Genomic DNA, 144,179 nt, shown 5'->3' with positions numbered 1-144,179 from the left:
TTCATCTGTGAAGAGCACAGGGCGCCAGTGGCGAATTTGCCAATCCTGGTGTTCTCTGGCAAATGCCAAGCGTCCTGCACGGTGTTGGGCTGTGAGCACAACCCCCATCTGTGGACGTCGGGCCCTCATACCATCCTCATGGACATATGCACATTTGTGGCCTGCTGGAGGTCATTTTGCAGGGCTCTGGCAGTGCTCCTCCTGTTCCTCCTAGCATAAAGGCGAAGGTAGTGGTCGTGCTGCTGGGTTGTTGCCCTCATACATGTCTCCTGGTGTACTGGCCTGTCTCCTGGTAGCGCCTCCAGCCTCTAGACACTACGCTGACAGACACAGCAAACCTTCTTGCCGTAGCTCACATTGATGTTTACTTGGAGTTATATTGTGTTGTTTAAGTGTTCCCTTTATTTTTTTGAGCAGTGTGTGTGTGTGTGTGTGTGTGTGTGTGTGTGTGTGTGTGTGTGTGTATGTATGTATGTATGTATGTATATATATATATATGTGTGTGTGTGTGTGTGTGTGTGTGTGTGTGTGTGTATATATGTGTGTGTGTGTGTGTGTGTGTGTGTGTGTGTGAGACACACACACACCCACCCACCCCCACCAGCAGTTCACGAATTATGAGTGAGATTTGCTGTGCGCAGCAAATATCTGCTGTGATGAGATTGTGAGAAAGTAGTACAGCTGAGAGTGATGTGGTTAAGCACAGTTGCCTGGTTTCCGCTATAAAAGATTCTGTCATTTAGACTTTTTTTTTCTCCCCCATGTCTGTAGTTGATTGGACTGATATTCATTAAAAAAAAACAACAAAAAAAAAACGTTCTGATGCAGTTGTGTGATACCATGGTCAAGAATAGAATGAATGAATGAATGAATGAATGAATAATTCAGTAATGTAGTATATTATTACGTATGAGACCTAGTTGACTTACTGATTTAATTCATAAAAAATTTATGAATTATTTAATTCATAAAATTTTATGTTTACCAGCACCTCTTGTAGGATCGTTTTCGTGTTTTAGTGTTTTAGTTGTTTGGTTTTTTTTTCTGCTGTATAGGAATAAGAAATGGAGGATATGACTTACTCACTTTAAAATTGATTTCATGCACTTGAATAAAATCAGTTAGCCTGTGGGATAAGTTGAGCTTCTTCCAGTGGCCCCCCATAATAATGATATTCACAGCCTTATGAAAACCTCCGGTGTAAGTGGGTCAGGAACGTCAGATGTATCTAAGAGGAACACTGGGGAATATATCTTTTTTTTTTTTTTTTTTTAAATCAATTTTCATGCCTGGTTTAAATAGATGCTTATTGTTTCTACAAAGTCACAGACTTTCATATAGATGAAGATGTTTAATTACATAGTCTTTTAATTACATAGTCTTTAAATTTATTTTCCTGCAGATTTGTCTAGTATCCTCTTCAAAATCACCTATATTAAATAGCTGACTTGCGTTCCACGGAGTGTCTCAGGGCTGAGAAATCAGGGTTTTTGTACTCTTCTTTGTACTTCACAATAAAATTTCTCTAAAGCTGTGGAGGACCGCCAGCGGTCTCATAAATATTCATACTGCCTATTGTGCCTCTGCTTCTTCACCCTTTTTGAAATGGAGTATTGTGAGATGATGCATTCTGATTTGTGGGGAATAAAAAAGGAGGAGTGGTCTTACAAACCAAAACCAGCACACAAATTATTTTCCTAAAGTATACCAAGCTTTATATGTAATATGCTAGATATGTAAACAATAAATTTAAATACATGTCTTTGTCTGAACACCCAGATTTTATTGGACTTATATTAATTTAATTAATATTAAAAATATTGCAGATTAACATCTCTGATTCACTGCTAATGTAGTGTAGCCTGAAAAGCAGTTTGTATTTGTATTTGATTATTCATCATGTTGAAAAGGCACTGATACTTTATGTAACACTGAGAATACACTCTTAAAACATGTTGTTCCTAAGTAGATGTATGGTTCAAGGGAAAGCCTTAAATTCGTATACAACTTTGGTTATTAGGAGGTTTTTAAACTTAAAATGTTCTTCACTCCCTCCAAAGAAAGAAACATCCTTTTAAAGCTTCGGGAAGTGTTTTTCAAACTGAACCTCAGGGGCCTATGGTTGCTTGATATCAACTCCTAACGGATTAGGATATTTAAAAAATATGGACCATATGTGGTTCTCTGAAGGCCTGTTTGAGAACAATGACTTAAAAGAACCCAAAGTGTTTTTGACTTATTAGGACTGTTATACCAGGCTTATTAACTGGTAGATTTGGGAAATACACTCTAGAGTCCTACTCTTTTCTTTTCGCTTACACACTACAACTGGGCATGAAGTCAGTTAACACCAGTGTGAAAGAGGGCAGCATGTTCTAGTGCTGCGTTGTCCCTGAACACACACTGTTCTTTTTGTACCTAGCAGGTTTTGCATGTGAAAGGCTCCCTACTCTGGTGTCTGCGTTTTCTTGGCATCCATTGTTCTTGGCCGTGATCCGTCTCTGTCGTTACCAGCCCACCTCGTGTGTGTGTGTGTGTGTGTGTGTGAGAGAGAGAGAGAGAGAGAGAGAGAGAGAGAGAGAGAGAGAAACGAAGCAAAAGAGAGAATTTGTCTGTTCATGTTTGTGTTTTAGCGCCCCCTGGTGCTGTCTCCTTTTTTGGAAGCTTGTGTGTTTATGATTAATGCCTTTTGTCTGGGAAGAGAAATTGTCTGCAGATATCAAGATATCAGAGCCATTGACCACACTCTAAACACATGTTTGGATGTGATAAGGTCTGTTCAGTGTGTGCAGGCTTGTTTAACAGCAACTGCAGCGATGTCTCATTACTGATAAACTCTCACTCTCTTTCTCGGTCTTCAGTCAGAAATTGGCTTTGGGAAACTGGAGACCTACATAAAACTGGACAAACTTGGAGAGGTAAGTGATTCTTATGGAGTTATTGAGCTTGCATCCATAAACTGAAGTTATTGCAAATAAAGTTATTGAATTGAACATCCATCCATGAACTAAAGTTCTTGCAAATAAAGTTGTTGAACTCAGTATCCATACAAACACAAAATACTTGCAATTCTGTCGTCATAGTCCTTTGTGATATCTACTGGTAGCCTGAGTTAAAACCTGTCTCTATTTTTAGGGCACATACGCCACAGTTTTCAAAGGCCGGAGCAAACTGACAGACAACCTGGTGGCTTTGAAAGAGATTCGATTAGAGCATGAGGAAGGAGCGCCGTGCACCGCCATTAGAGAAGGTAATGAAACCTTCTTCTTTTGAGTGTTTTTATATCTCCTTCTTGGTTTCCCTCTGTATGATCTGTTAATTTTTAAGAAGCCAAGTCTGTAACTTTGCAGTTCAGGTCTAGACCTTTGGCATAGTTCAATAAAAAGAGAAGACTTGCCAATAAACATTGATCATACCAAATGAAGTTGCAAGTAAGCACCCATGTTTTCATGTCAGTGGCCAACAAATGTACCAGTTACACATGCCATACAGTTACTCACCTTTTCACTTATGCACTCTATGGCAAGTTAAGCAAAGACAAAAATCCCCTTTCTGTAGCAAAATACATGGCACCTTGAAAAAACCGTTCACATGGTGAATTTTTTGAGCTTATGTTCTCACTCACAAGCATGTTACTGATTTTTAAGATATCTCAATCAGAGAACAAGTAATGGCATTAAAAGGTCTAAAATCTCTAAAAGGCCAAAACTGACAAAATATATTTGAATATTTGACTGGTTCTGTTTATATCAGAGCAGAATTTAACAGATTTAAGTTAATCTGTTATTGTATTTATGAACCTTTTCAACATTTGTAGATATCACCCTATGAAAATTTTCAATTGTTATTAATAAATGTCATTTTAGAAGTTATTATAAATAATGTTGTGCTGTAATCTCAACAAATCAGCTAGTTAGCCTGCTGCAGGCAACCTTCCTTCTTTATGGACATGACATCGTCACTCCTGGCACTTAATTTACTCTCTTTCACTCGTGTTTTTGGACCAGTGGGAAAAATAATTAATTATCGGTTATTTCTGTTCTTTTCCATCAGTGTTCATGTTAATACATGTAAGATTGTCCAAATGTGTTTACTCATTTTGCAGGTTTTCTACTGTACTGTGAGACATGTCAGTTGATGATGGGGTTACCCTTTCCTCTCACACACAGCTAGCTGCACTCATACACAGATTTATGTGAATCAAAGCTTGTTGGCCTTTTTGAGGTTCTTTTTCTGTGAAAGTGTGAGAAAAGTGTAATGTACATGCTAACAGGCAAACCTGCTAATTGAGGCTTTGCTTCTTTTACGTATTAACCAAATATTAAAATCAAGCTTTAAAAGTAACAAGTCATGTTTCAGGAACTACAGAAAATACATCCAAAGTATTGTAAAACCTCATTTTTAAAAATTGTTTTCTTTTTTTTTTTTTTATTTCTGCAACATGAACATCAGTGACAGGTCTACAGGTCCCTTCACACATATAAATTAATAAAATATCTCTTCATTCACTTAAATTAGTCTAGGCCTTTAGCTACTACCTGTTAAGCCATAATGGCTTTCCCTTGCTTATGATCACAAGGCACATAATCTATACTAATGCCAAAATGGCCTCTACACAGCATGTGAGTGCTTTTTTTCCCTCTTTCCCTCTGTTTCAGTGTCTTTACTGAAGGATCTGAAACACGCCAACATTGTTACTCTTCATGACATTGTCCACACTGACAAATCCCTCACACTTGTCTTCGAGTACCTGGTAAGAGAACCTCTTCCACTCTATAGCCTTCCAAGCACAGTGGTTTATAGTGTTTTGCTGTCTAACAAATGCCATTTCTTGCAGGATAAGGACCTGAAACAGTATATGGATGACTGTGGGAACATCATGAGCATGCACAATGTCAAGGTATACTCACCCACATGCACCTATCCAGTGTGATAAATGCCTTTATGGTTGCCAGAACAGTGTGGGTGCATTTGAACATTTTAGTTTGTTTATGATGTTTCATAAGTGCACACTGCTAATAATGCTACAAATGTGACATCTCTCATTTATCACCACAAGTTAATCTAGTGGTAAGGCTTGGGTCAAGAGTCTTTGAAGCTTAAAATAGCTATTAGTTTAATAACCTTTTTTTTTTTTGCTTTCCAGATATTCCTGTTTCAAATCTTGCGAGGGTTGGCTTACTGCCACAGGCGTAAAGTTCTGCACAGGGACCTGAAGCCACAAAACTTGCTCATCAATGAGAGAGGAGAGCTCAAGCTGGCTGACTTTGGTATGCTGGGTTTTGTAAGGCTCAAGATGAGCAGAATGAGAGGAATGACTTTTATCTTCAGAATATGTGTACATGATTGTTTTTGAAGACAGAAGTTGTTGTTTTTGGATTATTAAATTTATTCCCTTCTGTGTTGTAGGTCTAGCCCGGGCGAAATCTGTCCCTACTAAAACATACTCGAATGAGGTGGTGACTCTGTGGTACAGACCTCCAGATGTACTGCTGGGATCCTCAGAGTACTCCACACAGATTGACATGTGGTGAGTGAGTGTGTCTGTATGAGCTCAGCAGTGACATCTGTTGTGCAAAATGTGCTAGCATAAATGTACTTTGATGGGTAATTGGTAATATGACAAAAGCTTGTATTCTCAAAGTGGTAACTTTCTAAACTATACTTCACTATAAAGTGAAGTAACATTCTAAACTATAATGTATGTAATGTAACTAGATCTCATTCTGAGTACCCTTAGAGTACCACTTGTCATTAAATGGGGGGGGTTACATTGGCTTACAGGGTTTTGATATATGTACTGTAGAATGCAAAATTGAATTAGTTTGGATCGTAGTGGTTCTCTAAAATGTTTATGTATTCATAGGAATACTAAGCACTACACCTATTGTTTTTCAACAAAAAAAGCAATGTTATACGGCTCTGAAAATGTGTATGTCTCGCATAATGCGACTGAAAAAGAATGAGTTTCCTTAGGCTTCTCTCAGTGCAGCAATAAATGGAGAGACTTTTAGGCATAGTGGTCAATGGGTTACAAGTATGTGACGCACATTTATCTACACAGGGGGGTTGGGTGTATATTCTATGAGATGGCTGCTGGACGGCCACTGTTTCCAGGGTCCACAGTGGAAGATGAACTGCATCTCATCTTCAGGCTACTCGGTAAGCAAAGCCTGAATAGTGTACAAGCTCTTTGTATCTGAAGCTAAATTTGGCAATACAGAGCCTTGATCTTCCAGACGTTACCACACACACACACACACACACACACACACACACACACACACACACACACACACACACACACACACACACACACACACACACACACACACACAGAGACATTCGTCTGCCAGGTGATGTCATGTGCTATTTAGAGCTCAACGTTGGTTTTCACCTGCTCTAAAAACAAACGGCACCCTTCTAATGCTGACTCACACAGCTCAAACCAAACAGTTACACAGAGAAAGTGTGCTAAGTCAAGAAAGGCATCCAAAGAAATTGTTGACTTTGGAATGTACAGCAGTTTAAACAAACTTGAAAACTCAAAAGCAAATGTATTATATTAATATAACTCAGGTGTGAATATATATGGGCCATATGTTCTAAAAAGATATTGCCGTTTTAATATAAGCAGATCTATACAGGTCTATAGGTAGATTTTAAAACTTCTTAGGCAAGACCCCCGATTAAGCTTGGTCTAATTCACTCTAGCTTGTCATTCCTCTGCATAAACACGTACTTAATTCTTTCATTTTAGTACTTAACTCCACCATTTTATGCAAAAAAAAAAAAAAAAAAAAAAAAATATATATATATATATATATATATATATATATATATATATATATATATATATATATATATTATACATAAATCTTTGATCAGTTGCATAACCTGCATGCTCAATAGTGCACATAATTTTAGCTATTTCCTGTCATACCAATAAACCAATTCATCATTGATCAATGATAGAGCAATGGCCAGTAGTCCTTTTGCAAACATCAGCTCACCATTTTTGTATGGTTTTATACTTTTTAAGATTTTTTTTTTGTACTGAATTTTATATTTGTTAGCACTGCATCAGTCAGCTTATAGTATTGCATTAACATAATGATTGTTGGATGTTGCTACAGGAGTAATTTGCATTTTTTTAAATAAACGGCAATTAATAGAGCAAGTACTAAATATCTGTGGTTTGCTTGCTTAGGTACACCAACAGAGGACAACTGGCCAGGAATCTCATCTATTGAGGAATTCAAATCTTACAACTTCCCTAAATACAAACCGCAGCCCTTCATCAACCATGCCCCCAGGTATGTGTGTGCATGTGCGTGTGCATGTGCGTGTGTGTTGAATTAAAAAGATTACCGGTATCGGTTACCAGGATGGGAGATATTAGTGGGTGATAAACTGGTTTATCTGGTATAACAGTTGAAAATCTTCTTTAACATATTATTTCCATCTAGTGTAGATAACATAACATACAGGTTAGTGTAAGTCTGGTATGTTTCAGTCATATTTCACTGAAAACACAGTTGTCTCTTGCTGAGAAGTCAGTTGCAGCCAGAGTTAATGTTACTTCAGTTTGTTACAGAGGGAGCGACCAGTAGGGAGAGATACATGAAATGAACGATGTAATATGAATTGTGCACTAAAATTTCCAGAAAAATGTTGTATGTAAGTAGAGCATGTGTTACCTAGTAATTTGACCGGGGGAGATCAAGCATGTTTCTCCTTTACAAAAAAGGGTAAAAAGATCATAATTACGAAATTATGGAAATAAGTTGATCATTGTGCTTTTGAAGTTCCAATTAATATTTAGTGCAATTATTGTGTATTTTTTTTGTAATTGTGCTAAATTAAAAGCAGCAGTGTAAGCCTTAATTTATGACCCTGAAACTCATAACAGAAATATTAATTCCCCCTTATACTGACAAGGCAAAGTATATTATGAAACATAAGTGAGTCTTTGCTTTAAATGTTTGTCCCTATTCCTGGTTATTTTACTGCGCACTGCTGGCGACCATGACCTATGTGTGTGCATGTGTGCTTCTGCCAGTAAGTCAGGATATCCTGTGGAATTTTTGAGCTTTCCTCTTCCTTCCTCTCATTTGCCACTCTAATTTGATGGTTTTGTCTCTCTCTCTCTCTCTCTCTCTCTCTCTCTCTCTCTCTCTCTCTCTCTCTCTCTCTCTCTCTCTCAGGCTGGACGCTGAAGGAATTGAATTGTTGTTGTCCTTTCTTAGGGTGAGTGCAACTTCTCAGTGCTGTTGCCACACAAACTGCCCACACTTTTGTCATACACCCTCAGATCAGTGATTTCTGCTGCTGTCTGGCCTGGCAGTCTTCTTCCAAGATTGCTTATTTGATCTGTTTTCTCCCCAGTATGAGTCCAAGAAACGAATTTCTGCTGATGATTCAATGAAACACTCCTACTTTAAGAGCCTGGGAATGCGTGTTCACACACTGCCTGAGAGTGAGTAAACAATACACACACACACTCTCTCTCTCTCTCACCCTTTACACACAGTCTGATGTTAAATATGCAGCACCTGCAACCCCTCTCTCATACAATGTGCTGTGATCCTGCAGGTATATCTATGTTCACACTGAAAGAGGTGCAGCTTCAGCGAGACCCTGGTTATCGGAACTCTTCCTACCCAGAGACAGGTGTGTGTGTATTGTGTGTTTTTGTGTATGACTTGATAGCTTCTGTATGGAATCATTTATTGGCAAAATGTCTTTTTATGTACAAAGATTTTGTCTTGGTGAAATTGGTGCTTTCTTAAGTAAAAACAAATAAATACAATACACAACCACAAGGGCTATCACCAAAAACTAAAACTGGGAGAGAATTGGAAATAGTGAAAATAATCACAGTATATTTCTCATTTGTTTATTTGTATTTATTCTAATGCAACAAATGCTTATTGACCAGATAAATGGCTTTGCATACCATTTTCTCAGATACCTAAGACTTTTGCACAGTTCTGTGTATATATGTATATAAAAGTCTGAGATCACATTTCATCTTAAGTTAAGATCTGACATTTCAGAAGCAAGTCTTGTCTTAATTTAGGTATTTTATCTTGTCTTACAGCATCTTATCTCAAGTTAGGAAATGTTAACCTACTCTTTTACCAAGCAACTGACAGTGTGCACACAGCTGGAATGTAAACATGTAATCAAAATGATGTTAAAAATGTGTTAGCTGGACAGCTGCCATTCCTAGTGTAAAAAAGGTTAGACCAAAACTAAAGTGCACTAAACTAGAACTAGTTAGGACAGTACTTAGGAATTTCAGTCTGGTCAGGATGCTTCTGTAATAATCTTTTCTTACCTGGAGTTAGGATAAGATTGGGAACATAGGGTTCTGTAATAACTATTGTCTTAAATTCAGCCCTAACTGAAGCTGTCATGGTGATAGCAGGTATGTCCCCTGGGATGTTTTGATTTATACCTTGAAATACGCAACAAAGTTTTATAAAATTGTAAAATTAAGAGAGGTTTTGAGAAGTAAAATGATGAAGTGATTTAAGATGGAAATGATTTAAGATTCAAATTGAAGCAAATTAAAGACATTGCCCATGTTAAGGCCTTTTGAGTCTCATCACTTCTGTTAAAGCTCATGTTCAGACAACTTTCAGGCTAAATTGATCTACTCATCAGAGGCTTTTGCACAAACATGGAGTGCATGCCTGCCTGAGTGTATGCTTTGTTTAAAAAAAAAAAAGTGAGACATACAGTACTAAATATTAAGAAATTCTGAAATTCACTCAAACCTGTGCTGATATAATATGTAATGTAACATTCTGTATCAAAAATAAAAAAAAGCTAAATAAAAGCGTTTTAACTAGTGGTTTTAGACTTTTATGCCCTGTATATCCACAGGACACAAACTCAACAATCTACTGCAGTGTGTTTGCTTGTCCAGAAGGTGGTGTCAAGGACAATTTTTTTGCCCCTCAAAGTCTTACTTTTTTTGTAGAAGTTAAGTCATAGCAATGCTGTAGAAGAGCAGTTGAACAGATTTTTATGTCTGGTCATTTAACTACAACAACTGAGTGCCCTTCTTTCTGTCCCTACAGGAAACAGCAAGAGCAGAAGACAGAGTATGCTGTTCTAAGCTTTGCTCACCTGTGCACTCACTCTCATGAACACACTCGTACAAGCACACACAGACACACAAGCACACACAGTGGATCAGGATGATGGCTTTTGCTCAGTGACCGTCTTTTGTAGAGTAACTGACTAGCCTCCCCCCAACCTCTTTAGAGAGTGTGTGTGGACGTGAATGGTGGGTGAAGGGGACTGGTCACATCATCTCTTTCCCATCCTCCTGTGTCCAGCATGCAGCCAGTTTCAGTGATTAAACTCACCAATGCCCCTGATTCCTCTCTGCTTCCCTCATGGGTGGGTCAGGAGACTAGACTGTGTGGTGGGGTGTGTATATACCTGTGAGTGTGTATATTTATTGAAGAGGTCCGTGGGCTTGTTAATTTTTTGCTGCTAATTGACTACTGTCTCCTTTTAACTTCCCCACTCTTAGCCGACCTTTGTTGTTGCTACGGACACGTTAGTACTGTCGGCAAGTTTTTTTTTTTTTTTTTTTTTATAAAATAACTCAGTAATGTTGACATTTGCAGATGTCTTTTGTCATTGCGTTGGTTTTACAGAGATGGAATGCCTTTAAGTCTTTTTTTTTTTTTATTGTCCTAATTTTCAGTTGCATTCTTTTTTTAATTTTATGTAGAGAAGCTTCGTTCCTACAGATTTTGTGGAAGCTGTACAGAAACTTCCCGCTCCATTCCAATCTGCAACCTCACCATAACATTTCAAATGACCCCAAGCTCAGAGGGGAGACCTTCCTCCAGTCTTTCAGTGAGCCGTGGAGTTCTTCTGAGGGCTACTTCCAGGCTAGTCTTCAAAATAGTGAGAAAGCTCCAACATGAAGACTGTTTTGGAGGCAGTTGAATAATTCGTGGCTAGGTTTGGACTTGCCTTTTCATTTCCAACCGACGTTGTGGAGCAAAGAGGGGGAAAGAAATACAAGCTGTGAGAGGGGATCGAAAACACTGGACCAGCAGTAGTCATGTGACCTCGGCAAAAAGAAAAAGAAAAAAAAAGGACTAAAGACCAGACCTAGCTTTTTCATCCTCATCCTCCTTTTCCTTTTCCTCAGTGAAATATTTTCTGCTTGGACTGAATTGCTTGTATGTTTTTTTTATTTTTTTTCCTTTTGAGAGCTAATTATTCTAATGCATCGTCAGCGACTGTAAAAAAATCGTACTAGATCTCCACTGTAGCTTTGGATTGAGTGTGAGAGAGTGGGTCTGTTTGTTTGTGTGTGTGAGAGAGTGGGTGAGAGAGATATTATGGAGATCAGACTGTACAGAGCCTCGTTACGCCATGCTTAGTGAGGTTTGTGAAGACGAGTTAGTTTCATTAACAGTATTAAGAGAATTTTCCTAAGTTACATTTTGATTCTTCTGTGAATAATGGTATGGTATCTCAGTGTGGCATGTCCGGCTGTGTCACATTTGTGCTTGATTTTTTTCAGAAGAGTTTTAAAAGAAAAAAAAAAATATAGAGTATGGAAACATACAGGAACAAATGGAAAAAAAAGAACAGCTGTGTAGGACCAATACCTTTTTTCCAACATTTGTACACATGAAGAAAACATTTCAGAGGTTTTAGATTCAACAGACAACTGTGTTGTTTTTTGAACTGACAGTTATGTTGATTAATATTGTGATTTTTTGCAGTTGATTGTGACTGGAGAAGTGTGCGTCTGTGTGTGTGCGTCTGTGTGTGTGTGTGTGTGTGTGTGTGCGTGCGCGACTGTGTGTGTGTGCGTGTGTGTGTATTTAGATGCATGGAATGCCTGGTGTGTCGTAAACCTCGCCTCTGTGGAACACTGACACTTGCAGTTGAAACTGTCGACTGAATTGACCATTTAACTCTTTCTACTGCAGATATTTATTTCTCTTAATCAGTGAAGTAAACATGGTCTGTTTCATATGGAATGCACCTTGTGGTCTCTTTTTAGCAGTGTCATGAACAAAGTTTACATGTAAGAGTGACTGGAGAGACTGATCATAAATCATGTTTGGTCTGATTTCTGGTTTTAAATGAGTTTGTATATCATCTCTGTCATGTTGAAACCACAACTTTTTTTCCTATGTGACCTTTCACCCCTTAGGGGTGTACTGATGCACAAAATTCAAAATTGGATTTGATGGGATACAGTAGTCAGTAGGATCATACAGAGGATTTACCTCAGAATGCAAACAATTGCTAAGCCTTCCAAGACTGACTAGATAAAAAAAACAAAAAAACGCAAAGTTGTGAAAACAACCACCTATGGACAAGTGAGTCAAAGATCATCTTGTACTAGAATGAAGGGAAAGAAAGAGTTTGGAGAGAGAAAGGGACGACTTGTGATCAATCTAGAGCATACCACCTTATCTGTTAAGCATGGTGGAGGTAGTGTTACATAGTGGACTTGTAGAGGACGAGGTGCACTCAGATCCCTAGTTTTGATTAATGGATGATAAATGAGAGAGACCCTCTGCGATTTTAAATTATGATGCTTTCAAATCCAGTTTTTCAATGCATATTGAAATTGTTACTTTCCTTATTCATGTAAATGTTTCATGATGAATGGATCAGTAGAAATTTTCCACATGAATTTTAATAGCAATTTAATTTTTTTTTTCTCAGCTATGTGAGAAAATGAATTTCATTCCTTGGACAGCTGCATGACACAACCTACAAATGCCCTTTCTAAAGAATTTAGAAGTTAATGAAAATAAGTTTTATTCTTGATCACAGTTGTGACCAGTGCAAAGCTACACAGTCAAACGGTGCATCGGTTAACCAATTTACTAATTAATTAGTAAATTGGGGGGGGGTATCAACCTGATATGCAGTGAACCCAGAAATAAAAAAGTGAAGCAACATACTGATATGACATTATGTTATCGTGTTCTAGAACGTCTCAATCTATATGAAAATCAAGCTGTATGAAAGAAAACAATTGGTAGGATTACAACAGCAAATGTGAGCCATGGGTCATCCCACTGGTCACAGTTTCAACTTCTCCTGTGAGCGTGATATAAATGTGACGGAACAGTTTTACTAAAATATCATTAACAGACAGATGTATTAAAACAAGGTTCACTAACTTTCTTTTGTAGAGCTCTGCTTGAAGTACATGATGCTGCTCACATGAGCAATTGCAAGATTAACTATTTTAGAGCTTTGCAAACTTAAAATTTCAGCTATAATTGTGACTGGTGGGATTCTATAAATTTACTTCTGTACCTATGAGGTTTCATAAGGACAGTGACATGTTCATATAACAGGAGCCAATGCATAGCATTCAATGCTTTACTTTTATTTAAAACAACTTTAACAGGCACATTTTCTTAGAAAGCAACAATATAAAATTAATATGAGAATACATTTTGTTTTCAATTCCTTAATGAAAAAAAAATACCAAAGCTATTACAAAGCTTCTTCTTTCCAATATGGTAATGGAATTTCGTCTATTACAAAAACAAACATTTTTTGTTTGAAGCAGGAAAATAATACATATACACATTCTTACACAGAGAAGGCACAGCCGGTAGTTTGAAGCACAGTGCATACAATACATTAATATACAATACAACACCAGACAAATTAAACAGAAAACCTGATTCACAGCCTCAGAAAGAGATTATAAAAACCAAAACAATTGAAACTAAATGAAATGAAAAGGCTTATAGGGTCCCTCTAATATGAGTTGCAATGAGTATCCTCTTTTAGTTTTCGATAGGACCACCACTGAAGTGGGTGGAAGTTGAGATGGAACAGAGAACATTCTGGTAAAAGCACCGAGGGTGTGACTCAGCAGGGGATACAGGGGTATTTGGAGGACACCTGGAATCAGCGTTCTTAAACTTAATATCTTTAGACCTCATACATGTGGAGATGTACACAGAGGAATCTCTGTTGATGCAGCAAGTTTTATAGCCACTTTTGCATCGCTGTAACGTATGTATGTATATTTACCTGGATATGGTCAAGCACAATTCTAGCAGTTAAGAAAAACAAATTAAAATTCTTAAGAAAAAACTTCTTTGGAAGATGCTATAGATTCTAAGGCTGAGTTTTTATCCAAGAGCTCACTGTTTCCATTGATGGGCATTTTGCATTCTTTGGCACAAGTAAAGCCATGTGAGCAATTTGGTGTACAGCCTGAGTTTTGATTGAGAAAGACAGAAAAAAAGATTGCTATTTGCATTAAAATGTTGGTTCTTATTACTGTGGTAACGTTTAACCACAAGGGGGTGTAGTGCAATCTTGAGTCCATTCTGACTTTTTAGCAAGTATGTGTATGTGTCTATGTATGTATTTGCAGATAATAAGTGGTGAAGAGGGGGTTTGGAATCAGGACTTCTGAGCGCTGGAGGAAAGGAGGAGAGATGATGAGGAGGATGAGGAGTCCAGGTTGGGGAGAGGCACAGGGAGAGGTCCGTTCAACAGAGTGGGGAACTGTGAAGAGAGAGAAAGGAAGTAATACAACATTACGGAGATGGAATTAGGCAAGCCAGACCTAACAAAGAAAACAAAAAAAAAACTCTTAAGGGTGGGCGATATGGCAAAAATATATCACAATACTTGAGAACATTGTGATGTATCGTGATATTGAGGTTTGCAGAGTTGAAGCAGACAAAATACACCAGCAAAGTAGAGCCACGTTAAAAATAAAGGCTTTGAAAAGCCATGGGCAATTATTTAAGTAGGAACAGGAAGGAAAATTAAATGAAAATATGTACTTTTTACTATACAAATTATGCTGTTGTTTACAGGCGCTCTATAGTGTTTTATGAAAAGGTTAGCTGATAATAGAAAATTCGTTTCTCTAATAAGTCCTGTTAATCATAATGTAGTATATTATGATATTAATAATACATATACTATATAATATAGTATATATGATATTTCTGATGTGTAAAGTCCACTTTCAATAACTTATAAAACAGAAAATTCTTGAAAGCATTTATGATGCATTTTGAAATGAAGTCCTTCCAAATCTTTGATTTGATAAGTACTGACAATATTTCTATTTACAGAAAGTATATTGTGACAATTTATCATGCTAGTAATTTATCGCCACATTGTCCACCCTTAACCCACACATATGTTTGCTGTGATGCAAGGAAAGATGATAGCAGGAAATACCACAAAAAAGGCAATTGTCAATGGCGAGAAACTATGGAAAGTAGACCTGAGCCTACACGCCTTATTACTGGCAGCAGTACCGTTGTGCTTCCACACAAAAAAGAACTCAGTTGTCAGTGATTTGAAAAACTATAGGGAAAACAGACATGCTTTATTACAAGTGGTGGTCGTGTCGGTGTGCTTGAATGAAACAACTATACAAACAGAACCAGATGCTTGCCTTCAGTGACTAGCTTTTTCAGTCTCTCTCACACACAAACATGTACATAGTCAGCCCCTCATGACCACTAATGTATCACGGTAATGCTAGGAGAGGAACTTCCTGTTATGAGAGAGCTGACCATACACACAGAGTCAGTCTTTTTTCAGTTATCACCCCCTCCCTTTTTTAACAGGAAGCTGCCCCCCTCCGTATCCAATGCGGAGAGGAAACATCTGTAGCTTATTTCCAAACCCTAACATGCGCGCGCATACACACACACACACACACAGATACACAAGTAAATCCTTTGCCCAGAGTGACAAAAAAAACTTAAGGGAATAACATGGACGACCCATATCCTACATTTTTCTAGTATTTTTTTTCCCTTTCCTTGAGGCTCACTTATGTTTGTGTGGTTTTATGTGACAAAACAGGCATGATTCATTTCTGCATTACCCCTTTACAATCTATTTTTATCCCTTAGAATTAAATAGGCTCATTTTTCTAGTACCTTTATGACTGATATATATAAATGAGCTCCGCTCTGATTCAGCCTGTACTGTATCAACAAGTTCGAAAAGGGACAAAACCACTCCTTATAACAACAGTGAGATGGGCGGGGCTACACTGCTGTAAGCTGAATATGTGGATGTATGTAGATGTGCTCACTTTCTTGAAACACGGAAACAAAACAAAAAATAAACTGCTATTTTCCATATATAGACTGTGAAAAAGGGATGTGCACAGGAACTCAAATATCTGGTTAAAGGGGAACAGCTGAAGTTAGCTAGCTTCAGAAACAATGAAAAGATATTTCTCTGACAAATAGTACGTTGGAACATCAACACCAGTTAACTTTACTATCTACATATCAGGTTCACCTCTCCTTTACCATCTATGTATCAGGCTCACCTCTACTTTACTACCTACGTATCAGGTTCACCTCTACTTTACTATCTACGTATCAGGCTCACCTCTACTTTACTACCTACGTATCAGGTTCACCTCTACTTTACTATCTACGTATCAGGCTCACCTCTACTTTACTACCTACGTATCAGGCTCACCTCTCCTTTACCATCTATGTATCAGGCTCACCTCTACTTTACTACCTACGTATCAGGCTCACCTCTACTTTACTACCTACGTATCAGGCTCACCTCTACTTTACTACCTACGTATCAGGCTCACCTCTACTTTACTACCTACGTATCAGGCTCACCTCTACTTTACTATCTACGTATCAGGCTCACCTCTACTTTACTACCTACGTATCAGGTTCACCTCTACTTTACTACCTACGTATCAGGCTCACCTCTACTTTACTACCTACGTATCAGGCTCACCTCTACTTTACTACCTACGTATCAGGCTCACCTCTACTTTACTACCTACGTATCAGGCTCACCCCTACTTTATTACCTACGTATCAGGTTCACCTCTACTTTACTACCTACGTATCAGGCTCACCTCTACTTTACTACCTACGTATCAGGCTCACCTCTACTTTACTACCTACGTATCAGGCTCACCTCTACTTTACTACCTACGTATCAGGTTCACCTCTACTTTACTATCTACGTATCAGGCTCACCTCTACTTTACTACCTACGTATCAGGCTCACCTCTACTTTACTACCTACGTATCAGGCTCACCTCTACTTTACTACCTACGTATCAGGCTCACCTCTACTTTACCATCTACATTGTGACCCCTGGTTCCTATCACCACCACTGTAAAGTAATCCAAATCTGTACTTTTCTCTAAAATGAAGCATTTCAGGTCAAACCACTGAATGACTTTGTTTACATCTCACTCACTGCATAATGCAGAAATTTTGACAAAACAAGTGGAATTCCCCTTTAAGAATGGCAGACTTGCGCTTCCTTCTGTAGACTGAAAAAGGAAAAGAATGGTTCTTTTGAACGAAAGAAAAAAAATACATGGTCAAACCAGGAGTTTTCCCATACAGCCAATCAGTGAGCCACACAGTGGTCATGTGACCAGTCAGAATGTTCCTTGTGCCATCGCCTGGGGAGGAAGTGTGAGTGCGGGGTATAGTCAAAGTGTGGCAAAAGTATATTATTAACTGTCCCTAGCTTTGTCATGAAAGTTGCCATGGTTACCTAAACTGTTTCCTGTTGTGATGTTTGCGACAGAGACACACCTTGCCCCTGACAAAGCAACATATCCATAAACACAGAACACACACACACACTCCGTAGACAGCAGTCTCCCCTGGGCCAGAACAGGAAGTATCCACAGGATTTCCCCTCTCACTCACATGAGCAGTGAAACACGACACCAAACAGAAACGTACTCTCTGAGCAGAAGCACATACACTGCATATGCACTAGACAAGCACACTGATTCTTACTCACATATCAAACGCTCACAGTCATATCAAAAACCTTCTATTTCCTTTCATTTACATTATTTGAATATTTCATCATGAGCAGACCAATAGAAATGAGCCAAAATGAATAATAAGAATAAGATCTCATTAACATAATATTTTTTCTTTTCCTTTTCCTGTAAACCTATCCTTATGGAAATATGAGGTTTTATTATGATACGTAAACACTCAAATGCATCAAAAAAATATATTATTTGCATGGTCTCACACACACACACACACACACACACACATATCCCCTGTTTAAAAAAAAAAAGCTCTGATCATCTGCCCAGTGCTCATGATAGAAAATGCAGATAGCCATCTCAGCACACAGGCTTCCCTTGATTTCAAACACAGGGCCACACTCTCTGCAACATTCTTCAACTCATATCTACTTTTACTGTGAATGTGTGAAGGGAGAAACTCTCCTGAGCATTTCAAAGGATCCGTATAATGAAAAAACAAACATTTCCCTAATTTATAATACAAAAGAATGTGATGTATGTAAACGCTGCTTTAAACTGTGCCGTTTACTTCATATAGTCCATAGAAGCTGTAAAGTCTATGGAAACTAAGCTGCACAAACCTGTTTTGAATTCATTGTTTCTGTGTAGTCATGTAGTCATACAAACCAAGACATTTACATAAATCCTCCCATTTAGCCTACGGCAGTTTAGCTCTGCCCATTCATATGGAGGTTCTAGGGAGTGTTTCAAGTCTGAGCGCTTTTTGAAAGAGGCACAATACAGCACAGACAATCAGAAGAGAAATCATTTACACATTTCAATCTTAAAGCTACGATAACCAAAACAGTCTTTAATTCTAAGGAATAAAGAGAGATCAACCTCTTTTCACGTAAAAAATCAATTACTGTTTTGGTACATTAAATGACAAACATGTATAAAAGAATAAAAATACATGAAAAAATTTTCTCCATCTTACTTGTCAGAACTTTATTTTTTTTCAAAATTAGAAAAAACATTCATTTCCAGGTTTAAATGGGGGGAAAAAAAAGATTTTTAATGTCATCTCAGACTTTTAGATCCCACTGTATGTGTTCATTGCAAATTAAACATGTAATAATATTTTGTTTATTCTTCACCCCATGTCTACTGTTATTTTCCCACAAATCCCCCCCATTAATGTGTATGAAGACAACAGCTCTCTTCAGCATTTTACTGTGTGTGTGTGTGTGTGTGTGTGTGTGTGTGTACGTACCTGGAAGAGGGAGCTGTGTCCCTGTAGTCTGGCCGGGCTGAGAGGAGCTACGGGGCTCAGACTGCTCCAGAAATGAATGGATGAGAGGAGAGGGCTCGGAGCCAGCAGCAAACCCGAGGGAGTCTGCAGACACAGGCAGAAGACACACACACAGACAAATCCAGGTACAGGGTCAGTTAGTGCTGGGTGATATATCTTCTATACCAATACACCAGTATTGCCGTCACACCACCAAGAACAGTTCCCCCCCCAGAGTGAGAACAGTTCAAAATACATAAAAAACTAAATTGTAACTATATAATACGATACGCTGTAATATTAATACATGCAAACCTTCTCCTTTTTTAAGCGCTTTCTGTCTGGCAAATGTTTATGACTCTGTGTAAGGTCCCCTTTGGTGTTACTTTAAGAGAAGAAAACCAAACACATCAAAAGAATTTATGTAGGGCTTGTAAGCAGAGCAGTTTCTGAACATTTGAGGGCCTTGAATGGCATCCTATTTGGGGGTCTCCCACACATCCTAATCATATAGTTTTTTTTTTTTTTACAAGACAAGAAAAATAATAACTTATTTATTAATTTTGATAAGGAAAATAAAAGCATCTTTTGAATTGCTAGACCTAAATTCAGTGATTAAACTTTAAGTATTACATACTCAGGGGAAATTACATCACAATATGTCACGGTATGCTTCCCTGAGCATATTCTAGATATCAGTACTAAAAAAATCAATACCCAGTAGAATGTTTGATTTAAAAGACAGCATAATTAATCATGAGTAATTGGATTTATAGTTTTTTCATATTATTTTAAAATGTGTTATTATTTTTAAAATCTGTTGTAACTTATGTGAGCAGAACTTCAAATCATGAATGAAGCATCATAAAATTGTGTATCGTAAAAAAAACTTCCTGAAGTATTGTGATATTACATTTTGCCATATCGCCCACCTCTAGCCCAATGCAACAGCTTATACCACTTATCACAAGAAACAGCCCTACTTACAACACTATTTTAACATAATTACCACTATCATGAAAGCCATGAAAACTTGGTGCCATTAACTTTATTAATGTAAGCTTAAATATCCAATACTGTGCTCTAATTTGAAAATAACATGATTTATATTGAATTTTATCAATACTGCACAGTGCTTGGGGTCAATGAGAAGAGACTGAGCTGTCGTTTAAAATATGTGAAATGCCGTTTGCCATGTGGTGGAGAGTGTGTGGGTGCTGTATAGTTCTTTGTTTTTGATGAGAGGAGAAGTGTTGCTCGTGATCAAAGTGCATGTTTCTCACTCTCTCTACAAGCCAGGACTCGGTCTGAAGAAGCCGAACTGGCTGATCTGGTTGTAGATTTGGTTACTACCAACTGCTGCTACACGAATAAAATTGGTGTGAATGTATAATCTAATCATATAATCAAATTCTGTTTGGCAGAAGTGCCAGTAACTGTCCAGGAGAATGGGTTTCGGGCCAGTTTGCCTGAAGGACTTTAGTGTTAAGGGAATAGTTAAAAAATACTAATGATGCTAACAGCAAATGGGCATCAGTTAGCATTATGCTACTGATTACAAGCTAAGTTGTATGCAGTAGTTATCAAAAAGAAATTGGTATTAATTAAAAAAAAAAGGAAAAAAGAAATGCCTAAACTGTAAATGACTGTAAATGTTTCATTACAGAGGGAGCATAATTAGTGCGGTTTGAGAAATTTAATAAAAATGATTTTCATAGTTTTTGATTATATTATTATTAAACCTCAAAAAAAATCATGCATCAAAAAAAGGCCAGAGGTATCATACACACACAAATATTGGTACATATCATGATATATTTTGCCATATGGCCAACATTTTCCTTTAGGAATATCTTGCATTCATTGCCCAGCTAAATCTTTAGGATACACAGTGTTGTGATTATCATAGAAATAAGGTCTTGAATGGTCTCGCTTCCTAGCGTATTTTTTTAGAGAGTGAGTGAGTGAGTGAGTGAGTGAGTGAGTGAGTGAGTGAGTGAGTGAGTGAGTGAGTGAGTGAGTGAGTGAGTGAGTGAGTGAGTGAGTGAGTGAGTGAGTGAGTGAGTGAGTGAGTGAGTGAGTGAGTGAGTGAGTGAGTGAGTGAGTGAGTGAGTGAGTATGTGTGTGTATACAAGCGTGTTGCGTCTCAAAGGTCAGGGACCTCGGATCGGCAGGTTCCGGCTGTAGAGAGACATATGAAATCAATTTAATCTCTCTCTCTCTCTTTCTGTCCTGTGTCACTCCACTGTAGTGAGCAGGATTACAGACATATGGCTTCGCTTACAGGTCTCTTCTCTCCTCCCTCTTTCACTTTTACCCCCCCCCCTCTCTCTCTCTCTGAATAGAGTTAGATTTTATGCTTATGATTTGCAACAACTGGAATGGTTTCCAGTGTTTTATTCCCCCCAAAAAAGACACTGTATGATATGTCTAAATGAGACAAACTCTGATATTATTTAATCTTAGTGTGTATCTAAATTGTTGCCTTCTAAGACAATTACTTTCATTAAACTTTCACCAGAGTTGAACAAAAAAAATTAATTAAAAGTAAAATTAATGTTGACAATTCTGATTTACTTCACCAAATGTGTCATATATTTGTTAAAATATGCTAAATATACATCGCTGCTGTTGGAACAAAACCTTGTATCTCCAAAATGATAATTTTACACGAGAAGGAAAACATATTTTACTTTTAATGCAAGTCAATATAACGACTTTTTTTTAAGTGATTTTGGGCCATTGATTTTGATCAATTCTTCATGAAATTTACACACAATGCAAACACAATTTTCAAATTATGATGTAAACTTTCTTGTATGACTGGGCACTTAACCTACACTGATGCTAGCTTACAATACAGTTACAACTGCACAAGACTGTATTTGTTTCCCAGTATGTTGGAGGAGTCAGCAAATATATACATGAGCGTTACCTGTGCAGTGAAGAAGGCTGGTGTGAGGGACCCTGAGGGCAGTGCAGGGCTATTAAGAGCAATAGAGCCCAGGTCACTTCCTGAAAGCAGTATGGAAGGGGCTGAAATTTCCAGACCTTTGGGTTTTCGAGCTTTGGGAGGAAGTCCATTGCTGCTGGCCCTCCTCTCAGTGGGCGTGGCCTGGGTCTGGGCTCGCTCCCTGTGGCCGGACGATAAATTGAGAGGCTGAGCGTTCTGCTCTGATTCGTCCATGAGAGCCTCAGGGCTCAGGCCAGGCCTCCGTGTGTAGGGTGGGCTTGAGGAAGGGGAGGGGGAGCGGGAGGAATGTGAAGAAGCTTTCGAACTGAAGAAAATCTCAGAGGAGGCAGATGCAGGAGAAGAGGGCAGGGGCACCACTTTATCTGACCGATTGGTGACGAACCGAATCACGGTTGGTCCTTCTTCGCCTCGCTCTGCCCCTCTCTGTTTCTCCACTTTGACTGGATGCAGCAGCGGAGGCTGACCCTGGAGGGAGCTTACGGTAAAGGACGAGTACAGGCCGGAGTGAAGATATTCGTTCCTGCAGGTGGGGCTTCTGAGCGATGACAAAGAGAGTTTTGGAGACTCCTCCCCCTCTCCACCATCAGACTCCACCTCCTGCAACATAACGCCTCCTCCCTCTCGCCCGAGCTCCACCGCCTGAGGATCCATTTTCAGGATGTCAGGAAATGAGACAAACTTATAAACAAACTTCTGTCCAATCACCTTCTTTATAATGTTCTGGAAGAGAAAAATATACAAGGATGAATAAACAATTGATTTTGTTGAATTATTCTCACTTGTAGTTCATTGAGATTTCTTATTTCTCATATTTCTCATTTGTTGGTCTGTCAAAACAAGATATTCTGTCAAAAGTCCAGATTGTAAGCTTTTAATCAATACTACAGTTATGTCTCAAAGAACAAGATATTTTATTATGATATGGATTTGATGGAAAGTCATTGTAATAAAGTTTTCTTTTATAGAAAGAAATCAATCTCGTCATGCCAGAACATTTGAAGTTTTAGTTTTATTTTCCCCTCCTGTAAGTTAAATTCAAATAAACAGTAATGACATGTTAACTTATTTTCATTTAGAAAAATCAACAAAACATCATTTGACTGGGGAACCCAAATTCTTGAATGTATGTTTTTGCCACTTTTCTATCATTTCATATCATTAAAATTAAAAAAAGATTAAAAAATTAAAAAGTGCAGACTCAGTCCTGTCAAAGCAGACTGCTAACTGAATTGAATTTAATGTAATTCATCATGCTACTCATTTTATGTAATTCCACAAAACAATGATCATAGCAATCTGGGCAGATTTGTAAGTGTTTTGAGCTTGTGCACTTTCAGAGATGAAATGACAGAATTTCACATGAAGTAACATAAGACCCAAAACTTATAATTATTTGAGTTATCATTTTCCACAGTTGTTAGATTTCACATATTCTGAAGTAAACAAAATGTGAAACAAATGTGTTGAACTAAGGCAAATAGATGTAAATAAAAAACAGTAGTAAATATATTGAGACATTGAGGCTTATCAAAACAAAAAGTCCTACATTTTAACTTGGTGCTCCACCATGTTTAGATGCCAATGCTGAGCAATGTTTATAAGTTCTTAGCATGTATTCTGGAAAAATTAGCTTGTTTTGCTAAACTTTACACGATACTGTGTAAATGTAGATGTATGTGTGAGCATTGATTGGACAGTACAACCACTGTTAGCTACTAACTATGCACAGCTATTATGTTGAGGCTAAGAATGAATTAGAAAAGACAATTACATTGTTAATTCAAAGTATTTCTAAGACAATTAATCATCAGCTAAAATGTATTATTGTAACAGGCCTGGTTGAAACCTGCATGGTACCCAGCATGTAGGTGCATGTGTGGGAGAGTCTAACCTTGTCGTAGTAGTAGCGCAGTGCTCGGCTGAGTTTGTCGTAGTTCATGTTGGTCTTGTTCTTGCGCAGGCCCCAGAGTTTTGCCACCTCCTCAGACTTGAGCAGTTTGAACTCGCCATCATTGGACGTCCAACAGATCAGGTGTTTATGGCTCTGGTCCAGCAGCAGCTGCAGCAGGAACTGCCACAACGTGATGGCACTCTCCATGGCTGCTATACATACAACACAGACACAGAGAGATGAATATCCTGATCATCATCTGCAACCTCTACCTCTGTTTCTCGCTCATCTTATGCACAAAAGCTTGTTATGCCCAGGATGATTTGTGATTTGAATTATGAACAATAAACTAGTGTTCTGGGCTCTGACTGTGTGTGTGTGTGTGTGTGTGTGAGTGTGTGTGTGTGTAACTGAACATTTATTTCCAGTCAGCACACACAAGTAATGTCACACCAGAACTTCCATCTACTGCTAATGATCAGAAGTAATCTACACAATGTTGCTTTGTTGGGAAAGCAAAGATGCCATAAGGACACAGTCAAATGACCCTAAAGCGCTTTACTGAGCTACTGGAGAGACTGTTGGATTTTTGCACTGGATGTGTGTGGGTGTGTATTTGCCTAAAGGTGTGCTGATAGCAAGATCTGTCTGCTGTTTAATTTCACACCATTGTGTCACTTCTGTCCCACAACTTCTGTCAATCACTAATAACCAGAAATCATACTACACAGCATGTGTACATGTCTGTGAATTTTTCAGTGTGCAGACGTACTAGGGGACTCTAAACAGGTTTACTGCACTGCAAGTCGTGATCTGAAAGAATCCACAAGTTTTTCTGTCCATCCTTCCACTGTGAGAAGACAACTCAACAGTCTAAAAGGATGTTTAGCTGTTACCGAGAAAGTCGTTACTGAGAAAAGGAAATGGACAAAAAAAAAAGAAACATTTGCAAATCAAACAAGTGAGCTGCTGGTGTTCTTGGAACAATGGACTGACCACACCAGACTTCAACACATCAGATGTGTTTGTTTCTATTTGGATCGTGAAAAGCAGAAAATTCAACCAACTTCTAAGATCGAACTTTAAAGGTGTGGAAAAGTATCCCTGCAAATTTCTCTGAAAAACAGAAAGAAAGTCTCCTTAAAAAGAATGGAATCTGTAATGAAGGTAGTCAACACATGAAGTCCATCTTTTTTCTGCATAATTTGTTAGCCCCCCTTTACCTCATTCAGCATCCACAGGACCACCACAGAGCAAGTATTATTTGTGTGGTGGACCATTCTCAGCACTGCAGTGACATTGACTTGGTGGTGGTGTGTTAGTGTGTCCTGTGCTGGTATGAGTTGATCAGACAAAGCAGTGCTGCTAGAGTTTTTAAGCACTGTGTCTCATCACTGCCTGCTCTATTACACACTCCTACTTTGTTGATCCTTTTAGAGACAATAGCTCATCTGTTGATGCACAGATTGCGCTTGTTCTCCATCAGTGGTACCAGTTTCTGCCCACAGGACATACAGGATATTTTTGGTTCTGTTCTCGGTTCTCAGTCCAGCAGTGACACTGAGGTGTTTAAAAACTCCAGTAGCACTGCTGTGTCTGATCCACATCGCAATACAGAGTTAGCACCTCACTAACAGGTGGATGAGAATGATCCTCCACCCAACCAAGAACTGCCCTGTGGTGGTCATTTGGGGTCATTACCATAGATGTATGGGTTAAAAAGAAGCTAACAAATTATACAGAGTAGAGGGATTACAGTCTGTAATTGTAGAATTTTAAAGTGCACCTATATGGCAAAAGGTGCTGATAAAATTTGTGTATGAGTGAAGATGCAATACAGTAAGTATAAACATCTTTACTATTGGTCACATTTAAAAACTTAATAAATGCCATTTTATGAAAATTCTTTTTTCTCCCCACAGTATTCATTGTTGGAACTGGGCATACAAGAAATGTTAATGCAGTATTCTGATTAATACCACCTTTATCACAGACAAACATTTGTTTTTTATGGTAAAAGGCAGCTGTTCTTTTCTTACCACTTTATTCATGAATTGTTAGAAGTGGATATGGACAGTATTTTGAAATTAAACTCTTCATACAATACTGTGCAAAAGACAGGCAGCCAATAAAACTGCTAAGAACTATTGATCTCGGTAGCAAGTGTTGTTTTGGCCTATAAACACATTTATAACATTAGAATAAATACAAATAACCAGAAATACTGTAAAACATATCAGACACATAAAATTCCTGTCCCACAATTTCCTCTTCCTTCTCTGATCTTGTCCTATCCTATCTTTCCCACACTTCTCTTCACTTGTCTTCTCTACTTACAATACTAATTTTTCCCCATATGATTGGCAGATGTCAGCTGCCTGTTATATCGTGTAAATATTTCATGATGATTAATAGAATAATAGAAATAATCCAAAATGACTTGTTACTTTAACACACATTACAAGACTTTTTTCCTTCTCTTCTAAATTCTGCATGTCACAGTGACATGTGCTCGTGTGTGGGTGTAAGGTTACTATTTCAGAAAGTTGACCTTTCTCTTTTTAATTCTCCCAAACTGTTCTTCTGAAAAAGTGTGGCTAGGCTATCAGTCTCATAGACACTATCATGTTAAAACCGCACATACTACTACAACCACATTACCCACAGCTACATACTCTAGCATACAAATGCTAGACTAAGAGGAACAAACCTCTTCTCTCTCTGAATAAAGCCATCGCTCCTGCCCTCTCTCTAACTCGGCAAGCATTTCCTGTTCTGTTGCATATTAACAAACTGTCTCATAAACAACAACAGGCAAACTCCTCGCTGACCTGGTGGCAGCTAGGGCTTGCTGTAAACAGGCCCATCCCAGCAGCCTGTCTGCTCTGTGACTGACCTAAGCACAGCCTGAATGAGAAGAGGGGCAGGGAAGGAGAGAGCTGACCTACACAAAGCCACATAAGCCCACACGTGGACAGACAGGAAATTCTGCCAAGGTAAATGTGGAGTTTGTCCCATTCAGAAAGGATGGCAAAGGGTGCTGAGCTGGAGCTGTTAAAATATTGATCTTGTATGAAATATAAAAGTATTGTTAAAATTCAACATCATGCTATTTTTCAAATATATCATGGCACCACAGTGCCAGATAATATTTAGATATGTGAGTAATGAAGCTTCCTGAGGTTTGGTTCTTGATCCGAAAAGGACATTTTAGAAGCCTTAGCTTGCTTTTGGGGTGTTTTGTTCTGATTAAATCTCTTAAAAAACACATATTGTGGAAAACTGAACTGTGAGAATAAACAACTTTGAGGCAATATATTAGACACTGCCCAGTGTTTCAGCCTGGCCTGTTTTTTTTAAATGAAGCACAAAAACGGGGCATCCAATAAGAAAAGAGCTCATTTACATAGATCAGTCTTAAAGGCACAGAAACAAAAACACCCTGTTTAATTCTAAGGGATAAAGAGAGGTTGGAAAATATTCAAGTAAAATTGAACTGTGAATGTTTCTGGCACATAAAATCATACAGACATTCTAAGCAGACATCATGGGGAAAATACAACAAGAAAAATGTAGGATAGGGACCCTTTAATTAAACCAAAGGTAAACTCAGACATTATTTTTTGGACTTGAGGCTTGAACACTGAATAACTATATACCTTGCAAAGAACCCTTTAAGCATGGGAATGGTTCTTTAAGTGCTCATCTATGTAGAACCCTCAGAGAACCTATACTAGTGTACTAGTGTAGTAGTATAGGTTAAACTTCACTCAGCACCAGGGTCGTGTTGATGAGAAAAATACAAAAAGAGATGCAATGGGGAGACAATAAGAGATACCTGAGAAGTGGGGATGACGAATATAAGTGGCCGACCAGCATGTATGAAAAGAAGAGAGGAAACCTGAAGGGACTCAGAAGAGAAGTGACAGAGAGAGAGGAGACCGCAAGAGGATGTCTCAGTGAGTTTAATCATTAATATTGCCTGAGCCCAAACTGGAACAAAACTGTTACTGGCAGAGAAGAGTGAACTGCAGAAACCGATACACACATTCACACACTCGCTGAAATCGCTGGCAGGTGGCCTAACGCAGAGATAAGAACACTGAAGCACTTCAGCTTCAGTGAATGAGTTTGAAACCGTACCGCTGCACACAGCGCTGTTTTCCACTCTGGGTCTGAGACAGGACAGAGACAGAAATCTGCCTCCACAGGATGTCCACTGAGATACTGCTTCAAAACAGCTCAAATTCAAACCAGGTTACAGTACCAGGCCCTGTTCAGTCTAAACAGACACTGAGGGCCTGAGCGCTCCATGCTGTTGTTGCAAATAAACCTTATCAGGCTCAAATAAACCTGATTATGAAGGCTGAGAATGTGCTTTCAATTTCACCAAAGCATCCATAGCAACCGAAATTGATTGTCTGATTCTACTGTGTTGGACTTGTTTGCCTGTTGATTTGCATCCACATGGGCTGTTACTAGGGATGCATAATAGGAACTGGCCTAGAAGTGAATCAGCAGATCACTTCCCAGCAATCATGTTCAAATGTTTTAATTTTGACTAATCAATCTTAGTTTTGTGATGCATATATAGTGTCGGAGGCAAATGCACTCATGCTATATTTGAACATTGCTGCTACCCCATACCACAATGTTGTAGCATAATTATGCATAAGATTGATATATAGATAGATACTGTTACTTTCAATGTAGGACTTTGATTCACATTGTTTAAATAAGAAACTTAATTTCCAGTTCAATTCTCCAGGATGGCCTATTAGGCTGTAAAGATATCAGAATCCATAAAAACTGACTATTAACTATTACACTGAGAATCAGTTACTCTACAGAATATTCGGACAATTAATTCAAGACTTAATTTCATTTTTGGGAAAAGAAAAAGATAAATCACAAACTAATGACTAAAATCACAAACTAATGACTGCTGATTCATCATTCATCATTTTTAATTCAGTAACAGAGCTTAATCAATGAATCGTGAAAGCACTGGCATCAATATGGTGCAAGTCTGTAGACTATAGTCTATAGTGTGCGTTGGCCAGATACAATGTGTGAATGTAAATGAGACTTACTCAGCGACAGGAGAGACTCGGTGCTGATTTAGAGTCTGAGTGGAGGGAACATTAGCTGCTTTGTTCAGGCTGCTGTAACTTACAGCACACAGACTACATCATCACAGAGGTGGGGGGAGATAGTGAGGAGATCTAATCCTGCATCGAAACTGGAATAACACTGTACACCATAAGCTTCTAAAGGGCATACAGAGGTCAAGGTTGATGCTGCGTTATTGCATGAAACATGTAGCATTAACTTTGAATTGATCATCAGAACAGGATGTAGACTTGCATACTGGATGTAGTGTGTTATATATCGGGTGGCTGTGGCTTTAATGCACTGAGAATCAACACAGTTACAGCAACAAAAACGTGTCCTTCAGGGTAGTTATGTTTGGCAATATTTTGCTGATATAATGTTTTATTCATTTGGATGAACACATCTGAATCAAGTAAATTTAGTGGGAGAAGTGCTGGCTTATAAATGTGTCAAAAAAGTGGTTTCTGGTGTGCTGAATTCTGGTAAAGCAATCAAACAATAAAAAGGAAGGAACATATCCTCATGGATCACAGTCCTTGAGATATATTTTCTATGTCAGACAAAAAAATAATAAAAATAAATAAATAACAAGAAATGCAACTAGCAAGTCAAGCTTACAAGAATTGACAACATTTTGCCTGCAAGCTTCATCAAGTCAATGAATCAAATTTCTATTTCTGTTTCACACATGGAACATGAATTCTAAAGAATGAGATTGATGAGTGTGAATTTACTTTGGTTGATTTCTGCTCAAAAGGCAGTCAAAGCACTAGTATACTAGGGCTTAGAACATTTACTATATACAGGAAATTCTGTCTAGAAATTACATTTAGCACTTTTTCGTTAGAAATGGGGATTGTGGGCTGAGGCCAATTTACAACAATGTTCATGTACATAACTGCCAATAGATAAACATTTATGAAATGTAGGAATTATTATTATTATCAGTTAAATCTGTCTGAGTCCGAATTTATTTTAAAAGCAAATATCTGCCATCTACAAATATAACTTTTTCAAGGGGCATGTTAACTTTTCATGTAGAAAATCAACAAACCATGTAATTTGACCAGGTCTGCCCATCTTTAGCATATGACTTTATATATATAGCGCCTTACATGGCCAGGCTTTATAACTCAGACAGTTTATATTGTTTTCTGTGTAATTACTAAATAACAAGCCTTAGAATGTAGTGAGCCTTGGAATTTAAGGTGTTGACTTCATTCTGTTTTAATTCTAGAGTATTTCTTACAACAGACACTCTCACAAAGCAGCTTTTCCAAAATCTGGGTACAAACCAGCAAAAAATCCACAGAGCAAAAGTTACAGTTTGTCTAAGAGCAGAAGGAAAAAATACTGAGAGGAACGAACACTATTTCTCTTTGCTTTTTTAATCTCTGCTACCTGCCCCATCCATCACTCCATCTCAGGAAAATGCTGGCTCAGACAGTAGGAAGGCCATTGTAAAATGCCGGCCCACCCTGTTTGACTGAGTTACAGGCACCAGAGGGTATGATGTAACTAGTTAAAATCACTGTATGATAAGTGCAATCAGGGCAATACATGTGCATAACAGCATGATGCTGCGAACCACATAGAGATTGATTATGTGAGTGAGAGAAAAAGAAAGAGAGCGAGAAAGTGAGCCACGGATAGAAAAAACAGGCTGGCTGACTCACGGGTGCGGATAACCCTGACAGTGAACATGTTTTATTGGCAGAGAGGAACTCCCTGACTGCAATGTGGCTTATTTTGGGAAAGTCTTTGTCATATTTCTGACTGACACCAACACACCAGCATGCCCACTGTCCAGTCTGCTAAACTCTAGCAAATATTTCATCAAACAGTCTTAAAAGCCAGCAGTAGCAGGCTTATTATTCAGCTATTAATCTTAAAGACCAGACCATACCAGTCCAACACACACCACCAAACCCTAACTTTTGGTGTGCAGAATGTCCAGAATGTTCTCTACCTATTTGGGCAGTTCTACAATGTTCTTCCCTGTTCACAATGGTGTATTAGTTATTTTATAAACTTTCTAAAACAAATAGCAATCAGAATATTGGTGTTTGCTGGTGTTTGCTGGAGAGGAGCACACTAGTATGTTGTTTGCTGGATTGGTGTGTGCTGCTTTACTGCTGTTTGTTAAATTGTTGTGCACTAATCTGTTTTTGTTTGTTGGGTTGCTGTGCCCTGGTTTGTTGGATTGATGTGCTCTGGTTTATTGGTGTTTGTTGGGTTGGTGTGCCCTGGTTTGCTGGTGTTTGTTGGGTTGATGTGCCCTGGTTTGTTGGTGTTTGTTGGATTGGTGTGCCCTGGTTTGTTGGTGTTTGTTGGATTGGTGTGCCCTGGTTTGTTGGTGTTTGTTGGATTGGTGTGCCCTGGTTTGTTGGTGTTTGTTGGATTGGTGTGCCCTGGTTTGTTGGTGTTTGCTGGGTTGATGTGCTATGGTTTGTTGGTGTTTGTTGGGTTGCTGTGCCCTGGTTTGTTGGGTTGCTGTGCCCTGGTTTGTTGGTGTTTGCTGGGTTGCTGTGCCCTGGTTTGTTGGTGTTTGCTGGGTTGATGTGCTATGGTTTGTTGGTGTTTGTTGGGTTGCTGTGCCCTGGTTTGTTGGTGTTTGTTGGATTGGTGTGCCCTGGTTTGTTTGTGTTTGTTGGATTGGTGTGTGCTGGTTTGTTGGTGTTTACTGGGTTGATGTACTCTGGTTTGTTGGTGTTTGTTGGGTTGATGTGCTCTGGTTTGTTGGTGTTTGTTGGGTTGATGTGCTTTGGTTTGTTGGTGTTTGCTGGGTTGGTGTGCTCTGGTTTGTTGGTGTTTGCTGGGTTGGTGTGCTCTGGTTTGTTGGTGTTTGCTGGGTTGGTGTGCTCTGGTTTGTTGGTGTTTGCTGGGTTGATGTGCCCTCGTTTGTTGGTGTTTGCCATGTTGATGTTTTCTGGTTTATTGGTGTTTGTTGGGTTGTTGTACCCTGGTTTGTTGGTGTTTGTTGGATTGGTGTGCCCTGGTTTGTTAGTTTGGTGTGCCCTGGTTTGTTGGTGTTTGCTGGGTTGATGTGCTATGGTTTGTTGGTATTTGTTGAATTGGTGTGCCCTGGGTTGTTGGTGTTTGCTGGATTGGTGTGCCCTGGTTTGTTGGATTGGTGTGCCCTGGTTTGTTGGTGTTTGCTGGGTTGATGTGCTATGGTTTGTTGGTATTTGTTGAATTGGTGTGCCCTGGGTTGTTGGTGTTTGCTGGATTGGTATGCCCTGGTTTGTGGTGTTTTTTGGGTTTATGTGCTCTGGTTTGTTGGTGTTTGCTGGGTTGATGTGCCCTGGTTTGTTGGTGTTTGCCATGTTGATGTTTTCTGGTTTGTTGTTGTAACTCTCACAAGTTAATCTATTTATCAGTTCTATTTCTGAACAACTACTGACATCTGAGCATTAATGTATAATGGATAAGTGTGCTCTGGCCTTTATGATCTGTTGGTATGTACAAGTTTGCTGTTGTTTGCTGCTCTGGGCTTAAGAGAGCCTGACTTAAGCGATTCTAGCATGTTCTCCACAGTTGACAATGTTTTGGAGAGATCTTCCACATTGGGCTGTTCTAGACTGTTCTTCCTCATTCACAGTGTTCTAGAATGTTCTTTCCTATTCACACTAGTACATCATTGCTTTAATATTCTAAACATCTGCCAACACAAGCATGTTCTTGTTTGTTTCTGCTGGTGTGCTCTAGCCTTGAAAGAGATTCTAGATCCCAGTGTCCAGATATGCTGACCAGCTGACCATTACCACAGCAAATGGTTTGGTGTTTCAGCTGCATTACTGGTATGTGAAAGTTTAGATGCTAAAGTTATCTGTTGGAGACCACAGAGAGAGTGAGTAAGTGTGACACATAAACACACATACACACACACACCCAGTTTGACCAGAGTTACCCACACAGGCCAGACTCGACTAGGTCCAGGATGTTTCCACGGTGACAAAGGAGGATGTGGTCAGGAAGGACTATGATTTTGCCAACACAGGCTGGAGATATTTACCAGGAAGTTACGCACACACATGCGCACACTCGCTCCCATTCACTTACACTGTATGACACATATTTGCATAGAGTTACAGAAGATTCTCACTTGTTCCAACCTGTGGAGGCTCAAAATCCCATGCCATTTCAGTCTTAATCAAAATCAGACAGACCTATCCATCTCTTTTTCATTCTGTATCTCTCTCTCTCTCTCTCTCTCTCTCTCAAACACACACACCCTATCCCCCTGCTTTTTTTGTATTGCAAACCCCCAAAGAGGCAAAATAAAACTGTTTCCTGTTCTAGCATCCTCTGGAGCTGAGCATCTGTGTTAAGCGACCGTAAAACTGTCTAAATCAGGACTTCCTCCAATTCTCCTTTGAAGGGCGTCTTCCTGGGAATGCCGCTCCCAAACTGAAAGGTAGGAATTCCTGCTGCAGGGAGCCGGCCGGAAACCCGGGGACAGGGGGACCGCACAGACATTCGGCACAAATGGAAGATTTCCTCTTCCTGTTAGGGCTGCAGCTAAACCTATTGTTTGGGGTGAATCATCCACATATTCAAACAGCACGAATAGATCACTATTGCAATATGACAATATTTATTAAACTTCCAATTCAGCATGTTTTCACTTAGAAAAGCAATACCTGGTAATACCTGGACTTTCCCTGGCACTAAGTGAGACTACAGTGGCACCATCAAATCTTTCATGAGAAGAGTGACTTCACTTTAACCATGTTTGTGGTCCTCTGTATGGGTTAACCCCTTACATGGCCAGGGCCTGCTGGTGGGCCCAAAATACTATTACATACCTGTATTACCTAAGAATAGCTTAAAAATTTTACAGTCACTGAATAATGAGCCTTAGTATGTAATAAGCCTGGGATTTAAATTGGTTATCCAGTAACTACTATAAATTACTGGGTAACTACTATGAAATTCAAGTAATTATGAGAGTGAGGAATTTAAGTGTGGACCCACACACAGGGCCTTTTTTGTTTAACCCCTTGAAGCTTAAGGGCCCACACTTCAGTTCCTCACTCTCATAAGCAGTATATACTAAAAAAGACTTTTAATAGGACCAGACCTAAGGATCAAGGGGTTAAATAAGTTAAATAGGGGTTAAATAAGACGTTAAATAACGTCTGAGTAATTAAGTTGTTAAGATGTAAATAAAGTAATTGAAAATGGTTTTATGTGAAATGCTCCGTTCTAGAGAAACTTATTGAGTCAGAATTGTTCACAGTGGTGGTGATAGGAACCAGATGTCTGAAGAGGGTGATGCCTCTAAAAGGTCCCTTAAGAGAAAGTTAAAACATGAAAAGCACTAGCAATACTTTTCCTGAAGCCTGAGACATTGCTTTATAAGACATTCATAGTGGAAAGGTGCATAGAGGGCGTGGTAAGGCAAAATAGTACCTTAAGAAAACAGGTTTTTCAGATGTCCCACTATATTTCCATGATCAACATTACATAAAAAACTCAGAAGGCATATTTAGGTTTATTGGTGGTTATAGATATAAATAAAATGACTGTGTTGTATGCATGTGTTCCTATCATCACAACTGTAAGTCAACTCACTCTGAATGACTTTGTTTACAGCTCAAAGATTGAATTATGCAGACGTTTTTGAACAACTGGTGGAATTCTACTTTAAGAGGTTAAGGGAGGAGACAAAAGAACTTATTTTGTCTAGACAGAACTAGGTCCCCAGCTTCAGGCCTTGACTTCCTTTCACAATTCCTGGTAAGCACAGAAGAGTCCAAGTGGTGGACAGAGAATACTGGAACGAAGCAATTCCCCAGCTCCAATGCTTTAAACATACTGGCCTTTCACAGCCTCTGACAAAAACAGGACACTCCAAGTGGTGAATGAAGAATACTGCTTATTAACCTCTTAAACTCCAAGAATTCAGCGACCGGTCCAGACTTCCATTCTCACTCGCATAACTAACCTTCCAGAGTGGTGTTATTGTATTTACTGAATAATTCATAGCAGTTACTGGATATTAAGCCTTAAGGTTAATAATAAGCCCCTACGACTGAAGGCTTATTATTCTGTTATTAATCTTAGGGCTTACTATTATTACTGAATGACCCAATTGAGACAGGGTAGTAAGAAAGAGGTTAAGAAGGAAGACACTGACAAGGAGCGTTATAACTAGAGTCCATACCCCAGTCTGCTTTCCAGCCAGGGTTTTGGGGGGGGGGGGGGGGGGGCTTGTACCCCTTCTAATACACAGTTACAGCAACCCAGTCACTTTTAATGCTTGTGCACGGCACACACACATGCAAGTCCCTTCGCTGCAGCGTGAGCGGAAACCCATAATGAGATTAGTTGGTGTGTGTATGTGTATGTGTGTGTGTATGTGTGTGTGTGTGTGTGTGTGTGTGCAGACATTACTTAGCCATGACTAAACGTGGTGGAAAAAAATCTGAGCCTAAGGCCGTCACAGGGCTTCTTTTACCCTCACCAGCACTCCTCCAGCCTCCAGGACCACCTCACCTGAAGCCGTCCCAAGTCAAGACGGCCTGAGGGACGGGCCACTTTATCAGAGCAAAGACTAAAGCCCTGAGACGCAGACGAAAGCCCAGGCAGGCAGATGCATAGACTGAAGTTTCTTTGTTGGCCCCAGTGAGTCATTTTCGAGCTGCTGTCTGCTGCCAGTTTCTAAGCGGAAGGCGCATGGCAATTAGTCTGCTGCTGTTTCCACACAGACCAGGCGCTCTGCTGGTGCCGTTAAAGGGCCAGCAGCAGCCGCAGCAGCAGATCGGTGGACATTACACCACTCAGATGAACAAAAGAGAGGGGGGAAATGAAGGGCCAGTGGGTAGGAAGGCTGTGAGGTTTGAAACTTGAGGGAAAGTAGGCAAATGCTGCCGGTGGCCAAATGAAGCCAGTTTGCAGCCTCGTCATTTTAAGCAGGCAAAAACTTCCTCAAGTGCAAGTACCCATGCAGACTGAGTGGAAAAAGAGAGTTCATTCAGCGACACGGCACAGTACTGAACTAATTAAATACACAGAGCACAGTACGGAATACAACACGTATTAAACACATACTAAACAGTAGCGCATAGTCAGTTCTAGCTGTAGACTAACCGTTCCACCCGCACTGTGTACTGAAGCCTACTTTTCACACAGCAGCTAATAAGCTGTGTTAGCACTTGGTAAATGTCCGACTCGGTCTAACTGAGTAAACAGATGTTGTTGGAGGAGCGGGGGTCACCTACCTGTGAGTAATGGCTGGGTTTGTCCTCCTTTTAGCCTCTATTAAAAAGAATTCCGTAAAATGTCCTGGTTTTCCATGCTGTCGGTCGTCTCGGCAGCACAGTCTGACTGTAATGGGATCCCCACTGTTTTTTCACCTCCCCTCTCTCTCTCTCTCTCTCTCTCTCTCTCTCTGAGCAGGAAGTTGGTGCAGGCAGACAGCGAGCCGGCTCACTTCCTCTCGCGCGCTGTTCCCCAGGCGCTCGAGCCGTCTGTGTAAACACGCTTTCCCTCCTCTCGCGCGCGCTGATGATGGCAGGCACACACACACACACACACACACACACACACACACACACTCAGTATATTGTAACCCGAATCTGTGCCCAAAGCTGCTCCGACTGACGTCACCATCTTCCTGCCCAGGACCACTGGGAGGAGCCCGTGTTCCTTCCTCCACGCATGAGGGAGCGAGAGAGTGAGTGAGAGAGTGAGTGAGAGAGTGAGTGAGGGAGTGAGAACTTTATCTCTCTAAGAATATCAGCGTGAAACACCCAAGCTCACTGAGATAACTCAGTCGGTCACTCATCGTATTCAAAATATACATCTATTCATGTGTTCCTGTAAAGTAATATGTGCAGGGTATTGAAACAAGGCTGTTCTTCATGGGTTCTTTAGTATAAGGCCGGTAAAGCAGCCATGCGAAGGGGCTCTCGGAAGGCGTCATCCTCGGCGTCGGACAGACTTCTGCGTTTCTAGTTTAAGGGTGCTCTCACACCTCCCTTGTTTAGTCAGGACCTTTGGACTTTTCAGTTTGGTCCAAAGCGAAGCTGGTGTGAAAGGTGTCTCGGACCACGGTCCGGAGCAAAGGACCACAATTTGGTGAAAAGAGGTGGTCACGGTTTGGATTAAACTGAACCAGGGTTTGAACCGTTTGCAGTGTGAAGACACTTTTCGGATGATTCGGACTTTTGGGCCAGTTGCAGGACGTTGAGGCTATCGTCACCTGTTTAACAAGAAGGAAAAACTGAGAGAAGTAAAATGAGACGTGGTAGCACATGGAGAGAGGAAGAGACGAAATAGTTCATTGTAATTTGGTCTGATGAAAAAGTTGAAAGTCAACTTGAGAAATGCAGAAACGTCTACCTTGTTTTCTGAACAGATGAGAGGATATTCATTTTTCTCCATTCAAAGCCGAATTGACAGCACATTGACGGACTCAGACTCACACTCCTCTGTACAGGTTCTTCACATAGATGAAGAATGTGCTTTGGTGTCGTACAGAACCTTTGTGAAAATGGCTCTGTGTAGCACCGAAAAAGGGTTCTTTATTTTTGACATTGTGACAATAGCAGGAATCTTTTTGTTGCTAAATAGAACCACTTTCGAAAAGGTCCTATATAGAACCATATACAACACATTCTTCATCAATCTGAAGAACCATTTCATCATGCAGATAACCATTTAAGCTTGAAATGGGTCTATATATAATTCATGGTTCTAAGTAGAACCATTGCTTTTACTGAAGAACGCATGAAGAACTGTCAATTTTATTCATGTATGTACACTGGAAAAATAAAGGTGTTTTGACATGATTAAATCATGTGGTCGCAGAAGAAGAAACTGTGAAAATGAACACAATAATTGACGAAACAAGAAAGAAAGCGATTTTGCTGAGTTGTTTTCTTTGTGTGCAGCTTTTGTCTTTCAGTGTAGCCACCACTCAGCTCTGCCATAGTATTTCACTTATCAGCAGAGGCGGACGAAGAACACAAATCATGTACTTGAGTTAAAGTATAGATACCCGAGGTAAAATATTACTCCAGTAAAAGTAGAAGTCCTTACTCTAGACCTCAACTTGAGTAAAAGTATAAAAGTATTTACCTTCAAATGTACTTAAGTATCAAAAGTAAAAGTACTAAAAGATTAATTATGGCTCTGATGTCCTGTTATAATTTTTGCAACAAGACTCGCTTCATGAACTCATTTTAGGTGAAAATACTCCAGCGTCTCTCTTGGTAAACCAGTCTTTTAATAGAACGTCATTAATTAGTGACGCTGACGTCTATTAAAATGATCATAAGCACAAAACACTGAAGGTAAACAGTTTCCATCAGGGAGAACCGAGTGGCTCTGAAATCACTTTTACAAACAAGCAAAGTTTCAGTTTAAGATTACTTTGTAAATTAGTTACAAGTTGAATAAAAACTTGCTTTTAAACTCAGGATCACAAATAAGTTTTCCTTTACTGTGTTGATCTGTAGGTCTCATCTCCTCTGTTAGGTTCATAAACATAAACTAACTGAAACTAATTTACTATAAAATGAAAGTGTTTGTATGAATTCTGAAAAAAAGAAACGTGCCAGTCAAACTGCGTATGTGGACATATTTCTATGTTGTGGTTTTTTTATAGGTTAGGTTAGTTCCATCATTGGTGTTCTTGCTTTGCACTTCTTTTGTTTTGACAACAAAAACCAAAAGGCATGACAGATTTCTCAAAATGTAGTGGAGTAAAAGTCAGATATTTGACTTTGAAATGTAGAAGAGTGAAAGTAAAAAGTCACCCAAAATGGAAATACTTAAGTAAAGTACAGATACAGAAAAAAAAACTACTTAAGTACAGTAACGAATTACATTTACTTAGTTAATGTCCACCATTGCTTATCAGCTTTGCAGCATTAATTCCATGCAATTTAATCCAGTTCCATTCAACTCAGTTTAGTCAAATTCAGTTCAGTTCCTCATTTTCTGAGAGATACATAGTGTTACATGTACTCAGATACATGTGCCCAAGTACTGACTGTCATGAATGTGTATTTTCCTGAGTATTTTCATTCATAGTGCTTTTACTTCAACTCCAACTCAAGGTGTATTTGCTAGGGAAGTCAGTTACTTTTCAGTCAGTCCCTTTGTAGTCATTAACATTAGCTTACTGTAGTGCTTTGCTTTCAGTCTCATCCCTGAGTTTCTCATCTGAAACCAAGAGCGCATCAAAAAACAGAAGAATAGAGCTGAACAAACAGCAGGTCCTGAATTAAAACACTGTAATAGCAGTTCTGCTACATGAGTGTGGATCTGGGCTCCTCTACACACCTCTGGTGAAAACTGTACACACTCCCTTATTATTCAGCTGTCTAATTACACAACACTAGACAACAAATAATGGACTATATATTGTAATAATAACAACAACAACAACAATAATAACAACATACATCATTATAATAATCGCAAATTCATCAAGCTTGATCGTGATTATTTATTTCTACTAAAATACAACTCACTCTCTGTCTCTCTCTCTCTCATTTTTTCTTTCTCTCTCTCTGTTTGTGTGTGTGTGTGTGTGTGAGTGTGAGTATGGTTGCGTGAGCGAGTGTGTTTGATGCCTGTCACAGTGAGAAATAGGGGCTCCACAAGGGAGTGGAACCATCTTCCAATTTCCTGGAGGGAAATCCTCTCACTGACAGGAAACTCTGTCCCACAGCGCACACACACACACACACACACACACACATGCAGCTGATTCCTCTCTCTGTGTCTCTCATTATACATCACTGTCTGTTTGTCTCTGATGTATTTCATTTCGCCAGCAGTCCCACAGACAGACAGACAGATGCAGTGTGAGCGAGGAGCAGGGAGTGGAGTGGTTGAGGTGGTGGTAATGAGGGGCTCCACCCACTGGCGATCTGCTTAGGAATACTAGACACATGTAAGCGATTAAAAACTCAACATTGGCTGACAAGCCATCTTCACGCATACTGCGACATCTAGTGGACGGAGCAGGGATTGCAACACAGACACATTTACACGGCAACCTTCATCAGATTTAACATTCAGCAGATCTCATTATTACATTTTGAAGGCCAGTTTCTTCACTCATCTAAGATGGAAAATACATGAATAAAATGTTAATTAATGAATGAACTATACATTGTCTGACAATAATAAGAATAAGAAAATCTGCTTAATCTAATTCCTCACCAATCAAATCCTGCAAAGTAAGAGCGCCATTTGATTGGATAGTTGTGTGATATGTCATATATGCTATGTATTTCCATGTTTATTTCCCCTCTTCATTTTCTTCCTTTCCTTCTTTATTGCTTACCTATGTATTTTCTTGGCTCCAATTAGTTTAAATGTTAAGCTCAGCATATATTCTATTCCAAAGCGGGTGTTTCTTGTACATTTCAGAGAATTACGTCTTCGAAAGTGCTGCGCAAAAGCACTTCATCACCTCACCGAGCTGTTCAGCCGTAGTGCCGAGGTTTTTAACACCAGGTGGCAGCAAAGACAGAGTCAGCGTTCAGAAGGCGAAGGAGAAGCAGGAAGACTACAGTTCCCATGATTCACCGTACTCTGCGGCTTCTGTCACATGGACTAATGACTGGGTTAAAATGCAGCATCCGAGACAGCCTTGCACTCCTTTTCGACCATGGCTCCGGTGACAGACCCCTGCTCCTTCTCTTCTTTCTCCAAATGCCTCACTCGGCACCTGAACCTCATCCTGCGTGTGGACTTCGACAGTCGAACTATCAGAGGAAAAGTCGCTCTGACAGTCGAAGTGCTGGAAGACAAATTCTCTGTTCTGGTAACGTGATTTAGATTTTTCACCCCTGCATTAGCTCTAGCCGACAGCCAGAGCTCGAGAGCTGAGCCTGTCAAACCACCCAGTTGGGTCATTATATCAGTTTAACCGTCATTGTAATGTGTTTATCCGGCTGTTTTGCGGATGCAACACAATCTGTGCTGTGCAAACGTGTGCAGTGAGGATCAAACCGATAGCCATGAGAGATTAACCGGCCTACATGACAGAAACCGACAGAACACAGACACAGTGAGCACTGATAGCTGTACAGTTGTTGTCCGAGTCCTTTATGCTGGTAACATTATTATGATACGCTCCTATTAGCCCGACTGAAAACTGCGCTGTCGTTTCATTTTAAAGGGGTTAATAGTGACGTTAGAAGTGTACTTAGCACAGCTCTGATAGGGTAGCGAGTAACGATGCGGCGGCTGTGAACGGTGCAGATTCTGCAAGGAAAGTCATTTTCAAAGCACTTGGCGGAGATGTACGGAGCCCCTCTGGTGACATCCGGTATAAATAAAAATATTGGGTGGGCACGACTTAGTAATGCATGGGAACAAGATAATTTATGGCATATCTAACATCATGTTTTTACTCTTTGGTACACTTTTGGCGGCACTTTATTTTTAGTGGTCCTTTTAAATGAAACAAACACTCAACAGACTCTCAGTAGCATGCCAAAAACATATTGAATTAAAAACAAGTATCTCCAAAATATTAACTTTATAGGAGACTTTATATAGAGATTTTGTTCCAAGTGATTTTAGAGCATTACTGTTGGTCCATTCATCATGACATTTTTGCACAATATAAAGGACAGCTGGTTTGTTGAAATGAGGTAGAAAACTAAAAATCAACAAACATGGAGATACATGGTTTTCATTGGACAGCAACGATAAGAGGGCTAGGATTAGGTTTTGAATTGAGGTTAAGGTTGGAGTTAGGATAAGCCCAGGGTTAGTGTTAGATTTTAGGTTAGGTTGGTTAAGGTTAGGGTTGCGTACTAGAAGTGAGGTATTAACAATAAATCTACTTAATGTAAGTAATGTATCAATAGAACATCTACAAGATATTTAATGTGTTCAAATTCTTCACTACTGCTGCTTCACTGTTATATTGATGTGTTATGGAGAATCTGTTAAATGAATTATTATTATTATTATTATTATTATCATGGGCTGGAGGTTAGGGATCTGGCCCTGTAACCAGAAGGTTGCCGGTTCGATCCCCAGGGCCGACATTCCATGACTGAGGTGTCCTTGAGCAAGACACCTAACCCCAAACTGCTCCCCGGGCGCCGTGGATAGGGCTGCCCACCGCTCCGGGCAAGTGTGCTCACTGCCCCCTAGTGTGTGTGTTCACTAGTGTGTATGTGGTGGATGGGTTAAATGCGGAGGTGGAATTTCCCTGGTTGTGGGATCAAAAAAAAAAAAAAAAAAAAAGTATCACTTATTCACACCTACAAAGGATCACTATCGATAGCCCTTCCCCTGCATGTTTCTGATAAGCACATTAATCTCTATTGCATTATCAGTTTCATGCGTTTTGTTATCACTTTCAGTGGTCATATAATGTGAGCACAGTCGTGTATGTGTGTGGGGTATGTGTGTTTCACTGACTCTTGAATTCTGATCTTAGGACACTGATCTTGCACTCTGATGTTAGACTTATCCGGTAATCATAGCAAGTTGAACCCAAAGGTATCACTTATGCTGTAACTTCAACTTTCTGTGAAAAGTTCTGTGCTGTACAGATCAGTTGTTCTGCCACAGGGACAACATGTATGCTTCGAACTATCTCTGTTTCAAACAGTTATTGTGCTCCTGCTATAACATTTAAATCATTATTCAGGTTTCTGGATAAACTGCATAATCCAGCAAAGGGAAGTTATTTTGTAACAAAATATTATCTTGTTACAACAAAGTTATTTTGCAACACATATGTAGCAAAATAATTGCAGCAGTAGTATTTCTTACAGAATTGTTTAACAGGGTCAGGCAAAATGCAGAAAGCAATATTATAGATGTTAAAGCTGAATGTAACTTTGTCTTCTTCTTCGTCTTATTAGTTGTTATTATTATTATTGATAATAATAAACCCAAACACAATTTTTTTTGTTCTTTTTGTGACCTTGTTTTATGTGTTTTAGTGCAGTGCTTAATAAATAAGAAAATATGGGTAATTTGTTTGTTGTTGCTCTAATATAGACTTGCATTTGAAGTGCATGAGTCATGCAAATAGCAATATAAGGGGTCCAGTACAGTAAAGACATTAGGTAGCTTGTTGCCGTAGTACGTCTTCCACTAGGGGCCCTAATGTGACTGCGCCACCTCCTTTGCCAGCAGTAGTGCCACTATATCAATCACATGGTCAAGTAATTAGAGAAAACATGGATTTGCCGTAATTCTTTTAGCAGATGCACTTGTGCAGGGTTACTTGCAAAATGTGCACAGAGGAGGAGTATATAATATTATATAGTAGTATCATTTTGAATGTGGCCAAATGACCGAATGGTGCCTTGCAAATTAGAATCATGATATCATGAAAAAGCATATAGTTTACATCACTGTTGAGTGGATGAAGATATAATGTAGACATTTATTATATTCATCTGAACTTCTATTATGTTACAGTATCAAGCTCCAGAGATGTTTCAGCTGCCGTACTGTGTATTTAATTGCCCTGTGTTAGGAAAATAGGACACTGGCCTTCGTATAATAGCATGTATTATTTGCTGCACTTCTTCTTTCATGAACTTTGGCTTCAGGAATTGGCTTCTGATACCTGCTCTACATTTTACCTGGAGTTACTTCACTTTAACTTTATCTTAATCTGCAGTGACTGTGGTGCCCGTCAGCTGTAAGTAATACACTACAGCCAATGCCAGAGAGGTCAGATAGGACCATGGGGTTATTCTTAAATACACCAGATGTGTGCTGATGTTCATCCAGCAAGAGTAAGAGTAACATTCACTAGCTGAGGTGTGACTGAATAGAAAACATAGTTTGACTTAATTCAGAATGCCCTTAAGTAAATATGCAGGTCTTTGTTACATTGCACTGCTTTATAAAAGTGCTTTGCACTTTGTGAAAGTCCAAAGTTGCTAAGGTAGAGTTACATCATAGCCAGATATCTGGTATTGCATGCTGCTTCTGTGCCACCATTTAACTTGCACTTTTATTTCTTGTCTCTAGACTCTTGATACAAAGGACTTGAAAATCTTCAAGGTGTCAGCCAATGGTCAGGCTGCTAAGTTTGAACTGGGAGCTCAGCAGGGTTATAAAGGCAGCCCTCTGGAGATCACCTTGCCCTTTGAGCTCTCACGGTATTACTGCTATATTCATGTAATAAACCTTCTTGGAGTTGGTTGTTCTTTGAGTGTGATCGAGCCTGTGATTTGTTACTAATTAGTTTTTTAACCTTTAAATAATTAAAAAAAACATGCACACATATACTGTGCTGCCATTTTATTAGGTGACCATTACTTGTGCCATTTTGTCAGGTACATTTGCCATTATCAGCCAGTCCCTACCCTGCCTGTCCAGGGAAGGGGATCATGATAGGGCTACCAGAGATTTTTCAGCTGGTAGACCATTCTCAGCACAGCATTGGTAATGACATGGTGCTTTGTGCTCTGCTGGTATGTGTTCTACACCCCTCAGTGTCACTGCTGGATGGATAAATATTAGACACATCTACAACAATGTAGATGTATCTAATAAAGTAACCAGTAAGTGTAAAGTATAGTGATCCTGTCAGACCTGTTGGCTCCAAAGTGTAATATAAGGAGAGCATATCACTGCTGTTGGAAGAAAACCTCGTATCTCCATTTTTGTCAAATTTTTGTTTTTTTGACAATGTCTGTTGCCTTTTATTGTAAATTTTATGATGAATGAACCAAAAGAAATGGCCCAAAATGACTTGGGGGTGGGGTGGGGTGGGGTGGGGTGGGGGGAAAGTCTGGTTCTATTGACTTATATTAAAAGTAGAGAATGTTTTTTCTTTCTCCTGTAAAGTTACCACTTTGGAGATGCTACATTTTGTTCCAACAGCAGCGGTTTGCTTCCTCTTGCCAGAGGTACTGACATGAGATAATAATGGTGTAATTTCCTTAGTGTACAAAATGTGCTCAAGTTGCAGTCTGAAGAGCATGATCAGTATCAGGTGTGTGGTGTTTGTGTTTACAGCGGTCAGAATGTGATTGTGGAGGTAGAGTATGAGACGTCGCCGAGCGCCTCAGCCCTGCAATGGCTTTCTCCTGCACAGACTGCTGGGAAGAAACACCCCTATCTTTTCAGCCAGTGCCAGGTGAGCAAAACCTCTGAGTATGTGGGGTAGCTTATTGCTTTTATACAGTTGAATGAAAAAATTTGAATGCCCCCAGTGAAATGACATGTTTTATTGATTTTCTAATTGAAAATAAATGGACATATCCTCTACAGCCCATGTGTCGAACACAAGACCTGAGGCCCAAATCAGGCCCATGACGCAGTCCTATTCGGCCTGTGAAATTATTTTAATTGTTCTATTCTTATTAGCCTGTTACACAGTGGTGCGTTACAGTCCCCATCATGCACTGTGACATAGTGTGCCTTCTGCCCCAACTAAAATCTATGGCCAGCGGTTACACAGAAAGAAAAGATGCCTGATGTCCAGTTCAAGCAAACAGGCAATTTTTACATTTTTTTTTTATTATTTATAATCATTTTTGAATAATTTTTAATATGTTTGTGTACATATTGTATGGCCCTTTTGATGGTTGAGTTTGACACCATACTCTAAATGGAACAACCTTTTTTTTTATGCGAATTTTGGTGCACAATTTATATTCATATGCTGAGTTTTACATATTGCAGCAAAAAAAAATAACATATAAAATGTGGTTTTTGCACAGTCCAGGTTCATGTTTTATTTTTTACTCAAATATGTTAAATTCAGCAAACAGGAATTGTTCATTAAAATCTGCACAAATTTATTCACTGTAGACGATGTTTGATGTTCACTTAGAAATCCAACAAAACCTATATTTTGACGAGGGATACCCAAACCTTTGCATGCAACTGTAAAGTGGCTACATTATGGTCGAGTACACCAATCCACCAATAATAATTAAGTTATTCATTACTGATAATCACAGTAGTTCGTCTGCCAGGTCAAGTGATTCGTTAACTGTGTCTGTCTGTCGAGTAATGTAAAGGTGCATTACATGCAGAATTCAGCTAATGTATGCAGATTTGGGTCTGTATCAAGTATTTGTTTAACAGCATCAAGTAATCTGGTTTTAGAACCCGGGAAAGATTTGCTTTGCAATATTTTGTGGAACATCCTCAACCACCGCTCAACAGAAACTCTCATGTTGTAGCAAGAGAGCTTCTGTCAACACTTTTGTGGTTCTTTTATTCGTGCTGCAACTGCAAAAGCTGCATTTTCATGCATTCTGCAATAAAGGTTTAGCCCTTCCCCTGCATGCTTCTGATAAGCACATTAATCTCTATTGCATGATCAGTTTCATGCGCTTTATCACTTTCAGTGGTTATATAATGTGAGCACAGTCGTGTATGTGTGTGGGTGTTTCGCTGACTCTTGAATTCTGATCTTAGGACACTGATCTTGCACTCTGATGTTAGACCTATCAGGTAATCATAGCAAGTTGAACCCAAATGTATCACTTATGCTGTAACTTCAACTTTCTGTGAAAAGTTCTGTGCTGTACAGATCAGTTGTTCTGCCACAGGGACAACATGTATGCTTTGAACTATCTCTGTTTCAAACAGTTATTGTGCTCCTGCTATAACATTTAAATCATTATTCAGGTTTCTGGATAAACTGCATAATCCAGCAAAGGGAAGTTATTTTGTAACAAAATATTATCTTGTTACAACAAAGTTATTTTGCAACACATATGTAGCAAAATAATTGCAGCAGTAGTATTTCTTACAGAATTGTTTAACAGGGTCAGGCAAAATGCAGAAAGCAATGTTTATACTCCAATTTTCTCTTTTAAACAGGCCACTCATTGCAGAACAATGCTGCCCTGTCAGGACATGCCATCAGTGAAACACACCTACTATGCCAAGGTACCAAGCTTGAACCCCTCATCGTGCTTCTGCCAAACACTGAGCAGATAGTTGTTTAGATTATTAGATTGAGACATATCTTGTTAATAGTCCAGTAGGGTTTACGTATATGAGCCTGTTTTTCTGTGTGTGTTAGGTGTCTGTGCCGAAAGAGCTGATTGCTGTCATGAGTGCAGTGCGTGATGGACAAGAACCGGACCCCTCTGACAGCAGCAGAGTCATCTACCGCTTCAGACAGCCGGTTAGATCTTGATCATTTGATAATTTGATAGTCTCTCTCTCTCTCTCTCTCTCTCTCTCTCTCTCTCTCTCTCTCTCTCTCTCTCTCTCTCTCTCTCTTTTTCTCTCTCTCTCTCTCTCTCTCTCTCTCTTTTTCTCTCTCTCTCTCTCTCTCTCTCTCTCTCTTTTTCTCTCTCTCTCTCTCTCTCTCTCTCTCTCTTTTTCTCTCTCTCTCTCTCTCTCTCTCTCTCTCTCTTTTTCTCTCTCTCTCTCTCTCTCTCTCTCTCTCTCTCTCTCTCTCTCTCTCTCTCTCTCTCTCTCTCTCTCTCTCTCTCTCTCTCTCTCTCTCTCTCTCTCTCTCTCTCTCTCTCTCTCTCTCTCTCTCTCTCTCTCTCTCTGTGTGTGTGTTCTTTATTCTGCTGCAGAAATAGGCTTAACAGGGAAGCATGAGTGAACCCGTAACAGGGAACCCTGATTTCAGGTTAACTCTTAAAAATAATGATACTAATGAAACATTCTGAATATTAATTTGTGTAGTGTAGTGCCATGTGTGCAACCACCTCCCACTCTGTGTGTTTGTGTTAAATCTCACCTCTGCAATTGTTTACAGCACCACATATCAACAATCTGATTTGTCACCGCTTTGCATAAATGCACTTTGATTTGTCGCTGCTCTCATTTGCATAAAGTTTGTCCAGAACTAGAGAGGAGTGCTGATGTGCATCATTAGGTTGATGTGTCAGTTATTGTATGCATGCATGTATGTATGTATGTATGTATGTATTGTCCTTATTAGCCTCAATATAGCACATAGTATGACATGGTGAGTTTCATGTAAACTAGCCAAAAACCAATACAACAAGTCAAAGGAAAAATGACAGATCATATTGAATGACATCATCGGTCATGTCACACTGCTTAAAATTTTAGCACTCTCAACATAAAACACCTTTCCACATCCCTGAGGCTTAGTATGATTGTAGTTATTCATATTTAGTGCCCTCAATAAATATTGGCACACCTGGTAAAAATAAGCAGAACATGCTGTAAAACACATTCTTTCTTGCTGATAATTTTGATCAAAATTTTGACCTTTATTTAAAGTACAGCGATTGGGAAATAAACTTCTTATCAGGAAATAAATATTTTTCTAAATTCTTTGTGTGCCACAATTATTGGCACCCCTTGATTTAATCCTTTGTGCAGCCTCCCTGTGTCTTCTCCTGTAACCCTTAATGAGGCTGGAGAACACACAACAAAGGGTCTGAGACTGTTCCTCCATTCAGAATCTCTCCAGAATCTTCAGATGAGGTCCACGTTTGTGGACTTTCCGTTTTCTATGGTGGTTAGGTCAGGAAACTGAGGTTGTCATGGCAAAACCTTAATTCTGTGGTCATTTTTGTATTGGTTTTGAGGTGTGCTTTGGATCATAGTCCTACTGGAACATCTGGACTATGGCCAAGTTTAACTTCCTGACTGAGGCAGTATTTGGTATTATTTCTGCTGTTACTTGTTGGAGTCTGTGATGCCCTGCATCCAAATAAATTATCCAGGCCCTTTGGAAGAAAAACAGCCCCACAACGTCATAGATCCACCACCATACTTCACAGGAGCGGTGAGGGACTTTTCTGCATGAGTATATTTGTGTCCATGCCAAAGTCACCTCGAATGTTTGATGCCAAAAACCTCTGTGTTGGTCTCATTGACTGTAGAACATGGTCCCAGTAAAAGTTCTAGTAATGTCTGTCAAACTGTAGGGGTTATTTTTGACCTGATTCCTATAGTTCCCTATCTGTGATCCTTGGAGATACTTTGTCCACTCCATCCTCCTCACTGTATATGGGGTCAGTAAAGACATGTAGACATAAGGGCTCTACCAGGAAGACACCGGGAAGACACAATTAGCACAAAAATGAAAAATTATGCTTTACAGTGATTGCACTACTGCAGACAACTAAATAGCAGTCCCCTAATATATCATTTTTAAGTTTGAACGCTGTGGTCAAATTATGGCAAAAAAAAAAAAAACTTCAGTGTGCACCTTGAAATTGCTGAACTACTTATTAGAAGTGATGTCTGAATACTTTTGACATAGTGTGTGAAATAACTGTTGAAATATGGGAATTATATTGTAGAGGATGTTTTTTTTTCACTCAATCAACCAGAAATGTAATTTTACTAGGGATACTTTATCTTTTGCATACAACTGTATAGGCAAGTCTTCTTACTATGTTTGAGAAATGTTTAAGCTCTGTGACTGCACAACCACATACCTGGGCATACTGCTGAAGTAGCACGCACATATAGGGAAGCACTATACAGTAATATTTACTTGCCAAATCTACTATGAACAGTGAAATTAGTTAATATTGTGTGTTGTGTTTTTTTTTTTTTTTTTTGTGCACTAATCGCTATGAACTGCTGACTGAGGGGTCATCAACTAAGTTTGCTGCAAACAGTGATCAGCGGTGTCCAAGCAAGATGTGTCAATATGGAGATTTATGAGTCCTTTTGGCAGATAAAACACAAAAGATGGGCAGTTATCAGAATCATTTTCATTTATAATGACTGATGATTGACCAATGTTACAGACTGGCCTTTTAAATGTCATGTGGTAACAACAGATTTGAAGAGGACACCTGTAAAAAAAAAAATATTTTCTAACATTCTTACACTAAAGTGACACTAAAATTATATATGCATGTACACACACCAAAAAAAAAAAAAATATATATTTATCATTGAATCATAGACATTCACCGAACACAGATACTCTGATTACTTTTGTCTTGTTTTTATTTTTTATTTTTTCCTGTTTCTTCTCTATCAGATGAGCCCTCTGAGTCTGATCAGATAGCTCCAAAACATCCTCTTAGTTTATCTGAAGTTTTAAACTGCTCAGTTTCAGTAGATGTGCTTATCAGACAAGACTTCATAAGAGTTAGTTTTTTTGTGCATTTGTGGTTTAATAGGGGACGATTGGAAAGCTGTCTCTAAGAATGTTGATGCATTGCGTGCACCTTTTGACATGCGATTATTCAAAAACGGTTCTGAAAATGCTTTGTGTGCATGTCTGTTTTTCTCAGGTGCCCATGACTTCTTATCTGATTGCACTTGTGGTGGGAGCTCTGGAGAGCAGGTACATTTTTCTAACCATCTCTCTTTAGCTTTGTCAGTGTTGGCTTGGTCTAATATGTGCCTGAACAACTGGGGTCAGTCTTAGTAAGCAGGTTCAACATAGACAGTTCAGTTTCAGCTTCAAGAAACAGATTGAGCTATGAACCATGGTTTAGAAGCTCTGATTGGTTCTTGTGCTACATAAATATGTAAAGAATTTGGAATGGTAAAAAGCAGTGCTGCCTCCACTGCTGCAACATTAGTGCTTATTAGAATAATTGTTTCATAGTTTTTAACTTCTGTGTAGTATGCTTTGCTTTTTCTTCTCAAAAAAGCAAAGTTCTTTATGTAATTGACTTAAACGTCATGAAAAAAGGAGTTCAGCTCTGTTGTTCCTGATTGGGATGGCCCTGACTGGTCCAGATGAGCTGGAGCAGGTTAGGTGTGCAGCATATGTTGCCATGGTGGCCTGTAATATCAAGAAAATCCAAAATTCAGTCCAACCAAGCTTAAATTTATATTTGCAACGTATTATTATAAGACTGTGCACCACCCCAAAAAACCAACAAAAAAACCTTTTCAGGCAATACTGGTTGCAAGAAGCAAGAACAAAGGTGTACATTTGAAAACATGGATTATTATTCAGATATACCCAAGGACAGTATTTTGGTCACTTTAGGTTAAGACAGAGTGAAAGAGGCTGCTCTCCAGTCAACTAATGATCTAATAATAACACAAGACCTAAAATCATTGCAGTAGGAAATGGTGGTGTCTTGTGTTTAGCTGTTTTTTCTGCTCAGTTGGTGTGCCAACATGTTATGTTGTTGAAGTAACACTGGAAACAGATAAATATCTTTTCATTGTTGTTGGTTCTAATTCAAGCCTTGTTTTAGTAACACTGTTCAATTGCATTCTTAACAAGACATCTTTGGCAAGGCTCTCAGATCAAGGCACTTGTGTTTTATAGTAGCACAAAATAAATGCATGTTTGCACAAATACAAGCAAACTATCTCTCACTTCATAACCCTATTAAAACTGGGTTTCACTAAATTGTTGGCCTGTATATGATGAACTGAACCAAGTTGCATAACAATCAAGGCTTTTAAGCATTTGGAGGCCCCAAAAGCAACATCCTTCTGCCCACCCAAATAATATTATAAAGATAAAATAACAATAAATAACTATATACAGGAGAAGTAGAATGTTCTCTGAAATTGTGTGCTATGTGTTATGCAGGGAGATTGGGCCTAGATCCAGAGTCTGGTCAGAGAAGGAGTATGTGGACCAGGCTGCCTTTGAGTTCTCTGAGGTAAATGAGACGCTTATCCCCGTGTAATGTATGGCAAGGGTCATCAGTTCCAGTAGTCCAGCACAATTCTGTGATTCCTCTGCTCAAAGACACATGATTGAACTCCTCAGTTCATTGCCGGGCTTAGTAGGTGTGTTTAAGCAGGGCAATCGCCAAACTGTACAGGACACCAGGCCCTCAGAGCTGGAGTTAATGACCTCTAGTGTATGGACACATAACAGCAGACTAGACATGTTACTTGCAGATAGGTGAAAGTTATATATGGATTACAACCCATGATTAGAACGGATCTTGCTTGAGCAAGATTAATAACATGACATTTATCGTTTTTGTAAGTGGAGATCTGATAAATAATGTTGAGCACTTACAGGTAACAATGTGCATGATCAGAATAATTGGTATCTTTTTTATAGGGCTTATAAATGGCTTTAGTTAACAGTTATAACACATTTAATAAAAGGGCAGAAGTGAGCTGCTTTATCTGATAAAGCTGACTGGTGTAATGCTGACTGACAAAGAAGACAAAAGTAAGATTAGTTTAAACATAGTTTATTTTTATTTGTGTTGTATCTGCTGACTATTTATTTTTAAGTTGTTAAGAATTAATTCATACCATTTAATAAACTTGTTTAAACCATTCATAAACATAAGACTAGTCTTAATCTAAAGTGGTACTAAATAATTTGAGTCAAACATGTCCATGCCATGGCAATATAAACCGTTGATTAGTTACACACACTGAACTTCATATGGATTATAGTGTGACCTTGTTTTTAAAATGCAGGAAAAAAAAATCACTTACAGGCTATTAATGTTACTATCAGCCGCAATACGATGTTTAAACAGGAGTTCTGCTGATTTTGCAGAATTCAGTCACAGTTCACTCATTGAGATACAAACAGTCATTCAGGGTTGCATTAAAGAAAAACTTGAGTCAGATTTCTTTAGACTGATTGTGACTGAACTTACATGTTTATTTGGAGTTCATGTACTGTTAATAATGTTAAATAATCATCATTCTGCCATAAATGTATTGTTCAGAACCATTATAAAACCATGTCTTGGGAATTCAGCAGTGTGTTTGTAACCATTTCATGTTTTACCATTATGAGGGAGCTTTTAGAGGCAGTAAACTCATGTTTAGTTTTCATCAACACCAACAATTGTAAACAATTCTGTTGGGAAGTTTCTCAAAAACATTGCAGCTCACATTAAACCAATAAATATGCAGAATGTTTGAAAAAAATGCTAATTTAACGATCTATGATTGTATCTGTCTTGAAATTCTATGGTAGTGGTTTTACTTTGTGTGTGTGTGTGTGTGTGTGTGTGTGTGTGTCTCAGACGGAGACGATGTTGAAGACAGCTGAGAGTCTGTCAGGGCCGTATGTGTGGGGGCAGTATGACTTGCTTGTGCTGCCTCCATCTTTCCCCTACGGTGGCATGGAGAACCCCTGCCTCACCTTTGCCACACCTACTCTACTGGTTAGAGCCCACACCAAAGAAGTTTCTACCACACATCTGCTTTTATAGCCCTAGGCATATTCTCACACTCATACAAACACATGGAAACCCACTTCCCACCTTTCAAGAATGATTGATTGATTGATTGATTGATTGATTGATTGATTGATTGATTGATTGATTTTAAATAATAAGCCACAGTGACTGATGTTTGTAGATGTTGGTGCTTATTTATTAAACTGTATGACTTCTTTGTTATTTTTTTATTTATTTTAAAATTTGTTCTAATTGAGTGTGTATTCTTGTGATCGTTCTCAGGCTGGAGACCGCTCCCTCTCCAATGTAAGTCACCGATGGATGAGCATGCATGCAGAATGTTTGATTGAAGCTGTTCTTGTATATCCACCCATGTGGAGAGTGTGTTCTCGTTCTGTGTGCCAGTGATAAGTGCTCTTCTGTCTGTAGGTTATTGCTCACGAGATTTCCCACAGCTGGACTGGAAACCTGGTGACCAATAAAACCTGGGAGCATTTCTGGTCAGTGTTTTTGTGTTCATATCATGCACAAATGTGATACTTGATCAGCATGTCCTCATTGACTCAACCTTAAACTGAAATATGAAGTTGATTCGGTGTCCTGCTGTCAGATCCTCATCTTTGTAGACCTGGAGGAATTCCTTGTGACTGTGCACTAGTCCAACACTGTTAAACACATACTTATATTATGAGAGGATTTTTTTGTTGTTGTAGTTGCTGCTTTAAACTTTAACTTTGTATTGGTGTCTTATCTCATCATCCGGTCAGTGCATATTGTTGAAATGAAAACCACTGTTAAAGATGAAAACCCCAGTGGTGAACAGAAGGTACACTCACACTAGAGCTTAAAATATTTTTTTGCATGGGATCAGACTTTTGCCCTGCTTTGGTTTTACTTTGCACTGCATTATTCCTTCTTAAACCAGTTTTCAATAGTTTTTTTTTTTTTTTTTTTGTTAACCATTTTTAAAACCTAATTTTGGACAGTTGATTATTTTATTAAAGCATATTATTTTATATTTATCTGTGATCTAATAATGGCTGTTATTGTCTCTACATGGTAACTTGCGCTGTGCTTACAAGTTGCGTTTATTTACCAATGATGGGTCAGTTTTAGTCGATTTCAAAATGAAAACTTGATGCAGTTGGGTTTGGACAGAATTCAGTCGAGCTTGGGTTCAAGATTTCATAATGCAGTGCTGTGTCCGGTCAGGTTGGGCTGTATTCAGATTCTCACCAACATTTCAGACCCAGTTAATGTTCTAACTCACACCCACACTTGGTGGTCAACATAAAGCTCTCTCTCTCTCTCTCTCTCTCTCTCTCTCTCTCTCTCTCTCTCTCTCTCTCTCTCTCTCTCTCTCTCTCTCTCTCTCTCTCTCTCTCTCTCTCTCTCTCTCTCTCTCTCTCTCTCTCTCTCTCTGTCTCTGTCTCTCTCTGTCTCTCTGTGTCTCTCTGTGTCTCTCTGTGTCTCTCTGTGTCTCTCTCTCTCTGTGTCTCTCTGTGTGTCTCTCTGTGTCTCTCTGTCTCTCTCTGTCTCTCTCTGTCTCTCTCTCTCTCTGTCTCTATGTCTATCTTTAGGTTGAATGAGGGACACACTGTGTACCTGGAGAGGATGATTGGCAGAGCTTTGGAAGGGGAGCAGTTCAGGCAGTTTAAAGCCAGAGGAGGATGGAAAGAACTGCAGGAGGCTGTAAGGAGCACCCCAAATACACACAAATATATACTCACCGGCCACTTTATTAGGTACCTGTTCAGTTGCTTGTTAACACAAATAGCTAATCAGCCAATGACATGGCCTTGCTGAAGTGCAGACTGAGCATCAGAATGGGGAAGAAAGGGGATTTGAGTGACTTTGAACGTGACATGGTTGTTGGTGCCAGACGGGCTGGTCTGAGTATTTCAGAAACTGCTGATCTACTGGGATGTTCATACACAACCATCTCTAGAGTTTACAGAGAATGGCCTGAAAAAGAGAAAATATCCAGTGAGTGGCAGTTGTGTGGATGAAAATGCCTTGTTGATGTGAAGTCAGAGGAGAATGGGCAGACTGGTTTGAGATGATAGAAAGGCAACAGTAACTCAGATAACAAATTGTTACAACCAAGGTTACAACACGTCGAACCTTGAAGAAGATGTGCTACAGCAGCAGAAGACCACACCGGATGCCACTCCTGTCAGCTAAGAACAGGAAAGTCAGGTTACAATTCACACGGGCTCACTGAAATTGGGCAATAGTAGATTGGAAAAATGTTGCCTGGTCTGACGAGTCTTGATTTCAGCTGCTACATTCAGATGGTAGGGTCAGAATTTGGCGTAAACAACATCAAAGCATGGATCCATCCTGCATTGTATCAACGGTTCAGGCTAGTGGTGGTGATGTGATGTTGTGGGGGATATTTTCTTGGCACGCTTTGGGCCCCTTAGTACCAATTTAGCATCGTTTAAATGCCACAGCCTACCTGAGTATTGTTGCTGACCATGTCCATCCCTTTATGACCTCAGTGTACCCATCTTCTGATGGCTACTTCCAGCAGGATAATGCACCATTTCACAAAGCTCATATGATCTCAAACTAGTTTCTGGAACATGACAATGAGTTCACTGTACTCCAGTGGCCTCCACAGTCACCAGATCTCAGTCCAATAGAGCATCTTTGGGATGTGGTGGAACAGGAGTTTCGCATCATAGATGTGCAGCTGTCAAATCTGCAGCAACTGTGTGATGCTATCATGTCAATATGGACCAAAATCTCTGAGGAATGTTTTCAAAGCCTTGTTGAAAGTATGCCACAAAGAATTAAGGCAGTTCTGAAGGCAAAAGGGGGTCCAACCTTTTACTAGCACCTAGTAAAAGTTAACTTACCTAATAAAGTGGCCGGTGAGTGTATACCTTTTGATGTTGACAACATTAAGTATGTCATAACTGGCTATTAGTTTGTGATGAGCAACTAATAACCAGTAATAATGTACACAGTACTGTGAAAATTAGACTTTAAAAAATGTATCTGTGTAGTAATGTTTGTTTGCAAAGAATAACACTATCACTACTTACTGTATCAATGTCATTTGTAATTGCTCTAATATTAGAGTTATTTTTTTCGATTAAGCATTTACAAACCTCCCCTCATCGAAGTCCAGCATTATTTGTAGTTATCATCCAACACCTGGTTTGGCTCATGTGCACTTCATTATGTTAAATCAAAGTTGTGTGCGTGCCACTGTAAGCCTAAAATGAACAAAGTCAGAGAGGTCACAAAAGAAAGTCTGGCTTGACGTTTATGGCTCATACAAAATGAACATTACACTGGTAAAGACTCGATGACTGCTGTAGATCATTTGTAATGCACTCTCATAAAGTTTATCCCCCCTAAAAAAGTGTTGTGTTCCTTATGAATCTTTGCAGATGAATTCAGATGCTATTTTGCTATTAATATTGATAACACCCTTGAGTGCTCTTCATGAAAATGTGCAATGACACAAACATGCTCTGACATCTTTAGGTGCACCAGTTTGGGGAAAATAATGTCCTAACTAACCTTGTGCCAAGCCTCAAAGATGTTGACCCTGATGATTGCTTCTCCTGCGTGCCATATGAGAAGGGATTCGCCCTTCTGTACTATCTGGAAGAGCTGCTGGGAGGCCCAGGTTTGTGTGTGTGTGTGTGTGTGTGTGTGTGTGTGTGTGTGTGTGTGTGTGTGTGTGTGTGTGTGTGTGTGTGTGTGTGTGTGTGTGTGTGTGTGTTTGAGTATAATATATAATATAATATAATATATCTTATCTTATCTTATATGAAAACAGTTAAGAAAATGTGTAAAGAATATTATTACCTATGTGCCCCCTTCAGAGGTGTTTATGGGCTTTGTGAAGTCCTATACCCAGCTGTTTGCCTACAGGAGTGTGACCACAAAAGAGTGGAAGGACTACCTGTTTACCTACTTCAAAGACAAGGTGAGAGACAAACTGGTGACAAACTGTTATTATATAAGTACATATAGATTTTAGATTCATTTTTGTGATATTGTCTCAACTTATCTTTGTAGATGTTAACCTAAACTTCTCATATATGACGCAATCAATTTGTTTATTTTAATCCTCTTTACAGTTGGACATCTTGAATAAAGTGGACTGGAACGGATGGATGTACACTCCAGGAATGCCCCCAGTAAAACCACAGTAAGCACTGGAGAGACTTGTTTTTGTATGTTTTACGACATGAATGTTGCATGTTTGTAGGAAACAAAAAGTGTGTGTGTGTGTGTGTGTGTGTGTGTGTGTATGCTGTATATGAGACATTGTCTTAAACCTAAGCACATCATCTAAAACTCTTTATCTTGGAATAACTTTGATTCTCACAACACCATATATCATTAGAATAGATGCACATAAGCATAAATACAGTAAAAAGTGACAAGTATTTATTTTAAGGAACAAAGTTTATTTTCATTTTTTTTTCTAAAGACCCCAGCCTTCACATCTGTTTCAAGTTGATCTCCAATGTGCTTGATGTAACAGATTCAAGTATTGGATAATAACTACAAATAGTACTGGCCTGCTGCAAGGAGAAAAAGATTAAACAAACACATTAACAGACGTAAAATCACATTTTTTCTGAGCAAATATACACTTCCTGGCCAAATAAATACATTTTAATTGTATTTAAAATATCTTCAGGTGCCCAAACAGCTTTTACACAATTACATGTTCTGAAATTTTATGAATGTCAGTCTCTGTGTACATGTATATCTGACTTGCTGCTCACTTTGCTCAGGTACGACACCACCCTGGCAGATGCCTGCATTGCTCTGGCCCAGAGATGGCAGAATGTAAAGTGTGCTGTCTTTTTACCTATAAAACATACTCGTTCCTCTCGGTGCAGAAGCAAAACGCTGACTGATTCTGTGTCATTTGCAGGCTAAGGATGCAGATCTGTCAGGCTTCAGTGAGGCTGATATAAAGCAGCTCTCTTCTCACCAGCTCATTGAGTTCCTGGCTCTGCTGCTGCTGGAGGTACCAATACATGAACTAACACATGTAATACATTAAATATTTATAAAAGAGTGAAATGACTAACACAAGGCCTTTAAGTCATATTTTTGCTTAATTAACAGACTTTTAAGCATTGATAAAGGTGACTTTGTCTTTGCACCTCTTTCTGACTCTCCCTCACTCTCTATCCAGGACCCTCTTCCTCAGTCTCATGTGAAGAGAATGCAGGAGGTGTATAACTTCAACAGCGTCAAAAACTCTGAGATTCGTTGCAGGTAAACAGGGCAGAGAGTGGGCCAGTTTTGTGGAACTATTTCACCTACTGTCATGTGCGGTAGGCTTCAACTCCTCTGCTAATTGCCAGGTTTAGTTGGTGTGATTTTACAGGGTAAACACTAAATTGAGCTAATCCTTCCTAGTTAGCTCAAGCTAAAACGTCAGAGTACCCGAAATGTATAGTCCTGGCAATTACATGTCCCCTTATAATATCACTTAATGCAGGAAACCAGAAGTAACAAAGGCTACGTTTACACAGCAGGTAAAAGTGGCCCAAATCCCATCTTTTTCCCTCATATGTGACACAGATTTTTCATCTGTGTGGCTGTGTGAACAGCAAAAAACACATTGAATCTGACATTTTTAATTCCGAATTGAGACGCTTTCACATGTGGTACTGGAATCTGATTCGTGTCCGATCCGCTGCAATGCGACTCAGTCTGAACAGCCAGATCGGAATTCATGCGACTTTAACATAAGTTCATCTAGACATTTGTCATAATTTCACGCTGCTGAGACTCAAACATTCAGACCGATGTTTCTATACCAAAAGAATTAGAAGAGACTCATCGCAGCCGCTCCGGGTTTGAAGAGGTTTCAAACGCGCTAGCCGAGTGCGGCTGGAGGAACCCGAGGCTGCAGCATTTAAAGAATCCGAGGACACAAACCAAAGAAGTGGGCGTGTCCGAATAATCAGCCCTTTTTAAGTTGAGCTCGAACACACTGTGGGCGATGAGTCCAGGTGTCACTGGAAATTCTTAATCCTGCGATGCTGGCAAACAGGAAACCAGGAGCGACTGGTGTTCGCTAGTCGTCATGACTGTTTACCTCTGGACAAGCCCACGTGAACTATTGTTCTTTTGCGCATGCGGGTCGGTTTAGGAGCTGATCTGTTTAGACTGATGTCACATACAGATCACATTTAAAAGATAGTGTGAACAGATAAACAAAAAAATTGGCTTTGGTGAGAAAATCAGATTTGGGCCACTTTTACCTGCTGTGTAAACGAAGCCAAAGAGTAATCAGATTCCACTACTTCATTAAAGTAATCTTTTGGATTAGATTTAGATTATAAATGAAATTTTTGACGTGTTATCTTTAATCTGTCTGGATACAATTTTAAGGTAAGTACTGCCTAACCCTACTGGGCAGTCAGTGTGTTTATGATTGTAGAAACACCATATAACATGAAAATATATACAAATAAGCATCAGTACAGTAAACCCTAACAAGAATTTCCAGTTTTCAAAAAAGTAATTGATCTCTTTTGAGCTAGTTAGAAGAACACTGTATGTGAGCCTGTATGTATCGTGCCACTGCAGTGTTGAAAATGATCCACCACTCTGCTCTGTGGTGCTCCTGTGTGGGTCCTGACTATTGATGAACAAAGTATAATGGGGCTAACAAAGTATGAAGAGAAACAGATGGACTACAGGCTGTAACTGTAGAACTATTAAGTGAAACCTAAACCTATATGTTAATTGAGCTGATAAACTGGACAATGAGTGTAGATACAAGGAGGTGTACTTAATGAAGTGCCCAGGCGGTGTGTGTGTGTGTGTGTGTGTGTGTGTGTGTGTGTGTGTGTGTATTTGTTTTATATATTATTTTTCTTTGTCTGTGTGGACATGTAGATGGCTGCGTCTCTGTGTTAAAGCCAAGTGGGAGGAGGCTGTTCCCCTGGCTCTGAAGATGGCCACAGAGCAGGGCAGGTTGAAGTTCACTCGTCCACTCTTCAGGTAACAATGGACCACTGAATAATTTATTAGTTACGAAGCAGTAATGGACATTTAAACAGTTTTTGCTGTTTGAGTATCTAAACTTTCAGTATTACAACATATTTGTTCAGCTGTTGAATTACCACAGAAAACGGCAGATGGCGCATAGACAGGCACAGGTGCAAACTGTATATGGGTTGATGCCCTCTAGTCACAGATTGCAGACATCTCTGATTAACCCTTTAACCAGTTTGATAATTATTGAGTTTTTAACGTTGAGACTTATTGTTCACCATCTACTAAAATTCAGTTGTAAGTTATGTAGTTATAGCACTGAGAAATTGAAATGTGTGTGCAGATCCTTTTGCAGGTCATGAGTTTAACAGTGACTTTGAGGACAGTGTGAGATGGCAGTGTCTGCTGCACAAAGCAGAAAGCTGGAATGTGGATTTTAAACTCTTGCAACTACTTGTCAGTGATCCTCTTCTGCTGTTACTTTCAGGGACGTTTACAATTTTGACAAGTTCCGTGACGTGGCTGTGAAGCTTTTCAAGGAGCATCGTGACGCAATGCACCCAGTCACCGCAACCTTGGTGTCCAAGGACCTGAAAGTTGACCAACGCACAGGCTTTTAACTCCACTGACCGCCTCACTTTGCTCTTCAACTCCACCAGCAGCATGCTGGGTGAATTAGACCTGATCTGCAGACACATGATCAAATTTTTATGTACCCTGCAGGTAGACATGTGTGGCTTTGCCTGTTTGCTTGGCAAGTTCTGCCTTTTGTGCCTTGATGGAAGTCCTAATCTCAGGGCAAGGGGGCAAAGCAAAGCTCCTCTGAATTTCACAATCACCTGCTGACGCAAGTTGGTCTTTAAAGCGTCTTTTCTCTTGTTAGGTGCCCATGCTAAGCAATAAACTACTCATCTAACTTCTACAGCGCAAGTGTGTTTATTCCAAGCACTTGATTGCGCAGCTTCAGTGGGAAGGTAAATTGATGGTTAACCTAAATGTTTTTTTTTCTAATTGTTAGCATATCCACTGCAGCCTGAGTATAATGGTCATTAACTAGAAAATATTGCCCTAAAGTTCCCTATTTGCAGAAATGTATATCCCTAGTAATCCTAATGAAGAGACGTCTTGATGGAGTGGTCTGAGGGCAGTGTATTATTATGTTATATATTATAATTAATCTGTTTTAACCGAAGTTTCAGAATTTAAAAACGGGTTCTAATACTCACAGATTAATATAATAATAAAAAATAATAATGTGTCCGATGTGTGGCTGTGGGGAAACCCTTTTTTCATCCCATTATCCCATATAGATTATGAAACACTAGAGGGCGCATGCAACAGGGTCTTCAGAGAATGGGTATCAATATGACATTATCGAAAATACATTTCAGAAGCCCAAGTAACAGGTTTATAAGCAGTTTTTAAGCTTTTAATCTGATTTGGTGCTGAAGTGCATTTATCTATAAACATTTAAAAGTTTTCCACAGGCACCTGTTTATTTTGGACTCCATAAAGTAATCTTAAGTATCTTGTCAACCTGGAAGTGTAGGAGTTCTCCCGAACTAGCAATTCTATTTTAGGGTTCGAAATGGTGAACATTAGCCCTGTCCCATTTGGCGCACTTGTAGACCAGCGGTCCACAAAGACTATGAGGCCATAATGTTTCCCATTTCTCATTTTGACATTCTTAGTGGCACTCTTGTGCTCTTAGTGCGGCATGGGGTGAAGTCTGCATTGATTTGGACTCTAGACCAAAATCCCTTGAGATACAGGCATAGACCACCAGAGTGGAGGGGGTCGTGTACCAGGTCATGTCACTGAGCTACAGTAGCTCATTTAATGAGTATGATGGATAACATAATTTTGCTGGGATCAGTACATGCATATCCTGTGATGCATGAGTCGGTCCTAAATGCACACTTTTAGAACTGGCGCAAAGTGCTTCAGGCGCGCTAAAGTTTATGGAATCCTATTCAAGTTGGAGGTCGGAAAACTTACTAATATAATTTTTATGTGCATTTAACTGCAAAAATAATGGAGACGGTGGGGTAAACTGTTATGAAAAGCAGAGCTTCAAAACAGCTGATATCCAAAACCACATACTATTTCTAAACAGTTTGGCCAAACAGTACATCACCATTAGTGGTTTGCGCTGTGGTATGTAGAGTGGTATATGGTTTTGAACATGGCTTTAGTGTTGCACACTTGTTTTAAAATCCTATTTGAAAACATCCCTGTCCTGATCAGAGAGATCTTTTGCAGGATGACTGTCGTACTTGTGCACAAAGCAGTACTGTTCACTGAATGGGTTGAACATAAATTTACTTATTTGTTTTACCTTGATGCCCACTTGAAACATGAATGTTATTCTAAAGAAGTTAAATTAAGTCTAAATTTAACTCGAAACAAGTGCACACCAGTTCCATTACTAGGGATCTTAAAACTAAGAACTGGGATGAACTGCAATTCTTTAGAGCATCCTCCAGATGGAGACATTAAATCATATCCACTGTAGATCAGTGATATTTATTTGATATCTTTAATATCCTCCTTTTTTTTTCCTCCTTTGCCATGTGGCGCCAGGTCTATGGTCTATGGTGCCAGCTAGAGATGCACCAACATGGGATTTATGCATCATAATTGATTTCAATATCATCTCACATCTTGAATGCCAACAAGGCTTTGGCACTTAAGGCCTATGACACTAACATTCCTAAAATAATGAAGGGCCTATAGCGCTAACAGGCCTATGACAATAAATGGCTTACAGCACTAATAGATTTCAGCTGCTAGAGAGACGAAAAAGGACGTGGCATTAAATCAGGAGTGTATAACTCTGGTCCTGGAGGTCCAGCGCAGCTTGGAGTTTTCCCTGCTCAAACACACCCTCAAAATCTGACAATTAACAGGTGAGCGTAATCAGGTTTGTTTGAGCAGATAAACCACCAAGCACCAAATTCTCTAGTGCTCCAGAACAGTTCTGCATCATTTGGATATGTGTAAGGGCTGAAGGCACTAAATGTCCTGTAAAGGGCCATAAACGGCCTATGGCACTATCTGTCATATGACAATAAAAGGCTACAGCAGTAACAGGCCTTTGGTGCTAAAGGGTCTAATGGGACTTAAGAGGTCTATAGTGCCAATTAAGAATGCACTAAAATGGAAATTGAGGGCCGATGCCAATATGCACACATAGTACTGTGCAAAAGATCACCCTTTATTCAGTTTCCAGTGAAAATGGACATTAGGTTATTCAATTCTCAACATCAGGAAAAGTTGCTTTTCCTGCTTCTCATGATCCAAGTAATCCCAAAAACATTCAATAATGTTGCAGTCTGGACTATTGTTGTGGCCAGTTCATTGTTCTGAGAACACTAGCAGCTTTTTTCTTAATTTGCAAATTTCCTTTCGTTTCTTAGCAGCTGCACATCCTTTCAGTGATAGTGTTGTCATAGTGTTGTCTACTTTTTTCAGATCTAAAATGAGAGTGGAGCTTGATTTTATCCTCACTCTCAAAGAAGAAAGCTTTAAATACTGTTTATCTGATAATGACAGTTTGGTGTTCTACCTGGTCTTCCAAGGCTGTTTGGAGTCTCATTTTTCTCTCTATCTTTTAATATTTTTTTAATTCCAGTTCAAAAAGGGTAAATGGGAGACAAAATAAGGTCTATGACTCTAATTTCTATGACTAGGTGTACAACCATCTATGGTGCTTGCAGTCGTATGACCATATAGGGTCTATGGGACTTACAGTTGTATAATAATATAAGATTTGTGGTACTATTATGTCCATTACAATATAGGGTCTATGGCACTAACACTCCTATGACAATATAGGGTCTATGGCACTCACAAGCGTATAATATGGGGTCTATGGCATTAAAAGGCGTAGGACACTATACGATCTATGGCACTAACAGTAGTATGACAATATAGGGTCTATAGCATTAAAAGGCATCTGACAAAATAAGGTCTATGGCGTTAATAGGTGTATGATGATCTATGGTGCTTGCAGTTGAATGACAATGTAGAGTCTAAGGGGACTTGCAGTTGTATGATAATATAAGATCTATGGTACTAACAGGTCCATTACAATATAGGGTCTATGGCAGTAACATTCTTGTGACAGGCGTAAGACACTATAGGATCTATGGCACTAACAGGCATATGATGATATAGGGTCTATGCCACTAATAGGTGTATGACACTATTGGGTCTATGGCACTGAAGGGTGTATGACAACGTTACATGTTAAGTGTCCATAGTATTGGCACCCTCATACATTTGCATCCTTCAAGCTTGAAAACTGAGCTAATCCTAACCAACATGTTTCCCACAAAACTTTCAAAGGGCTTTCACAGATCTCTTTGTGAAATGTGAGTAGTTTGACTTTAGTGAGTATCTGTGTATTTTTTCACATCTGCCTCCAAACACTGAAAACCGCCACTAGAGGGAGCTATTTGTTCACAGTAGGCAGTAGTAGAGTCCCTTTGTGACTGAAATTGGGTGTTCTGTTTTGCCTTAGTGGTTAAAGATTGCAAGATAAATTAAATAATAAATATTAATAACTGTATAAAGGTCACTAAGAGCACAAATTATGAAATAATTCTAATTTTCATCATGGATAATATTATATTAAAGAAATTCATAACAATATCTGTCCATATGGGGAAATGAACTATTCTTGAACTGTAACTATATGATTTGGAGCTACAGCCTCAGTAGCTCTATGGTGTGATCAGTTAAAAGAGTGTATGTGCATCTTTTTGGAAACAGAGTGGCAAAATCAAACAAGCAATGTCTTAAAGGAAAAGTCAAGCTGTGCCAAGCTTTAATCCACCGCTTTTATATTTCAATTGCTGCCTCTGTGAAGCATTATACACTTCAGCAGCACATGAATGAATCGCAGTGGTACATGGCAGAAGATAGGAAGAAGAAGACACGGATCAACAGTGAATGCTCAGGGTTAGGCTTGAACTGCAGCACTGTGGGTTGAAGCAAAAGCCTCCTGAGATGTCTGTAGAAAAAAGAGAAAACATGCCTCTTTTGTCAAAGTTAGACAAAACCTCACAGACCTTAAACTGAGCCGTTCAAAATTCTGAAGGGGAAGTTTTTTTTTCACACAAGAGAAAAAAGTTATCCAAGCGACTGTGTTCTCACACAATGGCTGTGGTTGAAGTTGAGCCTCTTCTGATCTTCTCTCAGCTGGACTTTTGCCTTCCACCCTGTCTCCTCTGATCTTCCCGCAGTCATCCAAGAGGCTTTTGCCAGCCTGTGAGCTGTCAAAGTATCCCTGGAAATCAAACGCCACCCCATGCTCTGCTATGATCAAAGACACACAGGTAAGGCAGACACAGAGCCACATACAATTGCCATCTCAAAGAGGGAGACTTTTTTTTTTTGTTCTCTCCCTCCCCTCGCAACTATCCTGACACCGCGCCGGTGAATGGAGCACATCGATCAGAATAAAGAAAAGCGATCAGGGTTTTGAAGATGTGACGGGAAGTTTGTCCTATCTCAAACTTTTGGACAAAGAGAGAGCGCCGGCCTGGAGGTTAGGGTGCTGTTTAAAAAACCGTTTAAAGGCTGCTGATTTTAGAGAGGCGGCTTGCTTCTCTTTGACCACCTTTCTTCTGAAAATGAAACCACCATCAGACATTATCTATTTCATCTATTTCATTATCTTTGGGTCACCAGTATTGTTTTTGGTAAGTTTACCACTTTATCAAACACTGGTGATCTAACCTGCTTGGGTATGCTTGGTTCTTGGTTTGAACTTTTAAAGAACCTGTATTTTCCTTTTTTTTCTGCAGAGTTCCACTTGTTATGTTAATGTTAACTCATTTATAAAAAATATTAAAATCTCAAACCTGTAAACTGGATATTTTTATGACTATGCTTTAAAGACTGATACATGTTAATAATCTCTGTTTTGGCTGTTTGGCAACGTGTGCACTCATACACTCCTCATAGCTTAAGTGTAAATGGGTGGAACTAAACTGCTATAGGCTGACTACATGGACTGATGTAAATATGCTGGTTTATGTAACATCGCAGAAACAATTAATTCAAAACAAGCTGTTTTTGCAACTTATTTTTCAATATATAAAAATGGGATGTATGTATGTGTGTGTATTGTATGTATATATATATATATATATATATATATATATATATATATATATATATATATATATATATATATATCTCGAAAAATATAGAAGAAGGAAGAAGGAAAAAACATGTTTTATTTTTAATGAAAGTCAATGGAACCAGATGTCTTTCCAAGTAATTTTTGGTCATTTTGTTTAGTCCTTTCATCATGAAATTTACACACAGTGTAAAGCACAACAGGTATTATCAAACACTGAAAAACAACAAAAACGGAGCTGCGAGGTTTTGTTCCAACAACAGCGATATATATACATACGCACAAGGTATCTCACAAAAGAGTACATTTTATTATTATTATTTTATTATGTCTTTTCATGGGACAACACTATAGAAATGAAACTTGGATATAGTTTAAAGTAGTCAGTGTCCAGCTTGTATAGGAGTATAGATTCACTGTCCTCTGAAAATAACTCAACACACAGCCGTTAATGTCTAAATAGCTGGCAACAAGTGAATACACCTCACAGTGAACGTGTCCAAATTGTGCTCAAAGTGTCAACATTTTGTGTGACCACCATTATTATCTAGCACTGCCTTAACCCTCTTGGGCATGGAATTCACCAGAGCTGCACAGATTGCTACTGGAATCCCCTTCCAGTCTTCCATGATAACATCACTGAGCTGGTGGATGTTTGACACCTTGCGCTCCTTCACCTTCCACTTGAGGATGCCCCACAGGTGCTCAATTTTGTTTCGGTCTGGAGACATACTTGGCCAGTCCTTTACCTTCAGCTTCCTCAGCAAGACATCTGTCATATTGGAGGTGTGTTTGGGGTCGTTATCACGTTGGAAAACTGCCATGTTGGAAAATGGCGCAGTTTACAAAGGGAGAGGATCATGTTCTGCTTCAGAATGTCACAGTACATGTTGGAATTCATGTTTCCCTCAATGAACTGCAGTTCCCCAGTGCTGGCAGCACTCATGCAGCCCCAAACCATGATGTTACCACCACCATGCTTGACTGTAGGCAACAGACAGTTGTCTTGGTACTTCTCAACAGGGCATCGCCACACATGCTGGACACCATCTGAGCCAAACAAGTTTATCTTGGTCTCGTCAGACCACAGGACATGGTTCCAGTAATCCATGTTCTTGGACTGCTTGTCTTCAGCAAACTGTTTCCAGGCTTTCTTGTGCATTTGCTTCAGAAGAGGCTGCCTTCTGGGACAATGGCCATGCAGACCCAGATGATGTGTTGTGCGACATATTGGTCCGAGCACTGACAGGCTGACCTCCCACTTCTTCAACCTCTGCAGCAATGCTGACAGCAGTCATGCATCTATTTTTTGGAGATACCTTCTGGATATGACACTGAACACTTGGACTCAACCTCTTTGGTCAACCCTGGCGAGGCCTGTTCTGAGAGGAACCTGTCATGGAAAACCGTTGTATGACCTCGGCCACCGTGCTATAGCTCAGTTTCAGGGTGTCTTCTTATAGCCTAGGTCATCTTTGTGGAGAGCAACAATTCTATTTCTCACATCCTCATAGAGTTTTTTTTCCATGAGGTGCCATGTTGAATATCCAGTGGACAGTATGAGACAACTGTACCCCAAACACAAAATTTAACAGCCCTGCTCCCCCTGGACTCTTGTAAGTCACATGACACCTGGGAGGGACGAGACAATAGGGCACCATACATTGATATATATATATACCATGAACATTGATATATATGGAATGAACATTGATATATATTGAATGAACATTAATATATATTGAATGAACTTTGATATATATATATATATATATATATATATATATATATATATATAAATATAATATTATTTGATATATATCATACTATGTCAAATAGTTATTTTTACAAAAAGTGAAGAAAATTTAGCTTTCTGTTATATGGGCACTTTAATTGGTTTTCACCCATGCCAAAAGGTTTTTTTTTTTGGGAGCAATGCCATAGAAAAAACATTTTTGTTTCCCTAAATAAAATCTCCAAAGGATTAGTTTCTTAAAAAAATATTTTTTTGGTAACGGTGAGTGTCAAAAACCTTTTAAACGTTTAAGGATTCTCTGCACAAGGTTCTACACTCTTAAATAAAGATTACTATCATAAGAGAGCAACATTTGGTCCCTTCGCAACCTTTCAAAGGACTCTAAAGGATTCTAAAGGACTTAGAATGAACCACTTTTGTTAAGGTGAATGTAAAGGACCTTTTAAAAGTTTAAAGAGCCTCCACATAATGGAAGGTTCTGTTCAAGAGAATATTGCGTTTTTACATTCTGTGGAGGTTTAATGCAAAAAACATTCTTTAAAAAAAGAACCCTTTATTGGTCAGATTGGATCTGAGCTAATTACTGAAGACACTTGTATTTCAGCTTCTGCTTTAAGGGTGTGATAAGGAAAAAAAATGCAACAGAAATATACATTTTTTGTATAGTTACACCTGGAAATGTCTAATAGTAGAAGTTTGATATGCACTTTTAGTCACAATCACATTTGGAATTTTTATTGTTTGGTTAAAGATCAATGACTAGTAGAATGGATTTATTAGGTTAGACTGAGAACAACTGAAACATTATTGGTTTCTTGCACAAAAACACCAAAACTGCAGAAAACATATTTGATATTTCTATATGTGTTTTGTGCCTTCCGCCCGATGACTGCTGGGATAGGCTCCAGCAACCCCCCCCGCGACCCTGAGGGAGAAGCGGCTTAGAAAATGGATGGACGGATGGATAGATGTGTTTTGTGTATCTGTCTACTAACATATTCAGAGTCACAAATGTGTTTATGCAGTTCATATTTTCCAAAATGTAAGTGCCTATTTGTTATAATTACCTGAATACCAGACATAGTTGTAAGAGAGCCATGGGACAGTAGTAAGATTTGGTATACTGTATTTATTACGCTATTGAATACTATCTATGAAATCTATTCATTAAATTTGAAATTTTTCTGATTTGTTAGAGGCCACATATTACTTTTAATCTAATTCAGTATATTTTATGTCTCTTCAAGCTTCTTTTGTTTCCCTGCACACTTCCAGAAATAGTCTATAGTTCTTAAATACCTGTTGATTGATTTTTTTTAGTAAAGGCAACAATTCATAAGATGAACAGGAACAATAATAAGTACAATGATAGCAATTGGGGTCAGGGTTGGCTCTTAAATGAACACAGAGTTAACTTCATTGATCCCAAATATCTGACACTATAATCTAGCAGGGATAAAACAATGTAAAAAAAGGTAAACTTTTGCCAGTGTCTTCATGATGGAGATGAAAATTCTCCTCAAAGAAGATGATATCATGCATATGCAGTATCAATATGTCACCTCAAGCTCATAATGCAAACCTGCCCCAAAACTTTTTAAGAAGTTTTAAGTGTCCTGCTGTTACAAGTGTACATGCTCTACATTATGATGAACTCAGTTCACTAACAAAAATAAACTAACCCGGTTCACTGACTTGCCACATGGATTGATTGATTTGATGAAGGTCTTCGTATCTGTGCTGAGGCAAACTTGGAAATTGAGATGTAACATTTGATTAGTTTTCTCAATGTATTATTTATATTTCCTCCCACATCAGTAAAAGATAATTGCAAGGATTGTAGTAGCAAAAAAAGAAAATTGGTCAAAAATTGGTTTTTAAATGTTATGAATCAAACAAATAACAATTTATTACAAATCCAAACAGTCATTTTGTTTTCACTTAGATAGTGTGATATTACAGACTTATTGTGAAGAATGGAGGTCACAATGCTGCAAACAGCTCAATGAAGCTCTTTTCTTTATAACTTTACACTCTGTCTTTACGCAGAGCAGTGGAGGAATGAACTGTGAACTGAATCGATTCCCTGTCATATCAAAGATTCACAGCCCAACTGCAAACAATGATACCTTGCCATGATCTTAAATGTTGAGTTTGCTGTAAGAGATAATTTACTTAACTCTAGAGATTTATATTTGCTTTAAGTGATTTTCTTAAGTAAAAATATCTTGCAATATTGGCAGATAGTTTTACTTTCTTTAAGAACCATGCTTGGAAAAGTGAAATTGTCCGCCAACATAGTGAGAGACTTTTACTTGAAAAGAATTACTTAAAACAAGTAAACAATTGTCTAGAAATAATCTTATAATATTTTGTCCACCATCTGGCAAGAAATCTGAAATATTATACATGCTGACTAGATTTAAGGCAATTGTACTTGACTGGAGATAATAGTTTGCTGTGTCTAGTGGACATCCACCACATTTAAATATTCAGATCTGGGCAATGACAGTTTCATGTTTTTGTATGTGGTCCTCAATAAAATAAACATAATAAACTAAACTAAACCTTATTGACTGAAGCAAAAGCAGTGATGGAATAATTCGAGCTCCTCATTCTCTTTCTCTTTCCCTCATTCTCCCTTCTTCCTCTCGAGGCCCAACTGAGTTCTCACATTCTGTAGAATTGCGAAAGACATGAAAAAGATCAGCACTGCTTGAATGAGCAATGGGAAAGCACCCGATAATGCCGCAGTAGTGCAAGAGGTTCCAATACCTCATAGAAAATAAAAGCACACGAAATTTAAATGAAAATTTAAATGTCCAGTCAATTACTCATTCAACACAACAGCTCATAGGATGGTAGAACCAGCAGTCTGATGACATACGGTTTGATGTGCCGAAGCCTGTTATACAGTGGATACACAGATTTCGCACTGGTTTGAAATAAATGTTGTTGGTGTGAACAGCTCTTTAAACATTGGTGACTCATGCTAACACGCGGTTTCAGGATACACTGGTTGAAGGAAGTTCTGTTGTTTCCTCTATCCAAATCAGAGAAACCATACCCCTGTGATAATAAACATAATAATCTACAGGAAACGGAATGTGGCAAATTGCCTCTGTTAACCTGATGTCAGGCTTATTGTGGTTAATTGACAATCCTTTATTTAACACATTGTAGATTGAAAGCAGATGGATTTGCTGTCAGTTGAATGACTCCAGGTTCAAAGATAATGACGTATTAGTCTTCTAATGGCACAATAGCCATGTGTCCTACAGGCTGCATGCCCAGCTGGACCTTTGACCTGCACTGGAGGTGATGGCAGCCGCAGACAGAAGCGTGATGGTGACGGCTCCTCGTCTAAACAAACTTCTCTCCTCTTTTCCTGTCCTGTCTCATCATTTCCTCTTCTCTTCTCTTCTCTTCTCTTCTCTTCTCTTCTCTTCTCTTCTCTTCTCTTCTCTTCTCTTTTCTTCTCTTCTCTTCTCTTCTCTTCTCTTCTCTTTTAACTTCTTATCCTATCTTCTCAGCTCTTCACTTTTCTCTTTTCTTCTTCTTTTTTCTCTTTTCTTCTTGTATCTTTCATCCTTTCTAGCCTATCTTCTCAGCTTTTTGTTCTTCTCTTCTCTTCTCTTCTCTTCTCTTCTCTTCTCTTCTCTTCTCTTCTCTTCTCTTCTCTTTTAACTTCTTATTCTGCCCTCTCAACTCTTCACTTTCGTCTTTTCTTCTCGTTTTTTTTCTTGTATCTTATCCTATCTTCTCAGCCTTTCATTCTTCTCTTCTCTTCTCTTCTCTTCTCTTCTCTTCTCTTCTCTTCTCTTCTCTTCTCTTCTCTTCTCTTCTCTTCTCTTCTCTTCTCTTCTCTTCTCTTGGTTTGTGATTGCTCTTTCAGCACAGCCTCTCCAAGAGCAGATTGCAGAGTGAAGAGATTAACGAAGTGCTTTCGAGTCTCACTTCCTGAGGGCTGCTATGAAGATGAGCTTGATTTTTAGGGTGTCTGTTTGTTTCTCTGTCTATTCCTCATTATTCGTGAGAGCCAAGTGAGAGCTTCTCTATCCTTCTATGATAACATAGCATCATGAATAAACACGTCTGTCTACCACTGAACGAAAAATCAAATGCTGATGTTCTGATGGCACTGAAGGAATGAATCATTATTGTCATTATGCAGATAAAGGTGGGATAAGAGGGCCGAGGAGAATCACAGTGGATGCTGTCCTCAAGCCAATCACACCCTCAACCTAAAGCTTGTGTCCTGAAGTGTCCTCCAGAGAGGAGAACACTGCCAGTGAACCCTCTGGGTCTGAGCATCATGTTTCACAAATACTGCCCTTGTATATTGTTGATGATTGGAATGTTTTACAGTGACATTCACTTTGCATTTGCATTTCATGGACTATATTTAGCATACAGATCTTAAAGTCCCTCTTACTTTTGCACTTACATAAAGGTGCTAAGAAGAATTCTCTGGATGGATGTCATGAAGTACCACTTTTGTTTAACCAAAGAACATTTCATAAATGAGATTCCAAGTCAAAGTGTAAAAGGGTTCCATAACAAGTTATGGTTTGTCCTAGAACATCCAAGCCAGGAAGCATGCTGAAACCTTTATTTTCAAGAGAGTTGTTGTGATCTCAAATAATTTAGGTTTATATATTTCAGGACTGACAGCTTACTTCCATTAGGTACATATACATTTTATCAGCAATAGGTAGCAGTTAACCAGAGAATAATTGAGCTATTGAGTTCTATGAAACACGGAAGCCAACTAACATATATTCTACCATTAATATTATATTATCACTGTTATGAACACAGTAATTTATCATCAGTCCACATCAGAAAACCATGATATATAGCACACTCTTATGTAATAGAGCAGAATCACATGGCGATTTCTAAGTTTGAGATTTGGTTCACCCAGTGTGGGAGATGGTGCAGAAACTTCCCTTTGCACTCGGTTCCATAGACAAAAAAGAGGAAATAGATAAAGCTTTATATCTGACGCCTTCCTGGCAAATGCTAAGATCAGGAGGGCCTGTCTATCAGTGAGCGGAGACAAGCTCTGTCCCTCAGTCCTGCTGCCACACACAGGTAAGAAGATTTACCTCACTCAGATCAGGCACACTGATGATATTAACCAAGATTTCTCTTGAGCTTATCAACACTGGAAGACTATAGCCAGTTTATTAGCACAGTAATATGACGTAGCAGAAGGATGGTTGGCTAGATTACGATGTGCGAGTGCTCATTATAGAAATGAACACAGATTTAGAACTGGACATTACTTTGCACTTCTCTGCAACCACCACACAATCAAATGATTTGCTGGCGTCAGCTTATGTACAAATTTCAAATGTCCTGGTGCAATAATCATATCATACATATCAGAGGACGATTACAAAACAATAACACACAGCTCTCTTTAATTCAGTTAGGAAAAGAGACATTATTTGTTTGTTGTGTATTATTTGATTCTGAAATGAAATGTGATATTAGGCTAATGAGCTAATGACATTAATCAGCTAATGACATTAAATAACTCAAGATGATTTATGTCAAACATATCCATATACATTTCCCATTGTTAATGAATAACTGGAAAATAAATTCATATAACTCATCATATTCTATAACAAGGAAATTTAAGGCACTGGTGTCAAATTGTGGTGTAAATACATTTTGCCCAAATTACGAGTAAACAGATACTTACTGTCTCTCTTGTAGACAATCATTCACATCCTCTTAACAACAGAGATGAATATTAATACAAATATATAGAAAACTGTTTGGAAAGCTGTACCTGTGCATTTTAGACAAAAAAGAAAACCCTAATTAAAATGATATCTTAGCTCTTATGATGTACTACAACCTATTAAATATATTACAACATTCAAAAAAGTAAAAAAAACAAATCAAAAAAATATTTAAATAGATCAGATCATATATATTTACAAGGGTTCTGCTATGATTTATGTAAACTATAAGCATTAACTGAGATAGTAATAAGCTACTTATGTGCAAAATTATCATGTATTGGGTTCTCTCTGTTGGAAGGCAGCTTTCCCAAACCCTAAACTCTAAATTTCAACTTATAAAAATAAAACCTTTTGGCATTTTTTTTCCAGAGTTGGTTTTCAGTTTCTTTTTGATTTCTTATTAAGCGGTGTTGAGATTTTGATTTATCAAGAGATCAATTTTTAAATAAAAATGCTGACACTGCCAAAACACAAAAAAGCCCATAGGCAGAGCCACATTTCAGCCATACCCCTGTCCCTCCTGGCCACATAATGAGCAGTTAAAAACATTTGATAGAGTTTCAGTAGTGTTATGGTACAGACACAGTGGAATGTCAGTAATTTGTATTAATAAAATAAACACAATGAACAAAAATGTATATTGAAGAAATGGGTGGAGAGGGGCTAGGACAGTATGCAGAGAAGTAATTGTAGAACTAGAAAGTGTATTTCTATTCAGTGGACAAAGAGTGCAAATGAAAGGAGATGGTACATAATGAAGTGGCTGGTCATTGTATGTATGTAAAAATATATAAGCTTTAGTTTCAGATTTATAGACAACCACAAACAATACTGAGGTGCAATGACTGGTTCTCTTAGATATGACATAGGACATTAGCCAAGCATGTTATTAATGTTATGTGCACATGTGTGTGTATATATATATATATAAATTTATATATGCACATAACATTTTATATATTCATATAAAACAATCCCTCTTGAGTAGATCTATAGGTTTTGCTCTACATATGTCGTATCACCTCTCACGCATCCACCTAGAATGAGTCATGCGTTTCTTTTTCTGAGGTTTTTTATGTGAGTGAGGAACCGCAGAGTGACACAGCAAGTAAACATTCCAATAAAAGACACTTCCTCTTTCTGAGGGTCATCAGATATTTTGTTTGATATGTCCAGGAAACCCATCTTCCATCGTGCTAATCATGGGGTTTTTTGCACATATTACGGGGGGCTGTTTGGAGAGGATGTGATCTCTTTTGCACTCGATGCACTTGGAGGTGTGCAAACACAGGAGAGAGTGTGTGGCATTTAGGCTGGTTACTTGAATGACTGTCACAATGACACGTGGGCCATGACTTGGCAAAAACCGAAGCAGTGTGTTTATAGAACCACTACCATAAATTAAAACATAAACTTGCAGCTCTGATGTGTTAGAGGTAGAGCATAATGGACATGGAAAGCATGGTGGCCTAAGCAGATGAGAAATGTCTCAAAGAAAATTGACTGATCTAAGTTAGTGACATAAACTGAACATTTAGTAAAAGCAGAAGTTGTGATAAAAGGCGCAAATGCTTTGTTTGCATTTTAATCAGCTTGATGTGGCTCTGAAAACCCACAGACATGTGATGGACGGAGGCTGACTGGAAAACGCAGAGAAATATTGTTCTTGTAAAGGAGGGAATATGAGGGAAATTGGGATGTGGGGGAAGTAAACAGGGCTGAGAGAGGCACAGAAAGACTGAGCAGTGCTGGATAGAGTGGTGGGAGCATTTTAAAGGTACTGTGCTATAGGGGCAAACAATCACTCAGCCTGTGGTGAGTTGAAGGTAATGGTGCATTTTTTCATGTCATGATCATGATTACTCAGCTGTAGCTTACATAGCAGAGCTAGTATTCAGCAGCCTGAAGAGATTTGCTTAGAGTCTCTGTTTACTGTGTTGATACTCCAATTTTTAAAAATTTTGTCACAAATTCTATGCCGCTCAATCAAAAACAGTAGAGTCAGTGTATATAAACTTTCCTCAGCCTTGTATGTGCACTAGTTTGACCATTTATTGCTATATCAAACTGACCACTGATGTCTGTATCAGAGGTTTTACATTTCGTTTGCTCCATGCTTCCTAAATATGCATGAACACAATTCAGATTATGACTTAAAAGTGAGTTTTTAATACTTGATTTATGATGGTGAGTAGAGATGGCACAATACTACTTTTTATTTTTAATATTGATACCAAAACTGATAATCAAACCTTATATATTGGCTATTACTGATACTGATATGAATCTGATTTGTCACAGGATTGGATATGTTTCATTCTTTTTCCCCTCTGATGAGGCTTTTTCCCCTCTGATGATTTCAGCCTAACATATGTCTGGTATCTTATGTAATTGTTAACAAAATAAAAGATGATGTCGTGTAAAAATATTAAGGTGCAGACAAAAGACAGACTCCGTCTGATATTTTCATAGACATGTATTGCATAACAGTGGTGGTCATCTGATATCTGCAGCCGCTAAACAGCAGTGTGTGTGTGCAGTGTGCAGAGCGGGGGGCAGTGTGTAGGGGTGGAGGGTGAACCGTGTGGACTGGAGGAGAAGTGTGCCTGCTGGCCTTTGTGTGGGTGGAGGTGCAATGTGCCATAGAATGAATCAGTCATGATTTGGCTCTTGTTGAGTTTGTTATTGCACAATTTCCTCACACACGCCTTTTCTTACTCAAACATCACACACAAGTGCAGAACAAAGGCAGACCCCTCTGCCGCTCAGTCCTCAGCACGGGGACCTACTGTGCTACACAGTGTCAGACTTTTCTTGCTCAGAGCACCTGATTGAGATCTATAAGTGCTGATAGCTGATGAGTTGAATCAGATGTGAAAAATGAAGCTTGTACAGTGAGATGTACATTTGTTTGTATTTAGATATGTTTGAATGTACTCATTTGTAGCACACAGATATTTTATAAATAATTATCGGTTAAAGTGTGTAAGTAATTTAAGATTGCAGTAATCCAAGCCCAAAAGATATAGCCAAGTCTTGAAGCTTTCATCAACAGTGAAGAACATGCAGAATGTGACTGATTCTGTGTTTATAGTAAATACACAGAATACACTGACCTCTTGTGGTAGACTGAGGTACAGCATCTAACACATAAACATCAAACAACTCTTAGAAGTATTGTCCTACTGTTGTTTTGCTATGCTGTTTAAATGTTATTACATAGTGTAATTACATTTGAAAGTAATAATTGTATTTACATTTGATTGATATTTGTATATTCAATTCTGTATTTTCCTCTTTTTTTGGATGATTTTAATATCAAGAGATTACAAAAACATAGCAAATATATTAGAGTGTTATGTTTTGCAATAACGCTCAACAAATCAAATTTAAATCATAGTAAAATATCTCTTATACTACATATGATCATAAATGTGATATTGATTTAAAATTTTAAACCTGCACGTTTGTGAAAATCTCGGGATGATATCTTAAAAAATGTCCGAATGATGAGTTTTCTGTGAATAACATGACTGATGCAAATAATATAAAAACAATGTATCACTTATATCATAATTGTAGGACCCCTGGTGGTTCAGGCCCCTAAGCGAACACTTACACTGCTCAGCTGCAATAGAACAGGCAATTTGACCAGGGAAGCTAAGTTTACAAAGGGCATGGGCTGAAAATCTTGGTCTTCACACTCAGATGTCCTATTGCTTAATAACAGGGAGGGAGATTTGAATTGGCTCATTGATGGCGGCCAGCTCTGGGGGTTTGGTGCTCTTATGTGGAGTGCTATCACAGTGACGTGCTGATGAAGGAGCTCTCCATGATCTTCAGCCCCAGAGTGATGGCTCAAGAGCTGCCGGCTAGACTCTCTGGTTGGTGTCGCTGAACGGGGTTCAGCCACAAGTGAAGGTCCGCTTCCCCTTGTCCAATCAGTACCAGAGACAGAGTTCAGCCGGAGGTGAGGCGCCGCTCACCCTTGACCAATCAGAGATGACACTGAAAGCCTTGTCTTGTCCCTATTCGCCGCTCTGAGTTCTCCTTCCTCCTCTCTAGCCAAGACACGAGCTCAAGAGGGGCGCTGGCCAGACACACACAAACACACCCTCTCCCTGCCCGTCTGGAAGAGACAGTCAACTGCTCCTGAGCGTTTCCAGGCCCTTTACTGAAACGTGAGCTCAATCCATATCAATGATAATGCATAAAATAAGGCATCAAAAACAACAGCAATAACAAAAACAACTCTACTCCCCTGCATAGTGTATATGTTTCAATATGGCTATTTTTATATTTTGTTTAATTATTTCTCATTTGTAGCTCATTGAAATAGCAAATTTTCAATCGTTATCCGCAGTTTATATTTATTCATTATTTTATCATGATTTAAATTTGATGAAAGGATAGAAAAAAACATCCTTTACATTTTTAGCCATGTTTTTTCATTGACATTGAAACAAACAATAAACATAGAATTATAGGCTTATAATGACATACTTCTTTATATGTTATGTAAATTGAATGTAATTACAATTCAATGCTACGTCATACCTATGTAATTACTTGAAAAATAATTATGTAATGTAGGCTTAAATTGAATGGATAGCAAAATGACAATAACAGGCTAACTATAGACCTCTAAGGAATAAAAAGGCCTGTAGAAAGCCAACCATAAACATGGGTGTTCTAATTATTTGGAGAATTACAGAGAAGCACTTTTACCTGGTTGTATACTTTGGCTGGCAGTTTTGTCTATTTTGAAGTTTTTAAATTGCACTCAATTTATGGAGTCATACAGAAAATCGTTCTGGGAAAGAATTTAAGATGAACATTCAGTACTGTAAGTCCCATTCAGGTCTTACTCACCTTCAGATGGGTTTCCTGCAGTGGTGTCACAGGTCTGCATAACCCACATTTTGGGGTTGGCAGGTATGGGGAATGCAGAGGGCAGCTCTGAGTGACCTCACACGCCAAGCCAGCATGCAGTCCTAACAGGATTAGAGCAGACGTACAGTTCATCTCGCTTTCTGACATACTGCACTAACAATGCAGGCCTGCTTCTTTGCAGCTGCCATGAGATCAATGTTCTAATCTCAATCTACTGCACAGTAATTACAGTGGATTCTTGATATTCAAATAAACAAGCAGGAAAATGCAGTGCATGGAATGGTCACAGCAATCTGAGTTAACTTAGTTAAATTTGTGTTTCAAATGAAGTATTTTTGTAGTGTACAAGCTGTTGTAATGTGTTGATAATAGTAAATGGGAGAAAATGTAACCTACCTTTAATACCTGATATGGAAATGATCTCTGTTCTGATTGGCTACCCCGTATTGTACTGCATGGTATTTCATCATTTTCATTCAGTGTTATTTTTTCAGTCGATACAAGCAAACAAAATGTAGGACTTTATTCACGTATATATATTACGTATGACCAGTATTAGTATATAATTGCAGGTCTGTTGAGTAAATAGATACGTTATTAAAATCTTGTTATGCAAATTATTGCACATGAGCTGTTCTAAGATATTATTTGTTTAGTGTACAATTGGCAGCATTTGATTCTAAGTAGTGTCAAGTTTATTGCTTTATTTGCTGTATAGATTCAATAGGAGTTTAAGTTTTTCTATGATATAAAATTTTCTATAACATAATATCAAATAAAATGTAAATAAAATATAATATAATAAAATATTCAAACCTTGCATGTTTATGGAATGAAAAAGCCAAGCCATTAAACAATGTTTACAGTAGAATATAGGATGTAAAGGTACTTACTGGAATCCCGTTTAACACTTTGTGATCTTACCTTTAAGTCTGCTTTAAATGGACTCACCAAAACCATTGCTTTAGTATCCCAGGTGATGGCAAAGGTGTTTGTAGGTCATTGCTAAGAAATCTCTGGAGGTTGCTAAGGTGTTGCTAGGCTGTTGCTATGGTATACCAGGTGGTTGCTAAGGTGGTGCTAGGCTATTACTATGTTATCCCAGGTACTGTTACTGATGTAAAAAAAGTAAAAACAAAACTAAAGAGCAATAATCGGGAAGTTAAGAATATTGTGACAGCAACTGTGTTCCCCAGTTTCAGTTTCCATTTCAGCAACTTTAACGTAATAAGAGGTAATAAGGGGGGATGGAGGAGATTGTGTCTGCTGTCTGCTGTGGCTGGGATTTTTAAAATGCAGAGTTTGAGGGAAAAAAACAAAACTCACAACCACCAGTTTGAAATATAAATAAATGTAATGGGATAATGCTAATTATAGTGAACTTGTCAGGTTGCCTGTCATAGTTAACTAAAATAATAGAAATGAATAGTTAGAAAAGAAGTTGGGTCACAATCAAAAGTATTAGCTGGCAATTAATTGTTGTATAAATAATTGTCATTTACAATTTAATTAACTTGTTTTTGTTTTTTTTGTTTGTTGTTTTTGCAACTGTTGAAGTACAGCATGAAGTGTCCAAATTAACTGATTAACTATCTTCCCAGCACATTTATTTCCAACCAGTGTCTGCATTTACACAGAATCAGTCATGCAAAGCTACCTTTGTTTTTGAAGATAACAATAGTATCCTACTAGCATATGTACTAAAAACATCAGAAACAGCTAAATATCTAACGAATAAACAACATTACTCTGGCACTGCCCCCTAAACATGCTAGAGAATCATTTACAATGTGTCCCATGATGTGTCTCAATGAATGCATTTACTGCTTACTTTAGTTTACATTTATGCCCCCCCCCCACCCCCAATTCATGATTTTGAACATTGTTTTATGAACTAGTCCTGAAAGAAAATCTAATTTTGCCATCAGCAACATCACGTATACAAATTGAGAGATACATATAGGTTCATTGGTCATTTTGAATAGTAAATGAAATGGCTATATTTCTGTTGTAGACATTGTAACCCCTGATCACACCACTGTAAAGAAATCCAAGTCAGTCAATTTCTTTAGAATTAAGCATTTTACAACAAACCACACTGAAAGACTTTATCTCAATGACTGAAATTTGCAGAAATTTTTAAAACTGTGGAAATCCCTTTTATTGCTTCATTACTACTAATAATGCAATTTTTAATAATATATGATAACAGACCTCAAATTATAGACAAAACTTAATGACTAAAGTTTATACTGTATAAACAATAAACCACTTAGAATGATCTAATTTGGCCTTTACTGAACAAAGAACAATATGTGCTCCTTAAAATAAAGCATTACCCATGGAGACTGATTTGTGTGAGCAGACTATGGTTCAGAGCAGAAGTCCAGTCCTCCGTCTCTAAGCCTGTCCATTCTCCTGGCTCAGTGACTGTAGGCTCTGGCACTGAAGGCAGCCAATGCTGCTCTGTTCAGAGCTGGAGGGAAGCCTGAGAGGAACAAAAAAGCAAAAGAATTAGCCGTGAAAAGAGCAAATAAATAGGTGCTTCTACTTGAAAGGCTTTCAACAAAGTGCTCTGAGCGCCTGACAGACAGTGAGGCCGAGAGAATAAACGAGAGGACAGGAGCGTTTCGTTTTTTGTGGCCAGGGCCTTGGTGGGAGGAAAGGAGCTGTGAGCTGAAAGGCTGCTGAAAGTGAAAGTGTGCAGTGTCACACAGTGCTGTTCCTGATGGAAGCCTTTTAATGAGGCCCGTGGGGAAAGAAGAGCTCATCAGACTATAACACATCCTGAGAGACCACTCTAGCACACATACCCTCTCACTCTCTCTTTTTCTGTCTCATTCTCTCTCTCATTCTATAGCTTTCGTGTCAACCACGCACACGTCCTGGGTCGGCTTGTGCTACAGACCTGTGATATGTCTTCTAGTGCTGATGCCCTAACAATAGCAATGCATAGCATTATGATAGCAATGCATAATTTGTAGTAGTGAAAAATGTATTTTGATGTAACATCACTGTCAGATTGAAACCATAATATGACCAAAATGGTAACTTTTCAGAAGAAGGAAAAAAATATATATAACCTATAAAAATGTGTAAAGGTATAATAAAGGTGAAGAAACATGTACTAGCTTCCATCTTCTCAACTCAGTAGCGTCATGTGATAGAGGAGAAGTTAACATGTTGGATGGCTAAACTTGGGTGAACAATTGGGTAAAAATCTAAAGCACCAATAAAAACAAGATGCTAATATTACTCTAACACCATGGTAAGAATGTGTTTTAGAGCAGGTTGCTAAACAAAAATAGCATACACAGGTCTTTCAACAAGATGAGGCTCAAATATAGGCCTTCACTGTTAGCGAAAGTATCACTAAAGGCTACAATTGGTAAATGGCATAAAAATATTTGCCAACAAGTGCAGAACAGCAGAGAGAAGGTGCCAGTAACAAAGCCCATGTTTAGCATCATTATCCTATCGAAAGAGGCCTTGTTAGTTTATTATCTGCACAAAACAGCCTCATTGTTTGTGAGGAATACAGGCTCGCTAGTTTATAAAAGGCCTCCACACAAAAAGCAACCAACACAGACACAGCCCTGAGTCAAGTGCAGACAGGGACAATTGTCTCCAATAGAGCAGGCTAAACTAGGCACTGTCCCCTGGAATGTAGATGGACAAGACTATGCTTTTTTTTTCTTCACCCTACTTCTTCGGGCCATCTTCAGATTTGACCAGGCTCTGGAATCAGCAATTATACAGCACCAGCAATCTGCAATGCTGGCGACAGGAAGGGGGAAAAAAAGGCAGAATGAGCGAGACGGAGGACATTTAACGGTGATTGCACTGTTCCCAGAAGAAGTGAAGTGAGGAGAGAAAGAGAGGGATTTGCCAATTACCTCCCATATGAGGTGGAGGTGGATGAGAGCCTTTCCTCCTTTTTGAAAAGCTCCTGCTCTGCTTGTTATGGCTCTCACACTTCTTTCTGCTCTTTCTCCGGCCAATGGAGCCCACAATCTGGTCCCAAAGTTGACTCTAATAGATGGACATTACAATGATGAAGAAGGGGCAGCTGCAAGATCATAGCTGTGGAACTACATCTCAACAAGATTACCTACTGTAACTCTGTATGCATACATATATGGACCAATGGAGACTATATGACATAGACTGGAACCTCAGAGTTTCTTGTTTAAAATGTGTGCCTACTGTCCACATGAATAAAAGATTAAATCAACATACTTATCTCTAAAAGTAAGCAAACTGTAAAACAAAACTGTGCTGATGTAACATCTTTTATTCATGTAGAAATGATGACACCCATTGAATAGAGTAGGTTCAATGCATTCCCTCATTTTAGTGCTGTATAATAACCAGCTCATGCAGTAGCAAGTGAGTTATTATGGCAAGACCATGCATTACATCACACATTCACTTGCCAAGGCCTACGGGACTTTGAAAGGGCGTAATGTTTGTCTAGTTGGCTGGGTTTAGAACAGAAAGCTCTGGTATGCGGGCTAATCTCCTTGTCCCTCGCCACTTTGCCATTGTCCCTCTCATATTCATTAGCCCCCATCTTCATTCAGGAGAAGCGGTGTGGATCGCACAATCGCTCACTTGCTCAAAAGACATATTCCTGATAAGCCAATTATGCTGCAGAGCCTGGAGTGCCATGGGCCCAGAGGCAGGCCCTGTCACGCAGGCATCGCACCAACAAAGTCCTGTCCTCAGGGGCAGCCCTGCTGTGGGACAGTGCCCTGGTGGGACGCCACTACCGGCTGACCGTTCCACTGTGATGACATACTGTAGCAATCAGTGTCGAGCCAAAAAGGCACCAAGGGTCCTGTATTGTCCTTAGAGACCATTCATGGGTGTATGTGAGTTACTGTATACTCATAGCTAATGGAATGGGTTGCAGGTAATTGACAGGTGGGGCCAAATATTATTGATTCAGTTCAATTTCCAATTTTGAATTTATTAAATTCAAATAAAAAGGGCATCAGTGACCTAATGAATATAAATATCTAATGAAGCTGATATATAAGGCATAATTCTGACAGAGAAGACAAAGTAAGCTAACAGCAACAGCAAGATCTGAGGTTTAACAGTATAGATGAATGTGGCCTCAATATTTAGCAAGCATCGGGGCACTGTCACCCTTTTGGTTTGTGTTATGACTTCTTATGAATGACTTTAAGGTGTTTCTGACCTAATAAATGATTAATAACCTAGTAAATAAACCAGGAATAAACCATTTATAAGGTAGTTTTGTTGTAAAGCGTTACCATCTTAAACAGAAATCTCAATGTCATGCAGCATCGCTGAAAGACATAAATTGTGCTACAATTTCTCATTTGGTTCAACAAAAATGTTTTTTTCTTTATTAATGTTCTAAAGCTTGTCCACACTGACAAAAGTTGTTCAGAAAGCAACTGTTTGCATTTGTGGGTGGAGCATCAACAGGTCAGTGAAACTAATCAATCATAAAAAGCAGAAATTTATTTTTACTGCATTGATTGTGTCGAAGGTGCACCCAGTGGACCTGTAAGTGTCTTCATTTTCATGCCACAGAATGAGTGGGATAAAAAACATCTACTGAGAATATATACCGAAGATGGATTTGGATTTTATAGAACATTGAAGCAAATGAAAAGCCATGACCCAGGTGCATGGCTAACTGAAATGCTTTGCAGGATATCATTGACATTGCAGGATATCATTTCATGCATCTGTAAATGGCTTTAAAAATATAGGAATTCATGTTATTGAATCACTGTGTAAATGAATGTCATGCTGTGACAACAACACTCAAGCACAATATTTCTCCAAGTTATGCTGCCTGTCACTTGCAACTGAATGGGCGACATTATTATATGGGATGATGAGACTGAAGCAAAGAGTTAGTTGTAGTTCTAAGATGCTAAAATTATCCTCTGATTGGGTTCATATATCAACAGATTGTGTGTGACAATCTAAATAGGAGGTTTATTTGTTGCACTCTGCCTCTTATTAGAGCTGTATATTCATTTGGAAGCACTAAAAGCATAATCAGCATACCAAAGAAGACATTTTTCTACTGTAAATTTAGTTTATGGATATAAAATTCATTGCTTTATTGCTACATGGCACTGAGTTTAAAATGCCATAATACTGAGCTGGACTGTTTCTGTTATTGCATGTTGTTAAAGGTAATTGTAGGAGGGGAACAACAAAAATGAACAAGCCACTATCGTAACATCAGCCAATAAATCAACAACCAACTAAATCTAAAGCCTCTTATATCAGTATCCGTAGTTATAGAAGAACATATTTATAGACAGAGCCTGGATAGGTCAGGTGATGTGTTTACAGACATGGACACAATAAGGATTACAATCATGAATAAAATGTGCCAGTTATTAGTTATTAGTCATATGATGATATGCAGTATTACTCAGGATTTGACCATGATTCTCTATTGATTTCTAGTCTTTTCATTTTCTTGTGTTCCAGAATGTTCCAGACTCACTTAGACACACCTGTTACTCTTACAGGGAGTGGGATGAACCAGCAGACTGAATGGGGGTCTGGTCCATGGCATGCCCCCCACACCTACCCATCCAATTCCCAGTATGACCCCTACCATCACCTTCAGCCTCCAGCCTGGACTCAGTCCTATGCCTCCTGGAAGGTACATGCAGCCTCATTCACTTTACAGCTATTGCATTTACATTTATCTGGCAGATTCATTTATACAGAGCAACTTATGAAAATGTGCAAACAGTAGAAGACGGAATGATTAAATACATAGAGGATCTGAAAGGATTGATAACCTCAAAGAGCCTTATCCTACTTTGATCCAATGCAAGTGTAACGTAGGGCAAAGATTAAACCAGCTTGAGCTGAAGAAGAGTTCAGCCAGCAACATTAAGGTGGTGGATTGCTGGGATGGAGGGAGGCTGGTGTTCAAACCTCTTTGCCTTCTTAAAGAAAGAAAAGTAAGAAAGAAAGAAAAGAGTAAAAAAGCTGATAATTTGAAAATCGTTTATAGATAACATTAGTAGTTTGAGTGCATTGTTAACTTGACAGCGAAAGCAATTAGCCAGTTAATCACAGTTTGAATTAGCTAGCTTACACCATTTTCTGGACATTTTCATCGTAATCATCATCATTATCATCATTGACATCAGAATCACTTTATTTTGCCAAGTGTATTCTTAAAATAGATGGTTCTTCAGTGGATCTATGGCAAAGTAAATGATTCTCTATAAACCATGAATGCTTAAAGAACATTTTGCATAGTTACAGGATTGTTTTCATCATGAAAGTATTCTTCAGATTGATAGAGAATGTACTCTAGATGGTTCTATATTGACCCTTTTTTTAAGGGTTCTATGTAGCACCAAAACAAGGTTCTTCTACAGATGTTGTAACAAACTTGTAATAATAGAAGAACCCTTTTGGGTGCTATTTAGAGCCTTTTGAATATCTATACATATGCAGACATAAGTATCTATACATATGTAAATCTGAGTAGACATATAGCATAACTAGAATATTACATATTCATTAAATATTTTAAAAGTTAACGTGTACAGTTGTGCAAATAAGCATTATGTTACAAAGGAGTTACTGTAAGACAGTAAGGGTGCTTATTGGTTTAGTTTAAGCTTAAAGTGGGAGGTGGCCACCGTGGGTAATGAGCACTACAGCTCAGGGAAAGAAGCTGTTAGCATGTCTAGTTGTGCTAGTTTGAGGCCCTGAATCTTCTACCAGAGGGAAGTGGCTGGAAGACGTGATGTCCAGGATCAGATGCATCATCATTGCCTACTTTATTTTGCTATAGTGAGATTACCCGTTAGTGATAAAATGAAAAGTGGACAAAGCTTCCACCTTAACTAGGACAGTTAACATGATACACGCTAACTAAGTTCTTGTCACCATTTCTCACAGCTCACTTGCTCTGATATATTGAATATTTTGGAGAGTTTTCTGTCAAGTAGTGCCACATTCTGAACATTAAATTCAATAGGCTGATCTCTATTCACTTCATCAGACTCAATAGATGACCAATTACAATTGGCAAACTAGGGCTGTGCCACTTGAGGAGGGGGATGCGCCCCCCTCTAACCTACTACAAGTAAGCCTGCTTCTAGGTTGTGATGTTAGAGACAGATAGGTAGTGGAGATACACAAAGGAGAGGAGCTGAGCTGAGAGCAGTATTTTGGGGCCCCACAGTTAAAATGCTGGATTGATTTGAGTGAAATATGGAAGTCAAAGGTGAAACGTGAAACAGCAAATGAGTGCATGATTCTTAATGGGTCATATAAGGTGGTCAAGTGAGTGAGTGAATAAGTATGAAAGATCGTGTGTGGGTGTGAGTGACTGATAGAAGCAGTAAAGACAGTTATTTTAATTGGGTGGAGTGGAATGGAGTGAATGTGGAGTGTCTATACGGCAGAGTGACAGACAGATTCCAATTCAGAAAAATTAAGCCTTACACTTCCTCTAGCTACTTCCACTTAGGAAAATCCATGTTCACCACGACTGTTACAGTCCTCATTTAAAACTGCACACTCCTCATTTCATAAACTTTCTTCCATTCGCACTCATTTCTCCCCCCAAACTATTCAGTACTGACTCATTGAAACTGAAAAGGTCTCAGGAGAGAAATTGAAATATTAAGATTTTTAGCAGGATTACACTGTGGGAATGTTTAATAATTGCATTATTATATTTATACATATGCTGTTAAAAGGGTTGCTGTTTTTTTTATTCTAAATTCTACACCATTTTTCAATCTGTAAGATGTAAACAAAGTCATTCAGAGTAGTATAAGGTAAAAGGAGAAACTTACAGAGTCCAAATTGTTCACAGTAGTTGTGATAGGAGGGAGGAGTTTAATGCTTCTAAAAGTTATATCACAGAAAATGTATATTAAGATTTTGGCTGGTGCTTGCAAGATTGCTTCATGACAGTTTTGAAAAGCCTTTGACATAAAACTATTCTCATAATAACTGTTCTCATAAAACTATTTTCCTGATGACATGAAAAAACAGCACATATACATATATTTACATATTCAGTACACAGCTGTTTAACCCTGCCCATTCCTGCTGAAATTCTAAAGTGTTTAGCATATTTCCGCCTGAACTTTTTGACTAGGGCTCAATACAGAGTAGCCAGTTAAAACAGAGGCCATTTACATGGATTTGTCTTAAAGGCACAATAACAACATCAGCCTTTAATTCTAAGATATGAAGAGAATTTGGAAAGAGTCATGTAAAAATCACTGTTTTTGGTACATAAAACCACACAAATGTCATAAGTGGGCCTTTGAGGACAAATAGATCATGGGCCCTTTAAAAGTGTGGAGTTCTCAATCAGTGATCCACTGATCCTCAAGTGCATGTGAATGCCATTGTAAGTGCTATGAAAGGGTAAAATATTATGAAAAGTTAACCCCTCACATGGTCAGGACCTGCCCACAGGCCTAAAGTTTTATTAGACACTCCTATAACCTAAGAATAGCTTTGCACTGGAGTTCCTGTAATTAGTTTAAGGAGATTTAGTTAGTCCGAGGCAGCAGTTATTGTATTCACACTTAAAAATCAAGGGTCCTAAATAATTCTTGGCCTGATTGCACAGTTCTGGGGAAAATGTAGTTTGTTTAGAAAGTTCACAATATGTAAACTTTAAAAAGGTTCTTTTAAGTAAAGAATTATGTTCTGTTGAACACCTATTGAAAGGTTTTGGCTCTTTTTGTTTTTTTTTTTGTGTGTATGTATTGGTGTGTGAGTTTGTGACCTTTTGTATATGCATGAATGAGTGCATGTGGGTTGGAGCTGAGACCTAGAGCTTTTCTCCTGCCTGCTACTGGCGCTTAACCTCATAATGTGATTACAGATGCATGCCAATGTCCGCACATTGAGGCAAAAACCACCCAAAAGGCTCTTTGTGTCTCAGGAATCATTTCTCTGGAATTCTGACCCTGTGGATTTGGTGGCAGCATTGTTTGGGCAATAAGTCCCTGCTAAGTGCCGAGAGATCATGAAGCCTGTGTCACTGTAATCATGCTATTCAGTGTGTGGGCACACATTTCTCCAAACTGCACAAAAGAGGTGGATTTATGCATCAGTGCATTGTGATACATTCAGAAACAAGATGGCGATTCAGCTGCATCAGTGCTAATTAATTATAATTGTCAAAAAAGTGCAGTACAAACTTTCATTTATTTAAAATTCATGGTACGAACCTTCATTTATCCAAACCTCACAATCAAAACAGCCATTAAATGCATCAGGAATAAAAGGAGAAATCACACATTTTGCAGAAAATTACACAGAAGCTTCAAAAAATAAATTTAATATGAACATATTCAGTATTTAGTGTGTCCACACTTTATCTTTATTACAGCTTGCTTCCTTTTAGGAGACTTACTTTGAGTTCTCAAAAGAATCCAAAAACACAAACCATATATTCCCAAACACATGTTGAAGTCTGGACTCTGGGGTGGTCAGTCCATGATGCTTCTTCTTGATTCAGCTTTTTGACAGCTACACATCCTTTCAAACTCATAGTCTTGAGTTGTCTTCTTACAATAGAAGGATGGACAGGAATACCTCTTTAGACTAACACTCTCCTTATAAAGGTTTAAGACTAGTTTAAAATTAGTTTATTAATGGCTATTATTTTGGTCATAAACACTATAAAATTCACAAATAGTTGAGGTAATTAGCTATTAATATCTCATGAATATGAATATATGATTAAGCTGACAGTTTTAATGCTGATTGATGGAGAAGATAAAGTATAGGAGTATATATTCATTTATACTGTTAAATATGAGGTTTAACAGTGGGAATGAATGTGGCTTCAGTATGAGGCAAACAATGAGTCACTGTTGCCTTCTTTATTTGTTGTAACTGCTTAGGAGTTAATGACCTAATTAATATCATTAATAAGCTATTTTAAACACCTCCCTCTATAAGAGCAGTCTAAAGGGCAACAGTGATCTGTTCATTAATTTATACTGTTAAGACTCATATTTTGATGTTTCCTGACCTTACTTTGTCTTCTTTATCAGTCTGCATTAAACTGTTACCTTCATCAGATATTCATATGCATCAAATATGACAGATCACCTTTTGATTACTTCTACAAAGTTTATGACCTAAATAATAACAGCTGATAATCTCATTTTAAACCATTGATGAACCCTTTATAAGTACAGCCTGTTTGAAACACCTGTGGATTTTTTCAGATCTGAAGTAAGAGTGGAGCTTGATTTTCTCTTCTCTCTCAAAGATGAAAGCTTTAAGCATTGCTTCCCTAAATGGGGCAGTTTCAGTGGTCTACCAGGTCTAGCATGGTTGTTAGGGGCCCCAGTTTCTCTATATCGTAATTCTTTTTCCAGTTTTGGAAACCTTTTTTAATTTCTCCTTCATTAAGCAAATGGACTACTTTTTTATCTAACCTCCTCAGAAATATCTCCGGTAAATGAATAACTTGCGCTTAATGGCTGTTTAGACTGGAAATGAAGATCTGTGAATTGTGCTGCATCAGGCTGTAGAGCAATGAACGTTGTTTGGAATTTAGATTAAAATGCTTATGTAAAGAAAATGTTAAGGAAGAACAAGCTAAGAAAAAGGGCAAAAAAGATTTTTATACATTTCTCAAAGGGAAAGAGAAGAGCTTCTTCTGAGAAGGAGGAAGAAGAGCAGCAGCCAGTTTTGGGAGTCGAGGGGGAGAGGTGTTGGGGGTATTCAGGGGGTGTTTGGGGGCTTCGATGTGGACACATCAAAGTGGGCTTGTGTTTGGTCTTTTCCACAGGAAGTCTTTTATGTTTAACGTGTGTGTGTGTGTGTGTGCGTGTGCATGTGCATGGTCGAACCTGTGTGTAGGAGAGAAAGATGTTTTTCTCTCTCAGAAACAGTTGGTCCCCTAAGGCAACTGTCCACAGCCATACACACACACACACACACACACACACACACACACACACACACACACACACACACACACACACACACACACACACACACACACACACACATCCAGACAGGCAGAGGCAGATCCATAACTGTGTATGTACAAGCAGACCCCTGCTGTGAGCCTCATGTTGTTGTGAGGGTCAGGGCAGGTGGAGCTGTGTACGGGAGGGCGGGGTTCAATGGAGGGGGGCCATTAGGGGAGAATGTTGAGGGGGCTTGGCTCCTGGCAGGCTGAGCCACTGGGGTTGAGCTGTGACTTGGGGAGACCACCCATTTCGACTGGCTAAAGGCCAGACTGGGCCTGTCATGCTGTGGTTCACTGGGCCTCTAGTGAGGATAAAGGGTCAGTAGGTGCATAAGCAGCACCCATATCAGCATAAGGACACTAATCTAAAATCAGGTCTCATCAGATTAAGGCTAGCATCAATTCTCTTGGATCATAAGGGCCACGTATGATGTTTTTGTAGTTTTATATACTAAAAACATTTTCCCACCTCTCTTTATCTCTGAGCATTAAAAAAAGGCTATTTTTGTTACAGTGCCTTTGAAAGATATGTATGCAAATGACCTTTTCTCTGATTGGCTGCCCTGTAAGCAGTCCTGCTTGAAACACTTCTTACAGTTTCATTGTCAATGGCCAGGGCTAAACTTGTTAAATTCTAAATCTGGTTTTGTAAATATTTGGCTTATCTCAATTAATGTCTTGCATTAAATAAATAATAATGTACTCCTTGTTAAAATCTATAGCCTGAATACTTATTTATCTATTCATTTATTGTTTGTGTGGGCTACAGTTTAAACTAATTCTGTAGAATAGTCCATAAATGCAAAAGTATATGAATGTACTCGTTTTCATGACACCACAAAAACAATGAATTAAAAATAGGCTATTTTGGCAGCCTAGTTTGCATATATGCCTATGAACAATATCAAACTCTTTTTGTGTAACACGTGAACCCTCTGTAGTTTTACCTTCAAATTTACAAAAGCAAGGCAAACCCTAGTGACAAAGCAAGATCTGTGGACTTTTTGAAAAAGAATGATAAAACAGTTATGATAACCAGTGTCTACCTGTAAAAATATGTTTGAACTGTATTTTACTTAGGGTTTTACAGCATTTACACTATGACATTTTTAATCTTAAAGGGGCAGAGGTAGTTATACTGCTTGGCAAATGTTTAGGGACAATTGAATAGAGAGAAAATTCAAAGGAAACCAAGATGTCTCCAAATTTGAAAAGTCTGAAAAGTAAGTTTACTTTATCAAAACATAAATATGTCATATTTTTTACACTGACTCAAATGTATGATGGTAGTACATCATCACTCATAAAAACTCTCTAAAATTATAACAGAATAACATACTAAAATGTGCACTTAAAGCTGATATATATATATATAGTTCAGTTACTCTCTGCATTGTGTTAAAATCTTTAAACAGACCATTGAATGGGTCCAAAATGAATGTTACATTAACCTTTTTTCAAAATTAAGAATGTTGTTTTTCCTTCTCCAAAAAAGTTACCATTTTATAAAAAAATCTAATTGAAAAACAAATAAAAAGGAAATTATGAGGGTTTCATATGACAGTGATACTGTGTTTATGTGTTTTCTAAAGGTTTGTGTCATGTCAGGAACCAATAAGCAGCATGGATTTCATGGTATATAAATCAATCAGCCATTTAGTGTCTCTATAATAGGGTTAACTGGAGACACAGCAGAAAGAACGTGACAGACACAAATAATTTAGAAACATATCAGTCTGTCCTCAGCTGCACTCTGTCATCACTGGGCAGACAAGGAGAGAGGCGGGGGACAGGCACGCAAACAAAAATGTATTTCCAAAATTTCCAAGGGCACAGCATACAGTGGGAGGAAGCAGAACATTATTAGCCATAATTCTGGCAGACAGCGTGTCCCGTATTTAGACATAGGCAATTTCTTCAAAGCGATGGCCTATTGCCCGGAATGACCTCCAAAGGCTGCATCCAAACAAGCTCCTTCTTATTTTATCAGCCAACTGAATCATGATTCAATCATCAATCACTAGATTTAAATGTTGAACAGAATTTTCCTCAAAATGGTGAGAGGAACTGACTGACTGGGTCTGTCCATTTTGCTTTGTAAGTGTAGGGATGCCCTGCTGTTTGATGCTTCTTGTCATAAGGCCCCTCTCTTAGTCTCTTTGATCTATGAGGGTTGTTCCTCACTAATAGGATTAAAGCAGAGCCCCTTTAAATGCTCTGTACTGTGTGCCATGTGGATCAGAACCTGACCTACCCTGCATCGCAGTGTCTTTCTACAGCTCAGACAAAACAAGGCGGGATTTGAGACAAAACTACAAAGAACTCCCAGCTGAAGGTCACAGGTGGTGTTCCCCATGTCTGTAGAATATATACATGCACATACTCAATGGAACTTACTGAATAAGGGCTGTGCAATATATTGTTTCCTGAGAATTTTTGCAATATTGGCCTTTACAGTATTGATTTTACAAAGTCCTCTAAAAATCCTACATTTGTGCTTGTAGCATCCTGTTCAGACATTGAATGCTCCAGTCGAGTTTCCAGTGTTCTGATACATTTGTTCAACAAATGTAACAAAAGTATGGTGTATTTTACTAATTGTTTCTCACTCATAGCTAATTAAATTGAATATGTGGATTCTAAACTTTCATTAAGTACCACACTTGTCTTTGTAAATAGAAAGATACATATTTAATTATGTTTTGAATTTTATGAAAAGTTATTGTTGAGCAGTCTTGTTTTGTGGAAAGAAAAAATTGTAGTACTTTGTTTTAAAGTTTTCTACATAGGGATTTCATATCACATGCATGGGCACTGAATAACATATTTATAGTGCAATACATCTGAGCAGCTTTAAGATGACATAAAAAGTGTTTTGAAGTAAATGATGTTGATAAAATAGGGTCTTACAGTGATGTGAGAGTCATTTGTTTTAACTTGTTATGAAGCATCAGATACAAGTAATGGATAATATTTCATTTCTACATATTTCTACTTGAGATAACCTACACTATTAAAAAATAACATGACGTAATAACTGTATTAACTCTATTACTTGCTTCATTTTTTATCATAACACATCTCATGTCTTGCAATTGTTGGCATAAGCTGTCAAAAAATATTTAAGCGTTGTTTCATGAATAAATTATAGAATACTTATAAAAGTGTTGTACAGTCCTTATGTAGGTAGCGTTCAGATGAAGTGTTAATGTAAAATCCTGGTTTAAATCACATTTTTGGCCTGTGTTTGTCAACCTGATTTTAGTCCTGATTCTCAGTCTTGCTAAGACTGTACTGGTTGGCTCTAGTTTGCAGATTGTTGGGTCAGTTGGAGTCGACAGTTGGAGAGAGAATTAAGTAGAGTATGAGGGACACAGTCTCATGTTTTTTGCCTCCCGATTGCATTTCAGATGAGCTGAAGTTCAGCAAAGATGTCTGATGTTCTGATAATAAGCTAGTAGAGTAAACTGGTCACCGACTCAGTCTGGAGTCCTCTAAAAGCTGGTCTAAGTTATAGCATTAAAGAATAAAATACAGCAAGTAAAAAAAGAAAAAATGGTGAAAAGTCACTCACATCTGTAGTGAAGTTTACTAATTAGCTTTTTAATGACATGTGCACAATCGAGTTAGCATACATCTAAAACTCTAAAACTACAAGACTGATCGCATTTTTTGATCCACGACTCTCACTTACAGACGTTTACCTGCTTCTTCTTTACTGTGTCAGTGTATATGGTGGTGAAACACCACCAGCAGCAGCAGCAGCTGCTCCATCTTTGTTTATCTGTGTTCAGTGAGTTTAGTGGCTTCAGTTCAGTTTAGCAACAACTTAAAAGTTATCACTGTGTGATCCCAGTTTACTATGTGTGACCTCCAATGTGTCAGCCGCTCAAAAAATCTGCAGAAGCCACTCAGATAGTATCAAATGCCCAGTCCTTTATAAACTTTTAACACTTTAAAGTGTGTGCAGCCAGGACTCCAGCACACTTTCTCTCTGGCACACCTTTCCTGCGGTGCTGGTTTCTTTTTTCAACTATGTTTCAACAATGAATGCTAGCTAGATACTGATTGCCTGAGTGCTAATTACTATAGAGTGGGGAGTTTCCCAAAAAAAAGAGTTAAGGGTCTGGTCCATGGGTCCACAAGTTATGCAGTGAAACAGTGTGAAATACACAAATTCTGCAAGCTCTGCCAGTCTACCTCTCCTTTGTTTACTAACTATCCTAGCTGTAGTTTTATTTTGAGGCTAAAGTTGGCTTCCTATTTGCCAGCTTTTGATCAAATTTTCCCCATTCCACCTTAAATGGTGTGGCAGTTACTTTCGGGTGCCTGAGGCATTAGAAAAATAACTGCTGCGCCATTTAAGATGGAACAGGAAAATTTGAACAAGAAGGTGGCAGATAAGAAGCTGACTTCAGCCTTGTAGTTTTAATGCTGTTAGTCTTTTGATAAGGCGACTTAAGCTATCAAAATATCTTGCCTAGAGCTTTTATATATGGAGCTACCTATAAATATGCACTATGGTAAGACATTTCAACAAGGAAGCACATTTTGTCAAAACACCAGCCTTCACAAGACTGGCCCACTGGGAAAACTTCCCAATGCATCTCACATCAACACATATAACAAAGAAGTGCAGTGATGAAACGATTCTGAATGTAAATCAACTGTAAATGTAAATGTTCTCCCAACATTTTTGGACACTTCAACCACTGTGAAACTTGAATGAAGTTCTTCAGGTTACTTCAGAAAATGTTTAATGAAAAGATATTTGTTTCAGAGAAAAAAATTATTAGCACAACATCAAACAGATAGTAGAGAAAACCTGGAAAAGAATTCCAACTGCACTCCACTAAGTGCAGAAATACATAAGCCTGGAGCTGTTTTTCTTACAGTGCTGTCAGTGAGCTTGCATTCATTGATGGGATCATGATCTCAGAAGTGCACAAAAGCATTTTGGATGCAAACTTGACAATCTGGAAAGAAACAAATGATAATAAACCGAAACAGTGCCAAAAAGAAAGAGTGACAAAAAGAAAAGTCAAGTCTTGAAATGATCCATTTGAAATAAACGCCAGTTGGTTAAATATTTTATTTCATAGGCAATGAGCCTAATACATTTTTAAAAGTGAACCAATTTTTGAAAATGTACACTCACCGGCCACTTTATTAGGTACACCTGTTCAGTTGCGTGTTAACACAAATAGCTAATCAGCCAATCACATCTTCGCAGCTCAATGCTTTTAGGCATGTAGAGGTGGTCAAGACAACTTGCTGAAGTGCAAACTGAGCATCAGAATGGGGAAGAAAGGGGATTTAAGTGACTTTGAACCTGACATGGTTGTTGGTGCCAGACGGGCTGGTCAAGTATTTCAAAAACTGCTGATCTACTGGGATTTAAACTATCTCTAGGGTTTACAGAGAATGGTCAGAAAAAGAGAAAATATCCAGTGAGTGGCAGTTGTGTGGACGAAAATGCCTTGTTGATGTGAGAGGTCAGAGGAGAAAGGGCAGACTTTGCCGAGATGATAGAAAGGCAACAGTAGCTCAAATAACCAACCAAAATCTCTGAGGAACGTTTCAAACACCTTTTACTAGCAAGGTGCACCTAAAGTACACAAAGTGGCCGGTGAGTGTATATGTGCATATGAACCGTGAAACAAAGTTATTTAGAGTGGTTTGATGTAAAAATGTTAGTTTATATTTGCATTGTGAAAATTGTGATTTCTGGGTGCTAACACCACCACTGTAGAGAGGTCAACAATGGTTAACAATTAACCATTTCACATCAAACCAATCTGAATAACTTTTCTTGCATCTCATTCATGGCATCTCATTCATGGCATAAGTACAAATACCTTATGAGGCCTCTGAAATACTGTAGGTAATGTACTATGTAAATAATCATGTGATTGTATATTTACTTTTTAATTATACAGCAACATGATAGAAAGTGTTCTCAACTTATACTAGCTAAGATACACCAAGTGCAGCAATATATAATGACTATATGCAGCAATACAAAGACAGTACTGGAATATCAGGTAGCCCTATACTCCTGTGAGTCAAAGAAAGTATCCAAAAACTACGGGAAATATGCCTTGCATAACAAGAGCACAGTGCCTGTAAGTCACAGTGGCTGTTATCTGTGTATTGGCTCAACAATATCAAGTGCAGCTTGGCTCAGTTAAGCGTAATCACTAAGTATGTACTGTACATTACATCAATTACCTCATCATCCAATAAAGGACAAATTTCTTTACTATCTGTTCTGATACAGAACAGTAAATTATAGCAAATGAAGTGCTTGCAGGCTGGGTGCAGAAGGTCAGCGTGGTTAGCTATAGAGACTCATTTAGCAGAAGCTGAATGGATGGTGACTGCACTGGGCTCTGTGCCACAAGGAAAGTTGCAGCTACACACAGACTGCACCCACACCACCCTGTTTCCTGCTCCACTTCCTCCTTCCCTCAGAAACATGGCGGCCTGAGTCTTGGCATCGGTGGCCCCCGTTAACGAGCCCACATACTCTTCTTTATGAGATTAATGCAGTACATGTAGCAGGTGTCTGCCAAAATTCCAGCCCTATTTAAACCTCCCGGCCCATACCAGCCCCGTAATCCTATTAGCGCTAATTGAGTGAAGTCGGCAGTCTTTTTCAGTTAAACCAAGTTCAGCCGCTAATAAGATTCAAAAGAAAAAAGGTCCAATGCATGCAATGTGTGCCAGGATGGGGTTTTAGTACAGAGCCGAGTGCATCCCCATGCCCAAGGGCTCCTGAGGGGTGTAAAGTAGCCAAAGGGACTTGGTGAGGGCTGTATTTCAGGCAGGGCTTTACTAGGTTTCATTCATCTATTATAAAGTGTGGAGCACAGTGATCTGATGGTGGATAACACATACGTCAGCGTCTTTTTCAGTTCTTCAGTTTTGTTGTGTTTTATGACAGTGAACATAAAGCATTTAAAATAAAATTTAAATACTGTGAATGAAGGCTGAAAGAGACAAAATTAATATTGATTAACACTGAATATTGAGTCTTAATATTAAAAGTCATGAATTGGATAGAAGAAAACCTCGTATCTCCATTTTTCAGTTTTTGACATAATTTCAAAGGAGCTGTTGCTCTTTACATTGTGTGTAAATTTCATGATGAATGGAGCAAAAGAAACAGCCCAAAATGACTTGGAAAGACTGACTTGCATTAAAACATTATTGCATTATGTTTTTTTATTTCTCCTGTAAATTTCCAATTTTAAAGATACAAGGTTTTCTTCCGACAACAGCGATATGTATATATATATATATATATATATATATATATATGATTTGAACATAATATACAGACACAATATAAAGGGCAGCTGGCATTTTCTAATATATATTTAACAAGTTTCTGTAGGTTCTACAAACTTCTTATATGAATATGAAGGCAAGAGGTATAATTGCCTCTATTACTAATACAAATTATTACTAATAGTTAGTTCTGCTAACTTATGTAGGTTTACAGTGAGAATAAGTTTTACACTGAAGCTTTGCAGCTAACATAACTAACAAGTAATGGAAGCTTATAGTCAGTTAACCTTATGGAAAGTGCTTACCTAAATCATCATCCATTTCCCTCAAACTATGTTAGGCTGTTAAGTAATCTTAAATAGATTTGCATATGTAGTTTCTTACGCTGTATGATACATTTATAAATGGACAAATTTGTTGTGTGGCTGAAAAAAACATCACCAGCCCTCTTAATGCCTGAATTCTGTACGTCTATCACTTTAAGAAGAAGCAACATCACATAATCAGTTTGTCTCTGCTGAGTCTTTAAAGATGGTATCTTCCTGTCCTATTTGACCTTTTGGCCTCTGATCAGCATGACACAGTGTGTGTGTGTGTATGAAGTGAGGAATAAAGGCTTGTATCACACTGGACCACTGTGGCTTTTAATGCAGCATATCATCAGAGACTGTCTCTGCCCCTTTAGCCGAGATGTCTTCCTCAGGGCCCCTCCACAGTGATTAGGCCTGCCATCTCGATGCCCTGCCTGCTGAAAGAGCCACTTTTTGCAGTTAGAGCCCCTCTAACAGGCTTGCGGGATGTTCTTGTAAAGATTTTTTTTCCATGAAGATCCATGTTGATGTGTCTGTTTTGTGTGACTTACTTTCTGATGGCTCTGTTGGTGTATTTGGAGACTGACCTGTCAGGCTTGTGATAAGATGGGGAGAAGAGGATTTCCTGGCTAGGAAAAGTGCTGTGATGACCCATGACTGCAGTGCGGTGTTCTTAGGCAGCTTATACTAACATGATCCTTTAAACAACCTGACAGCCCCTTAAAAAGTTAAAATGTGACTGCTCTTAGAATTTGAAATATTTGTCCAAATGATGTTTCAAATCTGATTGACGGCTTTCCAGAGCTTGAAGTATTTGTCCAAAAATAGGACCATTGGAGAAAATGAACATATTCACTTGAGGTTCGGTCCAGTTCAGATGTTGGGCCTCATTCACCAATATCTTCATAAGTTTTTTTTTTCACATTTGTTTTTAAACAGGATCTTAAAAAGTCCATGTCAGATTCATGATGTGTTGTTTAACCACACAACTGTTTGTATGTTTGTGCTCTTGAGTGTGTGTAGATTTTGTTCTTACCTAAAAAAAAAAATAAGAAAAAAATTGGTGAATGTCAGAACCTTTGTGAAAACTGTGTAAGTAGGTTTTAGGATGAAATTTCTTTTTAAGAACAGTTAGTAAATGAGGCCTCAATTGTTTCTCAAATATTTGCCAGGCTTATGGTAGGTTCTAATTGTGTACAGATTTCTCACAGATCACAACTTTAACACACCTTTAAAGGATTTTGTCCTTCATGTAGCTTTAGTTTTCTCTCTGTTTTTTTTTTTATGTGGCATACTGTAGTCAATTCTACTAACACATGAAGTGTTAATTACATGAAGTACTGACTAACATTAATTAATGCATTAATCCAACACATGAGGTAATATGTTTATAATGTACAGCTAATAGTAAACAAGTAACAACTGCATTCATTAATGTTATTTACACTTTAAATATTGACTAACATGAACTAATGTCTGTGTTGACAATACAACACATGAGATACAATGTTAATAGTGGTTTACTAATATAAAATCAGCAAATAACACATGCATTCATTCATAGCAATAGGACCTGAGTTTTTTACTGAACTGACTCTATTCTTCTATTTTTTTTGGTCTAAAATAAAATGTTAAATCTCCAAAGTAACTGATCGGGTGATTGGGCTGAGCGTGGGCAGAATTTCATCAGGCTCGGACCAACATTTCAAGCCTGATTAAAGCTCTGACTGCTCTCACAAATAAATATCCCCACTCACTGAGATTAGTCCAGCTTCCTTTGAATTTTCCTATTGTTTTTAAAGTGCTTAGATTTTTTTTTGTTTAAAGAGCTTACAGTCTTCATCCACACCCACACAAAATCTTACTTAAGAGATTTTAAACTAACTTTAGCTTTGGGGCGCATTCAATCCCGTTTCGCCACTTATGGCAAGATCAGTGTATCATGAATAAGCGTTGCCCCCCACACTCCCTCCACAAACCATCACAGCTTAGCAGTAGATAGCAGAGACAATGACTGGAAGCTTTCAAAATCATTAGCTGGCCACTTTTTAGTGTACTCCACCCCCTCACTGATGTGGGAAGTTAATACCTGCAGTAACATTTCCTTTGTATCCTGATCTTTAAGCAGGCATGACTTAAGTGTTGACTATGCTAGTGGTCCACAAGTACCTTACCTTGAATACTGATCATTGTGCTGTGACAGAATGATCAATTTATTTACAGTCTAGAGCCCAGGGTCACCTCACAGCCCTATATAACAGACACTCCATTATCTGTGATGAGCTGTAATCAGGGAATCCTCACACATATTAACCAAAAATATGTAGGGCCATTAGTTCAGTGTGTGAGAATGGTTTTACAGCTATAATGAGGTTGAAGTGTTGCAAATAGGTGTATACAAATGGCTCGTACTGGGAAAATGCCCTGTGGTGCAGAGTTGTGTGTCCTGGGAATGAGGTGGCAGGGAGAGCAACAGGCCCCCATGCTGAGATTGACTGGGGTCAAATATGTGTTAAATCTACAATGGAACACCTTGATTTTCTAGTAGCAGCACAGAAGAACAGTAGAAGCATTCTGGGCTTTATGGGTTTATGGGGTCCATTCTGGGGTTCTTGATCATTTAAATAAACTCTAAAGTAAGAGATAGCAAGAGAGGACTTACATAATTCCTAAAAAAGTTATGTGATAATAGCACACATTTTTAGGAAAGAAATGGTTATATACAGAAGGATGAAAACTCAAATGATTAAAAAAACACCCCTTTTTTGGTGCTACATAGAACCCCTTTAAAAGGATAAACTGTGATTGTTTAAAATGTTATGTGGTGATAATAATAATAATAATAATAATAATAATAATAATAATAACAATAACAATAACAATAACAATAACAACAACAACAATAATAATAAGTTTTATTATTATTGCCATTGTCATTGTCATCATCATCATTATTATTTTTATTATTATTGTTATTATTATTGTTAGTAGTAGTAGTAGTGTCTATGCAATACAGAACAAAAAAACAACATAATTTGATATAATACACTGATATAATCGGAATAATAATTTTTAATAAGTTTTCATAGTTCTGTGTGCAACAATTGCTTTTAACAAAGAATCTTTAAAAAGAACTAGTGGAACATAGATGTATTCAAGGGTACAAAGGAAGGAATATTTGATGTATTTTGTAGGAACAACCCTTGGTGCAGTCACCTTGTAGTGGGCTTCTTCAGTTATTGCTAGCATTGCTAGCATGTGATGATCATTAATGCTCATCATACTGCAAAAATGTCTAAAAACACTTAAAAAGCCATAAAGAATATAATGTATCTAGGATCCTCCCACTACACTGAGAACCCTTTAGAACCCCCTCTTGTTTCTTAAAGGTTGGTGAACAATCAATATATTTGGTCATCTACTGTCAGCATTCTTTGGTCATCTGGGACACCAAGCAATGACAACCTAACCTAGCACCTCCTCTATGCCCCAGTCAGCTCCTCTCCTGTTCACTTCAACCCCCCCTTACCAGATCAGGACCCCCAACACAAGTCTCAGCAGAGATTATGAAGTATAAAAGAAGAGAGAATGAGGCAGAATGAACAAGAAAGGGAAAAGGAGGGGGGGAATCAAAGAATTGGATTAATTGGCATAATTCAAGGTGGCTGAGCACAGCTAGAGAGAGTGTCAGCACTGGGCGAATCCCCACCATCCTCAAAGTTAGACTGTCTGCACAATTAGGCAACTCACCTCTGACCCCGACCAGAATAATTAATGAATAACAGAGAGGATAAAGACAAAAGGCGCAGAGCGGTTTGGGTGAGTGAGAGCGAGTTACACATCAAAGAATGCCAGTAATTGGCCCTGTGGTTTTCATTCCTTGCCCTATTTCTTTCAATTCATTGACTCAAAATAATGGGTTCAGGTTCATTATCAACAGGTCATAAGCTTAGGAGTGCAAAACTTCAACAAGGCTGTACGTGTGTGAGGGTATGTGTGTGTGTGTGTGTGTGTGTGTGTGTGTAGCACTGATGGTTGAGTGGTACCCGTAGACTTGCCGACAGGCTGGAAGGGAAAAGTTGCGAGCGATATTGTTGTCCCGCAGAAGAGAGTGAGACTGTCCCTTTTTTCCTGAACTATTTGTCCAGAAGCCCATCTCTTCATAATGCTGGAATATAGCTGGTATGGCCAGGTAAGTCAGCCTGGTCTTTAAGTTTTCCTTTCGAGGTGCCTTTTGGGGTAATTTTGCCATTTGCCATTTTTTGTTTGAGCAAAAAGTGTCTCACATGATTATTTACCAAACATGTGCAGGTTATGTTGGGAAAGTTAAAAGCAAGAACTGAAACTGCGTTTATATTCCTTCTGCCTTTATAAATGCAAACTCATCCTAACTGACTAACAAGCTGTAAATTTACGATAGCAATATAATCTATGCTTATTTTCTCTGCTCAAAGGTAAAATAAGAAATGTGCTCTGTTTAAACACCTGTGAATTAAAGCAGCTATCCACAAGAGTAGCTTGTATAGCCAGCTTTGCCATAGATTTGTATGATACTCATGTGAAGGGTGAATAAGTTCAAAGTCAACAGTAGGCCATGCGTATAATACAATATGATGGCTCAAACAATCCTGATACCATTTTAACTGGACAGAAGGCATATTTAAGACACTTTTGTTTGTGAATATGAAAATGATTGAACAGAATTTATTTAAATTATTTTCTAGCCACTTAATGTCCTGCAAAACACAAAAGAAACATTTCAACAGAAGATTAGGTACAGTACCTCCAACGGTGCCATTTCTATGTGAAGAAAGAGCCCAATGTCTGTTTTTTTTATTATTCTATGGTCCTATTCATAGTCCTAAGTCATCTAGCCCCTTGTACTGACATGCGAGAGGTGTAAATCATTTAAGATAGTCGACTATCTGTTTTGTGCTGTTTTGTGTGTTTACAAACACACCATACAATACAAACCAATAGTGTATGTGTACATGCTGCATTACTTCCCGCAAACACTCTCAGCCGTTCACCTTCTCCATGGTCAGACAGTGAGTTTGCAAGCCTGCGAATGGTTTTGATGTCAAAGAGCACAATTCAGGACATGGCCCACCACATCACATGCAATTAGTCCCACTTATGCTCATAACTCCTACTATACATGCTTAACTCAATTTCTGCAACCTAAGAGATCAAGCTTGCAGCACGTGATGGAGTTAAAATACCTTACGATTTGGTACAAGCTTTAAATGCTCCAGCACACAGCCTCCCACCCTGACCTGGGCCCAATCTGACTGCGCTTCATAGATTTCCCATACCTGAGCCAGCCATGTCAGGTAATAGGTCTTAAGTCAGGCCTTTGGTCTGAGGGGCATCCTGTGGTGATGAAAAGAGAGGCATCACATCACGTTAGCATCACGCAGGTGCAAAGCTCAGAGTGAAGCACTCCAGATGAGTGGACGAATACAACTGGAGAGTAAAAGCCTCTCAGGAATGTGGGATTCCCTCCAAATGATTGTGCTGTTGGTTGTTATATCTGTGTCCTAGTGATCATGAGTGAGGATGTTGTCATTTCAGAATCAGCAATGAGTTGTACTGCAAAAGAAAATGATACTTTAAAGTCATACTTTATTTTGATACATGACTCCCCGTAGCTTATCGGCAGAATATATTGCTGTTGCCAGAAGAAAACCTTTTATAATGAACAGATCAAAAGAAATGGGCCAAAATGACTTGGAAAAAAGTCTGGTTCCATTGAATTATATTAAAAGTAAAGTAGGTTTTTTCCTTCTCCTGTAAAGTTACCATTTTGGAGATACAAGGTTTTCTTCTGACAACAGCGATATCAGTAAAACAGTGGTAGAGTTGGGTAAAGGTATTGAGTTGAGGTTAAGGTTAGCCTTAGAATAAGTCTTAAGGATTAGAAAAATGTTCCATTAACATAAGGTACTTACAAGGTAAACATTTACAAAGCATCTACAGATGACCATCAACAAAAGGTGCCACCAGAAAATTCTTCAGAAAGTTTTCATTAATATGAACCAGCTGTGTTTCAGGCACATGTATAAAATCATTCCACTATTATGCTAATACTCTATAGGTTTCTATGTGATGAACAAAGCTGTTCTTTAAATAAAAATAGATAAAGCTGGATAGCACACAGAATTAACTTATAATAAATGTAATATCCCAAATGCCTCATATTTAAAAAGTAGTGGCCAAATGTTGTTGCTTAAATATCAGTTCTCATGAATTTTGTAACAAAAATTTACTATAATATAGAAAATTGAAATTTATTCAATAACTTTTTTTAAAACAGTTGCAGTTTATACCGTTTTAGTCTACATTTCAAATGTTATTATTAAATAACAATTGAAGGGTTTTGTTCCAATATGCATTGTAAACCATTTCCCATGATATACATCAGCTGTTATTCTTTTCAAAAACTTGTTATAGCCAAATACCCGACTCATATATCAATGCAGATATCAATGCTGAAGACAGAACTAAAGCTAAAGGTAGTGTATAGGAAAAAAATACATAAATAAAGACAATTATAGTATATTTGAAGGTTGTATTTTTCCTTCATTTTTTGCTTTTCACCTTTCACAAAATTGACCAGAATTTCACCATTTTTGGTTTGTCCCCCTCCCTCGCTTTTTCACTTCTCCTCTTTCCTCTGTAGTAAATTATTACCATAATGTTAAATTCAACTCTTCTGCTTTGTGTTTTCCCACAAATCACTAATATGATTAGAGATTCCAAAATGTTTGAACAACTGTGCAGAAATATAATTTGTGATTTAAGTGTATTTGCTTGTTTCTATTTGAGAATTTCAGTTCAGAACTAGACAGTTTCATTATACCATTATATAAATATTTTTCTTCTTTGGTATTTTCTTCTTTGGTATCACACCATTTGAAATGCCAGCTACCCTTTACATTGCCTTAACATTTAACATTTCTGTTTCTGTTTTTTTTTTTTGATGTAACATATTGGGGGAGGGGGGCATGGTTATTTAGTAACTGCGGGGACTTCAATGCAAACTAACTGAGCTATTTTAGGTTATAGAAGTATAATAAAACTTTAGGCCTGCTAGTGGGCCCTGGCCATATAAGAGGATAAATGTGTTCCTGAAAAGTTGTGTTAACTTACTTTCACATAGAAAATCAACAAAAGCTTGACTGAGAGTGTTCAAAGGTTTGCATATGACTGTATATTTAAAGTACATTGCATCCAGTTGGGTTAGAAAGTCCATGATTAAGCCAACTTTATAACTGTACAAAAAGTGAGAACTATCACAACAATTAGTTGAGATGATACTGTGATATAACGATAATAATGAAAACTCATTATTTGATCATCCTAATTATAATAATTTTTATGATTTTGATTTAATTGAGCCTGAAATGACAAATTACCTAAAATTAAGTTAACTGTGCTGTTGTTTGAAGAGTTATTGTTATACACCTGCCATCACTGAGCATGTGGACCTCTCCCTCTCCACTGGATCTTGCTTAATTCAGCCACAGGGAACACAGTCTTATCTGATGTGCTTCAAATCAGCAGAGATTTGTAGCAAGACAGGAGCAAAGGAAAGTAGAGGAGGAGATTCAAGCCCAGGCCAGACAGACAAGGCCAGTCAGACAAGGCCAGTCTTTCAGAGCAGTGCATGAGAGCCAGGCTTGGCATCTTCCACCACACTTTCAAATGAAACTCAGGCCCAGTTGATTAATCAATTTAGAATGAGGGGACTGGGTGGAAAGCAAGGGCTCTGTAGTAGAAAAATTCAGTGATCCAATTTTAAAAGTGGATTGGACAATTAATGTATTAATCTGAATTAGTTTGACAGCATATTACCAGCCTTTGATTTAGCCATAACGGCAGGGGTTAAGTAGCATGAAAGCCGGCGTAGCTTCAGAGCGTTCAGTTCCAGCCCCTGCATTATCTACGCTCCAAACATTGTTCAGAAACAAAACAAGTGAGTATTTATAGAAAAATCAAGAGTGAAAAGTAAATTAGATTATTATACTTCTTCAGAACTAAAGGAAAAGACAATCCGAGGATGGGTCAGTAAAGTTTAATATATGAGGACAGGTCATTGGAGTTTAATATATGAGGATGGGTCAGTAAAGTTTAATATATGAGGACAGGTCATTGGAGTTTAATATATGAGGATGGGTCAGTGGAGTTTAATATATGAGGACAGGTCATTGGAGTTTAATATATGAGGATGGGTCAGTGGAGTTTAATATATGAGAATAGGTCAAAGCAGTTTAGTTTAGTTTAGTTTAGTATATTGTCGCTCTCCAATGGAAACCATATATCTCCATTTTTTTTTCTAAATAATTTCAACACACCAGCTGTCCTTTACATTGTTTACAAATTTCATAATGAATGGACCAATAGAAATGCTTTAAAATCACTGGGAAAAAAATATTTTTACATTGACTTGCACCGAAAGGTAAGAGTGTCCTCTCCTGCAAAAGTAACTATTTTGGAGATATTTGTTTTTCATTGGACAGCAACGATATGAGGATTGGTCAGTGGAGTTTAATAAATGAGGATAGATCAGTGGATTTTAATATATGAGGATTGGCCAGTGGAGTTTAATACATGAAGATGGGTCAGAGTTTTTACTAAATGAGGATGATCAGTTGGCTTTTGTATATGAGGATGATTCAAGGCAGTTTAGTACATGAGGAATGGTCAGTGGAGTTTAATATTTAAGAAAGGGTCAATGCAGTTAAATATAAGAGGGCTTATCAGTGGAGTTTACTATCTGAGGATGGGTCAATGCAGTTTAGTATATGAGGATTGGTTAGTGCAATTTAGTATATGAGGATTGGTCAGTGGAGTTTAGTATGTAAGGATGGGTCAATAGAGTTTAATATTTGAGGATGGGTCAGAGCAGTTTAGTTTAAGAAGATGGGTCAACAGAAATTATATGAGGTTGGATTAGTGAAGTTAAGTCATACAGAGGTGCAGTGACAGATACTCTAACAAGAACTATGTATAAACACACTATTTCCTCTGAATGCATGTTTGTGTGTGTGTGTGTATAAGAACAGGGATATAAATTAGTTTTTACTGTAAATGAAGTGTCACAGTTGTAACTACAGGCATCTGTACTTTAATCTAGTAGATATGTGGTGCTTTGGCTGATAAGCTTTAAAAAAATCACACTTGATCTCAGCCCAGTACGTCCACCACAACCCAAACACACTCATACCTCTCACCTCAGTGTGTGTGCTATAAAGAACAGATCCTGTGTAGACAGTTCCTCCACACACACACACACACACACACACACACACACACACACACACACACACACACACACACACACACACACACACACACACACACAAGCTTATTCAAATGGCATGGACTTGAAGAGTCTACTGCACAAGCAGCCCTTTGTCTTAGTACTAACCGTGTATTATTAGTTCGGGTAAGGTCAAAGTTGATCTAATTTTCTGCTTAGTTCTCATTAAATGGCTATTGCATTATTTAATTTCCCGCAATTTAATTATGGTTGTAACGAATATATGTCCAGAAAGCTTTTGAATAGTGGTTTGCAAATTTAGCCCACAAATGCACTTTATGTGCACTTGAAAAAAGTTAAATATATTTTATTCACTCTAGACCAAAGGTCAGAAGAAAGCTTCAGCTTGCAAGGGAAACTTAAAACGAATGCATAATTATAACAACTTTGTCATAAATATTGTAAAGTATTATATTTAATTATTTTAAAATTAAACATTACTGTTCAATTTCTATTTGCTTTATATACTTACATTTTCTGTTTTAATTTTACAACCCAAGCTGCCATTTACACTGTGTCAAATCGTAAATCGATCACTAGAGAGGTGAAAGTGTTTAAACTGACTCAGAATAAAATCTTGTCACATTAAGCTACACTGAAAGTTAAGAAATTTTTTTTCCGTTTCCTGTAAAGTTTCCAGTGACAATATGTCACATACTTTATGTCTAGGTCTGTATATAAAGTTGTATAAAGTTAAAATTGTCATATAAAGTTATTTGAATGACTTAAAAATAATGAAATTCAAAAATTTCAGTTTCCTAATAACAACTTCCAGACATTCTTCCATATCAGCAACAAACTGTCAGCCTCTGATCGAGCTGATGTCACTTTTAGCACTAGCCATAAATCAACATTCAAGCACATCCACTAGGCACTTCAAATCAGACAAGACGACAGGCGGGTTTTTAAAGGCCAATTTGTTCCTCTTATTTAATCTTTCCTGACATTTGGAATAAAATGGACTGATTGTCCTCTACTATCTTACACACACATCTCACGTCTCACCCGACAATGACCTATGAGCTCCGACTCTTAAAATAAAACAGTCTGGACTGATTATAAGGCATGCGTGTTGTATGGGGTTTGCACATTCTTTCTGATAGGCTTTAAATACAGGATCCACTGGTGTTGTCAGACAGGACAAAGATAAACCGTACAAGTTTTAAGCTATACTTAAGCACTGCTCTTGGGCACAGATGCATTATTTATGGTATTTTGAGGGATGGGAGAGAGTCAGTTGCAGAGCAGAAGGTGCATTTATTACAAATAGCGTTATTTGCTGACAACATCTGAAGTCTTGCTGATGTTGCATTCTAATGCGACAACAACTTGTTGTGTCATGTAACAAGCTGATCTACAATCCCAAAAAGGAAGTCCCACTACTGTGAGCCTCGACATTCACATTCGTTTTGACCAGGCTGAATTTCCCCAATGCCGGCCTAAGAAGCTCAGACCGAGCCAATCCATTTTCACTGTTACGAACCACTGATTAGCTAAGCCAAGATAAAGAGCCTCTTTCAAAAGCACAGTGTACCCATAAGCCCTTGCTCTGTGGGTGTTGTGCTTTTTTCTGGGCCTGGTGTGTGAAGGGAAGTCATATGACACAGTCTGGTCACTCTGTGATTTGAAGGGTGATTCACACAGTACGACTACAAAGTGAGCAACCTGTATGATATAAGACGTTAGGCTACAGACTGGACATGGAAGACGAACCTCAAAGAAATTCTCCCTTGTGGTTTTCGGATCATTGTGCTGTTTTTGGACTGTATTAAGTGTGTCTGCTGGGGCCTACAAGCAGGGTGAGCTAAGAGAACCTTGCAGGGCCACTTGTAGCCTGGGATTGGTAGAGTACACCCTTAAAAAGATGTTTGTCAAGGGTTCTTTAGGAAAAGCAATGCGTATTTGGTTCCACCATTAATACAATAGTGGAAACTTACATTTTTTTTGGCATTATGTAGAATCCTTTTTCTAAGAGTATACATTTTTAACACATTAGAAATGAAAAAGATTTATTAGATATTATGAAATGTAAAATGTGCCATAACTTTTGGGCAGGCTGCATTTTTATGTTTAATTTTTTGTTAAATTCAGCACATAAACAGTAATTGTATATTAAAAAGTGCAGAAGTGTGTAACATGTGTCTTCACTTAGAAAATCAATGCAATATGTAATTTGAATGCCCAAATTTGAGATAAGACTGCATCGTGTAACTTCAGGATCACCCAGAAAATGCTATTTTTTGGTGTGTCCTTCATTCTTCACTATGAATTTATTTTTTTATTTCTATATATGCAAATGTACATTTTCAAAAAGAACTCTCTTATTTTATATATAGTTATATATAGTTTTTAAAAAAGGCATTGAAATGTGGTCACACACTCACATTTAGAACCCTTTAGCAATTATACTTATATAATAGACATACCTTTTTTAACTCTTTGGCAGTCAGTTGTTAAATCATCAATCTCTTTGCATGAACATTAGAAATTAACTTCAGTAAAACATCTAGAAAAGAACAGAATTAAACCAAGTGCATATTGTCTTTACAATATATTTGTGTAGAAATCAATGGATTTCTAGAGTAGATGAGTAGTTACTACGCATCTCTACCTTGTTAAAAAAGTGTTTTCACTGCCAAAAGTACATTCAAAATGTAATACCTGTTGTAGTGTCTGTTTTTCATGGTTAAATGCATGTAAGTAAACCACACATATGCTGTATTTTTACTCTGCTGTTGCTCATTTACCTCAGGATGGGAAAAGGAGAAGGATTTGATTGCATTCCTCTAAGGTGTGCCTGTGAACTGTTTGGCTTGTCGGCCCTGACACAGGCACAGCTTAATTGATTTAGGGCAAAAATCACATTAGAGTCCTAATTGCATCTCTTCTGAAATGACTGGCTGGACTACACTCATTCTCATCTCCCTGCAACCATTCAAACCCCTCAGTAGGCTTTATGTCACCAGCTACATGTAATATATGTAATTCTCTTTTTTATCTTTTGACTTTTTGGGCCATGACTTGTTTGGAAGGGAACTTGACATGTACTGTCTATCTTTAAAACCATATCAAAATGGAAGTGACACAGCGTTGCCATGAATAACGTGTCTGTGGATGAGAATGAAATATAAGAGGACATTTTGCATTCATTCCTTTAGGGTATGCTCGTCATTAATAATAGGACTGTCACAATGCACAATTTTGTAACAGACTTGAATGCATGCCAAAGAGTATGAACACATGGACAGAGCTTTTCTTCAGTTTTAACATACTGTAGATATAAAAATTATACACCATTTTGGACTTTTTTTTGAAAGTCAGATGTTGTATACATATTACATATAGTACTGTATTTCTCTTGGTAAACCCAATAGCAGCTGTATGCTCAGAGGGAACAGATCGGCGTTCCCGTAATACAGTAAAAACGGGTGTAATATTTAATTTATATATGAATCATTAAAGTGCAGCTGCTATTATGCATTCCTTTTCTACTTGGATAAAACAGGCCTCAGAAGTGTGAGCTGGACTTTGAAGTCTTGTCTCTGAAGCAGACCAACTTTTACAGGAAGTAGCTCATGTTTTATTCATGCTCTATGTGGGACTAACAAAGGTGAGCATTCGGACTGGGACCTGAGAGAGTGAGGGGGAAAAACGGCTAAGCAGAACTTTCAGAGGGGGTAAACACACTCAAACTCACATATGCACGCACACACCTGCATACATATCATCTCTGTCAGACCAAAACCTCAGAAACTTACAGGAGAAGGAGAAATGTTCATGCAAAGAGATGTTATTCCCATTCATGGTGAGGCATCGGTCCATTCATCATGAAATGTTTGTACAATAGAAAGGGCAGCTTAATTATGTAAAAAAAAATAAAAATTACCCAATTGCAATCTAAATGATGATGCTGACTAGCATAGGCGTCTATTAGCTGATGTAATAGATTTGGCAGTTAGTGTTATCCTCCAAGCCTGTTAAACTGTCCAATGCTGTTATGTTAGTGGCAATTTGAAAAGGTAGGGCGGTTGGCTTCAAGTGTCTTGGTGGAAGCATATGCTAGCCCTCACCTTCCCAGCTTGGCTGCAAATTTGATAAATTTGACATAAAAGGTAAAGGGGATAAATCAGGAAGGGTAATGTGAAAGTAAAATAAAAAGAACAGAAGTTTCTCAAACTAGAGTTTAAAAATGATTAATAGATACACAGTAAATAGGACTCACAACAACCATGCATGTAACGACCTGACAGACCACCAAAATGTTCCCATCAGATAAACAGCATTTTAATGACATTTGTAATAGAAAATCAAAGCTCCATTCTTGTGTTAGATCTGAAAAAATCTACAGGTAATTCTATCCATTCTTCCACTGTAAGAAGACAAGTCAACACTATGAGTCTGAATGGATGTATAGCTGTCAAGAAGCTGCTACTGAGAAGAAGAAACAGACAAAACAATTTTCAGTTTTTGACATAATTTGAAAATGCCTGTTGCCCTTTACATTGTGTGTAAATATTCATTTAGAATTAAGATTAAATTAAGAAATGGCCCAAAATGAGTTGGAAAAAAATTCTAGTTCCATTGACTTACATTAAAAGTAAAGTATGTTTTTTTCTGCTACTGTTAAGTTACCATTGTGGATATACAAAGTTTTCTTCCAAAAGCAGCAAAATGTTTTGACTACATTTGTGGAGAAATTGAAAACTTTTACACATGTGTGTATGTGTGTGTGTGTATGGGTGTGTATGTGTGTGTGTCTGTAATTTAGTTTTAATATCCTCCTTATGTGTATATACACACACACACACACACACGCACACACACACACACACACACACACACACAAACAATACAATGCAATACAAGTTCAGTGTCTTTCTAGTGTTACCAGAAACCTTCCTCAGCATTTCTCCCCTCTCAGTCCAGGAAACAAGGCAGCTGAGGAAATTTTACTGATAACAAGTGCCCAGCCAAGTGCAGAGCACAGACTCTCACTATTAACACTTCTTAAGAGTCTGAATGCTTCAGAAAAAGTGCTGCACTTCAGCTATCATCTGAAGAGTAATCACTGTAATGTGATTCATCATTCTGCAGTGTGTGTAATGCAATTACTCCCTTACATGGCTGCCATTATCATCTAGGACTTGTCAGCCTTGGGCTGATAAAATTCAGTTTGACTCATTGATTAAAACAAAGCATAGCACATTTGTATCGCATGTTTGGAGGAATGTGATGACATGTCAGAACCATCTTGTTAAACAAGCTGGATTTCTCACTATAGTCACTATAGTCAGAAAAGCACTTACTTCAAGTTCAGCCAAAAATGAAACTTCCCCTTAGCCCAATCATAGTCAATTATCCTAAACATGTTTGGTTTGTTTCCTTAGTTTTGTACTGGAACTATGGGGCTAATGAAGCTTAGTAGCAGATGTTTATGGTTTTCAGTTAGCATTGTGCAAACTCTATGCCTAAATCATCACACTCTTGCATCGACCTGTGTCAAGCTCTTAAATAATCTAAAATAGACAACTAAGTTGTACAGCTAACAGTAGGGGAGACTGGAGAGAGCAGTAGCACTTTTTGTTTCAGCCTTTAGAACTGGGTGTTTGTTTGTGCTATACCTTTTAAAAGCCCTGTTCAAGCTGGATTAGTTATAACAAAGGGTGGTTCAGTAATGTCATCTGTGCCTGATTTGACAGACCAGTTCATACAGGACGAAGGAAGAGTGTAATTTCCTTAAATACCCCAAGATGCTAACACAACATTAGGCTAAACAGCTAATAAGGTGCCAAAACAAAACCACAAAATTGGTTGAGATTTATTTCAGTGTGGGGGGATACCTGTTATCAAGAGCAATTCAAGGTGATGGTTCATCATCATAGCATATGGGAGGAAATATACACTGAATTATGTCACAAATGTTCTGTGAAATTGCTGTGAAAATGAAATTATTTAATGAAAGAGTTGACCTTTGAAATATTATTTCGCTAACACCAAAATTGTTGTGCATATCAGTAGTCCTGTCATGCACTCATGCATTAGGGAATCGAGTCAAATCAGCTCAATTTTAGCTGTTAGTCTTGTCGTTGGGTCACAAAAAAGAAAAAAAAATGGAGGTGCAGTTTTCCACTACTTGTTTTTGTTATTACATACCTGTGGTGTCGATTTGAACAGGACCACTGTTACTGAGGGAGCTCTGAGTTTGGCAAATTATAGAAATTCACTCACACAATTATTATTTTTCAGCAGGCTTGTGAAAACTGCAGACATGGCAGATTCATACTGGATTAAAATCACAGAGCTCATCTGCAATCACTCAAATTATAGCACCCCTCCAGATAAAACTAAACAAGATCCTAAACTAAATTTCATATAAGACTGCCATATTTGTGTTTTACAAACGACAAAAGTGTAAAATTCCACTGCTTACTCAAAAACTGAGCAAGTTTGTTTTAAATATAAATAATTCTGCTGTTACAAGCTGCCCCATGTTGTGGAGTTTAAAGGATTTATTGAAATACATTTGTGAATGACATGAGTGCAAATCCAGCTAAAATCCAGAAACCTCAAAATCTGATTTTGTTACATAAACCTGTCACTGTTTCAATCAAAGCCTTTCAACTTTCCTTTCAGTCTAGGAGGGATGGGAGTGTGCACATTAGTGTTATCACCCCGCTAGTTAATGTAGCTGATGTCTAATCAGTGAAACTGGGGATATATCAACTTATGTCACATTACAACCCTATCCTGTATGATGTAGTGTCAGAAGACACAAGTGCAAAACTAAAAATGAAACTTCAGACATTCAACATGTGTTTTTACTACATTTTTGGTAGAAATGACATTTTTGGCCAAATTATTGCTTTAATGAAAGGGTTGAATACCACTCCCTTGCGTTGTTTGCACTCTCTGGCCTCTGGCGTCTTCCTGAGTATGCATGCATGTGTGACCTGGTATGAATCTGAAAAGTATATTTTTCACAATGTATTTGTGTGCAGTTGAACACAGTGGGCCTGTTTGCATGAACATGTTTTAGTACAGGCGCAGGAAGATAACCTGTGGGTGGAATTTGCTGAGTAAGAAACTGTGGCCTAGCAGAAAGGAAAGAACCAGGAACACACTAAAACTGATTCCTCTCCCCCCTCTCTCTGTCCTGCTCTCGCCCACCTAAAATTATGCCTCCGTCAGGCCTTTGGCTAATGGCTGGTGTTGGAGTGAAGACCCACAGAGGAAGCCGTGGTGCTGAGCATGCTGATGTGTCATGTCTTCCTCTCTGGGCCTGGTTTTCAACATACACAGCTCAGGAAAACAGTACACACACACACACACAAACACACACACACACACACACTGAGTGTGCCTGAGTGCACACACACTGGACTGACTCACAGCAGCTCCTTCTTCATTGAGGTTTCAGTGCAAAGGAAGCTTGGTTTGTGTGTTTTCGGGACACTTTGTGCTGTTGCATTGATTTCTTCTGCTGGAGCCATGAGCCGCTGCTGTGTGGTCAAAGTCATCTCCCTCACTGAGGTCCAGCTACTGCCGGTAGGTGGCTGCAGGTACAGAGACAGAGGGATAGATAGTGAAATTTGGGTGTCATTGAAAGTTTAAGATATGTTTTGAACCTTTCTCAGAAAGGTGTATGTGTATGAGGGTGTATGCTTGCTTCTTAGCAATGCAGAGCTAATTAGCTGTTAAACTTCTATGGGAGAATGGACTTATTTGATGTGAACAGACATAGCTTTAAGCATATAACCTCACATTATATGTAGAGGTTTCTTCTTTGATTGATTGAAGCACTTCATTTGAGATGGTCATCAACATCATGCTTGAATGCTTCCAATATGCTACTACCCCACAGGACAAAATACACAGCTGACACATCGAACAATGTGATTATGATATTTCATGATAGGTTTGATTCAGGATTGGATCAGATCCTTTTTTTCCCCCTCCAATATGCAATTTAGCATCTTCAGCTGATATCATCTCATTACTGATACCTGGTATCAGATCAGTTTAATCTCTAATTGTGTGCTAATGTGATGCTAACAAACTACCCCAATATTTAGCCAAGTTTCCATATGCACCAGACGAAAGTTAAAAAAGCTAATATAATACTGACAGTATCGAGCCAAATGACCAAATATTATGGAAAAAACACGAGTAAGAGATAACATTTAGCATGTAATGCAATGCTAACTAATAATACTGATAAAATTATAAGAAAATAGCAAATTCATAATAATAAAGCAAATATTTTACGTACCTTTTAGCATGCTAACTGATAAAACTAATACTATGTAGCAAAATGACCAAATGCTGCAAAAAATGACTAAACTGACTATAAAACTAAAAGGAAATGTCTATACTGTGATGCTAACCGAGCAGTGTGATGATGTAGACAAATGACCAAATTATGTGGGAAACAAGAACTATTCATATACAATATTTAACATTTCATTCAGTGCTAAATGGTACTTGTTGATTATGATGTAGCAAAATTACTACATGCTTCAAAAATATTTAGTGTATAATGCAAAGCTAACTGATGATATCAAAATGGCAAATTATTCAGAAAGAAACAATAAAAATTCAATTTACATATAAGATTATGGGGTATGATGCAGCATTTCTGTCTCGTGTGAAATAATATAAAGAAACATCAGCAGACAGACGGATATATGGTAAGTGGAATTCTGCTCAGTCATCTCAAAACAAGACATGGCTTCCCATAGGAAGAAGAATAGCCTTAATGGTCACAGTGGATTTCAGAATTCTTTTTGGTTTTTCCTGCTTTTACTTTCTCTTCCCTTTAGAAAGCTTTGTGGTTCAACGATTGTGTGCCTGTCACATAGCGCACTCGACGTGGCTGTTCTGGGTAAGCAGTTGTGGAGGGTAGATTGTGCAGAATTAACTGCACTCAGTGTTCATAACAAGAACCAGATTCAATTGGCATTTGGTCTAAAAGCATGTTGTTGGGAATGGTTTGTGGGTGTGAAAGGTTTTGTCCATAATTTCTACAGTTAGCGCTAATAATCCACCCCAGTGTTTCATAACTTGACCTTTTCTGAAGTGAAACAAGAACTTAGCTAATACTGAAAGAGAATTGAGCAACATCTGCTCATCCACACAGTAGAGATTACCTTCCAGTTCACACTTGCAGTGAGTCTGGGAGCCTGATAAATGGATCTAGCATTTCCACAACGTGCAACTCAGTAAGGTAAACTCATTTCTGTGAGATGTTCTTCAGATTTGTATGTTCTTTTGCTTATTTAAAAGTTAATGAGCATGTGACTCGTGCATCCAGATTCACAAATGTTCAAGTAGGCATTGGTATTTTGTTAATCTTGATACACTTCAACTTTCAGGCAGGAGATATGCTCCTCTTAGAAGTGCAGCTGTAGCTGAGGCAGGAGATCACATTAGCCTTTAACTTGCAAGGCATGTCCTTCTTAATAAATTGATCCCATAAAATTTAACTGTGAGAGGAAAAGTTACTTGTAGTACCTTAAATGTATCAGTCTATGACATCGAGCTGTGAGAGCAGAGACTTTACTTTTACACTGGTTAAGTATGTGTGAGTGTGCATTCTGTCGTATCAGATTAGCCGTGTGTACAGCCAGTGGAGCATTCCTCATCTGAGTGAGTTAAATGGGCAAAATGAAGTTATGAAGCTACAGCTGCGCTTCTCATAGAAGCCAAATTTCCTGCAGTCTCTCAGAGCTAGTATGGAATTAGAAAAGCAAACACAACAGAAAAGGTATTGCTGCTCTGACTCTGAATTCCAGTCAAAAAGTCTCAAAAGTGTCATCATCTTCCTTTTATTTCTTTGATGAAGAAAACAATAGCGAAACAGGGTTTCCATGAAGAAGCAGGGTTCCTTAGCTACAGTAGGGAAAGCTATGGAGAAAAAAGTATTAACAGTTATAAAAATGTTTTATGCTCACATCATTCAGCAGCTAAAAGTTCTGTAAATCACCCTTTCAGAAAATCCTCTTTAGCCTGTTGTTGTTTTCAATACGGCTGTGTGTCTTCACACATAGGCCTGCCATTGTCCGGCCTACATTAGTGACTAAAGAACCATTACAGCTTGAATCAAATTACAGCCTCTAATTGGCTAATAAGCATGTCTCCGCCATTTACAGTACAGAGAGGAAAAGTAAGCCAAGGACATGCTGTTGAAAAAAAGGCTTTAGAGGGTCTTACAAGTCTGCATACTGGAGACACAGGAAACACTGTGACTTGTGTAACTTTCATAACCTCATAACCTGACAGAAGAAAAAAAACACTCTCTTTGACTTATGACAAATCCTGCTGGTTGATGAAAGGAGTTTTACTTCTGACTGATCTTGTAAGAGGAGGCCGTGTTGTTGAATTCTTAAATATGCATTCAGATCTGATGCTCTTCTGCTGAGGTAATTGCTGGGCTATGGCTGCTATGTGAATTTTCTATAAACACAGAAGACGAAAAGTCTCTGCTTAATTTTATTAATTTAGGGGCCTTTTCTCAATATAGGCACTAGTTTCTTATGTGGTAACACAAGAAACCTTCTGAAAAGAGGTGGTGTAATCCTGCTTCTTTCAATCAGAAATCATTTTGAGTAAAGAAAGTAATTCGGGGGGAAACCAGTAACATTTATTTCAGAATGTCCTTCGAAAAACTTGCCAGAAAATATATATTTAGCCAAATGGCCATACCCGTTTTTTTTGCCCAGAATTTTTTCAGAAATTCTGTAATTCATTTAATTAATTGAAGAGCTTTGTCTAAATATGGATTAAAATGTGATGTGTGATGAACATTCTGAAAATTAGGCCACTTGTCATTTTTAATAGCAAATCATTTTTAGAATAAAAAAGGAATTTGAAAGAAAATCAGCATAATTTTTCTGAATGTCACACAATAATAGGCAAAAATAAGCTTGCCAGACAATATATATTTAGACAAAAGGACATTTTTCACAAAGATTTTAGAAAAAATGCATAATCTTGTAACTTTCCCTTTAACAGACAGTAATTCTCATTAATAATATCATATTAGCAAGAAAAAAAACCCTTGGGGGACAGTTGAGATATTTTTAGCCACATGGCAATAAAAGTTTATTTTCAGACCTTTCCAAAAATACTTTGGGTGTCATTGAGTAACATCACAGTTGGTTCTTTGTAAACTCTGACAAAACAATTTCAATCTTCCCAAAGCGAATAGGGCCATCATTCCTATATTTAGCCTTACGATGTGTTGTGGCCTAATAAAAGGATGAGAGCCCAGTTCTTGACAGTTAGTTTTTGAGAGCAGTCGCAAGACAATAGCCTTCAGTGGGCTCTGTCTAAAACGGGCCCCTGGGTCATTCAGAAACCACACACAACAAGTGGCATTTGTTTTTGAATCCCTGAAGCAGAAGTGGCAGAGGGTGGGATGGGGGGGGGGGGCTGGGTTAGTTTGTGACTGGCTGCTTCATACAAACAGAATAAGGCGGTCCCGCTGAATTGGTGATATAAACAACACGCAGGCATCCTATAGTGATCAAACCCAGCCAGATCAGTTCTCTGATGGCCCTCTGTTTGAGGTGATTACCACACTGGGCAATAAAAGGGCAAGCCTGGCCTCCTTGCTAATTAGGTCATTTATTGCAGCCAGTCAGTTTATAAGGACGGCGCTGGATAGGAGGGGGCAGTCACTACATATCCACTTCCAAGATAACCTCAGCCTGGGATCCTACTAGAGTTCCTCCTCTGAACTGTAGAAGACACGCTGGTTCTGAGAATGCCACACTTAACCGACTGTAGCTACTACAAGATGCGAGACGGAGCCAGAGTTTCCAGTGTAAGGACTTGTTTTGCCTCAGTAGGATGTTCTGCTGCTTGAGTGGTTTAGCTTGAATATTATTTTGGGGGTTGCAATTGTTACTCTTACAATTTTATGGGTTATTATTGAACTTTATGGTTTCTCATTGGTTCTCATTCTCATTATGGATTCTCTTGGAAAGCAGCCTGGTCAGTAGCACTAGACTCCAAATTTTGGTGTTTTAGCTTGATTTTTAAATGGTCTAGCTAAATGTTAAGGGTTTTTGTGTGGAAATGGTCCTACTGCCTCAACAACTGGTTGATTTGCTAAATCTTGGCTCTGCATTATGGATTATTGCGACTGACTAGTTAAGCCTGGACTGGAAAAGTAGGTAATAATAAAGTTTTTCAAGGAAGATTTTTAGTAATCTTTGATAAGTTCTCAACAAGAAAGATTTTTGGTTGTCTATTCCCGTGACCCTGAGGGAGAAGCAGCTTAGAAAATGTGTGTGTGTGTGTGTGTGTGTGTGTGTGTGTGTATTCCTAAGAAATTATTCAGAGGGATTAGAAGTATACATATTTTTCCATTTTAAGGAGTTATAAATGTTAACTATTTAGGGTCAAACTCAAAACAGTGCATTTATACTGTTTCACAGCAGAATAAACATTGACTGTCTCTGTCCTCAGGTTCAGAACCACCTGGAGAACTCCAAGTATCACATTCACCAAGCCCAGGCCCAGCAGGTCAAGCAGTACCTGACCCTGGGCAGCAAGCTTGCCGGCCAGGCCCACCCGCACCCAGGCCAGGCCCTGGGCCCCATGCCCGTCATGCGCAATGGACATATGCCACCTGTCAGTGACAGCAGCACACCTGGCAGCCCCGTCACCCTGCTAACACTCGCCAACAGCCACGACAGTGAGGTGAGTATCATTATAAAACCCCTATACTCCACCTCACCGCTCATCAATAACTTCAAACATGTAGCAGTGATAAGCAGGAGAGAAATGAAAGGCCTCTCTAGTTTGATAAGAGGCGCTTCCCCACCACCACACTGCAGCCTTCTTATGTGGAAATGATGAAATGCTTGTTATCGGCTTAGGACCCCAGCCTGCCCCTCCCTCTGCACAGCTTTACCATGTTTAAGTTAATGACTATTAGCCTTTGAAGTTAATGCTAAAAAGATAAGACATGTTTGAATGTGGCACTTTCAGCAAGTGTTGACAAGAAGACAAGGGATACACTGTAATCACTGTTTTCTTTTAGTTTCCAATGGATGAAGTTATTGATGATCTAATTAGCCTTGAATCCGGTGGCTTGGATTGTATGGAACCTAGCATCATAATGCAAAACAACGTAAGTATGGATCATGTTAATTTGCTAAGGAACAAATGCATTGACTGTTGTTTCTCTTTACCTGTAAACACTGGCAAAATGAGCACAGAGCCATGTTCATACAAACATCTATATAGCAATCGCTCTAATTACTCAAGCAAAGATTCGTAGACATTTTGTACATTCAGATAAATCTTTTAAGAACATCAAGGGAGGAATAATAGATCTGAGGTGCAAACAGAAGGTGTCTTTCCTTTGGTGTGCTTGGGAAAAAAGCTTTTGCCTTTGTGTGAGGTCAGATTAAGTCCTACTCAGAGTCAAAGTTCATGGTGTCTGTGGGGAAAAGACTCAACTTAGCTGCGTAATAATACAGATTAGTCGCCTAATACAATCAAGGCGCTGTGTGGAATGCAGAAAATGAGTAGTAATGAGTGCAGGCCTTGCATATAGCTCTTTACTCTCCGTGGGGGCCAGCTCCCTTCACTCACACATTTCAAAAGTCAGTTCTCTTTGCAGAACGTAAGGAAGAAAGAGTGGGAACAGACAGAAATGGATAATCAGCTAAGGAAGTGCAATTTACTGAAAGCATAAAAATGCACATATAGGCGTCTATGAATACAAGTGCCCCCTGTGTTTCTTTGACTGGCCACAAAACTCTGCAGCATTTTGCTGATGCCTGAGCCTGGACAAAGAAGTGCTTGAGTGGTGATTAGAGGAACACCTGAACTCACTCGAGAGGCATGCATCACTGAAAGAGGAACTGTCATGTTGCATTCCAGCACACAAAAAAAGACAGAAAGCAATCGAGAGAACAACGTGTTACAGAATGAAGGAGGGATGGTGTGAAGACAGTGGTGCTTCAAACAACCACTGTTGTAAAAACTCTGTTTAAGGTTCCATAACAATTGATGATTTTTGATAGTGCCATACATTCAAGAACCATTTAGGAACCTTATTTATAATAGTGTATGGTGTGAGAGCAGAGGAGGAGAGTGGTAGAGAGAGAGAAGAAGAGAGAGAGAGAGAGAGAGAGAGAGAGAGAGAGAGAGAGAGAGACAGAGAGAGAGAGAGACAGAGAGAGAGAGAGAGAGAGACATTAGCACACTTTAATTAGCAAAAAGGGTTTGGAGCGATACCTTTAAAAAAACATATTCCTTAAAGAACATTTGAATGGATGGTCCTTCAAAGAACCATGAGTGTAAATAACCCTTTTCAACTTAATAGAACCTCTATATAAATAAAGGTTCAATACATGTTTCCTAGAACCACATAGAAAAAAGAAATAAGGATGATGTGACAGCTGAGGAAGAGAGTGGTAGAGGAGAATGAGTAGGATGAGAAAGAGAGAGAGAGAGAGAGATAGAGAGAGATTGCATCTGAAAGAGGGAGAGAAGCAGTGAGGCATTGGATTGGGCTAATGCTTAGACTCCCAATGGGCTTGTTCAGAAATGATACCATGCTTAAACGGATCAATTCGTTCTAATTAGTCATACAGTGTGATGCATCACGCCGTTTCACCGTGTCAACATATCCGTGAACACGGATGGGAATGGATTGAAGTGATTACGACGGCAGCAGTCGAGGGACTGTAACAATCTTTCATTTTGATAAGCACTGGCTTTCCCAGCTGAGATAATGGGGTACATGGAGCACAGACACAGCAAAGCAAGCAGTCAAACACTGCAGTATCTGCTGCTGCTGCTCTTTCTCTCTCTCTCTCTGTCTCTCTTTAGCACTGACCTCCTCTTTAATCCTCTACCACACTACTTTACTAAACAGGGTTTCATCCAGGACATGGCCAGAACTCAGCCTATACTGAAAAAAATGATGGATTGAATTTTCTTGGTTCAAATGTGTACATAATTTTCACATGGATAAAAAACACGAACACATTATTGCTAAAAGTAAACAAGCTGAAAGACAAAATTGTGTCGATGAACTATATACATGCTGTTGTAACAAAACCTCAAATCTCTGAAATGATAACCTTGAAAGAGAAAAAATGTTAAAAAGGAAATTTAAAAGGAATTTCCACCATTTTCCATAATGTCTGCACAATTCATGCATCTCATTATTGAAATGTAAGCAAAGTCATTCAGACTGATTTGTTGTGAAATGGTGAATTGTAGAGAAGCTTTATCAACTAAGAAAATCCTTACGGTAGTCATCGTGTTTACAACGCAAATGTGGCCATTTTGTTTAGCATCCAAAATAACCAGTGAACATATTTATAAATGGATAAATGTATGAAATGTTGAAAAAATGGGTGGAATCCCACTTCAATGCATGTTAATTGAGCAAGTTTTTATTATGTAATCTTGGGTCATTTCTGTCAGTCCATTCTTCATAAAATCTTCACACAATGTTGAGCAGCCGGGATTTTCAATTGGTGTTAAAAAATGCTAAAGTCAACATAAGAGGTGATCATGTTTAAATCATTTAAATTCAGTGCATTTTCTACTGTTGGAGAGCTTGTCATCATTGTCATCATGCAGCTTTTGCAGCACTCATTAAAAGCAAAACCCTGTAGGCAGAACTGAATTGTAGCTTATATCTAACACTGTAGCAAAGTGACAGAGTAGAAATGTGCTGTGATTGGAGGAGTTCGTTAGTTTGTTTGTTAGTGTATAACAGAATGTAGTAAAACTTTGAATGTGGCAGATGGAGCTGCTTGTCATGCACTGCTACCATCAAATGAAGCAACTGGTAAACAAATGTGAGCAGACCGGTCCAGGACAAGACTAGTGTGTTCCTGGCAGGCCTTCTGGGATGACACACACACACACACACACCTAAATTCTTGGAGCTTGACAAAAATAACAATAAAGCATAAGTCTAGGCGTTGAAAAGATCAGTATGGATCTTATAAACAACCCTACTACTATGTAAACTATATAAACAGGGCTGTCTCTGAACATTTGCAGAGCTTAATCGAAAACCAGTTTTGGGGGCTCCATTCCTTTGAGACATTATTTTGGGTGAATAAGGATTAATTTGAAGTAATGTGTCATAAGAAACATGTTCAAACAAAAACTGCCAATATACAGCAGGAGCAGAATCTTTAAAAAAAACTTAATTGTCTCAATAAATAAATAAAAGAAATAAATTACCATAAATACATATTTTACACCATTTGCCTTTATACTGGGGGCAGCATTTCACAATGAACACCCCAATAGTAATGTCCCATTCAAGTAAAGAACAACTTTCCTTCCTTTGTAAAGTTGCCACTTTGGATATTTGCCTTTGTTATGACTGCCATGATACCTAGAACACTTCTCACCTTCTCCCCTCTTCCTCCCTCTCTTTTCCTAAAGGTATCCCTGAATAGTGGCATGTTGGAGGTGTACGGCGGTGACCAAGGTATGACTGCCCCTCATGGTGGACTGACACCCCCCTCATGCCCCACAAAGCTCTCTGTTAAAAGGGAAGTCACAGGTATGGAGCATAGCTGCCTATCTGTCCAGCTGCTGGGTTCGGCTTCCAATTAGCCTTGTAGCATTCAGAACGATTGTCAGTAAGGTAGTTGAGTGAACACCATTTTGAGCACTCTCTCTACCACACTGTGATGCTATGAGGCTTTTTGGAAGCCAGACCCGATGCTGTTAGAGAAACCTTTTCAACAGTGAAGCTTTATTTCACAACCACGCCATTGAAAAAGAAATTCGAATTTATTAGATTTGAATCTGTGCAGATGTACACACTTGAATCAAGTAAACTCAATCTATTGCTGTTTTCAGTGTAAAGTTGATGGTTCAGTCCCCTAACTGCACCACTCATTTCAAAATTAAGACAGTTTTACACTGTAGCATAAGCAGCATGACTGCTATTCAGTGAATCAGACATATTCCCCACCTTCTATAACTGCTGCCATGTTTGCATGTGAGTGCATGACTATTGCTGTAAATGTAATTAGGTTGAATGTGAAAGGAAAACATGCCAATATGTTTTATGTCAGTGGCTGCCTGCTTATTTTGGGGACTCAAAGTGCTCATTGTTTGCTGTTTTATTGCACGTATTTCGCATTATCAACGCTTCAGCTGGCTGAATGTGCTGGCATATATGCTTGGTGTGCTACACATGGAACAAAGGCCCCTTTAAGAGAGACTTTTTCCCCCCTTATGAATGTCATGCATCAAGTAAAGCTAATTGATTTAGGAAATATTAAGGATGCCTCAAGAACTCTTCACTCTGACGAGAAAATAAGTCAATTACCATCTTTTGCACATAAGCGTGCTGCAGGACAATGAGTGGTTGCACACAGCTTAAATGTCCCTATTGAATCAGCAGAAATGAATTGAGAAATCCAATCACACGTCCCAATTACATAATTTAGAAGAATGCGAGAGAGATTCTGGATACTGGAGCACTTTGCCTCTTCCCTGATTTGGTACATCAGCAAATTTGTAAAGCTGAGTTAATTGTTGGTGAGGGTGTCTTAAAAGAGGGCACACAGCATTCCTACAATGAGCCAAAGAGCTGGTCTTAAGAGCCCAGAAGAATGGACATAGTTCATTCACAGCCAAGAGAACATTCATATTGCTGTGTGGGTTAACAAAGTGCCTGCTGAAGGTTTGATTTTAGGGATTTGGGTGTTACTTATTAGTTAACCTTTGCTGATTCTAATCATAAATATTTTGTCTAACTTGGGTCTTATTTAGTCTGAGCTCATCGTGTACTACCACAGACACAATACTATGCACACTGGCTTGAACCCTTCGTAAACAGCAACTGGATGCTGTCTCTAAAACTTTCTCCTCTTCTCTCTTTCCCTGCAGAACATGATACCAGAGTCTTAGCAAAAGAGAGACAGAAGAAAGACAACCACAATCTGAGTAAGCCTCTTCTATGCACAGGCCATGAAAGTGCGAGTATACAGTATTTTTAGTTTGTATGTAGGATATAAATGATTGGTTTCTCCTTCCTCCAGTTGAAAGAAGGCGACGGTACAATATCAACTACAGAATCAAGGAGCTTGGAACACTCATACCAAAGTCCAACGACCCGTGAGTAGCACTTCTTTCAATTTGACTTATAAAGTGATAATTCTTAAAACAAATTCACCCAATTGTGCCCTTAGCTCAAATGTAAACAATCAGCAAAAACATGTTTGGTGTCTGAAGTTTGCTTCTTTGATTTAGCACTGGAGCCATGAGGTTAACGGAGCTAATAAGTAATGGAAGCTTATGAATTAACATGTGCAAATCGCATGCTTGTACTAAATGATCACACATTCACTTTAAACTGAGGCAAGTTGTTAAGCAGTCTTAGATAGACTCCCTCATTTGGTCTCTGAAACTTTATGATATACTGTATCTACCAAAAATAGATAAAAGTAGAGATAAAAGTACAGACATAAGTACACGATACTACTGCTGCTACTTTTTAAACAGATTTTTACAGATAACCATGCTGAAGAAACATAACCATTAAAAGTTTCTTTTGGTTCCTGGTGGGTTTTTAATGTGTTTTGGCTTTGGTTGATAACACAATGTGAAGAATCCTAATAGTTTAACAGGTGACCTGCTTCTAGATGGATTAGGTGGTTTTCTAATCAGATCTAAAAGTTTTCTCTTTAAAACGAGTGGTAACTTTTAAGACTATTCTCATTAGGATGCAAAATCATCAGTTTGTTTTTCAGCGGGGAACAGTGTTATACAGTGTCAGAAACAATGTAAGCAAGTATGAGACAATGATTTGCCACAGTTTGAGGCAAGTGTGTGACAATTTAGTCATAGAGTTCACAGGATTCTAATATGTGAGGTATAATTACTTAGCTACATCTTGTCTTGTCACTCCAATGCAAAACCAGAGAAGCAAATTTCAAACACCAAACCTATCTTGGTTGATCAACTACAGGTGCTGGTCAACGAATTAGAATAATTTGAAATAGTGCAATCATGAAATTCTTTGAATGCATTTTTTGTGCAGAAAGCAAATCAGGTGTTCACCGCACCTGTCCTACTCGTTAGACTAATCACAGAACTCGTTACCTGTAGAAAATTTGCTCAGCTGAGCTTTCCAAAAGGCCCATTTAGGCCATTTAACTGTGACACTGTTGTTTTATTGAATTAGAATAATGGAGAAACCGTTTCATTGAATTAGAATAAATGCTCGAATTTTTGTTTTCTGTGAAGAGTGTTCACTGTGCAGTATAAAGTCAGGGTTGAGTAGAATTTCTAAGTTGTAAAATCAATCATGGGTAAGCAGCGCGACCTCTCAACCGGAATAGTGGCTCAAATTCAAGCCCTTCGCCAACAAGGCTTGACCCAAACTAAAATTGCTGAGCAGCTCGGCATCAGCCAGTCTTCCGTCTGCAAAGCTCTCAAGAAAAACTGCAGCAAGCGCACCAACTGTTCCGGCGTCCGAAAAACTTCTGCTCGCGACAACAAGCAGCTGAGAAAGATCGCAGTCAGCAACCGGTTCAAGTCCACTTCCGAGCTCACCGACTTGTGGAACAAGCAGACCGGTGCTGACGTCTCCAGATCAACCACTTACCGTCGTCTGCGCGAACTCGGCTTCAAATCTCGCGTTCCAGCAGTAAAACCGATGCTGAACAAGAAACAAATGGAGAAACGGCTGAAGTGGGCCAAAGAACACAGCAAGTGGACTGCTGAAGACTGGCAGAAAGTGGTCTTCAGTGACGAATCACGCTTCTGCATCTCCTTCGGTGACCAAGGTCCTCGTGTCTGGCGTCGTGGTGGCGAAACCTACAACCACGAGTGCGTGAAAAGATCTGTCAAGTTTCCCCAGAGCGTTATGGTCTGGGGATGCATGTCCGCTCGAGGTGTAGGGAAACTCTGCTTCCTCAAGAAGACTGTCAATGCTGCCGTATATCAAGATATTCTGGAAACGTTCCTGATTCCGACTGTTGAGGAACAGTTCGGCGAAGAAGACTTCATATTTCAACAGGATCTTGCACCGGCTCATGCGGCAAAGTCGACCAAAGATTGGTTCACTAAAAAACAGCTTGAAGTTTTGGCATGGCCGGCCAACTCGCCTGACCTCAATGTCATTGAAAACCTTTGGGCCATCGTCAAGCGGAAAATTCGCGACAGAAAGCCTACTACGCTGGACCAACTGAAGCAGAACATCGCCACTGCCTGGGAAGCTGTGAGTGCGGAAACTTGCGACAAGCTGGTCAAATCGATGCTGCGGATACTTCAGGCAGTCATACAAGCCAAGGGGGCAGCCACAAAATACTGAGAAAGTGATGATTGTAATTATAATAAAAATTATTCTAATTCAATGAAACGGTTTCTCCATTATTCTAATTCAATAAAACAACAGTGTCACAGTTAAATGGCCTAAATGGGCCTTTTGGAAAGCTCAGCTGAGCAAATTTTCTACAGGTAACGAGTTCTGTGATTAGTCTAACGAGTAGGACAGGTGCGGTGAACACCTGATTTGCTTTCTGCACAAAAAATGCATTCAAAGAATTTCATGATTGCACTATTTCAAATTATTCTAATTCGTTGACCAGCACCTGTACATTGAGGTTAAGGGGAAAATGTGTCACCAGACTAACTTTAGGAATAAAATCTATTAGTCTAAATTGTTAGTCTGAATAGCTTATAGCTTCTGCAAAATCACATAAAAATGACATGGCTGTACAAAATGAATGACAGAAATACAAAATGACCTCACTTTCAAAGTTGCACCCAAAGATTGCACTTTGTCTGTTCACCCAGTGTGAAGTGGTATCAGTAGCTCAGTGCAAAGCCCCATTTGAATGATGAAAATGGGGTTAAAGGCAAAGAACAGACCATTTGAATCAAAGTTTAAGCACAATTGGACCTACAGATGGAATATGGTCCAGAGAGGGAATCCAGTGGCCCAGCTCAATTGAACTTTTGATAGAATTTAAATGGAAGGTTACCGTTGTCACTGTGCCATTAGCACAAGATAAAGGAGATTATTAGCTCTGATCAGACCAACGTCTTACTCCAAAGAAAGAGACAATTTTACCACACTTCCTCCCTTTTAAAAAAGTAATGGAATCGCGAATGGGCGCACTTTACTTCAGCTTCCAAAGTTCATTTTTTTTTCTTACCTCTTCCGACACCTATTTTTACTCAAGGATTAATTTTACCATACAAGGGCCACAGAATGGACTTTCTGCAGACACACTTAACTATTCTATTAAAATTCCCATTCAAAGGCAATGTAATGTCCGAGAATGAATAATTGGCCATGTAAATCACCATTTCTTATTCCTGTAAAAAAGGGTGCTCTTTGTGAGGGTATTTTTCCTGTGCATGTGAAGGTTCTGCTGACGCGAGGCTTGCCTGAAAAAGGTTATCTTTTTCCTTCTCTGGCAGTGATATGCGCTGGAACAAAGGGACCATCCTCAAGGCCTCAGTGGAGTACATTAAGTGGCTACAGAAAGAGCAGCAGCATGCCCGCGAGCTGGAAAGCCGACAGAAGAAGCTGGAGCAGGCCAACAGGAGACTACTGCTCAGGATCCAGGTACGGAGAGAGAGAACAAGAGAGGGGGAGAGAAGACAATATAAAGAGATTAATATGTTAAGGCCATAAACTTTTTAATCCCAAAAGAAACTGCAATGCAATTCAAGAACAGTGTAATTCCCTAACATAGACAACATTAGGAGAAGCTATAAAATTCTACAGAATGTCGAAGAGAGGAGACTTACAGGAGACTTAAACAACATCATAGGTTTACAAATATGGCCTTAAATGCAGGTGATATTTATATATAATATAACTTGATGTAGTCATTTAACTCCTTAAACTTTAAACACCATCAGCAGGTATATTAGCAGTCAGTTCATGCTATTTCCTGGATAATACACCTTAAGATTAATAACAATAACCCTAACTCACATTAAGCTAATGTCTAAAAAGTTAGTAAGATATAAGCTTGTTGTACATGGTATATTAAAAAGTCAACATTACATGTTAGGTATATATCATTGTGGTTGGGGATAATGGCCAACAATAACACAATGCATAATCATAGAAGTTCTAGGGTAATTGCAGACTACTATTAGTCAACAGTACAGCACAGAGCCATTTAGTCAGAGTGTGGTCATCACTGGCTGTAGGTTGACTCATTACAGAGCCTAATGGCCGTGAATAGGAACATTCACATTAGGGGAAATGTCAAAGAGTAAAATGAGAGGAAAAGTGTGTAGTGGATATATGTAAGGCAGACTGAGAAGCAGTCAGACAGAACCTTGTCTCATGTCCTGGCCTTCACCCAGCTCTCCCCACAGCTCTCCTGTCCTCCTCTGCTGCCTGACAGCGGACTAGCCTGCGTTACTGATGTTTTTAACTGTGGTTAAAGCTGCTCCTGCTTTGAAGTCGAGCAAGCTGGGGTAATTACCTGATTAATAAACAGCAGAGCTACAGCTCTGTCAGGAGAGGAATGGGCCTGGAATTAGATTATGAGGCCTAATAATACAGAAGAGTCCCCCCTCATCTGAAATTATGCATTACATTCCCGCAGTATTGACATACTCACAGAGCAGGCGGCAGAGACATTACAGGAGTCCTCACACGCAGAGACATCGCAATTAGCCACCAAAGTAATTATCCACCGTCTCCCCATCCAGCAGCTACTGATCCTCCACTGTGTTTCTGCATACAGCCAGCACTGTCAGGCAATCTGCTTTATAGTACTGACTGAATTTCACAAAGGAAAACTGCTGAACCATTCAGAGCTTGGTTGTAGAAGCTGGTGAATAATTTACATTAATGGACACCTATTAGAAGTTATTATTTAGCCATACATTGTTTTTATTAATCTATTTCTCACTTATTAGTTTTGTCTGGTTAGATTTCTGCATTAGCTTGCTAATGGGAGTTAGTTAATTTCTCAATCTATTAGATTTAAACTAAAATCTATTAATTAATAAATATTGGGCAATTAATACTTGTAGAATAACTATAACAATAAGCAGTTATTAATCAGTTATATTATTAGCTATTAGCTTCCTCATTTGTTAAGCCTGAGTCAGTTTCTATACTATACTAAAGACTGTCAGTATCCTAAAAAACTATTAGGGACCAAATATTATTAGCTATAAGTATTATTAGTAATCTATTATTAGTGATTAGTTCAATAGTCAGTCAAGATTGTCACTAATTAGTCAATTGGTCAAGTTTCTTTAGTAGTATTAACTATTATGTAGTTAACAATTATTGATAATTGTTAAGTACTTACTATTAGTTATCGAGTTACTATTAGTTATTGAGTTATTAACTCACTGGTTAGTCAAAGCTGAGTCTATTACTGTATTAGACTTCTTAAGATGTTGTAATAGGTAAAACTGTTAATAGTTATTCAAAGGTCATTCATAGCTCAAACCTGATGTCTCCATTTTATGTTTTTGTAATTGAATCCAGTAATTTGAAGTCAGAGATTTACTTCTAACATATTTTCAACAGGAGCTGGAGATCCAGGCTCGTGCTCATGGTCTGCCCAGCACGCTGGGGGCTGTGGAGCTTTCCTCTCACCTCTTAAAACAGCAACAGCATCAGGCCCCTCAGCCTGTCCAAGGACCACAGGCCCCTCAGGCCTCTCAACCTGCTCTGTACCCTCAGGAGGAGCTCAATGGTCCTGAATACCTCCAGAGGACCTCCCTCCCTTCCATTGTCCCCGCAGGAGGAGGCGGAGGTGGAGGTGTCAGTGAACAGGCTGACGTCTCCACCACGTTCTCGGATCCGCTCTCGCACTTCACAGACTTCTTCAGCGCCACTCTGAAAGAAGAGCACCGGCTGGATGAGATCCTGATGGATGAAGCGCTCTCGCCCTTCGGCGCTGACCCTCTGCTCTCAGCCACCTCCCCCGCCGCCTCCAAAGGGAGCAGCCGTAGGAGCAGCTTTAGCACAGATGACGGTGACGACCTCTAACCAACTGACCTCTGCCAGACAGAGGTTAAGTCATGCAGTCTGGCCCCTACAGGCGGCCCTCTAGAGGAGGAACAAAGTAGCACAGGCCTTTGTGCACACCTGTGTGTGCAACTGAACTCCCGCTTTGTGCATTGGACTACAGGGTGTTCAAATCTGGTCTTGGAGATCTGTCAGCTTGGAGAGTTCCAACAGACTTGGTTCTAATATCTTCTAGTCTTGATTGATGAATTGCTTGATTTTATTTCAAGGAATTTTGGATTATTTCTATTGGTCTGTTCATGAAACATTAGTATTGTATAAAGGGCAGCTTGCATTTTTAAAATACATAAAAAAGTTATGAGTTAGCTTTGTTTATGACAGCAACAATATATTACATCAATAAAACTGCCACCAGTATGTAAAGTAAAAGGCTCAACTGTGGTGATGTGGTACATTTTATTTATGTGGAAATAGTACACATTAGAAACAAGTAAATTTGATGTATCACTCTGTAAACGTTTCCTGCAGCATCCAGCTGCTTAGGGGCTGATTTAACAGGTACTAGGCTTAACATAAAAGCTACCTTTGTGCAGTGCAGCCTGTTCATGTTTAGAACAGTATAAAACTTCATAAAAACATAAGTTGTAACTACCCTGAGCTTAATGTTAAGTATAGTTGTTGCAGGTGTGTTAGCTAAGAGTTGGAACTAAACTAAGCTGATAGATGTCCAGACCCAGCATTGGTCATTCCTGAACTACAGAGACAAGGAGAGCTACTTCTTCAAGTCTTGCGCCAATGTTGAGTCAGACACATCAAAAAGAAAAAGGGAGATTGACTGAAGTGCTGATACTTATCTGCTGTCCAGCCTACCGTGTCTGATGGATGGCCTTTACTGTATATCCTTGGTCACACTCATAACACTGGCCACTCGCGTCCACTGGAGTTTGAAAAACTTTATATTTCTGAAATGTATCATAATGGCATTGTTCACCTGGACCAGTAAAAGAAAAAGAAGAACAGGAGAAGAGAGGACTGTATTAATCCCTCATGCCTTACCCAGAAAAACTGGTTAGCTTTATAACCAATTAAAAGAGGAAGCAATGCAAATGTAATTACTAGCCAAAAAACCTAACATGCCTTTTTCTGTCTTTTTTTTGTTGGTTTATAAAGTATTTTTTAAAAAAAGATATCCATTTATGTATTTATATGTCTTAATCCCTGTATTGTTACAAACAAATTTGTAGACAATCTAACATGTTCTGTTTTTTTATAACGTTGGGGGTGGGGGAAACACAATAAACCCCTTTTTTATAAATCAAGCCTGATTTTCTCTTATTCCTTATTCTCACTGCAATATCTTTGAAAAATCACTGTGTCCTAAATTACTGTCAATTATCTCGTAAAAAAGGGTTTATTTTGATTTGACGTTGCTTCCAAACTTATAGTATACACACACTGAGTTTGTTTCTGTCAATTGTGGGGACATTACAAAGACATCTATTTGTTGCCTGGAGATTTTCTTAAAACTTATTCATAACTACTACTAGCTGAATACTAACCCTGACCTCAAAACATATTTTCACTTCAAAATTTCATGACTTGTGGTCCCCACAAGGAAGAAAGGTCCCTCAAACACAATAAAACTGGTTTTGGTCCCCACCACGTGGCATAAACCTGGTACACACACACACATACACACACACACACACACACACTCCTACAGCGCTGATTGTGTTTTAGAGCTCCTCTACAGGACTGATGAGGTCTTGGCCTGTCTGAAGAACGGCCAGCTGAGAGGTTTTGGATTTGAGTGACATCCTGATTGACCACTGATGAGGACGACCCCCGCCGCAGGTCACTAATGACACAGAAAATACCTATAATTACACACAAGCTCAACAGACAGCTGCTGAAACACAGCTGTGCATTAGTGTTACCGGATTGATGAGCAAGTTGTTGGCCCAAACTCCCACCTCACCCCTCCTTCCCCCACCCAAAAGCACATGTCTTCTGCTCAATATTAAACATAAACCATCATAAATACTAATCAACAGAATGTACGCCTTTTCCCCCACTGCTGCTGGGAGTCTCTTTTTAGCCAAGTTGATTTAAAGTTTTATTTTGGACTTGTTTTAGCACTGTACGATTGGGAGTCTTTTGAAGAAACATTTCATTAGCTGAGACTTTTTTAAAGCAAATTCAAAAATGAAATAATGCATTAATAATACAACAAACACAGCTAGAGAGAAAAACATGTCTGTGCATTTGAGTGCCTGTGTTCCTCATCAAAGCCTGGCTAAATTAATGTTTTAGAATGTTATTAGCTTATATGTTTCTCCATAATGAAATCGAAAGCTTCGGCGTGCGTCTCCTCTATAGTCGGAAAATAAAATTGAACCACCATATCGTTATCAAATGCAGATACTCCGACTACAAAGTGCTGAGTGATGTTTACGGGTAATTGGCCGATGCAATTACAGAAAGTAAATATGGATTTTCATTAAAAGGAAAACACGCAGAGGCTCCGAAATGCCTTATGAAATTGATTTTCATGAGTGCAATTCAACTTTTCCTATTTCTCTGGCACTTCCAGAAGTCTATTACATTTGCAAATACAGGGCTTTGATATATTCTGGCTTAAATGCCCTGCATGAGAAAACATTCAGTGTTTAGAACAACAGCTCAGAGGCTAACCCTGCGCTCGTCCCTCATGTTGACTTTATTGTAGCAATTAAAAGAACAAATATGCCAACAAATATAAATAATTTTGTATTGATTTATCATCTCAGATGAATCAATATCAACAACACTGTGGTTTAGCCATCTGTTGTCAATGGGCTTTAGCAAACGATGCATTGTGAAACATCTGCCATAAACTGTCAACTTCTGTGTCTGATATGTCTGATATTGATGACAGCAGATAATGAGAATGGAAACCAACCCCACGAAATTCAGTAACACTTTCTCTTATAGTGCCTGACGTCATTACCCAGGTAAATGTGAGGTATAAACTCCAAAGAACTAGGTTATCGCTTTGGGTGACATGATGGTAACGGTAAGTTTCAGTTCAGTCTAACTAAAAGACACAATATCACCAGTTTTTGGGGCTTAACTAAATAAGTGCATGGTCCACATCTCCACATTGTTGTGTACTTGTTTTGGATAAAAAATTCTGGATAGTTGCGTGGCATAAAAAATAGCACAGAAATAAACACAAAGTTTTACATATTATGAACCTGTTTATTATTATTATTTATTATCTGGGCTGTAAAAGAAAGCAATGACTCTGAGTTCTTATCATTTACTTCAGAAAACTATCTATAACTACTATATTATATCATGCCAACATTTTATGCAACCTGAAGCTTAATGACCTGGTGTTTAGCGATGTTTCTGATTTACTTTACTGCTTAAATATTTCACATTACATTAAAATGTAGTGTATGTTACTTCACCATCTCAAATATCTATGAGGAATTTTACTATGTCTTTAACAGTTTAATAACTAGAACCTGTTAGCCATTTAAGTGAAGTTTGAACTTTTTTTGGTACTTCTCATCATTTTACCTAGAATAATTACAGGGCATTTTGTAGAATGTGCTGCACAGATACTCAGCCCCTTACAATCCCAGGCTTATTACATACTCAGGCTTATTATTAAGTAACTATAGGGAGCTCAATGCAAACTGGCTCAGCTATTCTTATGTTACAGAAGTGTGTAATAAAACTTTGTGCCCAGCCACATAAGGGGTTAATATCTAGGACCTGTTTGGCTTTTCATTATAATTTTGTTAAAATGGAACTTGGTGCCACATTGCCCAAAATAATGATCTACTTTGGAGTTTGTGCCTCACACTTACCTGGTAGAACTTAAAAAGAAAGAGTTTATATATATATATATATTAAAGCAGAGCAAGAGCAACAATAACAATAACACGTTCAGATACTTTTCACTGATGTAACTGAAGATCCAGGCTGGATACAGTAGAAGTACACTTACCTCAGCATCTGCATACAAGATATTTTATGCACAGATCAGAGGGTCAAAGTTGAAAGCTATTTTTGGAAGCAGTCCACAAAAGTGAGCTGAACAGTATTTAGGAAACAGAAGTTCATTAATTAAACTCTCATATGGTTAAAGGTGGACATGCCTGATCAAATATCATGTCAGGGAATGTTTTGGACAGTATGTATTTGCTTTTATCTACAACGCACCAGTGAGCTGGAATTCACTACAAGAGTCTCTAAAGCCCGGCTCGCTGGTGTCACTTTTAGCTTCTAACCACCTTCAGACAGCCTGTAACTGTTTTAGCCCAGTGTAACCTTCCAATTCTCCTTTTTATTTGATTTTATTTTTTATTTTATTTTATCTCACTGTTTAATTGCAACTGTTTTATTTGATATAATTTTTTTACTGTTCTATATTAATAAATAATTTTAGTTTTACATTTTTTTACACCTTTTCTGCTTTTCATCTTACATTTAATGTGTTCATTATATTTTCATTTTATTACTGTTTTATGCCTGTTTCTTATTTGAGCTGTTATTTTTATCTCTTTATGAATCCTCTTGTCTTGCTGCATTCTTTTATTTTAGTTGATACATTTTATTTAAACCTTTTCGGCCTCTGTTTAACTTGTTCAGCTACACTGTATAAGAAGGTCATGGTCAATGTACTTCTGAGTCGAAGTAAAGATTGATTGATTGACAAAGTTCTGCCAGAAAGACTCAGGAGGCAAAAGTGGAGGACAAATTTTTATATCCTCATGGAATTTTACAAATCGAAAGGCTTTGGTGTAGGCCCCGTCCTCGGCCCAGGTCTTGAGACCTTCCTCGGTCCTAATCCTGCCGCATAGAGTTGGCAGGGGTGGAGCCTAACCCTGGACATCCAGAGCAGGGACACAACTGGTGGTGGTGGTGGGGAGGAAGGAGGGGAACGTCAGAACATAGGCTACTTAAAAAGCAGTATAGATATGTAATTTGAGTCATTTTAAAGACAGGTGTAGGTCTGTGATTGGTCAGGAGTAATGAATGAATGAATGATGTAGTATTACAGTCTTCCTGGCAGAGCTTTCACTAAAGCTTCCATATCGATTATACTACATACCACACACAGACATACCAAGTCATTTTAAGAGAGAATACTATGTAATTACAATCTGCACAGGTGTGTACAAAAGTTTGAGTGCCCCTGATCAAATGGCATGTTTTGCTGATTTTCTAAGTGAAGGTAACTGAACACATCTTCTACAGTGAATATACTTAAATATGACACTTTCCTGGAAATGTCAGTGAACAGTTTCTAATCATTTGTTTATAGTTGCACATACAGGAAATGTGAGACACAAAATCTAAACTGAGCCATAACTTTTACACGGGCCAAATTTCAAGTTTTATTTTTCTCAGTATGTTAAATCCAGCAAATAAACATTAATTATGCATTACAATGTGCAGAAGTGTGTCGTCTGCAGAGGACATGTTCACTTATTTTCAATTAGAACATCAACAACATGCGTAATTTCACAAGAGGCACGAATATGTTTGTATATGACTAAAGGGAGCTTATACTTATGTCACATACAGTACTCTGCAAAAGTCTTAGGCACCCAAGACACGTTTTCAAAAATCTATGTATTTGTGTAGTATGTGTTTATTTGCTGTGAAAAATTTGTGAAAAAAATAATAATTATATATATTATATATAATTACACACACACACACACACACACACACACACACACACACACACACACCACACACACACACACATATATATATATATATATATACGTTGAAAAATTTGTGAAAAAATTAATAATTATATATATATATATATATATATATATATATATATATATATATATATATAAATATATAAATATATATATATATATATATATATATATATATATATATATATATATGTGTGTGTGTGTGTGTGTGTGTGTATAAACAATAAATAGTGATTTTATGCATGTTAATGTGTTTATTTAATCATTTTCAATCCTCTCCTGGTTTGACCAATCAGTGCTTCAGTAAATTGTGCTTGTGATGTAATTGATGATATTAACAAGTCTCTGTGGTGGCTGTGAAGGTGTCAAGGAAAAATATGGACCCAAGAAATTCCTGTTACTTTTTATTGTTTTTATGTTTATTTGAATTATGAATATGACTTCTAATTCTAATGTATATTGTGATAAACTCACTGTGGATTTTGTGTAAATTGTTTAAAGATTTGCTTAAATGCCTAAAACTTTTGCACAGTACTGTACATTTACTCAATAACATTTGAGAACACTAGTTATCTTTTATATTGTGCAAACATTTCATGATGTTACTTTATTGTGCTGTGTTTACTGCTACATCTGTTCATTCTCCATTCAGTTCTCTACTTCACCAGTAGATGGAGATAACACACTGTGTCCATGCTGCACTCTGACTCTCGCCTCTCCATAAACCCCTTGCTTCCGCTCAAAACAGCCCACCACAGCAGGTACACGCTCCTCAAAACTAACTTCAGCAGCAGCTCTTCACTCACACTGCTCACAGCCACGTTACTGCCAAAAACAATGGAGGAGGGAAAAAGGCTCAGCACAATGAGCAGTTAAACATCTAAGCACTGTTTGCATTATAAAACCTTCATTCAGTTCTATGGAGTTAAAAGTCAAGGCTTGGGATTGCATAAGAAGGTAGGAAACTACCCTAGCATCCTAAGCAAGCACTGATACTGTGTGTGTATACCAGCCACTGTAGTACTGAGTTGGCAGATGAATAACAACTTACTGAAAAGCAAAGTTAGCAGTTAGTCCCTCAGTTTACTGTGAAGCTCATTTAGACCAGATGGAGTATTTCTGTCAAAATACTGACTTACTATTACAAAGTAATTACTTATTGTCTCAAAATACTAATGAGTATCTCAAAATCATTAAATATTTTCTAATATACTGCCTTATTTTATTGAGCTATTAGGATATTATGACAAAAAATTAATAATCAATTATGAGCAAAAATGAGTAAACATCAAGTAATTATTTTGAGATTTTCAATTGAGTAATTGTCAATTTAGTCGTTATCATGAGATAATTAGTCACTATTTGGATACAGCAAGGCATTATTTTGTAGGTAAATATTTTGAGATCCTAGTTTAAAAAGACTGACACGCTGCTGCCAGTAGGATAAAAGTAGGATAAAAAAACTGTGGGTATTTATTACCTTCTACTGTATGCAAACACTGTGCTACACCTGCTAAATCTTTACTGAAAAATTTACATTTTCATTTTTTAAATGCACTTGTCATTGTCTTGATCAGCCAAATATCTCCACAATGTCTAAATAAAACAATCTTGATACATGAGCATCATCACAAATGAAACATTCTGCAGCTTAATCTGGTTAAATTGACTTCAGGGAGGTCTTGTGTGAGAGATTCTATACCAAGCTTTGCTTTTCATGCTTTGTATACTGTGCAAGATGTAGTAGTATAAAAAGTTTGTTGATCTGAAACGGTAAGTATTAACTTTAAGGGACATTAATGTAGCAACATTTTATTCAAAGTAAACTTGCAAGTAAATGGCAGCTGGTATTTTTAATTGATGTGAAAAAGAAAAGTTATACGATTTTGAAATGAGGTTGTAGGTGTAGTAAAGAGGAGCTGGACAAACTTGAATACAGTCTTTTTTCTCATTTTAATGTCGAGTTCCTCTTTATATGTTGAGTTTAACATATGAAAAACATATAAAAATACAAAATGTGCCAAAACTTTAGCAAAGGCCATTTTGTATGTAAGCAAATAAGTGTGCCTTAAACTGTGCAGAAGTGTGTTGTCTGTAGAGGAGAGAAACTTGTTTTCACTTGTTTGACCAGGGGCGTGCAAACTTTTGCATTCGGTTCAGTTACACACATACAATCACTGCATGTCCATGTTGGCTAGTGAGTGATGAGGGAGCCTAAACCCTCTGCACTCTTAAAAATGAAGATTCCATAAAGAGTTCCTATGATCGAAGAGATTTTTTAAGAACCACCCACGGAAAGGTTCTTTAAGGACCTGAAAGTGGTTCTTCTATGTTCTTCTGCAGTCCTGCTCCAAATACCAGTTGGCACTGTAATTTTTAAGAACATGTGTGGGTGTCATGACCTCAGGTCAGCCCCATCACCTGGTCACTCTGTGACCCTCTGTGGCACACCATGGCAAGCCATCCCAGCATCCTCCGGGGCTCCGAGTTTATTCTGTGTTTATGGGGGCCGCACCCCAGCCGCACTTCACCCACGCCCACGTCAGCGGCCAAGGAACGGCGTATTAACAATGGAATACAAAGAGATGAAAACCTTCCAGCTGGGCCCAGTGCTATAAAAGCTCCCGATGCGATTTCCAGACAGTTCGATTGAATCGAACCAGATGCCAAAAACATAACTTCAAACAAATTGACTTCCAATTATTGAAGTGCACACTTCCAGATGTGCTGCAGATGGGGAGATGTGGGGAGGGGGGGCAAAAGGTGTCTCGGGCCACAATAAAGCCGGGGCAGAGTGGAATGTGCTTTAAATCTTCCCGAGCGAGTGGCGAGCGGGACAGGATGTGAGAGGACGAATGTGGCTGAGGAGAGAAGAGTGTGTCATTAGGACAAAGTGAATCCACAGCACTCCACACACACGCTCATGCTCAGAGAGGTGGGGTGTTGGGGGGCAGCTGGGTGAGGGGGAGCAGTATGCTGTCATCTAGCCAGGAGGTTTCTTTAATGCTAATTCAGAAGTGATCTCCAGCAAAACCTTCATCCTGAAAATGAAATCACAGGCAGAGGACACTCGCCGCTCCGCTCAGCCGTGCATATGCATGAGTGCATATTAATTTATAGCTATACATATATTTGGAAGGTTATAATGAATGGACATAGGCTTAGTGGCATTTACATTTTATACATCTAACCAGCGTAAAATCAGAGACACTTCATGCTCCACAAGCACTTATCACTCTCTGTGCCATACTGGGACAAGTGTTTTCAACACAGTGTAAACTGTAATATTTAAAAAGTGAATTTTTTAAGTAAGACAGTGCAAATAGTGCATCTGAGCATTTTACAAACATGCCGGCAGTGTTAATCCTCCATAAAGCCTGATATAGTCAGGTATGAATATATGCCTGACCTTTTAACCCAAAATATCACTTCATTCAAATGATTAAGCTATATGGTTGTGTGCTAAAGTTTGGGCACCCCGATCAAATGATATGTTTTGTTGACTTAAGTTAAAATAATTTACACATCATTTACAGAGAACACAGCTCTGCACTATCACTGTTTATTTGATGAATTTACCTTTTTGAAAAAAAAAGCAAAGATACAGTTTTCCTATGCAATTTTGGTACATTTTATGCATTGCTTTCCAATAAGTGAAATTCAAATGAATAGAAAATATGTAATAAAATTTGCAAAAAAAATTGTTCCCTGCAGAAGACGTATTAACAATTTACTGAGAAAATCAACAGAACATGGAATTTGACCAGGGGTGTTCAAACCTTTGCACAAAACTACACACATTAACTATATTAATAGACTAAATACATCATTTGCTTAATATTCTTGAACCATTTGTGTATATTAAGTTTCAATTTATTAAATTGAGCTCATATCTGTTGTAAAATAATTTTTAACTTATGAGCCAAAATATGAGCTCTCCAAACTAATGTTGCTTATTTGGCCAAAGCAATGATCTTACATTCAAAATAAAGGAGAAATGGTCCATAAACAAACTGAATTATTAAAATTGTGCCTTTTTAATTTTCAATGCATATCATATGTGTTAACAAATGGCTTCCATATATTAAACAAATTTGACATAAGAAGATGTACAGATGTGAATTGTCCCTTACATTCTTACAAATGTGGGTGTAAAAAAGGTTTTTGGACAAAAGCACAAAAAAGAACCACGTTTACACCCCTGAATCTGTCAATGCATGATCCTTTACAGAGCTAATTTCTGTAAATGAGATGTCTTAAGGACATTTTAAAAGTTTAAAGAACCTCTATATAATACATATGTTCAATGCCAATGAAAGGTTTTCTGCAGAAGCACACATCTAAGCTGAGAAGTATTTAGAAGTCTTTGCAAGCACACAAGTAAGCCATGTTAAAGATCCGCTGTTCTATGCTGTTTCTTTGTCTAATATCTATAGTGTGAGTGCTGTGTGCAAAGGGCTGGGTGCTTATCTCGTTAAAAGTAGTAAGTGGGGGCCTGTGGGGGCCTTGTGGAACAGAACCGCTCCACTGGGGCCCCGGCCGTTTAACTGCACCGTTTCACTGTTTCACTGTTTGATCCCCCAGCCCTGCCTATCTGCACCTCTGTATTCAAATGGAGAGCAGGGCTGAGGCCTCTGTCTCTGTTTAATTCAGGCCCCTGTGCGGGACTATGCTAATCCACTGGTCCGGCCACCACTCTCTTGCTGTAACCTCTGCTAATCTGAATGACCTTGGCAGAACAGCGGACGGGACCTGTGATTGATTTGTAATTCAAAATGAGAGCGACAGGTCTGGAGCCACGGGCCGCTATAACGGAGCTCAGCGCTGAGGGGAAATCAGGCAAATAAAATAAGCCGGAATGAAAGTTTAATCCGAGTGTGTGTGCATGAGTCTATGAGTGTGAGTGTGTATGTGTGTGCATGAGTGTGCGATGGCCGAGGTCTATGGCCCTTCACTGCTCTTCATACCTATGACTGTGCGTAAGTGTGTATGAGTGTTCGTTTTAGTACATTTTCAGGACAAAAATCAGCCTGACTGACCAGGGCTACACAATTAATTTAACAAAAATTAATATAATAAATCTTTTTGGGTACTAAGATTGAGGATTGAGGTAAAAAATTATATTATATGTAACCATATATATATATATATATATATGTGTGTGTGTGTGTGTGTGTGTGTGTGTGTGTGTTTAAACACCCCTGGTCAATAACATATTTTATTTATTTTCTAAATAAAAACAAGTTAACATATCCTCTAAAGTAAACAAACTTAAGTATGGCATTTGTAAGATGTAACATTTTAAAAGCGGCATAACTTTTGCATACCACTGTGTATACAAAATATGAAATATTATAATAATAATAGGATATATGTCCAACTATGTGTAACTCCATGTCCTGACATTGCATAAAAACACGTTTGTGTGTGTACATGGTCCAGGGCATCAGGTTTGGTTGGCTCATTACTACACAGAGATAATTGGCGCTGCGTGGGCCGGCCTGTTTGACCACAGCTCTGTGCATTATTCATCCAACGGCGGGCCGCCACCAGGCCCTTTAGAGGTGCACTCATTTATTATTAATGGGTAATTGTTTATTAAATGCACAGCCTTGACCCTATTACGCCTATTACAGCCTGCACAGTACAGCCGGCCCGTTTTTACCATATTCCACAGATCCTAGCGCAGCTTTGGAGCCACACAGGGCAAACGCGAGGCAGCCGAGGGGACTGCAGAGGTATGGAAAAAGATGCTGATGGAGAGAATGATGAGGAGAGGAAAAGACTGAGCTACCAGGTGCAGATACACGCAGAGGGATTCATGAGGTCAAAAGGGAGATGGTGATACAATATTTATGACTGTAGAGGACTTAAAGACATGAATAAATATTAACATTAAATGCAGGTACAGAATTAGAGAACCGTTAGTGGTCCAAGCACCAAAGGTCTGTTCTCTGAGACATACGGCAGGTGACACTTCGTGGTGAAAATATAACTGGGCCTATATTTCAGTTATTAAAATAAAACTGCCTGGTGCCTAAAAAAGCAGTGTAAAACCTGTCTGCTGCTCAGACTGTGTTGGTCTGCAGGCTTCACTCAGCTCCATATTCCTCAGAGACTTGATTATAAGAGGGCCAAACTCTTGAAATTCCAATTACAGGAATTCTTCAGTGCCAGTATGGCAAGTGGGCAATTGTAACATCATTAGTGAAGGAGTGGAGGCTTGAACATGACAGTTGGAGCAGTTCTAGGTATGTGTGTGAGTGACTGAATCTGATAAAAGGTCATTTCTTTTCAACAGTGTGGATGGGAGGTGCCGGACACTAGAGGTCAGTGTTGGAGCAGAATTAGGGTTGCTCTTGCTCTGATTCTAACACACGGTTCTCAGTGAAATACACAGCGCAATGTGATCTAGATGTGTACAAACATCCCAACACCCCGACACAATTAGTTGCAACTGTAGAGAAGCCAAAACTGTTTTTATGTAAGTTAATTACATTACTGTTACTATGCTATTGTAATTAAAAACTAAAAACATTATCAACAAATATAAGCGATACAAAGATCCAAAGGGCATAAACAACTAGACAAAAAAGTGAAAAAAATTAATCAGTTATTACAGCCCTGACAGTTATCAGGCATATTTTCTACAATTTATGACATAGTCTATTCTGTGAAATATCTGCTGAAGAGCCTAATCACATCCCACATAGTAAGAAAAGCTGCATTGCTTAAAGTGATTTGATAAACATTGTGGAAAACATGAAATAAAGAACGTGGAAGCTACACATAGATCTGTCCAGCCTGCTGAACGCAAGTGTTGTATTATGTTTGATGTAGAAGGAGGTAAACTTATTGTTTCAGAGCCTGTAAACAATATGACATATTCAATTATTTAACACACATTTAACAATTTCACATTCCTCCTCATC

At 38.5% G+C, this 144,179-nt stretch overlaps 4 protein-coding genes across 11 annotated transcripts in view; 3 read left to right on the top strand and 1 right to left on the bottom strand.

Annotated features, from left to right (window-relative positions):
- cdk17 (cyclin-dependent kinase 17) overlaps nucleotides 1–12,029 on the top strand; it is a 70,006-nt gene extending 57,977 nt beyond the window's left edge. The window contains exons 6-17 of the mRNA XM_017683313.2: nucleotides 2,862–2,918; nucleotides 3,136–3,250; nucleotides 4,659–4,753; nucleotides 4,838–4,900; nucleotides 5,147–5,270; nucleotides 5,410–5,530; nucleotides 6,065–6,162; nucleotides 7,211–7,316; nucleotides 8,208–8,250; nucleotides 8,389–8,479; nucleotides 8,596–8,673; nucleotides 10,092–12,029. Coding sequence (XP_017538802.1) covers nucleotides 2,862–2,918; nucleotides 3,136–3,250; nucleotides 4,659–4,753; nucleotides 4,838–4,900; nucleotides 5,147–5,270; nucleotides 5,410–5,530; nucleotides 6,065–6,162; nucleotides 7,211–7,316; nucleotides 8,208–8,250; nucleotides 8,389–8,479; nucleotides 8,596–8,673; nucleotides 10,092–10,129 — 1,029 coding nt within the window. The 3' untranslated portion in view covers nucleotides 10,130–12,029. The remainder of the gene's footprint in view (nucleotides 1–2,861; nucleotides 2,919–3,135; nucleotides 3,251–4,658; nucleotides 4,754–4,837; nucleotides 4,901–5,146; nucleotides 5,271–5,409; nucleotides 5,531–6,064; nucleotides 6,163–7,210; nucleotides 7,317–8,207; nucleotides 8,251–8,388; nucleotides 8,480–8,595; nucleotides 8,674–10,091) is intronic.
- Nucleotides 12,030–13,381: 1,352 nt separating this feature from the next.
- On the bottom strand, nucleotides 13,382–36,640 carry elk3 (ETS transcription factor ELK3). Of its 2 annotated transcripts, none has more exons than XM_017683312.2 (5): nucleotides 36,278–36,640; nucleotides 23,937–24,145; nucleotides 22,007–22,765; nucleotides 19,054–19,176; nucleotides 13,382–14,544 (listed from the first exon to the last, which is right to left on the bottom strand). In XM_017683312.2, the coding sequence occupies exons 2-5, from the start codon at nucleotides 24,141–24,143 to the stop codon at nucleotides 14,440–14,442; spliced, it is 1,194 nt and encodes a 397-aa protein (XP_017538801.1). In that variant the 5' UTR covers nucleotides 24,144–24,145; nucleotides 36,278–36,640; the 3' UTR covers nucleotides 13,382–14,439. The 2 variants fall into 2 exon arrangements, with proteins under 2 accessions (XP_017538801.1, XP_017538800.1); XM_017683311.2 differs by having other exon boundaries at nucleotides 23,937–24,148; nucleotides 36,278–36,637.
- Nucleotides 36,641–40,652: 4,012 nt separating this feature from the next.
- On the top strand, nucleotides 40,653–60,980 carry lta4h (leukotriene A4 hydrolase). The gene is made up of 19 exons (XM_037540740.1): nucleotides 40,653–40,842; nucleotides 44,034–44,164; nucleotides 45,027–45,147; nucleotides 46,848–46,916; nucleotides 47,053–47,157; nucleotides 50,222–50,274; nucleotides 51,490–51,562; nucleotides 52,907–53,047; nucleotides 53,345–53,368; nucleotides 53,492–53,562; nucleotides 54,643–54,754; nucleotides 56,564–56,708; nucleotides 56,908–57,011; nucleotides 57,166–57,236; nucleotides 57,832–57,886; nucleotides 57,975–58,070; nucleotides 58,242–58,324; nucleotides 59,960–60,064; nucleotides 60,546–60,980. Exons 1-19 carry the CDS (start codon nucleotides 40,687–40,689, stop codon nucleotides 60,676–60,678), a joined length of 1,848 nt encoding a protein of 615 aa, XP_037396637.1. The 5' UTR covers nucleotides 40,653–40,686; the 3' UTR covers nucleotides 60,679–60,980.
- Nucleotides 60,981–72,960: 11,980 nt separating this feature from the next.
- Nucleotides 72,961–132,834, top strand: tfec (transcription factor EC). Of its 7 annotated transcripts, none has more exons than XM_017683318.2 (9): nucleotides 72,961–73,062; nucleotides 85,110–85,287; nucleotides 120,016–120,249; nucleotides 120,593–120,682; nucleotides 123,979–124,024; nucleotides 125,440–125,496; nucleotides 125,592–125,667; nucleotides 128,983–129,130; nucleotides 131,072–132,834. In XM_017683318.2, the coding sequence occupies exons 2-9, from the start codon at nucleotides 85,111–85,113 to the stop codon at nucleotides 131,534–131,536; spliced, it is 1,293 nt and encodes a 430-aa protein (XP_017538807.1). In that variant the 5' UTR covers nucleotides 72,961–73,062; nucleotide 85,110; the 3' UTR covers nucleotides 131,537–132,834. The 7 variants fall into 7 exon arrangements, with proteins under 7 accessions (XP_017538807.1, XP_017538803.1, XP_017538804.1 ...); XM_017683314.2 differs by having other exon boundaries at nucleotides 123,979–124,099; XM_017683315.1 differs by having other exon boundaries at nucleotides 72,997–73,062; nucleotides 85,151–85,287; nucleotides 123,979–124,099.
- Nucleotides 132,835–144,179: the final 11,345 nt, after the last annotated feature.

This window comes from Pygocentrus nattereri, chromosome 1, assembly GCF_015220715.1.
Source record: "Pygocentrus nattereri isolate fPygNat1 chromosome 1, fPygNat1.pri, whole genome shotgun sequence".
Classification (NCBI taxonomy): domain Eukaryota; kingdom Metazoa; phylum Chordata; class Actinopteri; order Characiformes; family Serrasalmidae; genus Pygocentrus; species Pygocentrus nattereri.
This window is presented reverse-complemented; position numbering and strand designations above follow the sequence as displayed.

What these genes read in the sequence shown, in the direction of transcription:
- lta4h (XM_037540740.1), top strand. Translation starts at nt 40,687, where the DNA reads ATGGCTCCGGTGACAGACCCCTGCTCCTTCTCTTCTTTCTCCAAATGC. An exon ending in AAGACAAATTCTCTGTTCTG is followed by an intron (nt 40,843 to 44,033) that starts GTAACGTGATTT and finishes TCTTGTCTCTAG; the next exon opens with ACTCTTGATACAAAGGACTT. An exon ending in CTGCCTTTGAGTTCTCTGAG is followed by an intron (nt 51,563 to 52,906) that starts GTAAATGAGACG and finishes TGTGTGTCTCAG; the next exon opens with ACGGAGACGATGTTGAAGAC.
- tfec (XM_017683314.2), top strand. Translation starts at nt 85,111, where the DNA reads ATGTTCCAGACTCACTTAGACACACCTGTTACTCTTACAGGGAGTGGG. An exon ending in GCATCATAATGCAAAACAAC is followed by an intron (nt 120,683 to 123,978) that starts GTAAGTATGGAT and finishes CTTTTCCTAAAG; the next exon opens with GTATCCCTGAATAGTGGCAT. An exon ending in GACTACTGCTCAGGATCCAG is followed by an intron (nt 129,131 to 131,071) that starts GTACGGAGAGAG and finishes TATTTTCAACAG; the next exon opens with GAGCTGGAGATCCAGGCTCG.
- elk3 (XM_017683312.2), bottom strand. Translation starts at nt 24,143, where the DNA reads ATGGAGAGTGCCATCACGTTGTGGCAGTTCCTGCTGCAGCTGCTGCTG. An exon ending in CAGCCTTCTTCACTGCACAG is followed by an intron (nt 19,177 to 22,006) that starts GTAACGCTCATG and finishes CTGTGTCTGCAG; the next exon opens with ACTCCCTCGGGTTTGCTGCT. An exon ending in GACACAGCTCCCTCTTCCAG is followed by an intron (nt 14,545 to 19,053) that starts GTACGTACACAC and finishes CTCTCTTCACAG; the next exon opens with TTCCCCACTCTGTTGAACGG.